We start from the raw sequence: 144,179 nt of genomic DNA on the forward strand, positions 1-144,179 counted from the left end.
GGCCACACACACACACACACACACACACACACACACACACGGTCACCCCTGGCTGCCACGAGAGGGCGCTGCCAGAACTCGGAGAAGGATCCGAAAAACGAACGCTGGCAAGAAGTGTCTCCTATCCAGCAGGAGAGCCGTGTGACTGCAGCTTGGGCCCACGAGGGAAAAGATTTTAGGACAGTGACAGGACTGGGAAAGGGGGATGGAGAAGCTTTCACGGGCGTCCAGAAGGACCAACACATGTGGGAGAGGTGAGGGGTTCCTGGCTTTCTGAGCAGCAGGCACATCTCCGGCCTCATCCGCCTCAAAACTCCAATACAATTTACCTTCAGCAACCAGCTTGGTGTCCAGCGTCCGCGGGTATCCTGAGTGGCAAGCCAGGGGACATCCCCAACGTAAGAGGCACCGGTGGCTGGACTATACACGAGCCTCTGGGACTTCAGTTATAGCCCGCCTGGTGTTGAGAGGTGAATTCACTCGGGTGTCCCAAGTCAACCGGCACAGATAGATGGGGTTCATCTTCACCGGGAGAGGGGTGACACTTTTATTTTCTAAGGTACGTTTTTATTGAAGTAGAACCCATACGTAGAAATGCCGGTGCACAGGTCGTAAGTGTACTGCTCAATGATTTTCACAAAGCATGGCCAACCAAAAAGCATCAAGAAACAGAATGACCGGGCCTCCAGATGTCCCCCGTCGGGCTTCGCCCCTCCACCAACACCCCCTTGGAGGGCAAACCTTCTGGCCACAAGGAGGCTTTTCTCAACCCCTAGAGCAGAAAACCCCAGTGTCATTCAGTACCCCTCCCTGCGTACGGCAAAGGCCCCGCCGTGTTCTCAAAGTCAACTTGGTGCTTTAGTCAGTCATGGACATTGAGCCTCAGAGAGGAGGCAGAAATGGGGACCGGCGCCACTGTTATTTCAATGTGTTAATAGGAAGCCCCGAGACTGGAGGATGTGGGACGTCCTGGTGAATGTTACTCAGCCCGAGCCAGCAAGCAGGCAAGCACCGTTCGGTGGTCACTCGGGCAGCGCTCAGGATCCGCGAAAGGTTGAAGGTCCTGGTTTCGCTGAAGAACCAGCCTGCACAATGTGTCATTCTTTGTAACACTGCTTAGCAAGCCCGGTGACGGGACAGACGAAAGGCTGTGGGTTGATGCGCACTGGGACTCCGTGTGGTGGCTGAGGTGGAAGGAGACAAGAGCATGGGCCTTGGGGAGCGTTGGCAAGAGGGTCTTTGAAGGGATGGTGCGCCTTAGGGTCTAGGTTATGTTTTATTAGAGAGGAGAGTCAAGATACGAGGAAGCCAAGAGAGGGGCAGAAAATGAAGATCTCAAGGGAATGGGGCTTTCAAAGAGTCCAAAGGGTAAGTGGGGGGATGATTAAAAGCCAGATAAACTAGAGAGTGTGATGTTGGAGTTCAAGTTCAGAAGTGATGATCAAGTCCAACGGGGCAGCCACGGTGCAGTGACCGGGGAGATGACGGTAAGTGGAACAGAGGCCCACGAACGGTGAGGCTGGGACACTGGACGGGTCATCTGCATAGATGTCGCCACGTTGGTTGATGGCAATGGCAAGGGAGGCCAGAGAGGGCTGTAGAGCGATTTAACTGGACCCTTAAGGATCGGTGGTTTTTACACGGAAGCAGAGAAATGAGAGATTGTGAACAAGAGGGGATCAACCGGGTGCCACCTTCCACTGGACCCTGCATGTGGGCAGTGTAGGACGATGAGCAGGGCTCACTGGATAAGGCTGCAAGGGGAGAGGCAGCCCGGGGAGATAGAGGACACCATAGCCTGTGGGCCGGAATTCAAAACAATATTTTGCTATTTCAGGATCCAAAAAGTTAGTCCCCCAAGATGATGGTCTTGTGGTGGAAATGGCAGGGGTAGCCCCCAGGGGTCAGGGAAGAGTAGTCACCAGAGTCTGGATTGTGCTTTGTTTGAAATCCCAGATAGGCCAAGAGAGGGTTCAGTTTTCTCTCACTTAATAAAATGTTGGACCGTGACTGGTTTGGGACAGGGATAGAGATGCCACAGTGTCATCAGGGACCCAGGCATCTTCCAGCTATGCGCTCCTCCACAAGGTACGGTCCTGGACCTCACGATCACAAGGTAGCTCACAGAGCTCCTGCCCTCACGACCACATTGCAGGAAGGAAGGAGGCGGAAGAGGAATGGCGAGAGGGGCTTCCAACTGACAGCCCTCTTTAATGACTCTTCCTCGAAGCCCCACCAGTGACTTCAGCAGGCTCTCCCACCTTAAAGAGAGGCTGTATATACATATATATTTATATGCTTATACTTGTAAGGCGAAATTCGAAAATGGATATTGGGTAGGCAACTTTAAGTCTCTGCTACAGCTCCTAGAGAGACATGAAACGCTATTATTTAATTCAACTTAACTCGGCCTTGGGCAATGATTCTCTACCTGTAGAGAACATGATTCCCAGGCTTCCCTATTTCGTTTCAGGTTCAAAATCTCTTCCTTTAACCTGGATCACCGGGGCACTGGTCCTTCACGGCAAGTTCTCCCTTCTATCTTCCTTTATTCCAAGCCATAACTATGCTCTCCAACTTCCTTGGTCATTAAAGAAACAGGGGTTCTTTTTCAAGTTCTACCACAGTATTAGAAACCACCTGTATCCGTTAGCTCTTGCTGTGTAACAAACAACCCCAAATCTTAGCATCTTAAAACAACCATCTTATTATGTCTCACAGTTCTGCAGGCTGATGTGACTTAGCTAGAAACCTCTTCATCTGGTCTCACTAGAAACACTTATTTTGGGGGTTTTCATACCTAGCAATTATCCTAACAGATACAACCACGGCCCTTGGAGACTATATGCCAAAATCCCTTCACACTAAAGGAAAACAACGCTTTCCTCTACCATCTTAAAAGGTTGTATGTGTTGGTTGTATTAAAGAGAACACTGTTGGGAAAAGGTTACTAAATTGGGGGGAAAAAAGGATCACTACAAGTTTCAGTTTAAAAAAACTTTGGGGCGCCTGGGTGGCTCATTTGGCTAAGCGCCGACTTCGGCTCAGGTCACGATCTCGTGGTTCGTGGGTTCGAGCCCCATGCCGGGCTCTGTGCTGACAGCTCAGAGCCTGGAGCCTGCTTCGGATTTTGCGTCTCCCTCTCTCTCTGCCCTTTCCCTGCTCATGGTCTGTCTCTCTCAAAAATACAATAAACATTAAAATTAAAAATAAAAATAAACTTTAAGAGTGAGGCTATAAACATTAAAGATTAGTAAGGAGGCCATTTTCTCTCTTTCCTTCATCCTACAGCTCAATGCCTTCATTGCTTTAGGGGGTAACAAATATCTGGGGAACCCTCTGTTTGGGAGCTGTCCTGGACCCAGAATCTAAAAACATAATATACGTTCATCCTCAGGGGAATTTACTCAGGATTCATTACCACACAAAGCTGTTCTTGAATTTGGAAGAAAAGAGAAACAGAAAAGAAGGCACTGGTCTTTCCTCTGTATCCTGGTATTTGCGTGATTTCATTTTAGGGATTTCTCTGAGGCCTTACGTTCAAGAACGGAAACTAATGTGCATTGCACTTATGAGGCCTAATAAAGCAGTCGTGTGCTCCCAGAAAAGGAAGTAATTTTATGAATTTTTAAGAATGCAAAGTATTTCCAACGAAAATGAATAAAACCCCCATTTTCCAGGAAAGCAAATAATTATACACGTAATGAAACACAGCATCAAAAACTCATTTTCTTCCTTAGGAAAACTTAAACCATGACACAAGGTAATTATTTGAACGTCATTACAAAGAATTTAAATGTACAAGCTTGGCTGTAAAAGATCAGGCTAAGCCGCTTAGGTAAAAACCTATCTGTGACATCACAGTTTCCAAGGAGTGCCAGGAAAGTCAAACAAAGAAACAATTCCCTGTAGTCTTTGTTGTTGTTGTTGTTTGTTTTTATACTTCTAAAAGCACAGTGGCACTACACTTAAAGCAACGCTTGGCACGTCTTATACAAGAAAGGCGTGTGACAATGAGGTTTCTGTTGGTACATTACAACTTTTCAGTTTGTATTTCTAAAGTGGGGGAATCTCTGGTGTAATATCAGAAAACAGAGAACTGACATAAAAAGCCGAATATACAGACGCAAAAGACCACGGTCACATTCAACCATTCACAGATAAAAGGCGATCTGGACATAAGCCTGAAACCAGAAAGACGCCATCCACTGCAATTTCTCCGGCTTTTCCCCTGCCACGTTCTGCTTCAAAAATGATCTAATAACGGAGAAGATATAAAAATAATTACTTTCAAATTCCAAGTCAAAGATATACTCAAACTATTTAATAGCTATTAAAGAGGCTTGAACTCGGGAGCCTGGCTGACGTAGTCGGTCGAGCATGAGACGTCTGATCTTGGGTTGTGAGTTCGAGCCCCACCTTGGGCACAGAGATTACTTAACAATAAAAGGACTGAACTCATCAGCCCTATTGCATAGGAACAGGCTTTGACATTGCATGCATAGTAATGTATTTTCCAGATGCCAGTATCTACACTGAGCGGGTTATAGTCAGAGAAAACTGGGTTACTGCACCACCTAAAAGAATCTGGACAGCCCTGAAAAGCGGAGAAGGGTATGGTTGAAGAGGAAATTTTGGAATTCCCATTTAAAGAAAATAAAAAGAGGGGCGCCTGGGTGGCTCAGTCAGTTAAGTGTCCGACTTCGGCTCAGGTCATGATCTCACAGTCTGTGAGTTCGAGCCCTGCGTCAGGCTCTGTGCTGACAGCTCAGAGCCTGGAGCCTGTTTCGGATTCTGTGTCTCCCTCTCTCTCTGCCCCTCCCCCCTGTTCACGCTCTGTCTCTCTCTGTCTCAGAAATAAATAAACGTTAAAAAAAAAAATTTAAAGAAAATAAAAAGCAAAAATAAAAAAATCATGTGGTTTTCTTTTCCAAAACCAGGCTAGAAGAAATTTAACATTCCCTGTGAACACCTAATGTAAAACTGAACAGTTGAAAGAGAATTATTTTGATATATTCAGATTTTGGGAGTGTGTAGTAGTATGGTTATTTTTCCGAAAACATTGACTTTAATATTGGAAATTATTGGGAATGTCGTTGTTTTCAAATGTTGAAAAATGTTTGCTAATAGGCTATAATCATTTTCACCTATGATAAAGTAGATCAAATTAAATATCTATCATCTATTAATAATCGAAAGAGAAGCAAACTTCCTTATGTTGTAGAAATACTAAAAAAATTTGTCTCTAAATTGGACAAAAACTGACAGGAGCGACTCACTGAACAAAATGAAAGACAGACAGTCACTATTTTATATTCATTCGTCCAACAATATTTACAAAGAAATATTATGAAAATAAATGACAGCTGACTGATAGTTTTTCTTTTTTGCCCGTTACCACAACTTTTTAAAACAGATCTTGGCTGTCATAAGTAATCCTGCAATAAACCGAGGCTGCATATATCTTTCCAAATTAGTATTTTTTTGTTTTCTTCGGGTAAATACCCGGGTGTGAAATTACTGGATCATATATGGGAACTCTGTTTTCAACTGTTTCAGGAATCTCCACACCGTTTTCCACACTGGCTGCCACCAGTTTGCCTTCCCACCAACACGGCACAAAGGTTCCTTTCTCTCTGCATCCTCACAAATACTTTTTGATTTTAGCCATTGTGACGGGTGTGGGGCGGTGTCTCATTGTGGTTTTGACTTGCATTTCCCTGATGGGTGATGCTGAACATCTTTTCATGTGTCCGTTGGCCATCTGTAGGTTTTCTTTGGAGAAATGTCTTTTCACGTCTTTTACCCATTTTTTAATTGGATTATTTGGGGATTTTTTGGGTGTGGAGTTTTAGAAGTTCGTTATATATTTTGGGTACTAACACTTTACTGGATGTCGTCTGCAAACATCTTCTCCCATCTAGTAGGTTGTCTTTTACTTTTTTGTTGATTATTATTTCCTTTGCTGTGCAGAAACTTTTTATCTTAATGTAGTCCCAATAGTATATATTTGCTTTTGTTTCCTTTGCCTTAGGAGACGTATCTAGAAAAATGTCGCTATGGCCGATGTCAGAGAAATTACTGCTTGTGCTCTTTTCTAGGACTTTTTAGTTTCAGGTCTCACATTTGGGTTTTTAGATCACTCTGAGTTTATTTTTGTGTATGGTGTAAGAAAGTGATCCAGTTGAATTCTTTTTTTTTTTTAATAAAGATTTTTTTTAACATTTATTTATTTTTGAGAGACAGAGAGAGACAGAGTATGAGCAGGGAAGGGGCAGAGAGAGAGGGAGACACAGAATTTGAAGCAGGCTCCAGGCTCCGAGCTGTTGGCACAGAGCCCGACATGGGGCTTGAACCCACAAACTGCGAGATCATGACCTGAGCCAAAGTCGGACACTTGACCGACTGAGCCACCCAGGGGCCCCAATTCTTTTTTTTTTTTTTAGTTTATTTATTTACTTTGAGAGAGACAGAAAGAGAGAGAGAGAGAGAGAGAGGCAGAGAGAAAGAGGGAGAGAGAGAATCCTAAGCAGGTTCTGTGTGGTCAGGGCAGAGCCTGACACAGGGCTCGATCTCACAAACCATGAGCTGAAACCAAGAGTTAGATGCTTAACCGACTGAGCCACCCAGGTGCCCTGGTCCAGTTTAATTCTTTTGCATACAGCTGTCCAGTTTCCCCCAACACCATTAAGAGACTATCTTTTCTCCATTGTATATTCTTGTCTCCTTTGTCATAGATGAATTGACCACGTAAGTGTGGGCTTATTTCTGGGCTCTCTATTCTGTTCCGTTGATCTATGTGTCTATTTGTGCCACTATCATCCTGTGTTGATATGTGACAGCAGTAGTATATCTTGAGCCCTGGGATTATAATACCTCCAGCTTTGTTCCTCGTTTTCAAGATCACTTGGTCTATTTGAGGTCTTTTGTACAAAGACCTCAAATTTCTACATACAAATTCTAAGATGATATGTTCTAGTTTTGTGAAAAATGGTATTGGTATCCTGGTGAGGAGTGCATTAAACCTGTGGATTGCTTTGGGCAGGAGGGACATTTTAACAGTATTTGTTCTCCCCGTCCATGAGCGTGGAATATCTTTCCATCTGTTTGTGTCATCTTCCACTTTCTTTTCTCAATGAATTATAGTTTTCAGAGTACAGGCCTTTCACCTCCTTGGCTAAGCTTATTTCTAGGCATTTTGTTATTTTTGGTGTAATTGTAAATAGGTCAGCTCTTTTGAAGTTTTGTTTATTTATTTTGAGAAAGAGCGTGCGCACGAGGGAAACAAAAAGAGAGAGAGAGGCAGGGGGAGAGAGAGAATCCCAAGCAGGCTCGGCACCGTCAGCATGGAGCCTGACGCAGGGCTCGAACCCGTGAACCATAAGATCATGACCTGAGACGAAATCAAGAGTCAGACGCTTGGGGCGCCTGGGTGGCTCCGTCGGTGAAGCGTCCGACTTCGTCTCAGGTCACGATCTCCCGGTTTGTGGGTTCAAGCCCCGCGCCGGGCTCTGTGCTGACAGCTCACGGCCCGGAGCCTGCTTCGGATTCTGTGTCTCCCCCTCTCTCTGCCCCTGCCCCGCTCACACTCTGTCTCTCTCTCTCTCTCAAGTAAAATAAAATAAAAAATAAAAATAAAAAATAAGTAAAATAAAAATAAAAAATAAGTAAAATAAAAATAAGAAACAAACACTTAAAAAAACTGACCCTGCAGCTTCCACTCATCGTGATCAGTGCTGGGCACAGAATGAATGAGCAAGACATTCTTTTACATATTAAGTTATACATGTAAAATTAGAGTCTGGTTTGGGAGGACGCTGGTGAGGAGCCGGACACACGAACGTGTGTCATTTCCATGACACGTGCGGTGCACGCACCTGACGGGTGTTATCGCGAGCTGTGCTGCCTAGCCGCCTGGCCTATTTTGCTCCAGAACATAAACTCTCGAAGCATAGGGAAAAAGTCTCGCTCGTCTTTAGGGCCCCACCGCCCCTCTGTTTGTTGAGTCACTGCAAGAGAATGTCAGTATCCCACGTGACACTGGTTTTCCACTTACACTTTTGGGAGCGCTGATCCCTTGCCCCAACTGGATTTTCCCCGTCTTCCACCTTTCGTCCTTGCTCCTGGTCTCCTCCCATGCCAGGGCGTTGTTACTGCTTTTCACAAACACTCGAAGTTTCCCGACTTTGTCTCCGGCCAGCCGGTAATCAAAGAGCACGCAGAAGTTGCTCTGGGGCTGCAGGTCCGGGAGCAGGAGTTTCAGGCGGCCGATGTCCTTCTTGCGGCCTGCCAGGGCCGGAACCGCCATATAGTAGCCAACCGCTTCAAGAGAAGAAAAATGCGCAGTTAATGAGGCCGTTGTAAAGGGTCTGGCTACGGGGTATAGAATAGCACAGAAGATGAATGATAACCGGATTCAAAATCTTAAAAAAACACATAGGGGGCGCCTGAGTGGCTCAGTTAGTTAAGCGTCTGACTCCGGCTCAAGTCACGATCTCGCGGTGCGTGGGTTCGAGCCCCGCCTCGGGCTCTGTGCTGACAGCTCGGAGCCGGGAGCCTGCTTCAGATTCTGTGTCTCCCTCTCTCTCTCTCTGCTCCTCCCCTGCTCCTGCTCTGTCTCTCTCGCTCTCTCAAAAAGAAATAAACATTAAAAAAACAAAAAACCATTTTTTATAAAAAACAAAATGAAAAAAAAAAAAAATGAATGATAGTCTCCTGTAGGGAAAGCTGAAGTCTCTCTCATTTCCAACACAGGAAAAACAATTTCATGCTAAAATGGATTTTAGGGATCACAGAGCTGAAATCCTTTGTGGTACGGAAAGGGAAAGCGAAGGCTAGACAAACGGAGGGATCTGTCCACACACACAAAGCGCGGTGGTAAGCAGAGACGGGGTGAGAAGCTAATGAAATAGTCTTTTGGCAGCTGATGGAGAACTCGTGTTCCAGAACTTTCCACCTTGGTTGTTTGAACCTTGGACTGCATTTTCCCACAGAGTCAATGAGACGTATGACGGCCAGCTCCTTAGGTAGGGGGGTATTTAATCCACAACATACATGAATTTGTCCTAATGGTTTCATGGAGCTCAACTACTGCCTGTAACGTATCAGTCTGAGTTCCGATTGAGGAATGGAACACACCTCCTTCTATTTCTAAGATCCATGTCCTAAGTATAGCTTATCTTCAGTCCTCTGCTTGTGGCTTTGAAGAACCTGGGCAAAAAACTCTCAGGGAATGGGGGTCTAAAGAAGTTGACGAAAAGAAAGAATTCGTACGGAAGCCAGGAGGAATGCACTGGGGGTAGGGGGTGGGGGCCCGGAGTCTTCTGCTAGTATATTCCCAGCGTCACTTGAAGGACCCAGGTTGACCTTGCCTTAGTTTTCACTGGACTCAGGGACTGTCTGGTCTTTTCCCCAGCTGCTCAGGTTGCCTGATTCAGCAAATAAAGATACAGGATGCTCAGGAGAGCTTGAATTTCAGATAAACAACCTGTCTGAGGGGCGCCTGGGTGGCTCAGTCAGTTGAGCGGCCGACTTCGGCTCAGGTCATGATCTCACGGTCCGTGGGTTCGAGCCCCACGTCGGGCTCTGTGCTGACAGCTCAGAGCCTGGAGCCTGTTTCAGATTCTGTGTCTCCCTCTCTCTGACCCTCCCCTGTTCATACTCTGTCTCAAAAATAAATAAATGTTAAAAAACAAAAACAAAAACAACCTGTGTGAGATGTACTAAAAAGTATTCTCCTGCTAATCTGAAACGTAGGCATCCTACACTTTAGCCACTGCCACTCCACCAGTGACACCCTCTCTTCTGTGACCCACCGGGGCAGATTTCCCTACTCTCTCACCTAAAGCCCATTTTGATTTGTCCTTGAGATTTTATCCTTCTAGAAATGCTGATTCATCCCACGTTTCCTCAGGGAAAGACGAGCCCACCTAGAGATCCGAACGGGGCGCAGGGGGGAAGAACGTACGATTTGAGTGACACAAAGGCTGGGAAGCCTGAGGCCATTTGTGAATCGCGTTTGTCAACAGGGGACTTTCCATTGCTGGAAAACTCCACATGAAGACCCTGCTGACTGTGTGAGTTGTCAAGATTCTGGAATAACCTACGGGCTCCCTGTATGATGTGGCTCTGGCGGATAGAAACTTGGAGATGTCATGATGGAAGAAAGGAGAAATGCAAGTTAGCTATTGACCAGACAGGCTCTCCCAAGATATATGGTCTTGGGACTGGTTAAACCTGCCTTGAATCTTCGGCGATAGTTCCACTCACACAACTTGCCGCGTGAGATGTACCCCCTCTACCCTAACCTCAAGTTTTGCAAGGAATTTTTGTTGGGGGATATCCAGGTTTCCTGGTTGCGTGTGAAGGCTTGAAAGGCAAGGTCTAAGGGAGGAACTAGTCTAGAGGAAGGATCCAGGAGAAGGATCTTGTAACTGAGGGCTGAACTTGTAGATTCCCAAATAAATAAATGGATTGGTAAGAAAGTCGAGTCCCCAGAGATGTCTCTACCTACACCTCTACCTGTCAGCCTCAGGAGACAGGGCCTCGATTTATGCTCCAAGTGGGTTGTGTCAGCCAAAATGCTCTACCCAAGGGGAAAGCTAGGGCCCGTCAATAGTGTTTAAGCAAGAAGTGGAAAGTGCTCGAATTCCACAGCTCAGAGCTGAAGTCGAGAAAAATCCCAGTGTGAGCGGCCAGAAAGGAATCTGCAAGCGACAGAGGGGAACATTCAGTCCAGAAGTTCAGGTTGCTGACCCGATGCTCATCATGGTGTTGCTACTTTGAGGGGTGGCTTTACTAAAACTTCAGGTTTAGGCAGAGGTCATATTTCCTTTCCAGATTTATTTCCCCACAAAAAGCAAAACAAAAACTACAGAGCACCATGAGCTGCCAAACTGGGGAAAAGAACAGCTTCCTTCTACCCTTCCCCCAATACTCTTAAAATGTACATGAATTCTTGGGCCCTGGCTGCCTCACTTGGTAGAGCATGTGGCTCTTGAGCTTGGGGTCATGAGTTTGAGCACTACGTCGGGCACAGAGATTACTTAAAAAATAGGGTTTTTTTTCTTTATAAGTCAAAAATGTTCACGAGTTCTAACATCTGTCTCTCGGCAGCAGGAGTGACTATGGAAAAGTTTTGCTAGAACATCCTGTATGTGGGTGGGTGGGGGTAAGAGGGATAAGGCGGGACACAGATACTGAACCAACGGAGCCATTCATCAGGGCAGACTTCGGAAGGTCTAGAAGTTTCCAAAGGTGACAAACGCTGACCTCACGAGAGATAGGAATAATAACCCTCCGTCACTGGAGAGCCTTCTTTACCTGTACGGAGGACAGAGCACACAGCAGAGAACACGAAACAGTAAAATCCAAATACCATTATCTCGATCAGCAGGATTCCAGTCAAAGTCATCTTCTATATCCTGTTTCCAGTCACAGACCCCGTGCTCAAAGCTGCAGTCAACTGAGATATTTAAATCTGCTAAGAAAAAGGGTACATTGTATAATCACAAAGAGTATTAGAAGCACGTCTGACATTTGGAGCTTTGGAAGGAAATGCCGTATTTTCAGCTGTTGAGCATCGCGCTAAGCTACTCCACGGTATTGCTGCATCCGCAACCAGCTGGTTTGGCCAAACAGCCTACGGGGTCCTAAAACTGATTTTTGCCCCTCATGCAGGTGCGAGCCCTAGAGAACAGCCTGCTGAGTCACAAGCTAATTAAGTTCCTAGTATGACTTCCCAACAGCCCTTGTAGATAAGACTCCCTTGGGACTCACCAAGACCCAGATCTTTCTGGTTTGAACGGACCAATCCACTAATAAAGACCTGTGCTCTAGGTCCCGCCTCTCTCTCTAAGCACCCTGCCTCAACTTCCCTGTGTGGCCCTTGAGGCGTGCCATGCTCCTACAGGACCTGCGAGTAATAAACTTCTCTATCTCAATTTCTCTTGTGGTCTTTTGTTGAGCCATCTGGCACCCGGGGAGCTCTGCCTGACAAATATTAATTTAACAAAATCATAACAGCTGCATGGAGTACAGATCACGGCCGCTGAAATGGCCTTAAGGACAGTGTCAAACCAGATACTGCTTCAATTTAAACCTGTGGAGTCCTTCTGGCCAAATTCTGTTGTGATCTTAAATAAAGGAGAAGCAAAACCAAAAACTTAAAAAAAAAAAAAAAAAAAAAGTAATGGGCAAGAGCCCTGTGAGCAAAGTGAGACAGAGAATATAGGCAAGAGTTTGTAAAATTTGGGCCAGAAAATCTCTCCTACCCAAACGACCTAGTGCAGACCTTGTCAGATCCTTCGGGACAATCTGCGGAATGCTCAATTTCTCTGTGTGAGGGTATTCTCTTGCTGGAGCATGCTCGGATCAAGCCAGGCAGACCAGAATACCAGGAAGCTATTTCCCCAAGAAAACCCTCAACCACTGATGGACAGGTGTTGGTGGACAGATACCGCAATTTTCTTGCCTTTGGGTAAGACCATAAGTCCCTGGAATTGAACATGGACCTGAAGTCAGATTGGAATCCAGGCTCTCTCTGGTCTTGCAGAGGGTCCAACTGGGATGGAGGTCCAGTGGCCACAGTGGTGCCCTTCCCTGCTTTTATGGGAAGCCAGGAGTACCAGGGAATTAACACCCTCCCGGGAGCGGCCATTAATCATTGTCAGATGGGAGATGGTGCTCATGAATACCCAGCTCTCTTGTCCTCCAATAGGACAACTCTGAGCTGTGTGTTCTACACTGGCTTTCAGAGTTCCCTAACGGGATTGAGCTTCAAGGGGACTGAGTTCCCCAATGGGATTGAGCTCCAATGGGATTGAGTTCCCCAATGGGATTGAGCTCCAATGGGATTGAGCTCCAATGGGATTGGGTTCCCCAAGGGGATTGAGTTCCCCAATGGGATTGAGCTCCAATGGGATTGAGTTCCCCAATGGGACTGAGTTCCCCAATGGGATTGAGCTCCAATGAGATTGAGTTCCCCAATGGGATTGGGCTCCAATGGGATTGAGTTCCCCAATGGGATTGAGCTCCAATGGGATTGAGTTCCCCAATGGGACTGGGCTCCAGTTGCCCCCAGTGAAAAGTTCTTAATAACGCACTATTGATTGCCTCCTTCTCGCTCCCACTCCCCAGGCATTCTTTCCTGGGACCGCCTCCCACGTAAACCACTTGCACACAAATTCTGTTTCTGGGGAATCCAGCCTAAGACAGCACCTTAGACAAGAGTGGTGCTTTTACTCCAACAAATAGCAAGTTGAAGAGCTGGGGAGCCCACCGAGTCTTCTAATTGAGACTGAGTGCTCCAAGGGACCTTACTCAAGGACCTTTGACAGTTGAGTAAACTTTATGTGTTTCATTAAGGATCATGGAAGAAAAGGTAAAAAAAGAGACCTGGTCATTCTGGGGATCCAAAAGGGGCCAATTTAGTAATGTCACTTAGCAAGTGGAGAGCCGAGCAGAAGCAGTTCTAAGCACCTGGAGAATGTAGCTAATTCCCTGAGCTACGAAACATTTTCTTCCTAACCAGGAAAATGGATAATAAGATGTTTGATGCAGAGAAACTTAAAAAAAAAAAAAAAAAAAAGAACATTGAGGGGCGCCTGGGTGGCTCAGCTGGTTAAGCGTCCAACTCTCGTTTTGGCTCAGGTCATGATCTCATGGTCTGTGAGATCGAGCCCCGCATCGGGCCCCGTGCTGAAAGCATGGAGCCTGCTTGGGATTCTCTCTCCCCTTCTCTCTGCCTCTCTTGCTCAGAATAAATAAATTAAATTAAAAATAAAATAAAATTGAAAACAGAACATTTAGGGGAAATACGGAAGAAAACAAGATGCCTGTAGGAGCTGGGTCACTAGCGTTTGGAGAGGTTTTAGTAGAAGCTTCTCAGATTAAGTTTGGAGGACTGAACCAGAGAGGCTCTACCTTCATGGTGGAGATTCCTATAAACCAAAGGGACCGAACTGGAGAATGTACTCATGGGGTAAACACAAAAGGCGGTCAAATTAGCACAAGCTTAGGACATGCACAAAGGTAAGTAAAAGAGAGTTTGCAAAGGGGAGGGAAGATCGACGCGTGAATATTTATGCCAAATAAAGGGATAAATACAGAAATAGGCTTTCCCCTGGTGTCTGTGTAGAGATGCCACATATAATTTGTCACAGGTAGTCAAAGTGCTAAATGGACTCAGAGGAACCCGGGATCACGCCTACGAGATTCCTGACGATGAGGCTCTGTTAGCCTGATCACAAGAACGGTCCCAATTTTTACCCCTCCCTGTCTCCACCCTCTTTGCAATATGACGTTGTAGCGCCTTCCCCAACTCTCAAGTCCCGGCCGGCCTTGGGACTTGCCTTGGCCAACGGAATACGGTGAAAGTGATGCTGTGGCCGCTCTGAGCCTAGCCCTCACAAGGCCCGTGTGCTTCCACTCTCTCTTGGAACCCTGCCACTGCTTCACGAGAACAAGCCTGGCTGGCCCGCTGGAGGATGAGTCACCACACGGAGCAGAGCTGAGACAGCTCTGTTGTCCCAACTGAGGCCTGGAGCACAGCTAAGATCGGCCAAGTCACCGAGTGGGACCAAAGCTGACTGCGGACCCGTGGGTGAGCCCCCCCCAGACCAGCTCGGATCAGCAGAACCACTCAGCCGGTTGACGGACTCATAAGCAAAAATAAACAGTGGCTGTAGGCGACCGAAGGTCTGGGGTTGTCTATGACGCAGCACTATCGTCCGGAATTCAGTGCATGGTCATTTTCAGGCTGTGGGCCCTCGGGTGTTGAAGTTGAAGCAAAGGGGTCATTTTCATCTATCTTCACATATATACCATGTGTCATTCTCGGTGTCAGGCGGGCGTGGTGGAGGGAAGACAGCCTTCCTATACTGTCGTCATTGGTACTGACCCCGTAAGGACCTACTCTTCCTACTGGCACTGTGTCCAGATGTAACGATTTTTCCCTCGGGGGCTTAGGAATGAAGCAGTGATTCATAAATGAAGGTATCAGTTACCTTTGTGTTCCAGCCTGGATGTGACAGCTTTTCTCTGGACCAGAACCAGACCCAATTCACCCGCTGCGTTCACCTTCGGGGCTAATTAAGAACACTTGGTCAGTTAAGAAAAGCCCTGAACCCTCGCATGCTAAGGAGGTGTGAGCGAACGACCGAGCAGAGGTTTATCCTGTTATTCTGAGTACAGACTATGTTAGAGCAGACTTTCCTGAACATTCCCAAAGCATTCACACTGGTTCCAGTTTCTGAGTCTAAAACATCGTTTTCCAAAGATGACCTAAGCATCTACACTAGTAACGTGCCTCTTCTCACCCGGGTTTGGAAATACACTCTTGAGATTTTCGCTCTCTCTCCGAGGAGACAATGCCATCGTTATGCTAGTTCTTGGATAAGTGGGCCTGCGTCTGCTTTCCATTTGGTTAAATCCAACAGCCATGGAGCCAAGGGCAGACAAGGCCAAAAAAAAAAAAAAAAAAAAAAAAAATAGGGGCAGTAACAAATGCCTGGTGAAAATGAAACACCAAGTTTCCGCCTGGGGATGTGGGGGAGAGGGGGTTAATATGGACACTGTCCTGGAGGGGCTGAGACTTAGTTGTGGGCTCTGCACAGCAATGGGTGAAAAGGGCAGTTATCCAGTTCAGGGAGAAAATTTAAGCTCCTCTCTAGAATGTTCCCCTCTACAATTGTCATTCTGGCTTTTTAACCTGTAACCTCACAGCTGCGAAATTCCCCTTGCATCGAGCGGGCAGGTCGAAAGTGCCTTCGAGAAGTAAAAAGGCAGAGCTTGGCAGATCCAGCTGGATCCAAGGTCTCTCTGGTCTGGGGGTGTGCAGCATGGACAGCCAGGGCAAGCGTGCTTACTTGGCTGGGAGCGGAAAGAAGGTCTGCATCAAACAGGAAGCCCCCCAGGGAAGGGGAAAGGACTTAACCTCCTTGCTTCCCACAGCAGCAAATACGATTTGGGATCTGCAGGGGATGTTCATTTCCAGAACTTACAGAGAACCCTGCTTCTTTGGAATCAGTACCGAACCTCAGTGTTACGGCAGGCACGAAGCCGTGTTTCCTTCTTTCCCTGCCAGGAGAAATCACCATTCGCTTTTGATAAAATGTGTAAAATAACCAAAGTGTTACTCACAAAACACATCTCCTCGAAAGCTTTGCTCCCGCTCCACGTGGTTCTTCAGGGTTTTCTCCTTTCTCTTCTTTTCCTCGAGCCCCTCTTTCTTTCTCTCTTCATTTCGGTTTTTTCCTCCATCAGAGTTCCTACCTCTGGAAACACTCTCTTCAGAGTTGAGGGACTGCAGGTTAACCTCAGGGGCAGGAGTTCCAGAAGGTTCTGTGATGACATTTTTGATTTTTATCTTCTTTTTCATGCTGTTTTTGTGAGCCAGCAACTTCTTGATTCTGTCTTTGATGGTACCAGGGGCCGTGAGGACTTCCTTCACAGAATTTTCAGGGATCACTACAATAACAACAGGTGGGAAGTTTCACATTGGCTGACAATTAGGTCACTCATGAAAAATGGAGTGAAGTACGGTAAATGAATGCTTCCAGAATCAACCCACAGGAGGCCCTACTGCTTGATATTTTAATATATATTTTTTTAAGTAGGCGCCATACCCCACGTGGGGCTTGAAATCATGACCCTGAGATCAAGGGTCACGTGCTCTACTGACCGAGCCAGCCCTGAAACAAGGATTTGGGGGCAGGGGGTTTATTTGAGAGGTGATCCCTGGAGGCAGAAGTGAGGGGAAGGAGGAAAACAATGTGGAACACACCTCAGAACTGTCCCATCCTGCGACAATTTAGGGGTATTTATCCAGACTCCTGGCCCCCACTGGTTGAGGGCTGTCCTTACAAAGGGGCTGAGTGGCACTCTAGAGAAGACGCGCGGCCACAGGCAGAGAGCCCACCGCCCTGGGGCTGAAGATCTGCGTGGAACTGTCCACCCCGCCGTGTTGAAATCAGGGAGCAACAAGGGACTGGGGCCTAGCTGGTCACAAGCTGGACAGGAGGAAATGGAGTTTGGAGAGGTTGAAAAAAATCTATCGAAGGTCACAGCCAGTATGGGGCAGAGCTCGGAGTGAGATGCAGGCTTTCCTAGGTCCTGAACCTCAGCTGTTGACCATTACACCAAATGGCCCACAACAGGTGAGGCTGGAAGACAAGCGTTCAGATTTGGTGGCACGGAGGAGCCCTTGACCACGATGCAACACAAAAAGCTGATCTACTCCACTTCTTCTCTGGGGGCCTCTCCAGGGTATAGCATCCCTCCTCCCGATCCACCCGTGCACGTCCTACACGGGCCGTCGATCTCTCTCTCTCTCTGTCTTTGAGAAAGTTCCAGAAGGAGATCACGAGCACATGTGCACGGGATCGAGACCCGAGCACTGTGTGGTTGGAGACCTGTGTAATCCCACCTCCAGCCCCGTGCAGGAATCCCTCGGAGAGCCGGGCCTGGAAGCCTGAGTGGCGGAACACGCGCTGGGCAGGGCTCCCGGCTCCACTCCCAGACACCTGGCCATCATCTGGGAGACAGAACATGGCCTCCACCCGGCGCTCCCAGTCCGCTTTAGGAAGTCACTTTTATTTCACATTCCTTAAATACCTATGGGCACCACGTATACTTTTCCATACTCTTTGTTCCAGACGAAATGCTGCCCAGTTCTTCTGGCGGTTCTGCAGAGAATTTGATTTCTAGACTCATCCTCCTTGACCATATTCTTTGGCACACACTCTCGTCCAGCGGCACTCAACCACGGCCCACCGGGGTACTGTGAACTTTTATGGCTGTGGGGCTCAGTGTCTATCACGGTGCGGACACTTTGCTTTTGGCCACCACGGAGTGGCCACTCCGCTGTGTCACCAGGAGCACCGGCCATATAAGGACACGGGACAGGTCAAGGCAGAACTTGAAGCCGTACGTGTTGGAAGACGTGAGAACCATGCTAAGGGGTATACAGGACAGTGGAGTCAGGGCAGTGAACAGATTGAGGCACATGATGGGCCAGTGCTAAAATGGACCAGACCAGGGGTGCCCGGGTGGCTTGACGGTCGGGTGTCCGACTTCAGCTTGGGTCACGATCTCACAGCACATAGGTTCAAGCCCCACGTCAAGTTCTGTGCCGACAGCTCGGAGCCTGGAGCCTGCTTCGGATTCTGTGTCTCCCTCCCTCTCTGCCCCTCCCCACTGGCACTCTGTGTCTCTCTCTCAAAAATAAATAAACATGAAAAAGAATTTTTTTTTAAAAATAGAGAAATAAAAGGGACAAGACCCGAGGGATAAACCTAAGGGACCTCAAGCATTATGAGACACTTTCGCCAGGACGGTGACTGCAATGTAATCACCACCGGCCTGTCTTGGTAGACGTTCCAGGTTCTTATGGTCATTTCTAGTTTGCCAGACACACAGCAAGACAATGTATATCTTGCCCCTACTCCCAAGTTGAATGAACGAAGAGCTGGTGTGCGATTGTCCATGCTTCTTTCCCTGTCTTGACAAACCCTAAGGGCTCCAATCGGTATTGTGGTATCACAGGACGCTGGGGACTCTATCAGCGTGGCTCCCTGAGGGACCACATGGAGAGGAAACGTCGGAGAGAATACACCGCCGAGAGCAGTGAGTGTCACATTTCATGGTTCTACGTGTGGTTTGTCAATTGGAGATGTTACCACCTACGCAGTAAGGAATTCACCAGCAAGAACAATGGGACTCGTTGCTAAACGTGTGAATCTAGGTTTGAGGATGACCGATAACGTGCCGTCAGCTTTGTCCGACTTGCTTTTGGTGGTGTATTCTGGAAGAAGTTCTGATTCCTGTGGTCAACAAGCTTGTGGTTCTAAGCCCCTGACGTGTGAGGATTGCTTCCTACCGTGCCATAACCTGCCCTCTCTCGGCAGATAACATGGGCCCAGCGCCATTTGTCCTTAAATCTTCTTTTCGGTCGTTCAGAGTGCGTTGTGACCAGACAGAAATCCAGGACCTTTGCTGCTCTGTAAGCTTTAGTGGCTACGACTTCAGTGAGTAGTGAAGATGTGGTCCAGTTAGCAGAGAAGTCAAGGCTGAGTTAGAGTTTCCAAATATTGCATGCACACGTTATCATACGTGCAGAGAGAGAGAGAGAGAGACAGAGATGAAGGGAGAAAGAAGAGAAGGAGAGAATGCTTTACTGAGAATAGCTAAGACGCCACGAGCAAATCCTACTTACCGGAACACTGAAGGCCATTGCCTCTGTATCCCTGCTTGCATTTACACTTGAAGGATCCTTGGGTATTGAGGCAGTTGGCATAGAGGCTGCACGGATGGGTATTCCCAGCACATTCGTTTATATCTAAAAAATGTGAACGTTCCCGTGAACAACTCTGCGGCTGCCGGGCTTTGCTAAAAGCCCGACTATCCCTTACACTTGACCAACTCCAGGGCCGACCCCTCAACACCTGCCAACAAACCACGTGGGGCCTGAGAACCGGGACGCCGTCAAATCTCCCAATGCCTGGCTTCTGCCCGACGCCGGTACGCAGGGAACTGGGGGGCCCCCCGCAGCCCCCCGCACCCCCAGCAACCTCGACTGCTTATCACAGCTACTGAAAGCTGGAAGATGTTTACGTCTTTTTCTGCACGTTTTCATCTGTCTAATTCCAAACTAAATAACGGCATCAAAAAATAAATTCTACGTGTGGAAGGGCTCGGAACTCCTTTTTTTTTTTTTTTAAATTTTTTTTTAACGTTTATTTATTTTTGAGACAGAGAGAGACAGAGCATGAATGCGGGAGGGTCAGAGAGAGAGAGGGAGACACAGAATCTGAAACAGGCTCCAGGCTCTGCACCGTCAGCACAGAGCCCGACGCGGGGCTTGAACTCACGAACGTGAGATCGTGACCTGGGCCAAAGTCGGAGGCTCAACCGACTGAGCCACCCAGGCGCCCCAAGGGCTCGGAACTCCTAACCAACAAAGGAGAAGGGGGGTTATGAACCACTGACATCATCTACACTCCTAGGCATTTTGTTCCAAGGCTGTCAGGAGCAGGGCTGGGCTGGTCGGAGCTCGTCTGCTGGACCGAGACCAGGAAAGTTGGCCGAATCCCACCCAAGTGAGAAGTTCATTAGCTCTCTTCTGCATCTGACTTGCTATCCGCCCTTTGGGAGACCTATGCACACAAAATAGCCCATTGTTTTTAAGTCAGTCACCAAAGGAGCCCAGATGCCAATCTTAATCCCTTAAAATCACAAGATGGGTTTCTTCTGGAAGCTCTCCATGGGAATTCCCACCCTGTCCAGTGGAACCGGCTAGGGATCCAGGAACGGGCTACTTCTCAGGGACACAGCATCACTGGGTTACACAGCTGGATGGGTCTGCGGCGGGACATGGGGTCCAAGCCCACGAGCAACATGGCTGTGACGAGCCGGTGAAGAATGGCCTTTGTGTTTGAAAAGATCTGAGTAAAGAGCTGGGGAGTCTTCCTAAGACGGTTCAAAATGCTGGAACCAACGGTGGCCACGGTGCGGTCACACAGGACACAACCTGGGAAGCTCCGCATGTGGGGTTGAAAGAAATCCCACTTTCCCCCAACTGTGAGCTTTCCTGTCGCGCACACGTTGGCTCCACATGTTACACGAATAGGCATCTACAGGGAGCCCGGATCTCCCTTCACCGAAGGGCGGGCCCCGTCCCCCATTACATCAAGGGCAGTGCGGATGCACCCAAGGTCCCCAAACACCGTACTTTACTTGCTCGTTCGGACTCGGAATCCCTTCACTAAGGGCCCAAATATCTTCTTTCACACAGATCAGGCCAATAGCCAACTGAGACCAGAATCTTATCAGAGAGTGGCTTCGGTGACCTGGAAAGGGAACATCTTAGGCCATTTGGAGCCTGAACCATGAAAGGGGCCTTCATCTTCTTTGCACCTTTGTCTACTGCCACCCCCAGAGGGAACTGTTATGAACAGATCACGGAGATCAAGCTCAAACAGGCCTTTTTAGGCTTCCTCTTGTGCTATATTGTTTCCATTTTTAGGTATGTAGCTGGAAAGTCAAAAATTAGAAAGAAAACCAGCCAAATTTTTAAAAAACGCACAAAAACCATCTTAAGATATTTGCCCCCAGAACAAACGATACCCGCTGAGGTCCCTTACTTTTGACCTTGACTGACCTGGCTTCTTCTAATTCATCTCATCAGACTTTTCCTAAAAGCCAGAAACAAAAGAATGTGACTTCTTCTGTATTGTTAAACTGGTCAGTACAATAGACTGTTCAACTAATAGACGGAATCGACCTCAAAATATCCATAGACGACGGCTACAGGTTTGGGGGGGGGGGGAACAAAAAGGGAAACGGTGCGACCCGCTCTTACCTACACAGTCATAGCGGCCACGGACATATTTCAGTTCAAAACCAACGTGACATTTGCAGTAGTAGCTTCCAAATGTGTTCACGCATCTTCGATTGTAAGGGCAGACAGCTTTCCCAGAGGCACATTCGTCAATATCTAGGACGCAGAACCAGAAGGTGTTGGCGATAGCCAGAACGGCACTTTCCCTCCAAATCACACCCGGACGCACGCACGTGAGCCCACACGCACAGCAGTCTCTCTGATTATTCTGCCAGCATCATACCCTCGGGAGGTGTTCTCAGCACACTCACGGCTCTTCCTCTTACGTGTTTCCATCACGTGGTGCATCCCGTCTTAGACTTTTATTCGCATCTGTCCTGGTAGGCCCAGGCTCTTCTGGGGCTGGGAGATGCCTGGCCCTGGGGACATATACACTACAGGCTCGGTGGCTGAATTACTACCTTTCCAGGTATATAGACCGTGTAGCAAGGTCATGACCTGAGCCGAAGTGGGACGCTTAACCGACGGAGCCACCCAAGTGCCCAAGATGTGGTTTCCTGAAACTGCACCTAAACAGAAATTGTGTGATGACGCAACTTCAGCAGACAACAGGGCTCCCTCCTTTCCTTGTGAGTCAGGTCACCGAGGGGCCGGCGGCAACGCTGAGCAAAATAGCCAGACTCCGGCTTTGCGTTCACTATCAGATCGAGCAGATGGTGTATGTTGTTCATTTGGACCTGTGGTGCGTTCTTAAAATAGTAAAGAAGTGTCGGACTGATCAAAACTCATTTCTCAGTGACCACTTTTGTGCAGATCAGCTTTCCCTTCAATAAAAAAGGCACCCGACAAGTCAGAGGTGGTGAAAATTGCCTTCAGTTTGGTCAAGAATTAGCCTTGTCATATACATCTTAGTTCACCAAAGAACGTTAAACCCGGTGAATGTAACTAAATCGGATTACTCTCAAAGAACAGAGCCAAGATTGTAATTTTACGGGGATTTTTAAAAAAAGATGTAACTGCTTTAGGTAGCCTGTTTGGCGGAACTTTCTAAATGCAGCTTATCAAGTTAGGTACATTTAGAATAAACGTCCAACACCTTGACTGAAAAGTATTTCTACTGCAGTCAACAAGTAAGAATATGCTTATTTAAATAAAACAAAGGGGCGCCTGGGTGGCTCAGTCAGTTAAGTTTCCGACTTCGGCTCAGGTCACGATCTCACGGTTGGTGGGTTTGGGCCCCGCGTGGGGCTCTGTGCTGATGGCTCAGAGCCTGGAGCCTGCTTCGGATTCTGTGTCTCCCTCTCTCTCTGCCCCTTCCCTGCTCACGGTCTCTCTGTGTCTCTCAAAAATAAATAAATGTAAAAAAAAAAATTAAATAAAAAAAACATTAAGAACTCTTTCAATATTCTGATTTGGTTTGGGATCCCTTATTAATGCTATGTGCTCACTTGCTCTAAATACCGTGTATCTTTAGTGCAATGTAAGTACAGATCCAGGAGGATATACAGTTTGGTTATTGAACAGAATACAAATCCACAAGGGAGCTAAGGCAGAAAGTGTTGCATCAGTCACTGAGGGTGCCCTGTGGGTGCCCCACCCATCGTCCCTCAGCACTCAGCTACCTGCCTAAGGCCGTACCTGGGACGTTCTGCAATGACCCTTATCCGGGCTGGGCTGGGCTGGGCATGTCCTCCAGTCAGTGTTCTGGAGCCACTCCCCCATCAATAAACTTGACGCATAAATCCGCCCCCCCCAACTTGCTCTGGAAGGAAGGAAAATGCGGAGGCAGCTCTCCCAGCCTCCTGGAAGGGCACAGATGTTTAACCGGCTCATTGAACTCACCCTGTGCTAGGGTCTTCCCTTCCCTTCTCCCCTCCTCAACCAGCATTCCCTGAGATCACCTCCCAGATCAGCTACTTGCTTGGGGTCAGCTTTTGGGGACCCAAGACTAAGACACAAAATAAGACCAGAGAGAGTAAGAGCCCAAAGTTCTAATCCAGTGACTTGACTAGATTCAAAGTTATAAATGATGGCTGTCTCTCGCCCTCTAATATTATGGATTTAATTTGTTCACCCCTCCAAGCGGAAATGATTTTGGGATACTTAGTTCACATAATTTAGAGCAACCTTTAAAGACCACGAGAAATTGGTTACTTGCTAACTTAAACAGTGTACAAGGGATAGACTACTCTCAACAGTTTTAGATCTAAAAAAAAAAATAAGTAAATACATTAAAAACAATTTTTTTTTACATTTTATTATTTATTTTTGATAGAGACAGAGCATGAACAGGGGAGGGGCAGAGAGAGAGGGAGACACAGAATCTGAAGCAGGCTTCAGGCTCCGTGCTGTCAGCACAGAGCCCGACGCGGGGCTCGAACTCACGGACCGCGAGATCATGACCTGAGCCGAAGTCGGACGCTCAACCGACTGAGCCACCCAGGCGCCCCAGTAAACACTTTTTTGTAGGAAAATATTAGTTAGAACCCAAAAGGGAGTCCAGTGGCCCTTGGGATTTTATCCACTGAATGGCAGTAAGTAGCAGGTTTCTGTGGGATGGTGATTGAAGTGAAACATACAGGGTAAATGTACTAAAGTAAGATGACCTGTATCCTTTTTTCCACTATGACATTAGACAACCCCCAAATAATAGAGAAGTGTGCTTTCCAGCGTCCTAACGGGTGTCTAGAGTATATGTGGCTGATGGTCTCAGAAATGGGCATAAATCTGTACTTTCAGGAACTTTCGGTCCAGTCAACAAGCAGACTTGTGATGAGTGAGAGAGAAGGAGGTCAGTAAAGGGGAAAGGAGGAGGAGTGGAGGCCGGCCCTCCTGCTGGGCTACCTGTACAAACTCTTCCATTAGGTGCCAGGCGGAGCCCCGAGGACGGACACAGACAGCGAGGCCCTTCCTCTGTGTCTTCGCAGCTGTACTGGCAGCTTGTCATGGCACATGTCCTCGAGTCTGAAAACGTAGGCAAGGATTAGCCGAGGTGATAAAAAGCACTTACTGAGGAACCATCTCTGCATTCTAGGACATTCGGCGGGACACCTGCAATGTATTATAGGATAAGCATCACTGTCTGAGACCCAAATGGAATCTGGGCAAGGGTGGCCTCTTGGTGGCCCCCACGGTCTGTTCTGCGGGCCGGTGTATTGAATTTGATCGTCTTTAGGTCGGCACGTCCCCGGCAGTTACCAGAGACTGCATCTTCCTCTCCTCTCGCACATTCTAAAGTCACTTTTAAAAAAATGTTTATTTATTTTTGACAGAGAGAGAGAGAGAGCCGGAGACACGGAATCCGAAGCAGGCTCCAGACTCCGAGCTGTCAGCACAGAGCCCGACGCGGGGCTCGAACCGCGAGATCATGACCTGAGCTGAAGTCGGATGCTCAACTGACTGAGCCCCCCCAGGCGCCCCTCCTCTTGCACATTCAAATCACTCTTTATGTCACCCGGCTGGCATCGCTACGCTGAAATGCAACTTCTAATGGAGATGATCAGTCTGAGTAATTAGGGCAAACAAAAATCTATCCCTTGTACACTGTTTAAGTTAGCAAGTAACCAGTCGTTCACATGGCTGTATTAAAACATGCAGCAAATAGGACCGATTGGCTGCCCAAAAGTCATCCTGGACGCCTTTTCCCCTCGCCACTACCGTCGTAGAGGCTGGAAAGCCAGTTACGTGTCTTCACCCCGGCTTCCTCTGCAGCAACAAAGGGTGGCCATAGGACCCAGCCGTGGCCAAAGAGATATACAGAGAAGTCTCCTGGAGGGAGTGGGGCTTCCCCAAACATGCTGCTGCATGACGAAAAGGGACAAGGACGAAAGAGTCATTCACTCATTGACATCACTCGCCTTTGTCTAGCACGCCTCAAACGTGTGTGTGAGACCTGGAGCTGGGGCAGCCATCCTGTGACTATGAGGTCACAAGCATGAGCACAAAATCCATACCCTGAGGATGGCAGAGATGGGAGTCCTTGCCGAGCTGTTCTAGAACTGTGGGCCTCCCGTTTTTTCAGTACCTGAGATAATTTAGGTGGATTTTCCGGTTACTTGTTGCTACACGTAACTTGTCTCCCATAAATGCATTTCCCTAGCACAGGCCTACTATGTAGGGATCACACGTGTCTACTATAGGCAAGTATGGTGAATATACTCCCTTTATCCACCATGGGCATCCGTAACATGCCCATCACTCAGCGGGACAAGAGAGACTGCCAGGAACCAGGTGAAATAAAATTAGGAAAGAGGTCCAGGGCTCCCCTGGACACTCTGGGCTATAAACAGGGAGGCACAGGCAACAGCTTCCATATACAGAAATAGACAAAGAGGGTAAAGGATACATACACAGGTCAAGGTAATGTAACAAACACCCACCAATGGTAACATTTCTAGTTTATACTCTTTTCCTCTTGAGTCGCCTCTTAAGATTAGTCTTCAACATTTACCTAATTCTATCTTTCCGTTTGGGAAAAGATACCTTTCTTGGCACTGGTTAGGCTTTTCGTGGAATGTTTCAGAAACATCCATTAGTATATATCTATTTAAAAGTGTTAAGTGATCACTGTAAAAGCCTAGATGGTAATTCCCATGATGGGGTAGGGAGGGAGGTTCTGACAAAGTTCTGTTTGGTAGGTGTTACAGGGTTATTCTCGCCTTATGAGAATTCATGAAGCTACATATAACATAAAATATAATATCATATGGATATATATATATATATATATATATATATGGATGGATACATATATATGGAGATATATATATATATGGAGATATATGTATATATATGGAGATATGTATATACACATACACACACACACATACATACTTGTCTTTGGTGGGTTTAATTTGTAATACTAAGGATTTAAAAAAAAAAAGACTTTGAATGTCTGCTTTATCTCTTAAGCTTGCTTGCCAACAGAGGATCTAGGTGACTGGTGGTATTGGGCGCTTTGCCAAGAACCGAAAGCACAAGGACCCGTCAGGAGAGCAGCAAGCCACGCGCTAGCCAGGACTGTGACACTGTGGCAAAGCCCCGGATGGGCTAGGGAGTCCTAAGACTCTGTAACCACAGGGAGCTGGCAGAACACCTAAGTTCCAGGTTTGCTGGGGACAGCAGGACAGAGCAAAGAGAGATGGGAGGGGGGAGGAGGGGAAGAAGGGAGGAGGGGGAGAGGGGAGGAGGGCAGGCAGGCAGGGAGGATGGGTTTGCCTGTCGGTTGTAACATTAAACCGAAAAACCTTCCCTCTCAATAAATGAATAGATATACTCTCACCCTCCCACGGGACATGGGTTTCTCTTTATCAAAGAAGGGCTTTTCTTTTCAGGAATGTGAATCGGAACGTATTCCCAACAAGAGTCACTAATCTTTGGGCATGGGGCAAGGGGCGTGAGAAAGGCAGTTGGTGGGAAGAAGATGGGAAGTGGGTGGAAAGAAGATGTCCCAAGACGGAATTTCAATGTATCTATCACCTTCCCAAGGCAATATGCTCATTTTCAGGAAGAAACCCCATACAACCCTGCATATAGAGATATGTAAGTTCTTTTTCTTCCCAGTTAGCTGTTTTCTTTAAAAAGCCAGTGTCCAGAATAGGCAAATCCAGAGAGACAGAAAGCAGGTTAGGGACTGTGGGGGAGCTGGGGGAGGAGGAGTGGGCAGTGATTGCTGACAGGCACAGGGTTTCCTTTTGGGGTGATGCGGATGTGGTGACGGTTAAAATGGTGAATTTCACGTTTACTTGTTTTACCACCTTCCCGCCCCCCCCACCCCCCAACTGCTCAGATGGCAAGAATCTAGTCTCAAAGGATGACGGAGAGCAGCCTGGCTGTTGAAACTTACTCGCACACGTGGCATCCGGCATGAGCACGTGGCTGCTCAGGCAAAAGCACCTGTAGCTCCCGTGTGTGTTCACACATCTGTGTTGGCACGGCCGGGGTTTTAGTCCACACTCATTCACGTCTGCACGGGGCAGGGGGAAAAGGGAGAAAGGTTAACCGGATTGGGCAACATCAAGATGTAGGATTGGGTTGGCCTCCCTGGCCCCCACCGGCGGGGGTGGGTACAAGGGGCAGTGAGTCGCCTCTTCTCCAGGCATCATGAAAACTCCATCCTGAAGGACGAATGAGCGTGCGGAGCGAACAGGATGATCGCGCACCATCGGAGGGGAAGCAGACGCGCACAACCACTTTGGACGCCTGTTGGGCAGAATCTACCGAAGCTAGATACAGATTTACCCGAGGACCTAGCAGTGCCTCCCCTGGGGAGATCCCCAACGGCAACATGGATATGTGCCCACCAGGAAAACACGTGCTAAAATGATGACAGCACAGAGGCTGATATATACGGGGCTTGAACTCATCAACGGTGAGATCATGACCTGAGCCAAAGTGGGGCGCTTAACCAACTGAGCCACGCAGGCGCCCCGACAATAATGCTATTCTTAATCGCCCCAACCATCGACATCCAAACATGTCCCAACAGAAGGAACACTATATGGCAATGAGACTGGACAGAGTACAGCTACAAACACAATGGATGAAGCTCACAGACGTGAGAGCGAGCGGAAGAAGCTATGAGACAAACGAGTACATTAAAAATCAGGCAAGGGGCGCCTGGCTGTTTCTGTCATTAGAGCCAGCGACTCTTGACCTTGGGGTGTGCATTCGATCCCTACATTAGGTGTAGAGATTATTTAAAAATAAAATCTTTAGGGGCACCTGGGTGGCTCAGTCGGTAAAGCATCCGACTTCAACTCTGGTCATGATCTCACGGTTCGTGAGTTCGAGCCCCGCCTCGGGCTCTGTGCTGACAGCTCAGGGCCCGGAGCCTGCTTTGGATTCTGTCTCCCTCTCTGCCCCTCCCCCACTCATTCTCTCTCGCTCTCTCAAAAAGAAATAAAACATTAAAAAATTTTTTTAAAAACTAAAACATAAATAAATAAAATAAAAACGATACAGGAGGGAAATAAAACGATCACGAGGAGAGGAGCTTATCTTTGGAAATGTGGTCACGTGGGTCCCTCATAGCTTAACTCCTCGAAGGAAGACACAGAAAGGAGAAAAGAACCAAGTTGTACGTAACACCAAAATTCAGCAGGGCAACAGGCAAAGCGTATCCTTGAAAATAAAGAAGTGGGAATTGGAGAAAGCTGATGAGACATAATGGGAAACCCAGAAACGCCCCATCACTTGGCCTTAACTCAGAGGTAACTCACACGTCGCTTGGAAGAAGCATTTGGGGGAAAGACGGCATAGCGGAGGGCTGAGGCCTGTCACCATTAATGGATACATCCGGGCTTTGATCAGGCCACCCTGGGGGGCAGAAAGGCTGTGGGGGGGGGAGACAGACAGTTCCAGACCTGAGCCGACTAGACCACTCCCTCGACACTGATATTTTACTGGGAATCGAAAACCAGCATGAAAGATCTCTTCTCTATTCCAAATCTCTGGCGGAGCCATTTCGATACAGAATCCAAGACACGAGGGAGAAACAGGTCTTCTGGCGCGAGCCCCTCCGGTGAGGGACACTGCTGCATGACGACTTAGAAGAGCACGATCTGTGAGGCACGTCTCTCCAGCAGGTGGACATGGGGGGTAAGCACCGTAGGGCACCGGCCTCTGTGCTGGTGGTGGGATGGAAGAGGCTCAGAGGTCCCCGCAGAGGCCGCAGGCCCGGCAGTCCCCTCGGCCTACGTAGCTAATCTCTGGGCTTAGCAGCAAGGCCTGGGGTTGGCGGAGTGGAGTGTGCCTGCCCTTCTCTGGGATCCCACCCGTCCATCTGGAACCCCGGCGGCCTGAAGGACAGCTCAACGTGATCTGCGGCTCTTTGCTCAACTGCTCATAGGGCTGGGGACATTTTCTTCAGGCCAGGGTCTCTCAGCCGCAGCACTGTCGACACTTGGGTCAGAGCATTCTTCGTGTGGGGTCTGCCCTGTGCACTGGAACATGATCGGTAGCATTGCTGGTCTCTACCCACCAGACGCCAGTAGCACCCCCCCCCCCCCCCAATGCCTTCAGACACTGCCAGATGTCCTCGAGGGGGAGCTTCCCAGATTTAGCAAGTAAAAATATGGGATGCTCAGTTAAAGTTGAATTTTATTTTTTTTATTATTTAATTTTATTTATTTTATTTTATTTTATTTTATTTTATTTTATTTTATTTTGAGAGAGAGAGAGAAGCAGGGCTCACCCAAAGTGGGGCTCGAGCTCACCAGATGAGGGACTCGAACTCACAAATCATGAGATCATGACCTGAGCCAAAGTCAGATGCTCAATGGCTGAGCCACCCAGGCGCCCTAAGTTTGAATTTTAGATAACTGACTAATACTTTTTAATTTTATTTTTATTTTTTGAAATATTGTTAATGTTTATTTATTTTTGGGAGAGAGAGAGAAAGACAGAGCGTGAAGGGGGAGGGGCAGAGAGAGAGGGAGACACAGGATCCAAAGCAGGCTCCGGGCTCTGAGCCATCAGCACAGAGCCCGATGCAGGGCTCGAATTCATGAATGTTGACATCATGACTTGAGCCAAAGTCGGACATTTAACTGACTGAGCCACCCAGGCACCCTGACTAATACTTTTTTAGGATACCTATGTCTTGTGCAGTATTTAAAACGTTCATACACTATAATATTATCTGTTGTTTATCTGAAATTTAAATCTAACTTGAGATCTCTATTTTATCTGGCAACTCTTTCTGGGGAACAAGATTGCCCAAATTGAGAACCACTGTTCTCATTATTATAAATACTCTTTAATATCCTCAAATAGCTTATGACAAGTCACAAAGTATCTTTTTGAATACGCTAATTATAATTAAAGATATGCATGTCGGGGCACCTCGGTGGCTCAGTTAGTTAAGCGTCTGACTCTTGATTTTGGGTCAGGTCATGAGCTCGCGGTTTGTGAGTTCGAGCCCCACGTTGGGTTCTGTGTTGACAGCGCAGGGCCTGCTTGGGATTCTGTCTCTTCCCCTCCCGCGCGCTCTCTGCGTCTCTCAAAATACATAAAGTTAAAAAAATGTGCATGTCATTCACCCCGACAATTCTATTTTCAGACATTTTTCCTATAAAAATACTCAAGGGTACAAGGATATGCAGAGACTGACATCCGATTTAGTATCGCCTGTAATGGTGAGGAATCGGAGACAAGGTAAATGAGAGCAGGTAAATGAAATCTTTTTTACACAAATGATAAAAGCATTCGCATCGGGGCCTAGGATACAGCCTTAAAAAGCACGAGCTAGCTCTGTATGCACTAACACGCAAACCGGCCCACGAGAAACATCCCTGTCTGCACCATCACAGAAACAGATCACAGGCGCTCGGTTCGGCAGCGCTGTGGCATCGAGGACAAACTGTTAATGCTGGTTAGAGGAGGGATGGGGGATGGGCACTCCCACTTAAAAAATGTGTTTTTAATTTTAATTTTTGAGAGAGCGAGAGGGGAGTGTGCACGGGGGAGGGGCAGTGAGAGAGGGAGACAGAGGCAGTGAGAGAGGGCTCACGATGTGGGGCTAGAACTCACAAGCTGCAAGAGAACGACCTGAGTCGAAGTCCAATGCCCAAGGGACTGAGCCACCGAGGCGCCCCACCCCCACTTTTTCATTTATATCCTTTTGCATTGTTGGGTTGTTTTGCTTTTTTTTTTTCCAATAAAAATATGCATTTGGTAGCATAAAAACACAATGAAAATTGTTTTATGTATTTATTTCATTTATTTTTCTAACCATTGTTTTAAACGTTTATTTTCGAGAGAGAGAGAGAGAGAGAGAGAGAGACAGAGCATGAGCAGGGGAGGGGTAGAGAGAGAGACACACACAGAACCTGAAGCAGGCTCCAGGCTCTGAGCTGTCAGCACAGAGCCCGACGCAGGGCTCGAACTTACAGATCACGAGATCATCACCTGAACCGAAGTCGGACGCTCAACCGACTGAGCCACCCAGGTGCCCCACAATGAAAACTGTTTCAGAAAAGAAAAATTGTTTAGAAAAAAAAATATTCTAGAGGCCAAAAAAGGCCAAAAAAAAAAAAAAAAAAAAAAAGGCCTTTTGTCTGGCATCTTAACAAAAAGATCAGAAAGACTTTTACATTTTTCTAGAAGAGATGGATTGAAAAGTTTAGTCCTGAAACCCTTTTCATTCTGAGACTCGGGTTAAGTCTACAAAATCCCGGGCGCTGTCCTGTATCACAGAGCCCCCCCCCCCAATGATTGCATTGCTTCTGAAAGCCCCGGGGAAAGGTTGGTACTGGGACCCTGGCTTGTGGTACCCACCTTGACTGCACGTCCTTCCGGTGTATCCCGGGAAGCATCTACATTTGTTCGGTCCCACGCACTCCCCGAACTTGCATCCGGGTTCACACAAAGCTGTGGAAAGGAAAGGCGTTTTGAGCAGGAGATTGCACAGAGAAATGCACATGTGTGACACTCAGCAGCCTTCTGTACGGCACAGAAATCCGGGGGGCCGTAGAGAGGATGATGTGCTGCTCCCTCTCGGGTCTGTTTTCCCCTTCGGGATGCTGGGGAGCCCTCTGCCTGCGAACGAGAGCACTCGCCCCGTCCCGCACCCCCACGAACGCAAGCTTTTCCAAGTTTATCCTCACTTTGCTTAGCCCCGCCAGGCCTCCAAGTGGCATTCCAAGATCAACAAAGCCTCCCAGACCACGGCCAGATAGGTTTGCATCTAAACACAAAAACATTTAATAAAAGAAGTATAACGTGGGAGCTGGAAGAGAGTCCAGAGTAATTCTAGGTCAAGGTCCTCCTCCTTTCTGTCACTCACCTCGCTTTTCTCTTGCATATTGTTTCTCCTGTTTGTCTTTGGAATTAGCAAACCCTAATTTCTTTATAATGTTTATTTATATTTTGAGAGAGAGAGAGACAGTGCGTGTGCACGTGCGTGCAAGTGGGAGAGGGGCAGAGAGAGACACAGACAGAATGCGAAGCAGGCTCCGGGCTCTGAGCCATCAGCACAGAGCCCGACGCGGGGCTCGAACTCACGAGCTGCGAGACCATGACCTGAGCCACAGTCGGACGCTCGACCGACTGAGCCACCCAGCACACTCTATTTTGAAAGCTGTACATTATCAGTCAAAAGGATCAGCCTAAGGATGGTGATGGTGATGATGGCGTGAGGCAGGATATGCTTTTTCTGTTTCATTATTTTGTTTTGTTTTGTTTTGATGTTTGCACCCAGTCGCCTGACACAAATGAGGCCCTCGCTAAATATTTGTTTGATGAAAGAAGTGGCAGGAGACAGAGTGAGGCTAGAGCGTCTGTCTGGGTTGGGGGCAAGCAAAAAGAGTCAACGATGGTGGGAAGTTTGAGTCCGGCTCACAGGAAGGAGACAGGGAGACGAAGTAGATCAGAAAAAAAGGAAAATGAAAAAACCCAAAGAGAGGAAGAGGCCAAAGGAATAATGAACGAGAAAGGAGGTAGGTAAGGAGTAGAGAGCCCTTAGCAGCTTCTGGATCTAGTAGGAGCCCAGGAAGCAGCCAGGCCCTGAACAGCTGACTCAGCCATTGCCCAGGAAGGCCACCTACCTCCCCTCTCCTTGATTTCCCGGCTCCGGTAGGTCTACCTCTAAGCACGCCTGTTCCCAAAGACCCCAGCCTCCTCCCCCTCCACCACAGACCCTATTCTTTGTTAATGTCCACATTTATCTCCCAGTTACCCGGACTCAAAATGCCAGTCATCGCTATTATCTCTTGTCCCCAAACCAATCCGTTGCAACATCCTATCCCTCCTTTTCCACCAAGTCATTCCCCGAACAGGTCTTTATCTACCTAAAGGGAACCACGCTGCCCACAGATGTCTGGGACATTACCCTGCCCCCGTCTGTCTCCCGCTTCTCCCCGCCACAGCCCTGTGACCAAGTGCTTGACTGGCATGGGGTCTCACAGCTTAGCCCCTGCTTTGGGGGCAGGACAAACTCGGTGGTGGGGTTAAAACTCGAGCTGCCCGGGGAATCAGGCCGAAGGCAGACTTCTCTCGAAACCACATCTTTGCCTGGCTTCTTCCCCTGCTTCCCGGCTCCCTTACAGATCTCTCTGGAGAGCACCTCTCAACAGATTGTTTGTCCAGGAAGCCCCCTTACAGGCTCTGCTCCTAGGAAATCTGATGTCAGATACGACATTAAGCCGATATTCCAGAAGCACAGCTCTGATCATGCCAGGCCTTGTGCAGAAGTCACCAAATATTATGAACTGCCTCTAGAATACAGTATAAGTACCATCACCATGGCCTGGCTTCATCTTTGTTCATTCCCTTGGCCTACTCTGTTCCCTAGACATAGGCAACCCTGTGGTCAAACTAGATTGCCTACTCTTCTCTAAATCTACCCTTTTCGGCCTCTTCTCACCCACGGGCACCCCTTTTTCACCCTCCAATGGTTAATATCCTCCTGATCCTTCAAAGACTACTTTGCATGACCTCTGCTTCCAGAAGCCTTCCGGGGTTTCTCTGGCCATGTGTGAACTTGAGAATTCCACAGACCTCTGGCAGGCCTCTCCCATGAAGCTGATCAGGTACCATCTTATTAAATAATTAGACATATATTTGCTTTCTATCCTTGACTTGCATCTGCTATCTGATCCCAGTGCCTTCAGAACACAGACTTAAACATTCATCGTTGTTCCTCCCGCTGCGCTTAGCGGTGTCGTGAACGTGTCAGACACGCAAACAGTTCTGAGTCGTAAGTAAAATAAAAGGTGCAGAACTCTGACCAGGGCAACCTTTTACGGCTCTGAACAAATCACAAGTGAGAAGGTCAGGAAAAAATGCTTCCCGGCAAATTGCTTTCACTTCTGGAGACAAAAGAGAATTCTGCGTTCCAGCGTCTATTTTGTCATGGATGTGTTCTTGGAGAGGCAGCCTTAAGTTCAGATGTTAGGAAAAGAAATCTTGTTACTTTTTTGAGCCTTGAATACCTCTGATGGCTCCCTCGAAAGTTATTTTCAATGTGGGCCAGAGAGGAAAGCCAGGCCCAGTGCCAAATAGAACATGAGAGAAATGGTGACTAATATCCCCGCTGCTCTGAGGTCAAAGCTCCAGCAAGATGTTTTCCATTTACAGTCACTTCGGATCGGTGATTCGAACAGCCAGGGTCCAGCACGGGGAAGTTTGGTTTATGTCTACGATGGCCTGAGGTTTAAGTGTCCTCCAGCTAAAGTTCTTGTTCATCCTCCCTAGATTCCTCCAGATTCTCGGTGGGAATGCGTTCACGGACAGCTCTCAGCTCCGTATCTCATCGCGCTAAGTGCCGTACATTTGAAGGGTAACGATGTCGAGCTGAGCCATCCCGCCAAGAGCTAGAAAGTGCCAGCGTGGACTCAGGGCCTCTGGAGGAAGGAACAGACAGATGGAAGTGACCTCCCAGGTCTGGGGTGTGATTCGGCTTGTTCGGGACGTGCGTTCTCGCCTCGTTACCATTCAGCCCACACTCTGGCTTGGGAATCAGAGGTCTGGCAGTCGGGGGCTAATCACGCTGTTATTTGGTGCTTCAAGGAGATGCCTTTACCGTCAAGAAGGACCATGCAAATTGGACGTGATACAACACGGATTTCAGATACAGAAATCATCGCAATGCAATACCTGAACCTTGGGCTCGGGCAGCGGGGGTAGGGGGTGGGCCGGTGGTCCCCCCGGCTTGCCAAACACGCACAGTGAGCATTTCGCTCGGACCCTGTGCACGTGCTCTTCTAACATCTTGCTTTAAAGCCTCTCCTGCCTGTGGTAGTACATTGTCCACAAAAACATCGAGAACGTGACCGGCTGGCTATGCCACGGCCAAACTGCTCTGATTTAGGTACAGAACAGACCCTACCGCCCTCATTTATTCACCAGAGACGTGTCAGTTTTATGGCAGTAGGTGCTGGGGTTTGTGCAACTGTGAGAGATTCCAAAGCATGCCCTCCACGTGGTTTTTGCCCCTTTCCACCTGACTGGCTTCAAATAAAAATGTGCTGTGTCTCGAAAAAGAATACAGCAACGTTTCATTCCTGCATCACCTGGTGCTTTCGGGGACAGGAGAGTTACTGGTCCTTTCCGAATCAAGGGTGATTTATGAGGTATTTTCTACGCGTGCCAGGGAACGAGCATATCCTTCAACGCTTACTCTCCTCGTCCTCTGAAGCAGGGCTTAATCTCTCCACATGGAGGAAGGAGAGCCTCAGCCGGCTTACCCACCTTGCCCAAGGTCACAGACAGCATTCTGAGTTCTCAGGACAATGTCCTTGATCGGGACACTATAAATCCCATCAGTGTGAGGCCCCACCCTCTTTTTTTTTTTAATTGACAAAGCCCCAGGAGAATGTTCTAACTTTACCGAGGTGGGCAAGAATGACCTCAACTATTTTTCTGGTATCCTTATACTCTTATCATCTTGGCACAAGGAGGCTGATGGTGAGAGATGTTGCATAATAATGAGCGGGTAGGAGCATTATCAGTGCCTTCCAGGGTTTTATAGATCTCAGTTATTATCAAGTTCTGTCTTCACCTGTGGTCTATCTGGCTATTTCTTAACCAGCTAGAGAGGAAGAGTTTAGGGCAGAGACAGAAAGAAGGTAGTACTGTTAAAAAAAGCTAACAGTTTTGCGCCTTACTGTTTATAATCCAGTTGTGTGTTTATCCTATTGAAGAGATTAAGGGCTTTGGGTTCAGGTATAGCCACCTGCTAGGGACATGGGGACCATGAGACCAGATTCCTGCCCTGAAGGAATGTACTCCCGGTCAGACAGTCAGCTAGGAGGAATGTGGATCGGATTCTTCTTCACTGTGACTGTGGGTTCTCATAGACAGTCATATAAAACAAAGAGGGGCGTCTGGGTGGCTCAGTCGGTTGAGCGTCCGACTTTGGCTCAGGTCATGATCTCGCGGTTCGTGGGTCCGAGCCCCGCGTCGGGCTCTGTGCTGACAGCTCGGGGCCTGGAGCCCGCTTTGGATTCTGTGTCCCGCTCTCCGCCCCTCCCCCTGCGCATGCTCTCTCTCAAAAATAAACAAACATAAAAAAAAAATTTTATAAAAAAAAAGAAAGTGACATAAAAGTATGCAAATCCTCATCCTCCCTAGCCCTCCTGAAAATGATCAGAGGCCTCTCTTGGGAGTTCCTCACCCATGGTCTGAGAAACCGTATCCAAAGCAAATTACGGTTCCTTAGATTGAAATCCAGACAAAAGAATCAGAAAAGTACTTAAAGTGTTTACCTATACGTACCTATCTCTTGAAATATCTAGAAACAGGCATAATGGACTTTAAAAATGTGAGTAACCAAACCATGAAGTAAATGGCTTACTTTCTGGTGTGTAATTGGAGCCTACTGGTTGGATGATTCATAATTAACAAGTCGATTTCATTAGCAATCAACTGGAACAATTATAACCAGAAGGAAGTATACTGGCCTGAGACTGACAGAAGTAACTCACAAGACCCCTCTCCTAAAGCAAATCCTGTCTAGAATGAAGGTAGCAGCCACATTTTGAACGGGAAAACATCTCACAGGAACCCGGACCTTGGGTATAGATATTTTCGTCCCTCTGCTGGGGAACCCACTGACAAGTTGGTGACAATTTACGGTGTCACAGGTAAAAACCTAAGGACAGTGGCCTCATACTCGAGCACAGGGTGGTCTGAGTTTTTATAAAATTACCTTCACAGCCTCCCCTGCTGTTCCTTCTCCAGCCATAGCAGCAGGCCAGCTTAGTTCCGTAGCGACAGAGCCCGGGCTGCGGTGTGGATGTCGACAGCCCACGATCCTTTGCACTGTGGGTCAAGAGCCACCCGTTAGTACTGAGAAAATAGAAAGGGCAACAGAGACCCTTTCCTGCTAGTCAATGAGCAGGAGAGATGACAAGTACCTGGTGAGTTTCAATAAACCCGCCCTAAGGGCTAAATTAGATTCTGAAAACGTCAATTTCCGGTTGCCAGCCTCTGCCACCATCCCTTACCAGCCTTCCCCGATCATAAGCGCCATTTCTTTCTTCTCCAGGGTTAAAAGGAGTGAGTGACATAATCTATAAAACGAGGGCACGTGAGAGGGGCCCAAAGTCGGTCTCTGGACACTCCGCGGTGCCAATTTTCCGTTCCAATTCCGCATAGACACCGTGGCGATCCAGGTCTGTGTCTGTTTCGCTGCCGAGGGCGGTAATGTGACTCCCCGGCCCCGCCGCTTTGTCCCAGACAAGAGTGCTGCATTCACCCCGCTGGCCACCTGGGAACCACTAGACAAACTGGAATCTCCACACGCCACAGGCAGTTAAGAACTGGAAGGGCTCCAGAGACCCTTTGGCAAAGCCCTCTCATGTCACAGATGAGGACACTCCAGCCCGGCGGGGGGGGGGGGGGGGGGGACAGTCATGTGCCCAGCAGAGCCGGGTGTCGGGGAATCCAGCCCGGAGCGGGTTCTCGGTCCAGACCGCCTCCCAGAAACACCATTTGCTACACTCCTTAACTGTGGAGCAGGGAGTGGCAAATGTTTCTCATAAAGGGTCAGATGGTAAATATCCTAGGCTTTGTCATAAATACGGTCACACGGTCTCTGAACAGGCACAAAAGCAGCCAGACGGACAACAGTAGGCAATAGCACACAGGTGCGCATAACTGGGTTCAAGAAACTTTCTTTATGGACACCCAAACTTGAATTCAATACACTTTTTGCGCGCCATGGAACGGTACTCTTCCTTTGGTTTAGCTTTAACCACTTAAAAAGATGCAAACCACTGCTGGCCCGCGGGCTGGAACTTGCCGACCCCTGATCCGGAGACCGGAAAGAGCGAGCCCGGCCATCAAGCGCCCCTCAGCATTCTGGGCCACGAGTGAAGCTCGCCCACATTTACTTGCCTGCTGACCTAGTGTCGGACAGGGTTGCTACCAGCTTCTGGAAGAAAAGACCGGAGCTGTGTATTCTGTGGAGGGCTGGGATGGTTTCCTCCCACGTGTCAAATACAACGTAAAACGTTTCCCGGGCTCTTTAACAGACAAGGAACGCAGGCGTTACCACCTGCTTTCTGCTGCACGACTGAATTCTATGCAATAACACCTTACTCAAGGTCGGGAAGTTGCACAGCCTTGCGGTTTTCCCTTGCGGTCTGCCTCTCCCACCAGCCTGGTTCTTCCGTCAAGAGCCACAAAGATACGGTCTGGGACATTTCGTTAACCGAGAACACCGAACGCCAGGATGCTTTCAGTGTTTAATTTTTCTTCAAGGGGACTTTCTTTCATCTTCTGCCGAAGTTAATTTGCGGGATTTATAAGTCATTCGCTCGACCATTTAGAACTGGGTTTTTCAACCTCCACGTGGCGGACGCTTTGGGCCAGATACATCTTTGCCGCTGGAGGCTGTCCTGTGCAACATCCCACCTCTCCAGGTGTGGCAGGCGAAAGTGTCTCCACACATTGCCACACGTCCCCTGGGGACAAGACTGTCCCGCTAAGTCCCCCTGCAAGTGAAACCTTTACTCAGAACTTGCGATATTGCATCACTGTCTTAGACACGTAGAGTGATGAAAATAGACCCACTATTTTCTCTCTTAAATTCCCAATCTATTGTAAACAGATACATTGCAGTCGAGGACAGCATGGTAAGTGTCCTTTGCGATGCTTTCAGAGCTCTGACCGAGAAATGACACAGTCACCTGTCATAATCTCATATGGATATTACTAACAATTCTTCAAGGGATCCCACAAACTTTTTTTTTTTAATGAAAGAAAAAACTTTTAAAGTTCACTTACTTATTTTGGGGGAGGGGGAGGGACAGAGAGAGAGAGAGAGAGAGAGAGAGAATCCCAAGCAGGCTCCACGCTGTCAGGCGCAGAGCCCGACGTGGGGCTCGATCTCACAAACCATGAGATCATGACCTGTGCCGAAATCAAGAGTCGGACGCTTAACGGCTGAAGTATCCAGTTACCCAAAATAATCTCGACCCAGTCTGCACGTTACTAACAATTCCCAAATGAGAAAGCAGACCACGGAACATAAAGTGTTATGTGTGTCAGTCCACACATCATGATGCGCTTCAGAATCTTGGTTTAGTATTTTAAAAATTGTTAAAGTTGACATAATAAAACACAGTACGTTTTCGTATTCGCTGTTGGGAAACCATCACCATTACTGAATTCCAGAACAGTTTCATCCCTCCAAAAAAAAAAACAACGACGAAAAAACCCCAAAGCCACACCCATTAGTAGTTCCAATCGCCCCCCTTCTATCCTCTGACAACCACAAATCTACTCCTTGCGTCGGGATTTGCCTGGTTCGGACGTTTCACATAAATGTAATCACGTGCTATGTGATCTTTTGAGTTTGGCTTCTTCCACTTAATATGCAAAAGGCTCATCTGTGCTGTGGCACGTAACAGGACCTCATTCCTTTCTATGGCTGACTAACCTTCCATTGTATGGATACACCACATATGTTCATCCATTCAGCAGCTGATGGACATTTGGGTTGTTACTACATTTGGGCTATCACGAATAATGCTGCTGTGAACACTGACGCACGACTTTTTGCACGGACATGTTTTCACTTCTAGGAGTGGAACTGCTAGGTCACATGGTAACCATGTTGAACTTTCTGAGGAACTGCCAGAATGTTTTCCAAGATGGCCGCATCATTTTACATTCCTTCCAGCCACGGACAAGCCTGCTGATTTCTCCATTCTTTTTTTTTTTTTTTTTAATTTTTCTTTTAACGTTTATTCATCTTTGAGAGACAGAGAGAGACAGACCGTGAGCCAGGGAGGGGCAGAGAGAGAGGGAGACGCAGAATCCGACGCAGGCTCCAGGCTCCGAGCCGTCAGCACAGAGCCCGACGCGGGGGTCGAACCCATGAACTGTGAGATCATGACCTGAGCTGAAGTCGGACGCTGAACCGACTGAGGCACCCAGGCGCCCCCCTGATTTCTCTGTTCTCACCAGAACTTGTTATTGTCCTTTTTTTTTTTTTCATTACAGCCATTCTAGTGGGTGAGAAGTGGTATCTTACTGTAGTTTTGGTTTGCATCTCCCTGCTGGCTAATGGTGTTGGGCATCTTTCATGTGTTTATTGGCTATTTGTGTACCTTCCTTCGGGTCCTTTGCCCATTTTTAAATTGGATTATTTGTCTCGATGTCCTTAAGATGTGAACACAAAGATTGAAACTAGTCGGTAAAAACAGCTATCCCCAAACCTTGGTGAATAAGGTAACGTAACTTTGTCTCACCCTGCAGAAAACTCTTCCCCCTAGAACTTCAGAGTTAGTTAGTTTCTTTTTCTTATTTTTCAAGTTTATTTTTGAGAGAGAGCGAGCGAGTGCACGCATGAGCAGGGGAGGGACAGAGAGAGAGAGAGAGGGAGACACAGAATCCGAAACAGGCCCCAGGCTCTGAACTGTCAGCACAGAGAGTGACTTGGGGCTCGAACTCAGGGGTGGCGAGGTCATGATCTAGGTCGAAGCCACGCAGGCGCCCCCTCAAGAGTCAGTTTCTTCACTACACATGCCTCTCATAAACATTGACAAAGCACGCACATCTGCCTTCTCCTTTAACAACCTGGAGCTGATGTTTGGGGAGCAGAGCAGACAGAGGAAGTAACTCTGCCTGGGAAAGAAGAGGAAGGTGTCACAGGGGATGTTGACACTGGGGTTGGATTTGAAAAGAAAACATGACAGAGGTGCCTGGGTGGCTCGGCTGGTTAGGTGTCTGATTCTTGATTTTGGCTCAGGTCATGATCTCACGGTTCGCGAGCCCAAGCCCCGTGTCAGGCTCTGTGCTGACAGTGCGGAGCCTGCTTGGGATTCTCTCTCCCTCCCTCCCTCTCTCTCTCTCTCTGCCCCTTCCCAGCTCATGCTCGCTCCAAAAAACACAAACATTTAAAAAATAATAAAAATCAAAGAGAAAACATGACAAACAGGAAGACAGGGATGCATTTAATTAGATTTCAATCTATCAACTAAAACCTTGGCGATGACCGTGGCCAACTTCTTGCCTATAGGTTTGCAAGGGAGGGCCTTACCTATTTCCTGACGCCCCAAGCTCAGCTTATTCAATAGGACGTGAATACGTATTGAGCGCTGAGCTGGGGACTGGGGATACAGAGATGAACATGGTCCCTGACTATGAGCTTTCAGACAAGAGGGTGAGGGTAACGGAGGCGCTAAACATACTCCATCAGCTCTAGAAGCTTCAAGCAAAGAGACACACTCTGGTTGAAGAGTTCCAAGATGTTCCCTCTGAGGGCGCAACCTTTCAGTGAAATGGAAGGTGAACAGAAGTCAACCGCATGGAGTGAGGGAAAGAATATTACGGGCAGAAGTCACAGCACGAGTGCAGGGTAAGAGCTAAGAGACACCGTGCTGGTGCTCGAGGAACCAAAAGAAGATGAGAGGATCGGAGGGAATGGAGGAGAGTGGGTTACAACGCGGAGTGCCATGTTAGCCAAGCTAGGGCTATGGGGCCTCATAACTGAATGGTCATAGGGCAGCACGGAAGGGTTTGAAGTAGGGAGGTTATTTGATAACATTTTCCTTTAGAAAACTATTATCGTGGCAGCGGTCTGGAAAGTGGACAAGATGGAGGCAACATGGAAATAGGGATGCCAGTTGGCTTGGAAGATGCTGGTCTTTTGGACTGGAGCAGTAGCAGGGGCAGTGGGGAAAAGCGAATGGTTCAAGGTGGCACCAAAAGACTTGGCGATGGATGAATCTTCATTCATTCATTCATTCATTCATTGAAACGTTCAGTATTTACTGAGAACCTACCATGTACCAGGCATTGGGTTAGTCTCCAGAAGCTCAGCAGCGATCATGAGGAACGTCAGCTCTCAGCCTCACGGAGGTCGTATTCTGGTCAGTCAGACGTGGAGCGTGAGAGGGATGCCAAATTGGGAAGATGGCAGGGTGTTGTTTCTGGAATGGGGAGCATGGATGGAGGACCACATCCAGGAGCAGGGTAAATGAGGAGCTGTCTTTGGGACATGATAATTGTAAGGGCTCATTAGACAGGATGTTGAGTAGGAAGCTGGAGATTGAGGCCAGAAGTCCAGGAAGCAGGACTGCATTCCGGAGTCTTCTGGAGGTACTTGATTACTGAGTCCATGGGAATGCATGTAGTGTAAGAAGAAAAGAAGGCTCGGGGCACAGCCCCAGGGAAACTAGCACGTGAAGGTGGGCCAAGGAGGGAGGGGAAAGGTCCAGAAAGAGACCCAAACAATGCTCAGAAAGGTAAAAGGAACACCAGGTTAGTACAGTGTCAGGAAAGCCAAATGCAGAGAGTGTTTCTAGAAAAAGCAGCATCAGCTGATGCTGAGTGGTTATAAAATATGATGGTTAGGACTATGGTCTCCTTCCTGAGTTGGAATCTTGGCTCTACTATATACGGACCTGTGACTTTCAGCACGTTACTTCACCTCTCTCTGTCTCAACTGATCTCATTTGTAAAATGAGGATGAAAAGGGTATTTACTGTAAGGGTTTTCGTGACAACGAGATGACTGAATACATATACGTAAAGGGCTTAGAACAGTGACTAACACGGTAAATGCCCTCTACCTGATCGCTCTCAGTAGCGTAGGATTATTATTAGATGTGTTGAAGAGGGTATAAGGTTTAAAACTGCCACTGACTCATAATCAACGAAAAGAATCTCAGTTTGAACTAGGTTTCTGCTTCAGTCCGAGTCCCCTGAGAAGCAGAACCCATAAGGGGACTAAACGTGCAAGGATGTTATTACAGGAAACACCTGTGAGAGAAAATGGACGGGAGCCGGGGAAGGCTGGGACATCTATTGGAGCCCCATGGACGTCTGACTCTGAGCGGAGGGAACAGGGAAAAAAGTTGAGCGGAAGCATCCGAGGCTGCCACGTAGTCTAGGGAAGGTTTGGCAAAACCGAGGGGACTCCTGGAGCCCAAGCTGACCTTCAGAGGAGAGTGGTATTTCCTACAAAAGGTCCTGCCTTAGTATCCCTGCCATGCTCAGCCTGGAAGGCGGCCTGGAGGGAGCAGCCCATGGGAGGCGTGGCCTTGCTCAAATGTGGTGATGGATTTTTCTTTTTTCTTTAAATGTTTATTTTTGAGAGAGAGAGAGAGAGAGAGCACGAGCAGGGGAGGGGCAGAGAGAGACAGAGACACAGAATCGGAAGCAGGCTCCAGGCCCTGAGCTGTCAGCACAGAGCCCGGCGCGGGGCCTGAACTCACGGTCTGTGAGATTCATGACCCGAGCCAAAGGCGGACACATAACCCACTGAGCCACACAGGCGCCCCAAATGTGGTGATGGATTTCTAAGAGCAGAGTAGTCGGGGCCCTGGGTCAATTACACCCCCGGCAGTTGGAAGTCTGCAAGGCACATTCTTGTGGTTGCCACAGTTTCCAAGCGATTTGACTTGTTAACGTACCTACGAATCAGTTTTCATCGTAAGGGGAGGTTATTATAGAATTTTACCTTAAAGAAAGTAACCTTAGGCATCAGCCCCGTTCTACCCTATCATTTTACACCTGAAGAAACCAGGGCCAAGAAAAAGACCGGGGGACTTTACATTGTATCAAAAGTCAGAGGGGAACACACTTCACCAAAGTATGGAAGGGGAACAGAGTTTTCACCTCAAAATATGCTTCTTTGGCATAAGGGCTATTTGGGGCTGATTATTTTTAAGAAACAGCAGACATAGGAGAAGCTCTGAAAACCTGAGAAGAAGAGAAATCTCCATCTGTAAGGGTGTCCCCCTCTCTGTACCAGGAAGGGGATAATGGCTTTATTATTTTTTTTAAGTTATTTATTTTGAGAGAGAGAGAGAGAGAGAGAGAGAGAGCATGAGAGCGCACACACAAGCAGGGGAAGGGCAGAGAGAAAGGGAGAGAGAATCCCAGACAGGCTCCGCACTGACAGTGCAGAGCCCAATGTGGGGCTCACTCGAACCCACGGACCACAAGACCATGACCTGAGTGGAAGTCGGACGCTTAACTGACTGAGCCACCCAGGTACCCCAATGATGACTTTAAATCTCAAGAAACTGTTATCAATGGAGAAGGCCAGGACTTAAATCTGTGTAACAGCCTCACCCTTGTTTACAGTGCTTTGCCTGGTAACCTCTCATAACCTGCTCCCCCCCCCCCCCCCCCCCCAACATCACCTTTGGTCTTTAGCTGGAGATGTTCCTTAAATAACTCCATTTGGGGGAGTTATTTGGTTTTCCTGGGTCTCCCCCATGTGCGCAGCAGGTAGATACGTTATTGCACTTCTGCTTGGTTTTCTATTAATCTTTTATTACAGGGAGAACTCAGTCAAGAACCTCGAACGGTAGAGGGAAAATAATTCCACCCTCCCGCGCTATTCATTCGTCCATCTTTCCATTTGTTCACCCCAAATTTATTCAGTAACTACACATGTTAGGCACTGTAGTGGGCGCTGAGACTCTAGACATATATAAGGAACAGCTCCTGCCCACAAAGAACTTATAATCTAGGCATGAAGAGAGGCAAGTGAACAGATAATTACACTCCAACATGACAAATCTTATCCAAGGAGTAAGTTCTCAGGAGCTCAGAGAAGACACAAGAATCGTTAGGTTCAGGTGGGCAGGGGAGGGGTTTTCTGGATGAAATGGGGGCCTGCTGCGAATTCTGGTGACTGACGGGACCTACCCGGGTAACACGAAAGGAGGCTGTTTGGTGGGGAAGATGTTCCAGGCAAAGAAAATAGCCTGTGCCAAGGAGGGAGCCACTAAGAACACGAGGATTGGTGGCCTATCAACTAGAGCTCAGACAGGGGTGTGTGTTCAGAGCAGGGGAGTGGGAAGGGAAGTGGGGAGGGTATGGGGAGCAGAAGGGAGCAGAGAGATAAGCAGGGGCCAGAAAGAAAAGGCCCGTGACCGTGCAAAACATTTTGTCCATCCTGAAGGCTCTGGAAAGTTACAGAAGGATTTCAAGCAGTTTGGAAATATCCAGGATTTTGCAAGACAGAGCAGCCTCCGTGGGGTGACTTCAAACTAAAAAGCTTCTGCACAGCAAAGGAAACCGTCAACAAAATGAAAAGGCAACCTACTGAATGGGAGAAAATATTTGCAAATCATATATCCGGTAAGGGGTTAATACCCGAAATATATAAAGAGCCCACACAACTCAATAACAACAAGACCAACCTGATTAAAAAAAAAAAAAAAAAAAAAAGGCAGATCTGAATAAACATTTTTGCAAAGACAGCCAGATGGCCAACAGGTATATGAAAAGATGCTCAACGTCACTCGTCATCAAGGAAACGCAAATCGAAACCACAAGGATAGATCACCTCATACCAGTTAGAATGGCTGTTATCGAAAAGGTAAGAAATAAGTGTTGGCGAGGATGGGGAGAAAAGGGAGCCCCTGTGCACCGCTGATGGGAATGTGAATTGGAAAACAGTATGGAAGTTCCTCCAAAAATTAAAAAGAAAACTACCATATGACCTAGCAGTTCCACTTCTGAATATTTATCCAAAGAAAATGAAACCACCAGCTTGAAAAGATACACACACGCCCCATGTTCACTGCAGCATTATTTACAATAGCCAAGATCTGGAAACAACCTAAGTGTCCACTGACGGATGAATGGATAAAGAAAATGTGGTATATGGGGCACCTGGGTGGCTCCGTCGGTTGAGCGTCCGACTTGAGTTTAGGTCATGATCCCACGGTTCGTGGGTTCAAGCCCCGCATCAGGCTCACTACTGTCAGTGCAGAGCCCGCTTCGGATTCTCTGTCCTCCTTTCTCTCTGCCCCTTCCCTACTTGTGCTTTCTCTCTCAAAAATAAATCTTAAAAAAGAAAGAAAGAAAGAAAGAAAGAAAGAAAGAAAGAAAGAAAGAAAGAAAGAAAGAAGAAAGAAGTTAAGAAAGAAATGTGGTATATATACACAATGGAGTATTATTCAGTCATAAAAAAAAGTGTGAAATTTTGCCATATGCGAAAACATGGATGAACCGTGAGGACGTTATGCTAAGTGAAATAAGTCAGACAGAAAAAGACAAAAGCATATGAGCTCACTTCTATGTGGAATATAAATAACAAACAACAACAAAAAAAACACAAGCTCATAAATACAGAGAAGAGATGGGTGGTTGCCAAAGGCAGGGAGGTGGGGGTAAACGTGAAATGGGTAAAGGGGGTCAAAAGGTATAAACTTCTAGTTATAAAATACGTAAGTCATAGGGATGTAATATACAGATGGTTAATAATACTATTTTGCATATTTGAAAGTTGCTAAGAGAAAAAGTCTTAAAAGTTGTTACAAGAAAAAAAATTGCAGCTATGCATGGTGACAGACAGTAACTTGACCTAATGGTGATCATTTTGCAATAGATACAAATATTAAGTCATTATGTTGTACACCTGTAATTAATATTATCTGTCAATTTCACCTCAAAAAAAAAAAAAAAAAAAAAGATTGCCAAAGCTGTTGGGATGTAAAATCACAACAAAAAAATTGAAATTGGTTGAAACACGATATTTTTTTAAAAGCCTAATTTAAAAACTTTGGGGAAAGAGTCCAGGGTCCTCTGTCTGAACAGTGCTCGCACATTACCGCAACTCTCCAGAGAAATCCTTCTTCTCGAGTTTTCTTGCTTTCCCATGCGTGTCTTTAGGTGAAAAGGTGAAGCTGGGAAATCTGAGGTGTATCGATTTCTCCCAAATCATCATTTTTGACGTTGGGTACAAAGCATCACTTGAAAAGCTCTCCAAAATGTTAACGACCCACTCTTGGGCCACCAAAGACTTGTTAATCAAGTAAGATTTCTTATCCGCTGTAAAGAGTTCCTTCCCCACAAATGCATCTTAGCATTACAGCTTTGTTAGAAGATAAGGGAGATTTGTTATTAAATCTAGCTTTATTCCCATTTGGCAAAAAAAAAAAAAAAAAAAAAAAAGGAAACAATAGTTAAGAATGAACTTATGATTGAGAACCATACAATGGATTCTGATGTCTGGGCAACTACAGAAATCAGAAAATACCAGTTCAGCCGACAGCTTCTCTGTAGCTGCAGCGACATGTTCTGTGCATATTTCCTAAAGAAGACCGAGCAGCTTGAAACAACAGCATAGGAAAAACCATCAGAGAACCACGCAAGTCCACAAACGAGCAACATGCCTTTTAATTCAAAGGGACAGCCACAAATGGGATTTTAGTGGTTTAATCATCCGATTCTACATCTGGTCAGGAAAATGGAAAACTAGTTTAAAGGCGGCGGGGGGGGGGGGGGAACTCTCTGGCGGATAAAATGGCTAATAATTACTTGTTGGTTTGTAGATGCCAGAGGAAATTGATTTATTACCCCAAGAATCCGGCTCTACATTCTATGTTTGCCGGGTTTTTCTTTTTTTTTTCTGAAATGCACATATGCAGTTATTTAAAATGATGGATAAAAAAGTAAGTATTAAAATATTTCTGTTTAAGTTGAAACAATACGATTGAGGGGAAGAAAGGAACGCAGCGCAGGCAAGCATCTCGACAATACTAGCAGGGCACATGGGCTTATAAAATCCTTTAAAAAGCGCTAAAAAAAAAAAAGTTTAATCTATAGTTCTTTAATCTAGAGTTCTTGCACGGCATTGCAAGTTAATGTTAGCGAATTATTCAGATTACTTCCCTAGCATCCTCCTTCCACCTGTCTTTTGCTCCAATTCCTGTCCAATCACTAACTTTCCCACCATTAATTCAATTATCGTTTTTACTTTAATATCTGGTTGTATTCTGGATGAGGGACATACACTATTAGGTTAAACTACATGAAATTTTTACAAGATGAAACTGGCCCCCCAAAATGGCCAAGTTTCTGAACTTTCGCGTTACGATTTAACGATCGTGGATGAGAACGTTATAGGTACTCGGCAAATCGGCTTCTGTGTCTCCTGGGCTACACTATGCTTGCCCGCCAGCCTGCCAGTTAGGTGGGGTCACCATGACCGGTTTGGGCCAATCAAAAGCGAGCAGATCACCCCCAGGTCTGTTCACAAAGCCTCCCGTGGGATCCCGGACACGCTCCATTTCTAACAGCCCATTGAACAAAAAGGATTCTGTGGACCTGGAGCCTGGACCCGTGTGAAAACATGTAGCAGAAGTCTCTCAAACATGCCTTGGACTTCAAGGCAGGTGAAGAAATAAACTTAACCGTGTTGAGCCACTGCAAACTTGAGATGGTTTGATACAGAAATTAGCCTACCCTGATCAACAGAGTAGTATCTCAAGAGCGATTTCCTTTCCTAAAGTCTAGCGCACATGTTTTCCTCATACGCGCATCTGTTTTTTATTTTTTTATTTCTCATACGTGCATCTGTTTGCACAAATAAAATCTTACGAAACTATCAACATGAATTGCATTCAGTTCCCTGTTTAGTGAACCGTGTATTTTTTATTTATTTTCTTAATGTTTATTTTTGAGAGGGAGACAGAGACGAGCAGGGAGCAGCAGAGAGAGGGAGACAGAGAATCCAAGCAGACTCCAGGCTCTGAACTGTCAGCACAGAGCCCAACGTGGGGCTTGAACTCACGAACCGCGAGATCACGACTTGAGCTGCAGTCGGACGCTTCACCGACTGAGCCACCCAGGCATCCCAGCATGTATTTCTTAAAATGTACAAAACTGGCGGGGCGCCTGAGTGGCTCAGTCGGTGAAGCGTCCAACTCCGGCTCAGGTCGTGATCTCGCGGTTCGTGAGTTCGAGCCCCACGTCGGGTTCTGTGCTGATGGCTCAGATGGTGAGCCGGATTCTGTGTCTCCCTCTCTCTCTGCCCCTCCCCAACTTGTGCTCTGTCTCTCAAAAATAAATAAATGTAAAAAAAAATTTTTTTTAAATGTACGAAACTGGAGCAGTGCATTCCAAGATACGAAGGAGGCATGCTTCCGGCACAGTACGAACCACTGGAATTTACGAACCTAGAAACAGAATTCCTGATCGTGGGCTGAACTGACCCCAGCAACATCCTCGGCCATCTCGGGAGGTCTGGCCCGGTCGGCTAGCGGCGGTCTCTCTCAGATCTCTCTTGCTGAACAACGTTTGGCATATCGGAGGCCCAGGGAACCTGTTCCCGAGGCAGGGACGTGTCAGTGTAGATGAGCAAACGTCTGTGGAGAGGAGGCTCTGAGCTGTGGGAGTCTGAGCTAAATGCCAAACTGTCCCCAGTTCCTTTAACGCATTATGCAGCTTGCTGTCTACACTGATCGAATTAATCACGAATCGCCATCTCCACAGCTGAAGTTAATTTAAAAACATTCCAGGGATTGTGTAAGTAGTGTAGTATGTCTTCATGGGATTCCTTATTTTCCGCAAAAATATACTGTGCCAGAGTTCTTACTTTGCTTGCTGATGGTCAGGTTCCAGGAAACTTTAGGCTATTCCTTCTACAAGACAAATTGAGGAGTTAAAACTTCTTTCGCTCACTTTTATATATGGCCAAACAAATGGAACGAAATGGTTTCTAGAGAGGGGCCATCAGGTCCGGCCAGGAGGTCTCTTTGCTTTGTTTCCTTTTGTGTTTATCAGAATTCCCAGGACGGCCGGTCCGTTGTACCTAACCGGTTAGGATTAATTCTGATTTCCGACACATCTTCGATATACAGAGCCCAAGTCCAACAGGCCCAGGGATGCCCCAAAGCGTCTCACCTTCCCAGATGCGTAGGCACTGAAAAGCCTCATCAAAAAATGCCCGGACTGGGGCGCCTGGGTGGCGCAGTCGGTTAAGCCTCCGACTTCAGCCAGGTCACGATCTCGCGGTCTGTGAGTTCGAGCCCCGCGTCAGGCTCTGGGCCGATGGCTCGGAGCCTGGAGCCTGTTTCCGATTCTGTGTCTCCCTCTCTCTCTGCCCCTCCCCCGTTCATGCTCTGTCTCTCTCTGTCCCAAAAATAAAAAAAAAAAAAAAAAAAAAAAAACGTTGAAAAAAAAAAAAATGCCCGGACTATCAGGTGTGCCCCCGGGATGTGTCCCTTACCTTCCAGTCTCCCGGGTCATGAATGGTAGTGCAACACGTGGTGCCTCCCATGGCTTCCTCCATTTCTCTCGCTTGCCTTCCAAGCTCAGGAGCCCGTGGAAACTGGGAATGGGGGTGGTCCTAGTTTGGGCTCTTCCAGAGGCCGATCGAAACAAGGGTCTGAATACAAGTGGGTAGTCGAGGAGGGAAAGGCATGGGGGCCAAGGGCAGAAAATGGAGTCTGAGAACTAGGCAACGCTAGATCAAACAGGGCCTTCTACATCATCTTAGATGGAACAGATTTTATTCTTAATCAATGGAAAGCCACCGAAAGGCCTTAGGGAGAGGGCTAACACCATCTGATTTAAATCTTAAGAGGAACACTTTGGGACTGAACTAGAGGGGACACAAGAAGCGGGAAAGGGATGCTACTGTAGGGGTTCAGGTGACAGATGACGGTGATGTGGCCGGGTGGTGGCAGGCGAGAGGGAGGCCAGGAGATGGGCTTGGGACGCGGTCTGCAATGGGATTTAGCGCCAGACTGAAGAGAAGAGGGGAGAAGAGTGAGTTGTCAGGAATGATGCCCAGGTTTTGGGCTTGAACCAGTGGGGATACTGTTTGTTCTGGAAGAGAGAGACTGGGTGAGACGGGGGGCAGTGAGTTCTGGAGAGCTGATCTAGAGCTCAGTTTGGGATGTCCTAAGCTCAATGGGACATCCCAATGGACAGGTCAAGAGTACAGCAGAGAGCACCTGGGGCTCGATGCTGACATTTTGAAGCCGTCTACACATAGGTGGCATTGAAACAGCTAGAACTGGAAAGATCGCCTGGATGGAGTATAGACAAGGAATAAACTCGGGTCAGAGATGGAACTCTGTGCAAATGGAGGCTGATGAAAGAGGCTGAGAAGGAGTAACCAGCGTGGGAGAAGGAAAACCAGAAAGTGTGATGTGGTGGTTTTAAAACATACCCACAATTTTTTTTTGCCAGTCCTCCTTTCAAAAGGTGAAGCCCACGTCCCCACCCCTTATGTGGGACTGGACTTCGTGCCTGGCTTCAGACGAAGAGATCATGGTGGGCGTGACAGAGGCTCACTTCCGAGATTAGGACACAGAAAGCGTAGCAACCTTCGCCTTCTCTCTCTCTCGGATTTCTTGCGATGTGGAAGTCTGCTGACATGCCATGAGGACCCTCAAGCAGTTCTATGGAGAGGTCCACAAGGCCAGGGGCTGAGACCTCCTGCCACCAGCCACTGAGGAGCCGAAGTCTCCTGCTGTGGTCGGGTGAGTGCGCCATCTTGGAAGCAGACCCTCCGGCCGGAGTCCAGCCTTCTGAGGACCACAGCATTGGCCGACAACTTGGCTGCAACCCTGTGCAAAGCCCCAAGCCCTGTGCAGCTGACGTGCTCCCGAACTCCCAGCTCACAGAAACCGTGAGGGATAAGAAATGTCGTTTGAAACCTCTGAGCTTTGGAGTATTCTGTAGAACGGCAGTAGAAAATTAATGCACGTGGTGCCCAGAAACCAAGCAAAGGGACTACCCGAAGAGGAGAGGTGATGGTCTTTGTAAAGATATTTGGTGCTTTGGTACGATTTTTAATGTTGCATTTGTTTTCATCAAGTCTGAGGCGCCACGGATCATAAGCGCACTAATATGTACATCCGGAAAGGAAAAATACTGCCAGTCCAACTGAACTACGGTCCGCTGCCTTAAAGATAATTCAGTGCAATTGTGTGATCATTCTGAGCTTGAATTGGTCATGATGGGGTTAGCTTTACAGAACGCGGCCTGCAAGGCCCCCCCCCCTTGCTCTCTGCTCTCACAACCGAGCCCGTGTCCCGTGGCCCAACCCACAGGCTCCCTGCAGCCTGGTTCCAGCTTGCCTTCTTGGCTGTCCCTGGGCTCGTGACCCCAGATGCTGGCCAGTCCACTTCCTATCTGGGCCCGATGCCTTCCTTTCACATTCCTCTTGCAGGTATGTATCAATCCAGCCAGCCATTCGTTTATTCCTATGAAACATCTACTGGGAATTAAGCAGTGGAATCCTGGCTTTCTGCCCTCTGTTTTCTATCACGTGGGCTCATATTCATTCCGCAAGGACAGTTTAAATGTCAGCCCCTGTCCTCCACTTTCCCTGACTCACGCAGACTAAATTTCTCCTATCTGGTTTCCGTGGAATGTTTCCTATGTTCTCTATGCTCTCTCCCCCCCACCATACACACACACACACACACAAATGTGTATATAGTTTTATACGTGTCTATATATACATAAACAGACGCAGTTCATCTGTGCACAACGTGGGAGTTAGGGGCGCTGGCCGCCGGCACAGTCAAAAATCCTTGTATAACTTTTGACTCCCCCCAAATTGAACTAATAGCCTACCCGTTGACTGGAAGCCTTACCGATAACATACAAAGGTTGATTAACACGTATTCTGTATACGTATTAATATGGTGTTCTTACAGTAAAGTAAGCTAGAGAAAATGAAATGTTATTAAGAGAGAATGCATCCACAGTACTGTACCATAAAAAATCCAAGTAGTTCAAACGCGTGTTAAGGGTCAACTGTAATACGTAAAAATATAATATATACGTATTCATTCTTTGGAATGCAACACCTACTATGTGCCGGGCACGGGGCTGGGAGCTAGAGTTACGACCCTCACCCTGCACCCCATTCACCAAAACAGACAGAGATGTTGCCTGTCCTACAAAGTTGTTCAGTGGGGGCGGCAGAGAGATATGTATCTCTGGCATCCAGGAGAATGTTTGGGCATGTCGTTTGTTCAATTAATGTTGAGTTGAAGTGAATTAGTTTTAACTACTTTTAGAACATTGGGTTTTGGGGGGTTTTGTTCATTTGTTTTCATAAACAAGACCTTCAGGGGCGCCTGGGTGGCTCAGTCGCCTAAGTGTCCGACTTTGGCTCAGGTCATGATCTCACCGTTTGTGGGTTCGAGCCCCGCATTGGGCTCACTGCTGACAGCACAGAGCCTGCTTCAGATCCTCTGTCCCCCTCTCCACCTGCCCCTCCCCAGCTCATGCTCTCTCTCTCTCAAAACAAATAAATAAACTTTAAAAAAAACCCACAAAAAATGAGACCTTCAGATTTTTTTTTAATTCTTTTTTTTTTTTTTTAACGTTTACTTATTTTTGAGACAGAGAGAGACAGAGCATGAACGGGGGAGGGTCAGAAAGAGGGAGACACAGAATCTGAAACAGGCTCCAGGCTCTGAGCTGTCAGCACAGAGCCCGACGCGGGGCTCGAACTCACGGACCGTGAGATCATGACCTGAGCCAAAGTCGGACGCTCAACCGACTGAGCCACCCAGGCGCCCCGAGACCTTCAGATTTAAAACAGGTTAGTATTTAAACCAGTACACTGATTACTCTGGATAGAACACCTCATGGAAAGTGATCTAACTATCCTTGGGAGACAACCACAGCTTTTAAATTTTTTTTTTTTTTACGTTTATTTATTTTTGAGACAGAGAGAGACAGAGCATGAGTGGGGAGGGGCAGAGAGAGAGGGAGACACAGAATCCGAAGCAGGCTCCAGGCTCCGAGCTGTCAGCACAGAGCCCGACGCGGGGCTCGAACTCACGGACCGTGAGATCATGACCTGAGCTGAAGTCGGACGCTTAACCGACCAAGCCACCCAGGCGCCCCAACCACAGCTTTTAAATCTGCTACCTCTCTGCTATGATATTTTAAGCAAATCACTTAATCACTCAGTCTTTTGAAACTCAGTTTATTCATCTGTAAATTGGAGACATGATCTGTAATTTACACATGGCTGACATCGCAAGAGGGACCTCAATATCTGTTCTTCTTATGGCTGGAATGTGGACAGATTCGCCAGAGCTCTAGAAGCCATCTTTGGCTACGAAGGGGGAACCTTCTGGTAGAGATGTTAGATGGTGCAGCCTGGGCGCCTGACTGACCCAACTACCCCCTCCTATGTGAGAAACACAGTTCTATTTGTTTAAGCCAAGGTTATGTGGGTTTTCACTCACTTGTGGCCAATATTAAAGGGTCAAAAGGCAATGTTGCTCTACTCACTGGCCAGTTACCCTATTCTGACATCTCCTACCTAAAATCCCCAACGTCACATGTCTTGGGAGGCCCAGTTTTCAGTGTGCATTCAACCGGAAATCAAGATCACGTCCCATAGGGTCTCTACCTTTTGTGCGCTTAACTTGCGTGTTCGTTTGCTAGGGCTTTCGTGACAATGTACCCCAAACTGGGTGGCTTCAGGACCAAAATTCATTTTTTCACAATTCTGGAGGCTGGAAGTCTGAGATCAAGCCACAGATGGTTTCTTCTGAGGCCTCACTCCTTGGCTTACAGATGGCCATCTTCTCCCTGTACCTTCACATGGTCTTTCCAGTCTTTTTTCTGTGGTTGTACGTGTGTGTGCGTGCGCGTGGGTGAGCCTTGTGTCCTAATGTCTTCTTAGGAAGACACCAGTCATACTGGATTAGGGCCACCCTAATGACCTCATTTTTAACTAGTTACCACTTTAAAGACACTATGTCCCCCAAGAGTCACATTCTCAACGTGTGAATTTGGGAGGGGAGGACACAACTCAGCCCACAAAACCTTAGGACACCCGTATGTCCTGCCCCCAGTCTCCCCAGAGGACTCTGTGTCCTGGAACTTGTCACCAGAAGCACAAATGCCTGCGGCATTTCCCTGTGTCATCAGGTTAGTGACAAATGGTGCCTTGTGGCTGGTGGCCAGCCTTGTTTCGTGATGTTCAAGGGTCTTCTCTGTCGGCGGCAGCCAGCTCTGCCTGTGCCCACGGTAAGCTGAAAGTGTAGACTGCCCCCCTCAGAAGCCCTCAACCAATGACTGATGGGAGTATAAATACCCCAGCTCCCTTGCCTTCAGGGGGGTAACTCTGAGCCGTGTGTCCTACGGTCTTCCAGAATTCCCCAGCGGGATGAAATCACAGTGGTAACTTACTTTGAAAACATTTCGTTCCCTACTAGAACTTTCTGGGGTCACCTTACAAATAAACCACATACACTCGAATCCTGGTCTCAGAATTGCTTCTGAGATTATGTCAGCATCGATGTATCCAATTTGGGGGGTGGGGGAATAAATTTGGAATATTGGAATGTCACTGCTCTAAAGGCAGAAGAGCCAATCAAATAAGGTTCTTGGAAATTCATCAAATCTCTTCAAGCTTGTCCATCCCAATGTCTGTCAAATAGGTACAATATCTCTTTCTTAGGGTTGAGGAGAGAAGTGATCGAAATCACACTGAAAAGCGCTGACACGCGTAGAGTGTCAACAGTATTTGTTAAATGCTGATCTGATTTATGAAGACTGGGTAAGATACTTATTTTCATTTTAATGTTCGTGCAACCTTGGCTTGTACGCATCAATTACATATAAATAGGATTTTAATAACCTCCTAAACCAATGAGCAGAGTTCTTCTAGGAAATAGTGACCATGAAATGTAAAAGATGCATGATACCTCAGCCACTGACAAATCATTAAAATCGTGTTTAAAAACAAGATCCAGGGGGGCCGCTGGGTGGCTCAGTCGGTGAAACGTCTGACTCCGGCTCAGGTCGTGATCTCACGGTTCATGAGTTCGAGCCCCGTGTAGGGCTCTGTGCTGACAGCTTGGAGCTTGGAGCTTGGAGCCTGCTTTGGATTCCGTGTCTGTCTGTCTGTCTCTCTCTCTCTGCCCCTCTCATGCTCAGGCTCAATCTTTCAAAAATAAATAAAACATTAAAAAAATTAAAAAAAAAAAGATCCAGCCCATAAAACCAAGAACAACGGATTCACAGTTCATGCCTCCTGTGGAAGGCTGAAAAATGGTCTCCCCAAAGATACTCACGTCCTAAGGCTTGGACCCTGTACGTGTTACCTTATGGCAAAAGGACTTTGCAGATGTGATCAAATTAAGGATCTTATGAGAGAGAGACCATCCTGGAATATCTGGGTGGGGCTGATATAATCACAGGCTGCTTCTTCGAGGGAGGAAGATGACTAAGAGAAAAAAGGCAAGGTGATGAGGAAGGGACTGAAGTGATGTGGATGCAAGCCTAGGATTGTTGGAAGCCTCCAGAAGCTGTAAGAGACAAGGACAGATTCTCCCCTGGAGCCTCCAGAAGGAACCAGCCCTCCGAACCCCTTTGTCTTAGCCCCTTATGACTCATTTTGGATTGTGGATCTCCAGAACTCTAAGAGAATAAATCTGTGTATTTTTTAAGCCACAAAACGTGTGGAAAATTCGTACAAGGGCACTTTCTTAGCAGGGCTCGGAGAAGAATCCGTTCTCAACATAGGCGTGATTTACAGAAAGCAGGCATCTCTCTCCCTGAGCACAGACCCTCAGCATGAACCCACTCATTCCTTCCTCTCACATTTTCACTTGACTTCAACAGAGAAAAAAACGTTTACCAGATATATGTTATAACAGGGAATTGCTCCAAACTTGAAAAGATTAACAACAGTAACATTTATCTCATGTGCTCAAGGCCAAAAGACACCGGTGTTAGGTCCTGGAACACTGTGGAGGTGGAATTCAGATCAATAAATGTCCTAGACCGGCAAAAAGTCCCAATGCCCAGAGACCATTTAAAAAATATAAGATTCAGGGGTGCCTGGGTGGCTCAGACAGTTAAATGTCCGACTTCGGCTCAGGTCATGATCTCGCGGTTCATGAGTTCGAGCCCTGCGTCGGGCTCTGTGCTGATGGCTCAGAGCCTGGAGCCTGCTTCGGATTCTGTGTCTCCCTCTCTCTCTGCCCCTCCCCTGCTCACGCTCTGTCTCTGTCTCTCTCTCGAACATAAATAAAACGTTAGAGAGATTTTTTTAAAAAAATACATAGGATTCAAGCCAAATACTGATGCTTAAGATCAGGAAAATGCATGCTGCTAATGATTTATTCAGTTGATGACTGATAAGTGTGTACTATGCACTAAGCACCATTTAGGAGGCATGCCATTTTCTAGATCACGAAAATCATGGTGCAGTATCTTAATTAAAAACAAAAGAAAACAGTGCTTCTATTAGAAAGCTCTACACAGCAGTCACAGATTTTACTGTAGGCTGTGAAGCCTCAGGAAACAACTGGAAGACACACTCTTCTCCAAGCAAGTGCCTTGCCTTTTTGGTGAACATATCGTCTGTAACGTGGGGGCTGGAGTTGATTAAACGTGGTTTCTGGGCAGCTCCTGGAGGGCTGACCGCCTGACATTCCCAAGCTCGCTGAGCAGGTAATAAACACACCAGCTTGTGAACCTGATACCGTGTAAAGGAAGCACATTTCACATCTCGAAAACCAAGGAATTGCAGAATCCTGACGTGGATTCTTCGTTTTACTATTCCTTGGTTTATTTGAGGGCTTTTCGGCTTTTATTTTAATTTGGTGGCTCTTTGCGAGTGGAGCTCTTGGAGGTCGGTTTGCCGGCTGCTGAGGAACCGTTAATCTCATCTCCAAAGAGCATTTGGTCTTTCTTAAGTAGGCTTTCTAGCCATACAAGAACCCCGCAACGTTCCAGGAAAACGTGATTACGAGCAAAATTGCATCTGCTTACATTTTTATTGTGGAAAGGAAATTGAAACTTACGATCATACGTTCTAAGAACCTGGTTTGAGGTTTGTTCTGTTTGAACTTCAAAATCCCTTAATACGGTGGCTGACTGATGAAAGATTTTTTTTTTCCCCCTGTAAGTCAAACAAAGATAGGCTCACCTTTAAGAAGCCTGTTCCACACCAAGGCTCTCAGCCTGCTCTCCCTGGGAATTAGTGACACACAAAAACATCTCCACAGGGCAGGGATTCTGGAAGCCACCGCCGCCACCCCCACCTTGGTGCGTGTCTGGGGACATTCTAGCTGGAGAGGCTGCTACTGGCATCTAGTGGGCAGAGGCCACAGATACTGCTCAAAAGTCTGTAACGCACAGGACAGCTTTCCACCCACCCCCAACCAAGAATTGTCCAGCCCAGCCCCAAAGGTCAACAGCGCTACAACAAAGGAACCCAGCTCTAGTGGGCACCTCAGAAAGCAAGGTATCACAACCAGAGAACCGGGAAAGCATGTCCAGGGAGTGATTCCTAAAAGGCTGCCCTAGTGCAGGAGAGGAGTGCAGGAATCTGAGCCAGACTGCCTGGGTTTGAACGCGGGCTCCATCACTTACTGGCTGTGCCTCTTTGCGCAAGTTATTCAACTGCTCTGTGCCTCATTTCTCTTCCCTGCCATATGGGGATTATAATCATAGTGCTTATTACCACAACACTTACGGGCTTTCAATGGGGTTAATAGTCCTCAAGTGTTTAGAACGGGGCCAGGCCGACAGTAAGCCCTAACTACGTTCGTCTTTACCAAGTGGCTTTGCTGATCTCTGGAGAAGGAAGTTTTTCAAGGGCTTCCAGAAGTTTATCAACAGTAGAGAGAACGGCTTCAGAGTCTCAATTGCCACAGCAAGAAAAGACGAGTCAATTTCATCCGACACCCACACCCTTTCTTTCCGGTTCGTCAACCTTAATCAGAAAGGCACCTAGACCGAGGAGGGGCGAGGAGGGGCGGGGGGGGGGCGGGGCGCGGCCCCCCCCCCCCCCCCCGGGGCTCAGCCCAAGCACGGCAAACACTTACTCCCTCGGCCTCAGTTTCTCCCCCTCCTTCTCCAGCAAAACTAGCGACGGACAATCAGTGGGCGCCCTACAGACAGAACGGAAGATACAGAAGTCCACGGGCACAGAACCCACCCTCCCACCGCCGCTCGCACCCGTACAGATGTGTGCAGACCACCAAGCCAGAACGCGCACCCGCCGGGCTGGGCACAGAGCCTCTCTCCCCCCCCGAAACCCGCCCGACGCCGCCAGGTGGGGCGCAGGCGGTGCGGGGTGCCGGGGAGCAAGCCTCGCCAAAGGGGCGCGGGTTGGAGAGCCCGTGGGCGCCCCGGGCCCCGCACCTTTTGGAACCCCGTCTCAGCGCGCGCGCACACTGGCACCCCCCTCCCCTACGCTGCAGGGGTGCCTGGAGGGACCGAGGAGAGAGAGAGAAGCCGCCGCGCGGGGGAGCTCAGGCCGGGCGATAACCACTCACCTGGCCGCGTCCCCCGATCCACCTGCCACCCAGGGGAGCAGCAGCGGGAGCGCCAGGGCCCAGGGCCGCGGCATCGTGGCGCCGGGGCCTCCCTCCGCCGCCTCCCGCCGCTCCTGCTGCGCCCCCTCGGGAGGGCGCGGGCCCCGGGGCGCTGCGGGCCGGCCGCCTCCGCTCTCCTCGGCCGCCGCTCGGGGCCTCCGCCGCTCCCTGGCGCGGTCGCAGCGGGCGGTGGAGGCGCCCCGGCGAGGCGCGCGCGGCTCCTGTCCCCGTGCAGCGGGGCCGGGCGCGCCAGGGAGGGCGGGGCGGGCCGTGCACATCTGGCCGGGACCCGCCTCCTGCACGACCCGCGCATCCTCCGCGCTCTCTGCTCACCCGAGAACCTTCCCCCCCGGGGCTCAGGGCGCTTGTCTCCAGGCAGAGTCACCGCGTGGCGCCATCTGTTTGGGGCCGATTCCGGGGATACCTGCACTCGGGTTTCAGAATTCGGTGAAGTCGAAGCAGGAGCCCAGGATGCTGGTTCAGAGCACTTCTGTACCACTTTTGTTTAGGTCTTCATACTCCACTAGGTTTTCTTCCACGCACTGTAAATCATGGCCGGCTAGAGCTGGAAGGTCACCAAGTCCGGGGCAAACCCTTCCTTTCACAAGCGATCTCTCAGGCTCATCTGCGACGGCTTACTTAGGGGACCATCGGATGACACTGTAATATAACCAGCGCAGAATCTAATGGCAGAAACACGTTCGGACCTTCCTCCACCCCTCCCCTGCACATCCATACCCTTTGGCTTCACGGTGGACACAACCTGCGGCCCCACGTTTTTGTCTCTGGACTTGACTGTGACTTGCCTCGACCAGTGGCATAAGGGCGGAAGTTAGCCAAGTTGCCAGTTCCAAGCCTACGCCATAAGACACCTGAGCCCCTCTCCCGGACAAGAGAAGACCATGGCCCAGCTGGCATCATAGGCCAAGGAGAATGAGGAACAGAGCCACTCAGTCAAGCCTAGCCTGTATCATCCAACCCCCAGATACACGAATGAGCTCAGCCAAGGTCAGCGATGCCAGACAAACTAATAAGGCTCATTGTGACCCTCTGTTACGCGGACGCAGCCTATGACCTGGTATTAGAAATCAAAAGAAGTATAATGGAGAAAGAGGAGGTTTGTCTTGATATGCTTGATTCATGGTTATATAATGAGTATATGCCTTAACTGTAGCCAACAAAATGTGAGAAGCGGAGATGGGAAGATTCAAGTGGTAGAGTCTTGATTTAAACCATAATGGATCTCCTTATTGGTGTAAGCCATGTTCAGTTGGATCTTTGGTTTTATGGTTGTAGGTATCCCAATGGATGTGGTATCGTTGGTCAGTAACCAGTTAGGCCATTGAGCTGCTCATAGATAATGGCCTGTCCTAACACTCTACACGCATCATCATACTCAACACCCACAACTCTATACGTAGTGATCATTGGTTCCCCCATTTTTAAAGTGTCAAGAAAGGCAGCCAGAGAGGTTAAGCGACTTTCCCAAAGTCCTACATCTAACAAGTGTGAAGCTGGGATTGGAAAGGAGGGCCCTTCTCCCCCGAGCTCTGCTGTTCCAGAAATCCTTTTTCTCCTCTTCTTAATCCTTGGTGGCTTCAGATGTCAAATGAGTCTCGTGAATAAGGTAGTAAGATGACCGCTTCAAGGCCATGACCCCAATCCTTTGGACTCTTCACACCAAAACTGGTGAGATTTACTGAAAATACCAAAACTGAGTTCTAAAGGTGAGGCTGTTTTATGATTGTTGCTTTTTTCGGAACAGACCTCTCTTCTGTCTGCTTAAAGGAGGTGATGAACGTTATAACAGGAACCTTCCAGAGTGGTCAAACTCTCCTCTGCCAACCCACCTATTACTTCCTAGGGGGAGCTGCGGACAAAGGCGCCATCGGGTAGCATGATGAACAGAGAAGGAACCTGGAAATTATGTGTTGCCAGGTGAGAAGACATTGGATACAAACTGCCGTGGAGAGGCAGGTGTTTCTAATAACCACACTGGCGTCGCTGACGTTGAGAGTGAGGCTCTTTAGGGGGCCCCACTGCCTCCTACAAAGGAAAAACAATCTTTGATCAGAATCTCATAAAATCATCCGCACCTTTTACCACGTTTTTTTGTTTTTCCTCCAATCTATTTTCGCCGAGCCCCCTGCGTGGTACAGGTGTGATGGGATATTCTTGTGCCCTTCTGAAATATACACACGGAACACACGTATAAAACTTTGAACGCTGACATAGTGCCCGGTGCTGAGATCCAAAAGTTGTATTGAAATAGCGGCACCAGAAGCAAAGCATTGCGAGATCAAACGGCTGGAAGCGTCTAGGCCAGAGCTTTTAAACTCGAAGGTCAGTACACACTAGCTGGGGGTCTTGTTCAAATGCAGATTCGGATGGTGTTAGCTCTGGAATAAGGCCGGAGTCTCGATTACTCAAAAGATCTCAAGTGATGTCTATGCTGCCGTCCCAAGAAGTGAGAGTCTGGAGATCACCTGGAGGGGGCGCCTGGGTGGCTCAGTCGGTAGAGCATTGGACTCGACTTCCCCTCAGGTCAGGATCTCAAGGCTCGTTGAGTGCAAGCCCCACGTCGGGCTCTGCGCGGACAGAGCAGAGCCTGCTGGGGATTCTGTCTCCCTCTCTCTCTCAAAATAAAGAAAAATCAAAAACTTTAAAAAACAATTGGAGATCACCCGAAGGAGTAGTTCTCAAGTTCAGCTGCACATTGAGGTCACCTGGGAAGCTTTGAAACTGCCAATGCCCTGCCCCACCTCCACAGTTTCTACTGTATGAACCATGGCTTGAGCATGGGGACCCTTAGAATCTTCCCTGGTGGTTCTAAGCGCAAACCAAGATGGAGAACCATTGGTTTGGGCCGACTCCAAAATTTTACAAATGGAAAAGCAGCTCCACTGTGTGAAGAGCCATGCCCTAGGCCACACACAGGGTGAGGTCCTGCCTCGGTTTCCATCACGTGGCCCTCCCCTCAAACTTCAAGAGATTTTCGAGATCACCCTTCCTCTCAAGAGGAAAATGGCACCTCTTCATTCTTAGTCTTCTATGTTAATTGTAGTGACACGTTCTAGAAATTGATGTTTTCCCAGTCTGTTTTTCTTTCCATTTCTTTGGTTGTATTTTATTACTGTTTCAATTTTAGTTTTATTTAAATGTTAGTTTAAGTTTTAGTTTAGCACAGTATTGGTTTTAGGAGTGGAATGGAGTGATTCATCACAACACGCAGAGCTCGTCCCAGCAAGTGCCTTCCTTCATATCCATCACCTTCTCGTTTGTTCCGTGAAATTCTGTATGGCAAGGAGAATCTTCAGGTATACACAGCTTTGCTTCATCCTGTGCCTGTCAGGGACCCTGTTCTTGGAGCTCTGTGGTGGCAGAAAAATCCCAACCACTTTCAGTCTTCCTTCCCTTCCTGGTCCCCCACCTCTCCTTCCTTCCCTCTGCGTCTTCTCCCTCCCTTCTTGCTCATTTATCTGGACCCTACCAAGTGCCAGGCCCTGTGGGGACCGCTTGGTAGAAATGTGTCTGCCGGACAGGCTCTGCTTTTTCCTCCCTGGGGACCTGGGATGGCCTGCTAACACCTGGCCCTCTTCAACATCATGACCCACACCTCTTGGGGAGCAGGAAAAAAACGAAGGTCAACTTGAAAGAGAAAAAAACAACCCCGTGATTCATTTTCCCTCCAATGTTGCCCGCTCCTAGGACCTCCCACTTGATAACTGAAGAGAAATTGATATTTGTGGAGGGATTATCATATGCTGGACATTTCAGAGTCATTCTTTACTCTTGGCAATAAGGTAGATACCATCACACCGTTTTACGGATGAGCCACGTGAAGTCTGGAGCAGTTACGTCTCGTCCACGGTCACCCATCGACAAAATGGAAGGAACATGGATGTGGGAGTCAGACCCCACTGGTGGTTAATTTGGCTGCCAGATTTCCTTCTTCCTAGTAGGAATTCATGGCCTGGCGGTGGTGGAGGAAGGCCCGTTCACCACCAGCAACAGTGAAGATTTTCGATGTCGGGGAGTATGTGCTGGTGAGGGTCAGCACGGCTTTCATCTGATTTTTTAAAAAAATTTTTTCTTAGTGTTTATTTATTTTTGAGAGACAGAGAGAGGCACCATGAGCGGGAGAGGGCAGAGAGAGAGAGAGGGAGACCCAGAATATGAAGCAGGCTCCAGGCTCTGAGCTGTCAGCCCAGAGCCCGACGCGGGGCTTGAACTCACAGACCACGAGATCATGACCTGAGCCGAAGTCGGACGCTCAACCGACTGAGCCACCCAGGCACCCCGGCTTTCATCTGATTTTTAAGGGAGTCTGTGATCTAGGACGCTTTAAATGTCACTACTGTCTAGAGAGATCTCCTTGCCCATGAATGAAATTTCACTGTCTGAATGTTAGCGCCCTTGACTTTGACTAAATTCATGGTTCCCACCTATGGCACTCAGTCACCAAGGGCTTTTCTTTTTGTCTTTACGGGGTGGGGGGGGGGTACAGCTGGAGTCCACCCTATATACTTCCTTCCTGCTCCATGTGTAAATATCCTGTGCTGCTTTCCTGTTCACGATTGAATATAATAGCTCGGCACACCCCTGGCAAGGCTAGTCTATTTATTTTGTCCTACAGAAATCCTACAGGCTGATTTCTGAGAATTCAACTCGGGCAACTCCGTTTACATGGGCCTTCAGAGTACAGACGTTTGTCCCAAGTCGCTCTGACTTGACTTGGGAAAGCCTGGCTGAGAGCTGCTCCGTGGACTGTTAAATTGCAACTATCTTTGTGATGCCTCTTTTAAGGATGAAAGTAGCAACATTTGCTAAAACAATATATTTTCGTTCTTTTTTTTTTTTTTTTCCCACATACATACCTTCCGATTTGCAAACAGTTCTCATGGGGTTTGCAGACTTATTCCTTTAACCCATTTATTGTACTCCTGCCAATCACGTGCAGGACACTGTGTCCGGCGGGGATGGAAAGATGAATAAGAGATAATCCCTTGCCTTGGGTGACGGAAGTGTCAACACATTAGGATTAACGGTGTCAGTGCTGACAGAAGTACTTTACGTGCTGTGGAAACAAGGAAGGAAGAAGATAAATGCTTTGGGTTCTATGCCCATCGATGTTGTTCCTGTATTATCCCCTACTTGCATAAATTGTTTTATAAAACAGTTTTTAGATGGCGGGGGTTTTACAAAACAGGGAATCTTGAAAACTGTCTTTGCTCAGATAATAACTGGTCCCAAAACCACGACGTTGTCCTGACCCACGGGGGTGCCGGTCCTTTTGAGAGAGGAAGCATCCGGATTCAGTTCAGGGTTCTACCAACTAATTGCCTCCACTCGCGCAAAGTCAGTTCACGTCCTCAGGCCTCACTACGTCTGTATCATGCTCGCAAAGAATTCTGGATCCTTAAGTGTCTCTCTTCAAAGTTCCATGATTCTAACATTTTCTTTTGTAGGAAGGTGGGGGGACAAAACAACTATGACCCAAAAGATCGTATTTGAAACTCAAAAGTAGGGTTCATTTCAGCAAACAAGGAATCTTGTTTCAATGAATAAATGGATGGCAAAAGGAGTAAATGAAGTTTCTCTTCCATTGTGGCTAAGATTCACTCTGCTCTGCTTCTGGCTTTTATTCCACACGTTGTGTGTGTTTATACAGTAATTTATTTAGTACCCATTTGGGGTGCCTGGGTAGCTCAAGTCGGTTAAGCGTTCGACTTCAGCTCAGGTCACGATCTCGCGGTTCGTGGGTTCGAGTCCCGCATCCGGCTCTGTGCTGACAGCTCGGAGCCTGGAGCCTGCTTCGGATTCTGTGTCTCCCTCTCTCTCTGCCCCTCCCTGGCTTGTGCTTTCTCAAAAATAATAAACATTTAAATTTTTTTTTCAAAAGCTGTATTTAGTAGCCACTTGGTGTCAGAGAGCTTGGGGTTGGTAATATAGTTCAGGATGTCTAGCATTAACTGACATTACGTCTACTAAAACCCCACCATACATTTCCATTAGGCCCTCATAAGGGTGGTCCTGTGCTATTGAGAACTGCTTAGCAGGATGGGGACCACAGCGAGAGCTCCCTAAATACACACTCTGCTTATGGCTTCCTTCCCTTCTTTGTCTCACCTACCCTCTTGTTTACCATTGTTGTCTTGAATCATCTGTAAGTCATTTTCACTCATATTTAAGTCTTGGGGTCTCCTTCTGGGAGGCAGGCACTTTGTTAGGGCAGGAGGCATGATACGGCATCCTAAGCTCTCTTAAGAAATTCTCCGGACCCCAGGGCTCCTGGGTGGCTCAGTCGGGTAAGCGTCTGACTTTGGCTCAGGTCACGATCTCTTGTTCGAGAGTTCAAGAACCCCACATCGGGCTCTGCACTGACAGTGCGAAGCCTGCTTGTGATTCTCTCTCCCGCTTGCGCTTTCTCTCTCTCTCAAAATAAACTCTAAAAATGAGGAGGAGGAGGAGGAGGAGGAGGAGGAGGAGGAGGAGGAGGAGGAAGAGGAGGAGGAGGAGGAGGAGGAGGAGGAAGAGGAGGAGGAGGAGGAGGAGGAGGAGGAGGAGGAGGAGGAGGAAGAGGAGGAGGAGGAGGAGGAGGAGGAGGAGGAAGAGGAGGAGGAGGAGGAGGAGGAGGAGGAGGAGGAGGAGGAAGAGGAGGAAGAGGAGGAGGAGGAGGAGGAGGAGGAGGAGGAGGAGGAAGAGGAGGAGGAGGAGGAGGAGGAGGAGGAGGAAGAGGAGGAGGAGGAGGAGGAAGAGGAGGAGGAGGAGGAAGAGGAGGAGGAGGAGGAGGAGGAGGAAGAGGAGGAGGAGGAAGAGGAGGAGGAGGAGGAGGAAGAGGAGGAGGAGGAGGAGGAAGAGGAGGAGGAGGAGGAAGAGGAGGAGGAGGAGGAAGAGGAGGAGGAGCAGGAAGAGGAGGAGGAAGAGGAGGAGGAGGAAGAGGAGGAGGAGGAGGAGGAGGAGGAGGAGGAGGGAAGAGGAAGAGGAGGAGGAAGAGGAAGAGGAAGAGGAAGAGGAAGAGGAGGAGGAGGAGGAGGAGGAGGAGGAGGAGGAGGAGGAGGAAGAGGAGGAGGAGGAGGAGGAGGAAGAGGAGGAGGAGGAGGAGGAGGAGGAGGAGGAGGAGGAGGAGGAGGAGGAAGAGGAGGAGGAGGAGGAAGAGGAGGAGGAAGAGGAGGAGGAGGAGGAGGAGGAGGAGGAGGAGAAATAATAATTCTCTGAACCTCGTAGCCTCTTGTCCGGTATGTGTCGCCTTTTTTTCCTTTGCTGTTTTTTATGGGCATATGTACCTTTTGGTATTGCCTTTCTGCTGTTTAAAATACTTTCCTTGAAATGCAAATCAAAACCACAATGACCTATCCCCTCACACCTGCCAGCAGAAGGGCTAAAATCAAAAACACAAGACACAAGTGTTGGCGAGGATGTGGAACAAAAGGAACCCTCGCGCACCGTTGGTGGGGACGCAAACTGGTGCAGCCACTGTGGAAAACAGTACGGAGGCTTCTCGAGCAGTTAAACATGGAGGGGCGCCTGGCTGGCTCAGCCAGTAGAGCGTCCAACTCTTGGTCTTGGGGTTTTGAGTTGGAGCCCCACAATGGGTGTAGAACTTAAAGAGTTTCTGTGTAAACAAAAAAAATTAAAAACAGAATTGCCCTAAGATCCAGTAATGTCGCTGTGGGGTATGTACCCAAAGAATACAAAGACACTAATTTGAAAAGATATACGCACCCCTATGTTCACTGCAGCATTATTTACAATCGCCAAATCATGGAAGCAGCCCAAGTGTCCAGCGATAGATAGATGGAAAAAGAAGATGTGTTATGTATATACAGTGGAATATTACTCGGCCATAAAAAGAATAAATCCTTGCCATTTGCAGCAGTACGAATGGATCTAGAGAGTAGAATGCTCAGTGAAAGAAGCTGGAAAAAGACAAATAGCATAGGATTTCACTCGTAACAAAACAAACGAACAAAGAGAAAGAGAGACAAACATGAAAACAGACTTTTCACGCTAGGGAACGAATTACTGATTGCCAGAGGAGAGGTGGGTGGGGGGATAGATAAAATAGGTGAAGGAGATTAAGAATACACTTATCACGGGGCGCCTGGGTGGCTCAGTCGGTTAAGCGTCCGACTTCGGCTCAGGTCACGATCTCACGGTTCGTGAGTTCGAGCCCCACTTCGGGCTCTCTGCCGTCAGTGCAGGCTCCGCTTCGGATCCTCTGCCTCCCTCTCTCTCTGCCCCTTCCCTGCTTACACAAACACTCTCTCTCTCTCTTACAAGCAAACATTAAAAAAAAAAAAAAAAAGTTTCCGAAAACAAATAAATACGTACTTGCTTTGAATCACTTGCAGCCCAAACACCCTCATCCTCTTTAAGGGCAGAACCATGCCTCTAGCACTCCTTAAGAATAATTAAGAAGACACATTTTGGGGTGCTTGGACATCTTATGACTCCCTCATCACTTTTTTTTTTTTTTTTGAGAGCGTACATCCATGCTGTGAGACACAGAGGGAGAGAAAGAGAATCCCAAGCAGGGTCCATGCTTAGCGCGGGACTCATGACGTCGAGATCATAACCTGAGCGGAAGTCAAGACACTCGACACCCGGAGCCACCCGGGTGCCCTTCCTTCGTCAACTTTAAAACTAGTTCCCTTCAGTGCTAAAAACACAGTAGGCTTAGTAGTCACGTTTGTGCCCTGTGACTCACCAGTCCTTGGCCGTGGCTGATTGGACCAGGGTGGATATACAAGCCACGCTTTTCCTCTCCAGGACTTTGGAATTGGAACACTAAGGTCATTAGTCTGTCGGTCAACTGGAGAGTGGCATGGGACAAGTCAAGGCAGGTCCAAGCCGAAGTTAGGGCAGGGGACTGACGGGGGAGAGGAGTAACAAGGCCACTGAGCTGAAAGGGAGCAAATGCTGAGGGACTAGGTGGTTCTTATCCATTTTATCTGCATCTATGTCTATATCCGTATCCATATCGATATATATACACAATCTACATATCTAGCGACATATATATAACCCTGTATCACAGTATCTCTACAACTACACCCACGGGCACCTATTTCTATATAGCTCTATGTCTATCCCTCTCTGCGTATGTTTCTCTCCATGTATCCATGAGTATCTAACACCATATCTGTATCTACATGTCCATAACTCTATCGCTATACCTCTATCACTCTATGCGTAATTCTCTCTCTATATGTGTGGTTATCGATATCCTTAGGTCTATGATAGTATCTCTATATATTTACATCTCTATAATTCCATCTATATACCTGTAACTATCTCTGTTTCTCTATCACTGTCTATATCATATCACTGTCTATCTCAAGTTAGTTTTAGGATTCTTCTGTTCCTTGAGCTCTCCGTCTCTAGGAGTCCCTGGATCCTTCTAATAGACGTTCTCTGACCCTGAGCAAGTTTGAGTGAGTTTTTATTTCCCGCATCCAGACGGGTCTGGACTAAAACACTATTACATTCCACCTCCTACCTTTTGCCCAGTGTGGCCAACCTGCACTGACCTCTTCTAATAAGAAAAGGAGAGATTCATTTGCATCAAACATAGAATCTTAAGATGGAAGAAATTCGTGGGATCACATGGTCCACGCCTCCCACTTCACAGACAAGAAAATGGGTCCAGAGAGCTCCAGCCTGGAGTCGGCCTTAAGATGTTGGAGGTATTTACTACTAGAGGTAGTAAAATATAAAAATGGGGATAGAATGAGGGCACCTGGATGGCTCAGTTGCTGGAGTATCTGACTCTTGATTTCTGCTGGGATCGAGCCCCACATTGGGCCCTGTGCTGAGTGTAGAGCCTGCTTAAGATATATTCTCTCTCTCTCTCTCTCTCTCTCTCTCTCAGCGTCTGGGTGGCTCAATCCACTGAGCGACCCTTGACTTCACCTCAGGTGAATTCTTCACCTCACCTCAGGTCATGATCTTACGGTGTGGGAGTTCAAGCCCCACATCCCTGCTTGGGATCCTCTCTCTTCCTCTCTTTCTGCCGCTCCCTCATTTGCTCGTGCGCGCTCTCTCAAAATAAATAAACTTTAAAAAGATTCTCTCTCCCTCTGCCCCTCCCCATGCTCATCCTCTAAAATAAAATATAAATAAATAAAAAGAATGAGGTCACCTGATAAGTGTTCTTCCTGGCCCCGCAGTTCATTCTCATGGGGCAAATGAAATGCACAGAGGAATTGAAAGAAACAGTTCATCCGTCGACCTTTTAAAATCTATGGCAGCAGGGGCGCCTGGGTGGCTCAGTCGGTTAAGCATCCGACTTCGGCTCAGGTCATGATCTCACGGTTTGTGAGTTCGGGCCCCGCATCGGGCTCTGGGCTAACAGCTCGGAGCCCGGAGCCTGCATCGGACTCTGCGTCTCCCTCTCTCTCTCTCTCTCTCAAATATAAACAAACATCGACAAAATTTTTTTAATAGAAAAAGTAAAATCTATCGTAGCAGATGCTATCAGGGCCTCCCCCCTATCTTTTTGGCATTCTCTGTTCATTGCCGAGGGCTGCTTACCTTGAACCCTTGCCACTCTTCATCCAAGGGCTTTGTAGTCACTGATGACAACTAAACTAGTAATGGACAGGGATTTGGTGACTCAACACCCCAGATACCTCACCTCTCGGTTGGCAGAGCTCTACACGGACTCCTGGCGTTCCCCAGGGGGACTGAGCACCAGACGCCCAGCATGGACGCTGGCTTGATAATTTACTCTTTACTGGCTTTCTTCTCCTACCCATCTCATTTCCACACTCCCTTGCCAAAACTTCCCACGATCACCTTCGAGGTAACCTCGCCTTGCCTCTGGGGAAACCCTAAACAAGATACCTACGTATCTTCTAGTAGAAACATTTCCATCTGAGCTTTGGGGCCCTCCTTGGAAGCCCATCTAACATAAACTCTATTGTATATGTGAATTCAGAGGTTCCCCACAGCCAATTTGAGAACCGTGAGGTGCTTTGGTCTTCTTCAGTGGCCATTTGGGTACAACCTGTTATCCTAGTCTGACTACAAGCAAGAGGATAAAACCCATAAATCGGATCCTAAATTTATTGCTTGGCCCCACACCTTTAATTTTACTGAACTTATTTAAACATGTGGTGTTTTGGGTATGGTGTAATATTTGTATGGTATGAAAATGAAGAAAATATACCTTGTAAAATTAAACTATAAATTCTCTAGGGGGGCACCTGGGTGGGTCAGTCAGGTAAGCATGCAACTTCAGCTCAGATCATGATCTCACAGTTCATGGGTTCGAGCCCTGCACTGGGCTCTCTGTTGCTTGTGATTCTCTCTCCCTCTCCCTCAAAAATAAACATTAAAAAAAATTTTTTTTAATTCCCTAAATGACAGATTTATGATGTTTATAAATTCTAGAATTTTTCTTTCGTCAAACTCCTGATACTTGAACGCCGGAGACAAGAATTTTTGTAATTGGAAGCTTATGGTAGAAACACAACATAACAATTATTTTGTATTTCATAGATCTCTTTGCCAAATAGAAACATATGTAACAGGGGCGCCTGGGTGGCTCAGTCAGTTGAGCGTCTGACTCTTGATTTCAGCTCAGGTCATGATCCCAGGGTCGTGGGTTCGAGCCCCATGTACAGCTCCACACTGAGAACGGAGCCTGCCTAAGAGTCTCCGTCTCTCACTCTGCCCCTCTCCCCTGCTTGCGTGCACTCTCCCTAAAGAAAAAAAAATACAGAAAAATATGTACTAAAATTTTGATGTGAAATAATCTTCATACTATGAAAATAAGATACCTCATGTTTGCTACCGGGCTCCATTAACGTAAGTTAATTAGTAAAACATTGTAGACGATGGCATATTTTCAGGAATTACTAATACAACATAAGGCTGATGGAAATGTTTGTGCTTGAAGCTGACTGTTGAAAAGTTGATTGTGTTTTCTCTTTCACGCAAACGATTTCCCCAGCACCCATCTGTAGAACAGAGCACCGAACAAGAGAAAATTCCTACTGTGAGAGCTTTCTTATGAGGGAAAACAGATGATGAACAAGTAGGTAAATATGCAAGGAATAGAACTTTTGCTTTTAGTTGTTTTTTTGGCGGGGGGGGGGGGGACATCCCATTACATACAAAGCCCTTAATTTGGCTTTATAGTCACAGAACAACAAAACTGGAGATTTTAGTGAAGTCAATGGTCTGTGTTTGGCTTTACATACCATTTATTTAAACCGCACCTACTTTCTACAACAGATCTTTTAAATTAACACTTAACCAAATTTTAGGGGCACCTGGGTGGCTCAGTCAGTTAAGCATCCGACTTCGGCTCAGGTCATGATCTCGCAGTCTGCGAGTTCGAGCCCCGCGTCGGGCTCTGTGCCGACAGCTCGGAGCCCGGAGCCTGCTTCGGATCCCGTGTCTCCCTCTCTCTCTGCCCCTCCCCTGCTTGCGCGCTCTCTCAAAAATAAACATTAAAAAAAAAATCAAAGAAACAAAGAATAAACATTTTTTAAAGTAGCATAACATTTGGTCTCTTTTGGATACAACGGCAAGGGGCAGCAATTATAGGAAACACATGCAAGACAGCCATCTAACGCTTCGTATCAGTCCTGAAGGATAGAAACATACAAGGGCAAACCTTAGCAATCAAGCAGCATGGGACCCCCTCCTCCTCGTCGTCAAAGGAGGAAAATGCCTGCCGGGTAGTTGCCGTGAATTGCCGAGTTTTGCTTCCGGCTTCGGGGGCTAAGCCGAGAATCTCTGATTCCCGGACCCAAACCCGTCAGGTGTCACCCGAATGCTAACGATACCACTGACGTGCAGCCTCGCTCTGGCCTCATCACCCCGAATTTTGCCTGACCTGTTTTCCGGTCACAAGACGGCTGCAAGCAGGTATTTGTGAGATCCAATATAGCTGGACTTCTAAGACTCAGAAATCAAGCGATCGGTCTCAAACTGCGAATTCTGGGATCTTTCAACGATGGCATTTCTTCACCAGTCTCCAAGGGTTCGTGGGAATACTCTGGGGACAGGAGCCATCTAGAAGGTTGGTATTCTGATTTAAGTGCAAGTGCAGACAGATAGAAGACGCCACCTTTGAAGGAGGGGGGTCCAAGCCTGCCACCCAATCATTTATGCAAGGATTCTTTTTTGGTGCCTTTACTGTTCTGTCCAACTCAAACGGATTCCAGGCCAACTGAGAACTCTGGTTCCCATACATATTCATCGAAGTACAGACACGGGAAATGGTGAATTGTAAGACAAGTCTTGGAAGACAAACTTCTAAAGAAGTTGGTCCCATTTTTCTCTGGTGTCACCCGTCTTTGTTTTGTTTTGGCTTTTATGACATAAAAATCAGGGCCAGATAGGGCCACGTGAATGATCTGGGTTAAAGAATGGAGGTTAAAGTCCCACCTGTTACTAGCTGTATCACATGGGGGGAGTTCAACTTGTTTTTTTAATTTCCGCAGCTGTGAAACGGGAAGAAGCTACCTCCCAGGGTCATTGTGAAGTTAAGTGAGTTAATACAAACCCAGACTTTAGAATGGTGTCTAGTACAAGGCAAAAACCCATCTAGTGTTAGAGGTCATCAGAGAGTTGGAATGGGTTTTTTAAAATTTATTTTATTAAAAAAAATTTTTTTTTAACGTTTATTTATTTTTGAGACAGAGAGAGACAGAGCATGAGCAGGGGAGGGGCAGAGAGAGAGGGAGACACAGAATCCGAAGCAGGCTCCAGGCTCCGAGCCGTCAGCCCAGAGCCCGATGCGGGGCTCGAACTCACGGACCGCGAGATCGTGACCTGAGCCGAAGTCGGACGCTTAACCGACTGAACCACCCAGGCGCCCCCAATTTTTTTTATTTTCAATGTGTCCCAAGCCCACAACTAGAGTGGCATCCAGGCTTTGAACTCCCAAAGCTCCTTCCATACCACCACCCTACAGCCCCCCCCTTCAAAACCAACACGGGTTTTGGAGTTTGGGGGTCAACTAGGACTGAATCTCCCAGTTGTACCGTTGGTTACCATACCAAAGAGGATGCATTTGGGGAGACTGAATTTTCTGCAGCATGACAAATATGACGTCAGTATTCATTGCAAGGATTCGGTCAAAGCTTTCTAAGAAGTTTAGTAAAAAGCCTCCTTGTTTTTCCATAATAAACCTCCTCAGGTTTTATTCTCCGGCTACAGAAGATCCCCAACACTCACGGCCACGCCAAGGGGAAATCTCGGTCAAAAAATGTTGTCGTATGGTGGGGACAGAGAAACATTTGTGCTCCAGTGGAAAGCAGTGTGTTTAGATGGCACCCTTCCTGGTTTCCTGACTCTAGCTTTTCAGAGTCTGTGAGCTGTTCGACTACATGTTGTAGACGACGGGTCACAGCGCGTCATCATTACCATCCACAGACCTGTACCGTCCTGCAAATGGAGGCACGTTCATGTCAACATTCCTGGTCTACGTGTGTCTGTTCTTTGATTTCTCCCGACCTACTTGTAGTGTCGTCCTAGCTCCCACAGCGATGAGTTAAATCTTTAACATGCGTTCGTCTTACATTTTTAGGAGAGCCATGATTTTTTTCACCTTTCGAAAACTATCACTTTAGTCTTCAGAGTTAACCGAAACACAGCTTAAATATTTGAAATCTCACATGACCAGATAGAGTAGATAATAGGTTTTAAAAATACTGGTTCTATATACGGGGCACTGGTTTGATAACTAAGACACTCTGAGGTGTGATTTCCAAACCAGTTAGATTCTTTGCTTTAATTTTTTTTAACGTTTTTATTTATTTTTGAGACAGAGAGAGATAGAGCATGAGTGGGGGAAGGTCAGAGAGAGAGGGAGACACAGAATCCGAAACAGGCTCCAGGCTCTGAGCTGTCAGCACAGAGCCTGACACGGGGCTCAAACTCACGGACCGCGAGATCATGACCTGAGCTGAAGTCGGACGCTCAACCCACTGAGCCACCCAGGCGCCCCTTGAATTTTTTTTAATGTTTTGTTTTTGGGAGAACGCGCAAGCAGGGGAGAGGCGGGGGGGGGGGGGGGGCGCAGAGGATCCGAAGCAGGCTCTGTGCTGACAGCTGAGAGCCCGACGTGGGGCTCAAACTCATCATGAGATCATGACCTGAGCTGAAGTCAGGTGCTCAGCCGACAGAGCCACCCAGGTGCCCATCAGTTTGTTTTTGTTTTAAATCACAATTTATTTCTACTTCTCTGTAATAGAGTTCTTAAATTTGAACAAAGCAAGGGTACCTGGGTGGCGTTCCTCTCCCCTGCTCACACACTTGAAAATAAAAATTCTTTACATTAAAAAAACCCCAACAAAATAAAGTACTTCCCCAACCCAAATTTACTGAAATAGAAATAAACTTTAAAAAACGAATATATTGGGGGGCACCTGGGTGGCTCAGTCGGTTAAGCACCCGACTTCGGCTCAGGTCATGATCTCAGAGCTTGTGAGTTCAAGCCCTGCATCAGGCTCTGTGCTGACAGCTCAGAGCCCGGAGCCTGCTTTGGATTTTGGGTCTCCCTCTCTCTCTGTCCCTCCCCCGCCCACGCTCTGTCTCTTTCTCTCAAAAATAAATAACAAAACCTTAAAAAAAATTTTAAATGAATATATTAGAACCATTTATGTTGACTAGGGAGGGCTATTAAAAAATTAACTGTTAAGATAGAAGATTGATTTTTCATCAGAGAGGCTAAAAACAACTAATATCACATGGCTAGCTGGTAATTTTTTTTTATTTTTATAATTTTGTAAAGTTTATTTTATTTATTCTGAGAGATACAGTAAGTGAGCACAGGAGCAGCAGAGAGAGAAGGAGAGAGAAAGAACCCCAAGCAAGCTCCACACTGTCAGCACGGAGCCCAATGTGGGGCTCGAACTCACAAACCGCGCGATCACGACCGGAGCTGAAATCAAGAGTCGGATGCTTAACTGACTGAGCCGCCTAGGCGCCCCCAGCTGATAGTCTTACTACTAGCTCCCACATGTGTTTATTTTTCTAATACCACCAAAACAATTCACTCAGTTCTCCGAGGACACTGACCAAGTGCCCCACAGATTCAATTCCATTCTCTGACACTGTCTACCCAGAGGTAACATCCGATGCCACAGGTTAAGGGCTCAGTCCTCCAAGACTGCCGCCACCAACTTCAGGCACCAGTCCCAAGTACCCGTTGTCACCCGTGCCTCTGACCGGCAAGCCACAGGACTGGAGGTTTCAACGATCCCTTCCCTGGGTTTCGCTTGCTAGAGCAGCTCCCAGGACGCCAAAAAAACATTTTACTTACTAGATCACCCGGTGTATTAGGAAAGAATAGAAGCGTGGCACAGCCAGATGGAAGAGTTCATCGGACAAGGCGAGGGGAAAGGGCGCGGAGCTTGATGCTGAGCATGTCACTTCTTGCAACCACATGTGTTCACTAACCCAGAAGCTCTCCAAACCCTGTCCTCTTGGGTTTTTATGGAGGCTCTGTGACATAGGCTTGATCGATTACATCACTGACTATTGGAGGTTGAATTCCATCACCGGCCCCTTCCCCCTCGCCGCCCCCCCCAAAGGGACTTAAAGTTCCAACCCTCGCGCACTTGCTCAGTTCCCCTGGCAACTAGCCCCCATCCTTAAACCCCTCCCCAAAGTCACGCCATTCACTTAACAAAAAAACGCTTCTCATTGCCGAGGAAATTCCAAAGGTCTTAGGATCTCCGCGCCAGGAACCGGCATTGGAAGACCATATAAATATTTCTTATTATGACTCACAAGTATCACACTACCGTTTCAGCTCTGTGGACAAAGTTAAGGCAATTTTGTAGGTAATTTAGACCAAGGTTACTTTCTTTGGAGGTGGATGGGGAGAGCTTGGGTAGGATTATATAGGGTGACCAATTTGTCTCCGTTTGCCTGGGACTTTTTGGTTTAGTGCTGAGAATCCCGTCTTAGGAGAACCCTCAGTTCAGGGCAAACTGGGATGGTTGGTCACCCCAGGTTTGAGTTATCGAAAAAGGCTCACCATATTGAAGATGAACACATGACATTTTCAATCATCTTCCTATCATAGTAGAGAAAGTATGGGCTTTGGAATCTAACTTGGGCTCAAATTTCGGTCATGCATCTTACCAGCTGTGTGGCCGTGGGCAAATTACTCAACCTCTCCGGTGCCCAGGTTAGTGAGGATAACACTACCTGACTTCCCAAGATGGTGGTGAGACTTAACGCACGGCCTTCAAGGACATTTGTGCCACAGTAAGCTTGCCGTGTGTGTGGCTCACAGATAATGATGGTGGTGCTGAGGTGGGAGGTGCGGGGCGCTGGGAGGTGGTTAAGCACAGCAATGAACATAGCACGAATAATACAACCAGCAGATCCCAGTTGTGGGACGACCGTGGGCCAGGTACCGGTCTAAACCCTTTACCCGAATTAACGAACTTAATTCTCATTCCTCCTGGCAACCCTAGGAAGTACACACTGTTGTTACCTCCATCGTACAGGGAAGGGATCTGAGGCATGGAGAGGTTAAGTGATTGGCCCAAAGTCTCCCTGCTGATCAATGGCAAAGCCAAGGTTCTGATCACGAGATGGGCCAAAGTGAAGGGCCCGCCAGGGTGTCTAACAGGCAGCTAGAGACACAAGTCACGGGCTCGCAGCAGAGGTCAGAGTGGTGTTCACAAGGCCCCATCTGGGAGGGCAGGAGAGGAAGAGGGTACTGAAGAAAACAGAGTAGGAAAGACCGGGGAAGGAGAGAACATAAAAATGAAAGGGAAACTTTCGAGGGAGTGTTCCAGTATGTGGACAAATTCAAGGAGATCAAGGATGATGAGAAAAAGGCCGTTGGGCTGGGCAGGTAGGCCCCCTGAAGGCCTCTCTAGTGCAGCTCTGGGGGGCTCAGGGAGAGGAATCCAGCTTATGGTTACAGCAGGTCCTGGATCCTGCCCGTCCACTAGGACCATCTGCCGGCCTCTCCCAAAAGTAGGAGTTAGACCCTAGGACTCATCTCTAGAGATTCTGATCCAATTGGATGGAGGTAGATCACTGGCTTCTGGCTTTCAGTGTTTCTCTAAAAGTCCCCGAGATGATTCCATTTACTATCGTAGCACTGAGTTCGAGAAGGGCTACAGTTTGTGAAAGAGTGACGGTCAAGTTGCAAGTCAGTCTGTAAATAAGTTTAAAAAAGGAGAAAGAGGGGCGTCCGGGTGGCTCAGTCGGTTAAGTGTCTGACTCTTGATCTGAGCTCAGGTTTCGATCTCAGGGTCCTGAGGTCAGGCCCCACACTGGGTGTGAAGCCTATTTTAAAAAAAGAAAGGAGAAAGACAACTGGAGGGGAACAAGAACCACCATATGAGCTCCTACTATGGGCCAAACTCTCTCTAAACACTTGGCATACACCTTTGCGTTTAATCACCAGACCAGCCTGTCACCGGAGAACCCTTAGCATCCCCCATGTTCCCCCCTTAGGAAACGGAGGTCTGAAGAGATCCAGAACCTTCCCCAAGTCACCTCACGGGAAAGCAAAGAAATCAGGATCAAACCCTGGCAGCCTGGTAAATACAAATGAAGTTATTTTTCAGGTTATCAGAGAGAGGGGCATATTAATGGGCAGGAGGGGAGACTTCTCTACACCAACGGTTTTCTTCCCAGGGTAACCTGTGTTCATTTCCTCTCGATAGATGAACTTTTGTTTTTTAATCCAAATGGATTATGCTTCCATGTCTTATGTCCTTATTTTCTCCCACGCCTTCTTCCTGCCACCCCCCACCCCCAAGAACAAATAGTACCTGTGAACAAGCGTGATGGTCTTCAGAGAGGAAACCCCCGTTCTGGAAATTCTGCTGGCAGAAGTAGAACCCTTTGCGGCTCTGCCTACAAAGAAATGCGGGTGCTCTCAGAGGGGCACGCACACTGGAGGCACTGTGCCCCCAAATGTGAAGGGTGCCGAGGGGGCCGAGGGCAGGTGCGTGGAGTGCTGTTGATGTCTGCTCCCAGGTGGGACAGAGTTGTCCGGGATGGGTCAGAGATGTGGGAGAAGGGAAGGAACTTCCTGTTCCATCTGAAAGTCACATGGCAAGAGGTGGCAGGCAAGCGGGAAGCCCGAAGCTGTGCTCAAATGAGTCAGAGAGACATCTGCAACCCAGACAAATGGGGGAGTGCGTGGACCTCTTCCACACCTCCTCAACTCCAACGCACCGGGAAGGGGTCTGGTCAGACAGGACTCGACCATCCAAGGGGGCCGAGGGCTTTGGTAACTTGGAAACCGAAGCTCTCTCTGAAAGTTGGACGATCTAGACACATCCGGGCTCGCGAAGCAGATATACACACCCTCCGACAGGCCCCGCTCCGCAACAAGTATTGCCTAACACCACAATGCGGAAGGGGACAGTTGCACAGCCTGCTGCCCACGGGTCTTTCCAGCGCAGTGGCTCGACCCCGCCCCCCGATTATACAGATGATCCCAGAGAGGTTCTGTTGATCACCCACGGGCTCAGCTAGGCTACTGACTGTGCCTAAAGATGAACAGCATCAGAAATCTCCAAACCCGGATCTTCCATGACTGCCCTAACCCCACCCCAGTCACTCACCCTGCCAAGTGTCCTGGGAGAAGTGGGGTACTCTAAGCATCTCCGGCAAACATCCACGCCTGGTCTCTTCACCACTGGCTAGCGCTAGCTCTTACTCTGGTCTAGGATATGTAGAACCCTCAAGAACTCTTGGGGCACCCGGGTGGCTCGGTCGGGCAAGATTCTGATTCTTGATTTCAGCTCAGGTCATGATCTCATGGTTTGTGAGGCGGAGCCCCCCACATCAGGTTCTGCATTGACCAGGTGGACCTTGGGATCCCCTCTCTCCCTCTCTGCCCCTCTACTACTCGCGTGCACATGCTCTCTCTCTAAATAAACATTAAAAAAAAAAGAAAGAATTCCTTTTGCTTAAGACCTAGGCTACTGCACATCTATACAATTTAACCAAGAGGCGCATGCTTTTTGGACCTTCTGAGGAGCAGACAGCCCAGGGCTCTGGCCACAGGAGTTCAGAGAGAGACAAGAGTAATGGAAAGATGGTCCTATGGAGTAGAGGTTGGCAAACTTGTTCGCAAAGGGCCAAAGAACGAATAATTTAGGGTTTGCAGGTCATGTGGTCTTTGTCCTAACTACTCAACCCTGCAGGGGTAGAGCGAAAGCAGTCATAGTCGATACAAACATGCACGAATGTGGCCATGTTCCAATAAAACTTTATTTATGGACCTTGAAATTTCAGTTTCACGTAATTTTTGTGTGTTGAGAAACGCTCTTTTGATGTTTTTTCAACCATTTAAAAATGTAAAAGCCATTCTCAGCTCCCAGAATGGACAAAAACAGACCGTGGAGAGGATGTGGCCCATAGACCATAGTTTGCCAATCCCTGTTGTAGAAGGAAGATCCCCGGCGAGCCCAGCCAGCTACACTCACACACGCTTTCATTTCTGTCATTGCTCATTTCCACATCTTAGCAGACCAACCTTGATGTGCGATCTCCAGACTATTTTGTCCACGGCTAGGACGCGTCTCTCACTCTTGGATTGAGAGTTGAGAGAGACCTAAGTCGCCTGTGAAGTTCAATCACGGGGCCACGGCAACAGATGTTGGCGAGGATGCGGAGAAAGAGGATCCTTCTTGCGCCGCTGGTGGGAATGCAAGCTGGTGCAGCCTCTCTGGAAAACAGTAGGGAGGTTCCTCAAAAAATTTAAAGTAGAACGACCCTACGACCCAGCAATGGCACTACTAGGTATTTATCCAAGGGATACAGGTGTGCTGTTTCGAAGGGACACATGCACCCCCATGTTTATAGCAGCCCTATTGACCATAGCCAAAGTATGGAAAGAGCCCAAATGTCCATCGATGGATGAATGGATAAAGAAAATGTGATATGTGTATATATACATATATATATACACATATACATATATGTGTGTGTATATATATATACACACACACACACACACACACACACACACACACACACAATGGAGTATTACTCGGCAATCAAAAAGAATGAAATCTTGCCATTTGCAACTACGTGGATGGAACTGGAGGGTATTATACTAAGTGAAATTAGTCATTCAGAGAAAGACAAAACTCACATGACTTCACTCATATGAGGACTTTAAGAGACAAAACAGATGAACATAAGGGAAGGGAAACAAAAATAACATACAAACAGGGAGGGGGAACAAAACATAAGAGACTCTTAAGTATGGAGAACAGAGGGCTACTAGAGGGGGTGTGGGAGCAGGGGATGGGCTAGACGGGTAAATGGATAAGGGGCATTAAGGAATCTACTCCTGAAATCATTGTTGCATTACACGCTAATTTGGATGTAAATTAAAAAAAATTAAGAATTCTGAAAAAAAAAAGAAAAAAATGGGGCCACATTAGTCACTTGTGGGTGAAATTTTAACTTACTAAATATTAAATTGCAAACTGAAAGAAGGGCTTTCCAAAGGTTTAAGGAAGCCATTCTACGCACACATGCACATTTTTCTCAACTTGAAACAGAACCTAAGACTATTCTGGGAGCCGAAGCTGAAGTGAATCAACATGCCATTTGGTCTGAGTTTTTGGAGAAAGAAGTCAGGAGAAACACCAAACCATTTGACATTTATCTGTGGAAAGTCCTCAAACCCGGGACACCGTGGTCGATCCCAAGTGCAAGTTCCCAACCTTCAACTGGGTGATAAACATTTTGAGCGTGAGGGCCTCATCGGGGATCAGAGTGTTTTATTTCCTGTCAAAATGCCTTTCCCACCGTTCAGCCACAATAGAGGCCTGTCACTGTAGTAACCGCTCTGCCCTTCTCGTAGAAGAAAAAGGGAAGTCCTATTAAAATGACTCCCGCGTTGTGGTCAGTGGTATAGGACACCAAGAAGATAGTTAGCGGTTCTGCAAATGTCAGCCTCTGAGCATTATACATGTTGACATTCAAAATCAGTCACGTGAGCTGCCTAAAGCAGCTAACAGGAGCCTCTGGCATTTAAGTCGCCAGAATCTCTATTTGGAGAGAAAGCTGATGGCACGAAGGTTACAGTGCTAGACTTTAGGGAGCTTAAACGTGTTTTATTATTATTATTGGGAGTTTGGAGCGGATGGAGACTGGACTGGTGTTTGAAATAAAATATGGGTTTTTATGTTTTTAATGTTTATTTTTGAGAGAGAGAGACAGACAGACAGACAGACAGACAGAGGGTGAGCAGGGGAGGGGCAGAATGAGAGAGGGAGACACAGAATCTGAAGCAGGTTCCAGGCTCCGAGCTGTCAGCACAGAGCCTGACGCGGCGCTCGAACCCACGAATGGTGAGGTCATGACCTGAGCCGAACTCGGACGCTTCACCGACTGAGCCACCCCGGCGCCCCAAAATAGGGGTTTTGACGGCAGCCCATACTTTCTATGTTATGAAGATGCTACCCTGAGTTTAGACCTGTGGTGTTTTGTTTTTTTTTTTAATTCTTCCTGCATCTTAATTCCGGAGTAAAGGACAGACCCTTACACCCTTAAGTGTCCTGTTCATTCCTAGAAATGGAGAGCAGGGACTGGAATCTATGGGGATGGAGAACCTAGACCTTGTCGGAAAAATGATGGCTTTAGGATTCTGGCAGTAGGGATTGAAGGCAAAAGGTCGAAGGAGCCAAGAAAAAACAACCCAGTAAGATTTGATACCAGATATAAACGAGCCAATGAACTTCCCACGGGGAGAAAGCAAGCAGCTAAAAAAGGGTCACATTGGTAGGAGAAACGCAGAGTCGAGTCTCGAACAGGTTTAGCTGGAAGAGAAACATTCAACAAGTGACGTCCTGGGTACATGTGGAAGCATGGAACTGGGGTTCAGATAAGATGTGGGGACTGATCCAAATGAAGAGACCATCATCCACCATTTTAGAGCATTCTTTGAATGGTCAAGAGAGTCAATTTTTTTTTTTGAGTTCGAGGAAAGACTCAAATGATCATTTATTGATCTATCCTCTGAAGTTTTTATAATGTCGATTTTTTTTTAAGTTTATTTATTTTGGGACACAGAATGCAAGTGGGGGAGGGGCAGAGAGAGAATCCCAAGCAGGCTCCGCGCTGTCAGCTTGGAGCCTGATGCGGGACTCGAAATCATGAACCGTGGGATCGTAACCCAAGCTGAAGTCGGACGCTTGACCGACTGAGCCACCCAGGTGCCCCTAATGTTGAAAATATTAAACAGAATGATAACCTGGCCCTTGATACAGATGTGACAGAGAGGGCGGGTCCTGGTGAGTAAGAAATCCTGAACTGTAAGGGGCGGGGGTTGCTGGCTTCATTCATTCAGGCCACCCTTTCTGCAGGCCCCACGGACCTTCCTCTGTTCGTCCTCATCGCAGAAGGCTTTCCTTTGCCGTCCCGTGGTCGGGACGACGCTCTGTCCTCATCTTTACTTGGCTGGGTCCTTCGCACCATTCAGGTTCCAGCTCAGATGTCACCTCCTTGGAGAAGTCTTTCCAGATGACCACATCTGAGGCTGTATCCAAAGCTCTCGATCTGTACTGTGCAGGCCGATCTGTTACAATGCAGACTTGCGACTCCGTGGTTCAAGGGGCTGGGGGTGCGAGGCTGCGATTCTGCCCTTTCTGACAAGCTCCCGGGAGCTCCAACCTGGCTTCCCCACACCCCACCTTGGGGAGCATCACTACCCCTCCATCTCTGCCACACCACCTGCTTCACTTTCTTCACGGCGTTTCTCGCACTTGGAAATTCTGTGTTGGATTGTGCGTAAGTCGATCAATTTGTTTACTGAGACATAAATGCCACAAGAGGAGGGACTTATTTTTTGTGCCATTATTCGTCTTTTATTTTTTTTTAATCCTCAAATCCTTACAGTGTTCCCCAGTGATCGGATCAAATAATTGAAAAAAAGAAAAAAGATGGTGATTTGTTTATCAGTTCGATCTCCCTGTGGTAATCTGCTCCTAGCTAACCGTACTGACCTAGACACAACCCTGCCTAGCTTCTGGCCTACAGCAAGGCCAGGGTCACTGGGATTTCAGATCGGCTTGGCTAAAAGGGGACTCGGGTAGAGAGAGTTACACTGCAGTCAAGTCAAGAGAGAGAACCCGCCAGGTAATCTTATCAAGAGATTCAGCTTCAATAAGTCTGCACTAAAGGGATAAATCCTCTAAGTGAGAGCTAGAATCCACAGGGCTCGGCCCTCCAGTTCTACTGAGTTAGGTATGGTCACCATCTCATCATTACTCAGTTTAAAGTCAAAAGCCTTGATGTCCTCAACAATGCATGCCACTGTCGCAGACTTGGGGATTCCAACCCTCTTCCCCTGGATGGGGAACTGAATCACACCCTGGGCTGTGGGTTTTTTGGGCTCTGCATCAATCACCTTAATCTTGGGACCCTCCAGAAGCGAAAAGTCCTCGGACTTGGCCCAGAGTCCTTCAGGAGAGCCCAGAAGGCTGTCAGTTGTAACGGGGATGCCCTTGGAATGGCAGTATTAGATCCATTTTTTCTCGTGTGGGGTATTTGCTTCTATTTCAGTCCAGGTTTGTTCAAGAGCCTTTCGATCTGGAAGTGGTGGAAGACTGCAAAGGCTCTCACCAGCCCCTCATCTACCAGCTCCTCCACGGCCCCCCAGGCTCCCAAGAACGTTAATTTACTGGTGAGGCCACCGCCTTATTGTCTTTGGAGAAAAAGTCCTTCCCAGGCTGCAATCCCGGTGACCAGTGAATCAAACAGACGTCCAAACAGTTCTGCGTCAGATCCTTCGAAGTCTTCTGACGGGCCTCTTTTGCTAGGATTCTCTCAAAGAAGGTGGGTCCTCACTTGCCAGGGATGAAGAGTTCCTCTTGCTTGACAACCTTCTCTTGGATGGCTTCTCCCACCTCATTCTTCCTCTTGATAGACACGGATAGGCTATCCTCACCTAGACTGTGCCTACATCAGTGGCCACCTTCACCGGCTCCTTGACTTCGCCTAGGGGAGACTTCCAGGTGCGCAGACCCACAAGAGACACCTTAGCTTTGGTACTGAGCTCCACGAAGGTGGCCGTGGTCAGGGATGAGACATTTCTGAGCAAGCAGGTAGATGTCCTGTGCCACGATTGAGGGCCCTGGCCCTCAAGCAGGGACTTCATCCGGGGTGCTCCCTTTTGTATTCCCAACACTTAACACAGGGCCCGGCATGTTACCAATGTTCCCTAAGCACTATCGAATGAGTCTTTTTCAAAATTCATTAATTCCTTTCTCTCCTTACGGACTCAGCGACTGTTCCTGTATACAACGGGACCTAGACTCTAAGTCAAGGGCAGAGTTACTCAAGGGCCAGGAACCGCTAGTTACTAGCCCAAACCAGGATAAGAAGCTTGGACTAGAAAGCAAATCTGACATGTTTCTCAGCAGTGCTCAGGGGGCATGACTTCCTTTTTCACAGCAACTTTCTTGATGAAGTAAATGGCTTCCCTTCTGGCACAAGCTCCTTTCCTTGACAGACAGAACAGCGTCAAGTGGCAACTGTGGGTAGGCTGCATCGTTAACCAGGGAATTCCAATCCCGAGAATTGTAAAGACAGAATTGGGGGAGGGACTGGAGAATTATGGGCTGCACACAACTATGGGGTGGATGTAGAATTGGGGGGTGGGGAGACAGGGAACCGTGGGAACAAACGGAGAGTTGTGGGTAGAGGAGAACTGTGAAAGAAAATGGACAATTATCAGAGCAAAGGGAACTGTGAGAGAAAAGACAAAGTTAGGGGCGCCTGGGTGGCTCAGTCGGTTGGGCGTCCGACTTCGGCTCAGGTCATGATCTCACAGCTTGTGGGTTCGGGCCCCACGTCGGGCTCTGTGCTGACAGCTCAGAGCCTGGAGCCTGTTTCGGATTCTTTGTCTCCCTCTCTCTCTGACCCTCCCCTGTTCATGCTCTGTCTCTCTCTGTCTCAAAAATAAAATAAACGTTAAAAAAAAAAATTAAAAAAAAAAAAAGACAAAGTTAAAGATGGAAATTAGACTACTCGGAATTGTAAAGAGAACTGTGGGAGAAAATGAAGAAATAGGAGAGCGGCGTCTCAGTGTAGGAAGGACAGGGACTTGTAGGAGAGCAAAGGAAGGAATATCCTTACGAAAGGAAAGGATATTGTGGGAGAAGCAAAGACTAGTGGGAAAGAAGGGGAATTATGGGAAAGACTGGAAAGCTCTGTGAAGAAGAGAAATGGCAGAGTGGGGATTTACCAGAATGAAAATACATTCTGAGATGCACCTGGGTGGCTCAGTAGGTTAAGTGTCAGGCATTGGCTCAGGTCGTGATCTCAGAGTCTGTGGGTTCGTGCCCCAGGAGCCTGCTTCAGATTCTGTGTCTCCCTCCCTCTCTCTCTCTGCCCCTTCCCTGCCTGTGTGCTGGCTCGCTCTCTCTTTCTCTCTCAAGAATAAACGTTTAAAAAAATAAACATTTTTTAAAATTCTGAAAAAGACTGCAGAATTAAGAGGTGGAAATTAGAATACTGGGAATCATAGAGAAAATTGTGGGAACTGCATATAACTGTGGGAAGGATGGGGAATTGTGGGAGAGCACGGGAATTAAAATCCAGGGACTTGGGGTGCCTGGGTGGCTCAGCTGGTTAGGTGTCCAACTTCAGCTCAGGTCATGATCTCATGGTTCGTGAGTTCGAGCCCCGCGTCGGGCTCTGTGCTGACAGCTCGGAGCCTGGAGCCTGCTTCGGATTCTGTGACTCCCTCTCTCTCTCTGCCCTTCCCCCGCTCATGCTCTGTCTCTGTCTCTCAAAAAATAAATAAAATGCTAAAAAATAAGTAAATAAAATAAAATACAGGGACCTGTGGGAATGGCAGGGACTTGTGGGAAAGAAGAAAATTTATGGGAAAGAATGGTGAGAGATGGGCAGAAGAAATGTGAATGGAGAATTATCAGAATAAAAAAAAATTGAGGGGTGATTGCAGGAGACGAGGGGCGGTCGTGTGTGGGAGCTGGGTGTGGAAGAGAAATGGACTAGTGGAGAATTAGCAGAATGAAAATAAAATTTTGAGAGAGAATGGGGAATTGTGAAGGAGATGACAATTAGAATACCAAGAATTGTGGGAAATTGGAGAATTATAAGAGATGCAAATAGTTATGGGAAGAACAGACTTGGGGCAGCGGAGACATGGTGGAAAGGATATAAAGTCATTTTAGCAAAAACAAAATTGTTAGAGTCTAGAATGATGGAGATAAAAATTGTAATATTGAAACTTGTAGGAATGTCAGCGAGACCTGAGGGAAGCACGGAGAGAATGTAAACAGACTGAAAAAAAAAATTCTGAAAAAATGGGAGAATTACAGGGGCTGATGGGAAATTGTGGCAGAAAAGGAGAACAGAGAATGGAACTGTAAAGGAAAACAAATTGTAGGAAACTATGGAGAGCTGTAGGAGAGCCTGGGCACCATGGGAGAGAAAGGCATTGTGGGAAAGAAAGAATTGTGAGGGAGAAGAGAATTTGAGACTGAGAATTGTAGGAAAGAATCCATTGTGAGGGACAAGATATTGTCGAAGCTGAAATACAAAAGCAGCACTGAGGAGAAAGAAAAAATGGCAGGTTTGGAAAGGTGACTCATTTTACCGGGACCAACTCTAAGTTCAGCTTGCAACTCAGAGACCCACTGCTTTTAACCCTGCTCAACGCTCGGGTCTGATAGCAGCTGCTTCCTATTACGTTACAATGGCTCGGCAAGCTTATAGGCACCGCGTCTTCCATTCCAATGTCTGGGGTAGTATTCCAGACCCTCTCCATACTCTCCTCACAGGCCTTGCTCTGCCTCAGTTCAGAAAGTTCGACATAGTCAAAAATGAACTATTGGGACCTCATCAAGATACAAAAACTTCTGCACAGCAAAGGAAGCAATTAACTAAAAGGCAGCCAACAGAATGGGAGGAGATATTTGCAGATGACATATCACATCAAGGGTTAGTATCCAAAATCTACAAAGAACTTCTCAAACTCAACGCAAATAATCCAGTGAAGAAATGGGCAAAAGACATGAACACTTTTCCAAGGAAGCCATCCAGAGGGCTAAGAGACACATGAAAAGATGCTCAACATCACTCATCGTCAGGGAAATACAAATCAAAACCCTCAATGAGATACCACCTCACACCTGTCAGAATGGCTCAAATTAACAACTCAGGAAACAACAGATGTTGGTGAGGATGTGGAGAAATGGGAACCCTCTTGCACTGTTGGTGGGAATGCCAAACTGGTACAGCCGCTCTGGACAACAGGGTGGAAGTTCCTCAAAAAAGTAAGAATAGAACTACCCTGTGATGCAAGAATTGCACTACTAGGTATTTATCCAAAGGATACAAAAATGCTGATTGATGGGGCACATACACCCCAGTGTTTATAGCAGCCCTATTAACAATAGCCAAATTACAGAAAAGAGCCCAAATGTCCACTGACTGACAAGTGGATAAAGATGTGGTGTGTGTACACACACACACACACACACACACACACACACACACACTCTACTCGAGTGTGGAACTGGAGCGTATTAGGCTAAGCACAATTAGAGAAAGACAAATACAGGATTTCACTCCCATGTGGAATTTAAGAAACAGACGAACATAGGCAAAGGGATGGAAAAGTAAGATAAAAAGAGAGGGAGGCAAACCATAAGAGACTTAAATACAGAGAACAAACTGAGGGTTGCTGGAAGGGTGTTGGGTGGGGGGAGGGGCTAAATGGGTGACGGTCATTAAGGAGGGCACTTGTTGGGATGAACACTGGGTGTTACATGTAAGCGAGCAATCACTAAATTCTACTCCTGAAATCATTTTTACACCGTATGTTAACTAACTTGGACTTAAATAAAATTTAAAAACTAAAAGAAAGTCCGACATAGTAATTTAGTGCCTCTATGCTTTGCTATCCCTGAGATCCTACCCTTGGGAGTCCTGATGGGAGGTCTAACTTCAACATTCACAAGACACTCATTTTTCATGTCAGTTTCAGTTGTCCAGAAAGTAAAGAAACGTAGAGGTTTCGCCGAGTGACATTTTCCCCCTTTTGTAGTATATTTTCCAACGAATGGTAGGAAATCTGTTCATTCATCGGGAAATGGCCCATTTATCATTTTCATGAATAAATGTAACGAGAAGGCTAGGTTCAACTTGAAGTATTATAAATCATTGGCTTTCGAATTAAAAAAAAAAGTCTTTGCTCACCTCTGGCTAAGAGCTGAGGGTTTCGTATTGCCACGTTTCTGGGTCTGTGATTTCATTAAGTGTTTATAATTATAACCAGGACATCTCCTGGATCTAATTCAGGACTCATTCATGTCTTGGTCTGTAATATTTTCCGTATGTTGGTTTAGAAATGTTGTACCTCTGTTAGCAGCTCCCCGCTCTTAAAGTAACATATCCCTCATGTTTTTAAGTGGGAAGAACATTGTAATGTTACACAGTTACTTTCTCTTTGAGGTACTTCTGTGCCTATACATGTACGGGAATGTTTTAAAGACTACCTTTAGGGCGCCTGAGTGGCTCGGTCGGTTAAGCTTCCAACTCTTGATCTCGGTTCAGGTAGTGATCTTGCCCGTTCACGGGATTGAGCACAGAGCCTGCTTGGGATTCTCTCCCCCTCTCTGCCACTCCCCTGCTCACGCTGTCTCTGTCTCTCTCAAAAGAAATCAATAAGCTTTAAAAAAAAAAAAAAATCAAAGAAATAATAAATTAAAAAAAGGCCTATCTTTAACTGAAAGCTGACCATCACTGGAAGCAAAGGCGGTCCAGTTAATTCCTCTTCCCAGGAGCACATGAACGAAGGCAAAATGACAACCAGAGTCTACGTGATTGCAAAAAAGAATGGCACTGGAGGGGATAAGCAGTCAGGACTATCAGCATACAGCTTTGACAGCAGCAGGTCAGACGGAGAATTCAATGAACCACATAGTCCAAGGAGAATCCCATTTTCATCGTCTAGTCACTTTTTAGGAGTTAATTCATTTTTTGGTTTTTTTTTTAATTTTTTTAATGTTTATTCATTTTTGAGAGACCGAGAGAGCATGAGAGACAGTGGGACAGGGCAGAGAGAGAGAGGGAGACCTAGAATCTGAAGCAGGCTCCAGGCTGTGAGCTGTCAACACAGAGCCCGATGCGGGGCTCGAACTCACGAGCCGGGAGATCGTGACCTGAGCCGAAGTCGGACGCTCAACCGACTGAGCCACCCAGGCGCCCCCACTTTTCGTTGTTTTGAAACTTAGAAAAAGCATAGTACTTCCTCAGTACAAAGAAACCGGAAAGATTCCGAAGCATCAAGGGAGAAGGCCACCTCCCACTTAGCCTGGGTCCTCCCGTCACTCAATATCCCTCCCTGGAGAGAATACGGTTACCATTTCCTATGTAGAGAGGATTCCTCTTCAAAATAAACGGGAGTCTCGAGCTCAAACTGTTTTCCGCTAATATTATTCAATATGCGATGTGGCAAAATTCCATTCCAACAAAATAATCTTCAATGTACCTGAAAGCACAGGACCTGTATTTGTGCAGCCCAACAATGGGGGTCGAGAAGTTGAGTGGGAAGAGTCAGTGGGTCTATCTGAATGAGAGACACCTGAACTATCGGCGACTTCTGTGCCAAGGGCAACGTTCTGGGCCCTTTTCAATCTAGGAGTTGCTCTCCTGCACCAACAACCCTATGGCTCTAACCCTCAAAAAGTCAGCCGAACTTAGAAAGACAAAGCCCAGGATGCCACATGCCCAAGTCAACAGAGAATTCTAGACCGTCAAAGGAAAAATGCAACTTGCTGGAATTTCTTAAATCTGTGCTCTAACAGCTGGGGACATCAGAATCTAAATCTTAAAAACACAATCCTCAAAGGCTGTATCCTCCACTAACAGAAATCACCCAAGACTCAGACTTACTAGAACTGGGAAACACAGAGCACCTGAATATAACAAAGTAACCTTCCTCATAAGGCTGGCAGGAAACGTCCAGCAGCCTGGGGCCAGGAGACAAGAGGGCCCAAGGCCAGCAATCAAGTTAGCAAACAGAAGCAGAAAATCTGGGGACGCCTGGGTGGCTCAGTCGGTTAACTGTCCGGCTCTTGGTTTCAGCTCAGGTCACGGTCTCGCGGCTTGTGAGTTCAAGCCCTGAGTCAGGCTCTGCGCTGACAGTTCAGAGCCTGCTTGGGGTTTTCTCCCCCTCTCTCTGCCTCTGCCCGCCTCACGTGTGCACTCTTGCTCTCAAACTAAGTTAAAAAAAATAATTCAGGACAAGTTTTGGCAAAGCTGCTGGGAAGTGTGGGAGCCTAAGCATACCATTAGAGGAAAGTTGTGTCTCCCAACCACAGGCTGCCTCAGTTTCCTCTTGCACTCGATACTGATTTCCAAGCACAGGCACTAGTCCCCAACCGGGGTGGATCTCCGCTCCTGCCGCTGAAGGCCTGCACGCTACATGCCGATGGCTGGCCTAGGGCACTGCCGGGTCTCTCTCGGGCCTTACTGTGTTAGCATCAGCCGTGTCCACGTGTAGGGAACTTGGGAGTCGAGGTCACAAGCAGTCGGTCTCCAGCCTTGTCCTGAGAAATCTCCATGTGCTACACTTAACTATTTAGGAAGCTATATATAGTTCACTTCCTCAGAGAGGATTTAATTTTGACTAACTTTTCTGCTGTCATTTTATCGTTAGCAAAAGAAGCCTTTTAGCTATTAAGGGAATTGAACGGGTCAACTGTGGCAATCACAATCAGGTTTCTGGGGCTAAGAGGCAGATCAACTGAACAAATGCGCTGCACAACCCCGGGTCCTGCTAAGGCCCGCGTTTTTGGATGCGTAAGCACTGTCTGAAACACCTGTAGAGCAAGAGGCCAAACTCTGACACAGCTGATGACAGGAGAGTCCAAGAAGGCTCCTGGCGGAGGCCAAAAACATGTATTAGGAAAAGAGCAGAGGGGCGCCTGGGTGGCTTCATCAGTTCGACGTCTGACTCTCGACCTCGGCTCAGGTCATGATCTCCTGGTTCGTGAGTTCGAACCCCACGTCGGGCTCCATGCTGACAGCGTGGAGCCTGCTTAGGATTCAGTCTCGGACCTTCCCTCCTGTGCTCTCAAAAACTTAATAAACTTAAAAAAAAGAAAAAAAAAGAAAAAAAAAAGAGCAGACCCCAGGAGTGGAGAAAATTCCCAAACTCGATCACATCATCCTCAGTCGGCTGTTAACAAGGGCTCAGTGTCATAGAAACACAGTGCTTCACAAAATCCCTTTCAGCAGAAAATGAATGTCCCTCTGCTTTTTTGCATACACGTGGGCTGGAGCACATCTCCCATTTCAGGATCTGTTCTCATTTGTCCAAGCGGAGGTTCGGAAACAGCACATTTGTGGGAACGGAATACAATGCCTGCCTGCGAAACTGATCCCCGAGAGAGATAGAGGCCATTTCTGTGGTGGGGTAGGCCGGCTTGACCCGCTTATCTGTACGGGTGAAACTCAGAACTGAGTTAGCAAAACCCTGGGAACATTTCTAAGCTCTCGGCATTTCCACCCAAGTTTCCATAAGCACGGCCCAAGACTTCCTTCTACATCCAGAACCATTTTGGAAGAACTCTAAACCGTAGCAAGAAAAGGGGTTTCTGGAATTCATGGTCTTGTTTTCATCCGTGTAAAATTTTCGAACTTTCTATTTAAGTTTATTTTGGGGACTAACTCCAAAGTACAAAAGGGGACACCCGGGGGGCTCAGTCGGTTGAGCGTCCAACTCTTGATTTCGGCTCAACTCATGCTGCGGGGACTGTAGGGTCGAGTCGCGTGTCGAGCCCCGCACTGAGTGTGGAGCCTGCTTGGGATGCTCTCTCCTCCTCTGCCCTTCTCCCCCAATGCACCTGCACACTCTCAAAAAAAAAAAAAAAAAAAAAAAAGATTTGCCATGAAAAAATACACCTCGTTCCTTCTCTCCAACAAGGATATTGAACTCTACCTGAGCCCTGTGCTCCTGGAAAACAGCAGAAGGAAATCTCCCCAGGTTTTGGATTCCAGGAAGCAGCTTACTATGAAGAACAACCTTTCTCCACAGGACTTCATTAAGACTCTCCAAATTCCCATTTTTTTTGCCTTGAAAATGATTAGCTGAGGGGCGCCGAGGTGGCTCAGTTAAGCATCCGACTGTTGCTTTAGGCTCAGGTTATGATCTCATGGTTCGGGAGACCAAGCCCAAACTCTGTGCTGTCAGCACACAGCCTGCTTGGGATTCTCTCTCTGCCCCTTCCTCTCTCCAGCTCTCTCAAAATAAACAAACATTAAAAAAAAAAAATGCTTCGCTGAATTGTTCTGTCCCCACCCATCAATCAAAACAAGCTTGTTCATGGAAGTTTGACTAAATCAAGTCTGGGTTTTTCGCTCAATCCCCACCTCCCACTTCTCCCCGAAGGCAACCCCGGTTCCCAGCGGGTCACATATCCTCCCCTAGATGGTCTGTATTTACAGCAATAGGTCTGTAAACATTCCTATCATTTCTACCTTATTTCCATGTGACAGCGTGTTTTATGGATTATCCCACTAGCCTATGTGGCCAGCCTCACTGGATCTTGAGCTACGGAGTCTTCTACGGCATTTTGCGGAGGCCCTAGCTTTTATCTCCCCGGTCCCCTACCGATGGGCATGTAGGCCAGTGCACGAGCTCCAATGTGAGGAATTTTTGCATACACGGGTCATCTTGCTCATAGGCGCACATGTTCATAAGAGACTACCTAATTGGACGGGGTGCCTGGGGGGGGCTCAGTCGCTTAAGCGTCCGACTTCAGCTCAGGTCATGATCTCACGGCTTGTGAGTTCGAGCCCCGCGTCGGGCTCTGTGCGGACAGCGCGGAGCCTGGAGCCTGCTTTGGATTCTGTGTCTCTCCTTTTCTCTCTGCCCCTGCCCTGCTCACACTCGGTCTCTCTCAAAAATAAACGTTTAAAAATTAAAAAAAAAAAAAAAAAAAAAGACTACCTAATTGGAGAATTCCGGTCAGAGCATATAGGTATGCTGTATTTCGTTTGATAGTCGATTGTTCTAAGAAGCTGTACCAATTTACACTACCATCGGCCAATTTTCTTTTTTTTAATGCGGCATCTTGTCCCAACCCAGATTTACAGAGTCAATTTGCAGTTTCACCAAAGCCCCCGGGGATTTGCAAGCACACGTAAGGTGGAGCTGCTGCCCTACAGCAATGCAGTTCACCCCTGGCCACTTATTAGAACCCCCTGGGTCGAGTTAAAGAATTCTGATGCCCAGGTCATGGCAAAGAAATCAGAATGGAGGGATTAAAAAAAAAACCAAAAACTTTTAATGTTTATTTTGAGAGAATGAGAGAGTGTGAGCAGGGGAGGGACAGAGAGAGAGGGACAGAGAGAATCCCAAGGCAGGCTCCACACTTGTCAGTGCGGAGCCCAATACAGGGCTTGAACTCACCAATGGCGACATCATGACCGGAGCTGAAATCAAGAGTCGGAGGCTTAACCAGCTGAGCCACCCAGGTGCCCTAGAATGGGGATATCTTTTCATAGCTCCCCAGATGATTACGGCGTGCAAAGCCATTACCTTAGAAATCGATGGTTACCAAGGACCGGTTTTATTTATTACGTGCCTCTTTGAACGTGACGATGTGGGATGTGGGGAAAAAAGTGGCTCCCCCGCCTCCTGGGGATTCTGAATTCTTTAATTCCTTCCAACTGGGGTACCCAGAGCAAACTTATTTGGGGCCGTTTAATGTTGGGGACCATCAGGGAGTTCCTTTGCCCTATTCAAACTTTTAACCTCATCTGTGCCCATTTTGTGCATCCCATTTTTTTGTTTATTTTTGAGAAAGAGAGAGGGAGAGAGGGAGGATCCGAAGTGGGCTCTGCACGGACAGCAGCGAGCCGAATGTAGGGCTGGAACTGGCCAACCGTGAGATCATGACCTAAGCCGAAGTCAGGGGCCCAACCGACTGAGCCACCCAGGTGCCCCATCCATTTCTGAATAGCCACCTCAAGACGGCGACCCTGCCGGGGGTGGGGGGTGTTTCCTGGGACTCTCCTCGGTCTTCGTTTCCCTCTGAGCACATGTCTCTTAGTCACCATCTCGTAGTAACCGTTTACAGGTTTCCACTTGGGGGGCAAGACTTCCTAGACTCCCCTCAGCCTACTCCTATCCTCTCGTTAACCTCAGGTTTTTATCAGCATTTGTAAGACACAGGAGGTCAAGCAGGGACGGCAAAAGTGACAAGGCTCCCTGAGTTTTGTCCGTTTTTCAGTAATAAGGTTAAATGAGGTGCCCCTGTGAAGGGAGCCCCCCCCTCCCCCCCTTAACCACAGCAGTCACCAGTCCCATCCGGCTTGCATAGAAATTTCTGGGCAGCTTTACCTGGAGTGTTCCACAGAGTCATTCACAGAGGGAGGGGGGGCAGTCCCCCTTCTCAGGGTTAACAGATCCTCCGGTGGCTTTTGTCCGGTCCACTAGGCTGCCTGTTCCTTCAGGAACAACCTCCTATTTAGGTCTGGATCAACTCAAACACGCACTTCCCCTCGGCGGCATTCAAAAGCAAAGATAGCCCTGATTAGTCGCTTTCATAATCCATTTCAGCAAAGGTTGCTTAGGAAACTGATCCACAAAAATGAGGCCGCCCGTCCCCAAAAGGATAGCTTCACACCGCGCACCCCAGTTTCGATAGTTTCTTGGATTCGCCCTTCCCCCGTGTCGACTACCTTCCTGGTGACCAGAGGTCGTAGAGGGGCTTTGTGTTGTCCCTGCAGAAGTTTCCCCTTTTCTAGGTGGCTTCGAGGCTAGTGGCCAAAGCTCAGGCCCACTGAAATCTAAGCTGGGTCCAGCATCGCGGCCTGAACCAGCACCCTTGTAATTTCATTTTGGCTGTTACAGATAACAATAACCCGGGGGGTTGAAAATTCTGCCTTTTTCTTCTTAGTCTGCATTTCCTTATGCCCCCAGTGAACCAAGTCCCCAGCCGCTGGATCCGTCCCTAGATTCCGTCGGTAACTCTTACCTTTGTAACTCAGGGACGGCCCAATGTCAAAGACACACTCACCACTCCCCGTCCTCCTGGGTTTTTATGGAGGCTCCACCACATCATCGAGTGAATCGCTGGCTGTGGGTGGTTGATTCAACCTCCTGCCCTCCTCGGAGCTCAGGGGGTGGGACGGAAAGTTCCAGCCCTAGAATCACCTGGTTGCCTCTAAGGTGCTCTCCCAAAGTACCTCGTTAACACAACAAAACACACCTCTAAGGCTCTCCACGTTGAGGCAATTCCAAGGGTTTTAGGAGCTCCGGGAATCGTAAGATTGTGACCTGAGCCGAGATCAAGAGTCGGACGCTTAACCGACTGAGCCCCCCCAGGTGCTCCCAAAGATATATATTTCTTATTACAGATCACAATATCACTACAGGCGGAATTTTTCTTAAAACGCAGCCTAAACCCTGCCACTACCACCCTGGAGGCTTGAAATGGTTTCCCATCCTCTTCCGCAACGGCGTTGAGTTCTTTGTATACAGATTCCTGGCCTCGCTGCCCTGAGCTGTGGAAGCAGGTTTGGGATCAAGTCAGGAGTGACCAGAAGAGTGTCTGACACACCGTAAGACCTCTATAGGTTGTTGAAAGGGTGAATGGCTCACACACTTATTTATACGCTTAGGCTGGGCTGCAAACTGGAACCCCCCTGGACCAATGAAATCAGAGTACCTGGGGGTGGGATCGGGCCACCCGGGGCGGGTGGTCAACTGTCTCAGAGAGTTGAGCACCGGCTTATACGAGCCTTCTAATGCGCCAGCTCAGACTCCCCTGGGAGTTCTTTGGGACGAACTCATTTGTCTTTAATTTTTATTTTGCCCCCCTCGCAGATTCGTTCATCTCTCTCTCTCTCGCCCCCTCCCCCCCACATCTGTGCTGTCCGATACGGTAGCTACTAGCCACAGAGGGCAACTAAAATTCGAATTACAATATTCAGTTTATCGGTTGTGCTGGCTACGGGTCAAGTGCGCAAAGGCAAAGGGTTATTTAAAATTACAATACAATTCCTTAGGCTCACATTTCTAGTGTTTAACTGGCACATGTAGTTAGTGATTACCATATTTGAGAAAGACCAAATGAGGGCTAATGGGGTGGAGGAGAGTATATAGTATGCAGTGACCGTATGCTCTGAGAAGGTGACGACGATCATAACTGCAGTCCATCCAATGTTTAAATACACAAATTTATAACAGTATTTAGAACGGTGATGAGGGGCGCCTGGGTGGCTCAGTCGGTTGAGTGTCCGACTTCGGCTCAGGTCATGATCTCACGGTCTGTGAGTTCGAGCCCCGCGTCGGGCTCTGTGCTGACCGCTCAGAGCCCGGAGCCTGTTTCAGATCCTGTGTCTCCCTCTCTCTCTGATCCTCCCCTGTTCATGCTCTGTCTCTCTCTGTCTCAAAAATAAATAAACGTTAAAAAAAAAACATTTAGAACGGTGATGAGCACAGGAAACCAATTTGTTGTCTGGAAAAACTAATAGATCAAGGAAGCGAATCAAAGATTTATCCCACTTTCGTCTACGAACAGTAACGGTGGGCGACAAGAACTAAATGAGAGGAAGTCCCTCCCTACAAGAGTATTCCAACGAGTAACTGTAAAAGAAAGGGTAAAATTAGATGGGGCGCCTGGGTGGCGCAGTCGGTTAAGCGTCCGACTTCAGCCAGGTCACGATCTCGCGGTCCGTGAGTTCGAGCCCCGCGTCAGGCTCTGGGCTGATGGCTCGGAGCCTGGAGCCTGTTTCCGATTCTGTGTCTCCCTCTCTCTCTGCCCCTCCCCCGTTCATGCTATGTCTCTCTCTGTCCCAAAAATAAATTAAAAAAAAAAAAAAAATTAAAAAAAAAAAAAAAAAAAAAAAAGAAAGGGTAAAATTAGAAAAGAACCATTTTGCAACCGCCGATAAATATATAAGGTACTAAACGTCAGTGGCTGGCAACAGCATCAAAAGGGAGACAACCAGACATGATGAGCTGTCTAGGTTGGAAATCATCACCATCCCGTGGTCCTGCCAGACAGAGCTGACCTAAGTCTGACGAGTCTCAGGATCCCACTGCTGAACTGCAGGAAACACGGAGGACAAGGAAACATACCGAACTGCGTCAAGAGCGTTGTGTTAGTTATCTACCGCCGCATAACAAAGGACCCCAGAGTTTGGCGGCTTAAGGCAACAATGCACACTTATCATCCTCAGAGTTTCTGCGGATTAGGAATCCAATGGTTTACCAGGGGGCTTCTGGCTCAGGCTCACACGTGAGGTCACAGACAAGCTGTCAGCGGGGGCTGAAGTTATCGGAAGGCTTGACTGGGGCTAGAGCAGCGGTTTCCAGGGTGGCCTGACCACGGCGCTGTCGGCGGAAGGCCAACACGGGCCTCCCCCAGGCTGCTTCAATGTCCTGGTGAGGTAGTGGCTGGCGTTTCTCGCTGAGTAATCCAAGAGACAAAACCAGAAGCGGCACGTCTTTTATGGTAAAGCCTCAGAAGCCACCTGCCATCAGTTTGGCTGTATTCTGTTGGTCACACAGACCAACCCTGATACCAGGCTGGAGTGGACTACACGGGTGTGTGATTCACAGGACGGGAGGATCACCGGAAGTCATCCTGAAAGGTGGAAACCGCAAGTACCCGATCAGCAAACTCCACGCCGCAAAATGCCACTCTTCAAACAGTCCGGGCTCTTCGGAAGATAAATTGCAAGCAAAAGAAAGGATTGGGCAAGTTGGGCAAGGGACCTACAGTTGAAAGAGACGTCAAATTTTATTTTACGTATTTATTTGTAAGTTTATCTTGAGAGAGAGCGAGCGAGCGAGCATGGGGGAGGGGCGGGGGGGGGGGTGGAGAGAGAATCCCAAGCAGGCTCTGCGCTGTCAGCGCAGAGCCTGATGCGGGGCTCGACCTCACAAACTGGGAAACCATGACCTGAGCCGAAGTCGGACGCTTCGCCAGTTGAGCCGCCCAGGCGCCCCCAAAAGAGACATTTAATTTTAAAATATGGGCAAGACTATATGTCATATCCAGGTACATGTAATTGGCTAATAAAACGATTAAAAACTGCAAGGAAGTGATTCCTAGAGAATCAAAAGTGATGGTGACTTACGGGGAGAGGGAGGGAAGGGGCCAGGAACGGGCATGGAGATGGGGCTTTGGGGTAGCCAGCAAAACCCTTTCTTGACCTGGTGACAGTTACAAGGGTGCTCAACCTAGAAGACTTCACTTAGGCATGTATCTGCTTTACGTGATTTCCTGTATACCCTTCCTTTTACCATGAAAATACTTTTAAAAAATTCGAAATCTTAGCCCCAGGGCACCATGTGAAATCCTCCTGAGGCTAGTTGTTCGACGTTGTGCAGAAGTCACAGGTTCCTTGAACCGTATCAATTAGGAGGGCACAACATAGGTCTTTTTAAAGGTCTTTTTCAAAAGTATGAAACGCAACGGCGTGCCAACATGCCAATGTGTTTACAACATTTCTCCTGCTTTTTTTCCTTCCCATCCCTCTTCAAGGTAGTAAAAATAAGGAATTTCAAGCGACTTCGGGTGAACTTTAGAGGCACAAGTACTCTCTCTTTCCTCAAACGTAGGTCATTGTCTTTGCAATGGAAATAGGGAGTTCAATGTGATGGAGTATTGTTCCACCCGTCTTTCATGAAAGGAATTTTTATTGCAAGTAGCAAAAGGCCTTTTGAATGAAAGGACGAAGTCCATAGCTTCCTACCTCCTCTGTGAATAACCTCTAGTGATCCCACATATTAATAGAGATAACCTCCCAGCCTAAAGATGTAGTTCTCATGTGTCCTTACAAAGCCCCAGAGGAAGAAAAAGAAAACACACCATCCTAATCCCAGGGAATTTCTTAGCTATGCAGCTAAAACAGAAAATCAAATTGAGAATCATCTTTTTTCTTAAGTGAAAACTATTCTGCACTAGAAATCAGGGCTATTTTTATTGGTAGGTGTCTTTGAATTTTTTTTTTTTTCACTTTAAAAATGTTTATTTGCTGGGGAGCCTGGATAGCTCAGTCGGTTGAGGGTCTGGCTGCAGCTCAGGTCATGATCTCTTGGTTCATGAGTTCGAGCCCCCACATCAGACTTTCTGCTGTCAGAACAGAGCCTGCTTTGGATCCTCTGTCTCCCTTTCTCTCGCTGTCCCTCTCCTGCTTGTACACTCTCTCTGTCTCTCTCAAAACAAATAAACTTAAAAAAATAAAAAAAATTTAATGTTTATTTATTTTTGAAAGAGAGAGGAGAGAGATAATTCCAAGCAGGATCTGCATTCCCAGGACAGAGCCCAACATGGGGCTCGAACTCATGAACCGTGAGATCGTGACCTGAGCCGAGATCAGGAGTTGGATATTTAACCAACTGAGCCACTCAGGTGCCTCACATTTTCTTCCTTTAAAAAAAAAAGTATATATTTTGACAGGGGAGGGGCAGAGAGAGAGGGAGACACAGAATCCGAAGCAGGCTCGAGGCTCTGAGCTGTCAGCACAGAGGGCGACGTGGGGCTTGAACTCGCCAACTGTGAGATCATGACCTGAGTCAAAGTCGGATGCTTAACTGACTGAACCACCCAGGCGCCCCCTTATCAAATCTTGAGGAAGGATGGCACCAGAAAGGAGTCAGATGTAGTTTGAAAAATCTCCCCAGTTGACTCAAACAGCCTTTTCATTTTCCCACTTACGGCATGAATCACAGCCCTCCAATCTAGCCTTGGATTAAACAATACATTGGAAAGCATCTTAACTGGACAAAAATATTTTGATCCCAATCCCTGTCCAAGAGTTGCTGTTTGGAACTCTCGGCGTTGCACATTTCCATGGGCCTTCCGAGAAGAACAAATATGTCAAACTTGTCTCTTTGTCACAGGGTCACTGATGAGGTCCTTGCTCACTTTCATACTGTTCCTGGTGCTAGGACGGAGGGCGAACGGAACCTTCCCTAAGAATTAGTTTATGCTTTATGGACACTGGCTCACGTAACTGCCGGTTTCTCCTTGTGTCTTGGCTGCTTGAAAGCTCAGAACCAAATGTGTGGCCACAGCACGGGTGTCGAGCAGTTCGCTCTGCCTTCTTTTCCCCAGTTTCTTCGCTTGTTTTTAAATTTAACCTTATCTCTATGGTTCAACATGTTCCAATTGATGCATTTAAAATACACTCATAATCAGTGCATTTGACACAACGCATAAGCATCATCAGTACATGTGACTCAACTCATAAGAGGTTGAAATACCTGTAAATGACTGATAAATTTGTGGCAGTTGATGAGTGCAAAAAGTATGTAACAATTTATACTTGTGTTAAATCCATTCTTGGAAGATAGCTTGGTATAAGCAAAGAAACCAAAAACAGCAGTGCTTTGTAGACGTACCGATGAAATCCCTGGTAATTTAAAAAGAATGTAGCTGACTGTTGGCAGGGGGAAGTGGGGTCCACTGGGGATTCTTTGTAGTCAGCGGCCTTTCTAGATGGTTTCCGTGTAGGGCTTTCCAAAAGGGGATCACTTGGGGGAAACCGAAGCATCTTTTGTTTTGTTTCGTTTTAGGAAGAGAGAAAGGACACAAGTGAGTGAGGGGCGGGGGTGGGGGTGGGGAGAAGCAGGGCTCACCCAAAGTGGGGCTCACATTCACCCAAAGCTGGGCTGGAGCTCAGGCTCGAACTCACGAACTGTGAGATCACGACCTGAACCAAAGTCAGATGCTTAACTGACCGAGCCACCCAGGTGCCCCAAACTGAGCCATTTTAATGCCTTTCAGATCTGGAGTAACTCAGGTCTGCCTGACCAGTTGCTTCCAAACGGATGACCTTCTCTAGATTCTTGTTCTCACTGACGTCTGACTCACCAGCGTCTCCAGTATCTTCTTGGTATTTATGGGGAACCCAGAAACAAAAACTTTCAATTTTTGCATGCACATGCACACACATACACAAGGTATAAACTGTGTTCTCAGAAAAGTGACATTTAAAAAGGGGCCCTCTCTCTCTTTTTTTTTTTTTAACATTTATTTATTTTTGAGACAGAGACAGAGCATGAATGGCGGAGGGGCAGAGAGAGAGGGAGACACAGAATCGGAAGCAGGCTCCAGGCTCTGAGCCGTCAGCCCAGAGCCTGACGCGGGGCTCGAACTCACGGACCGCGAGATCGTGACCTGAGCTGAAGTCGGACGCTCAACCGACTGAGCCACCCAGGCGCCCCCCTCCTCTCTTTATCAAGTCCCCCATTCCTTCTTCCTGCTTCCAGAAAGAAGGCTCCAGGGCATAGTCTGTGAAGAGAAGGGAACACCACTCCGTAGCACCGTCAGCCGCACGCTGCACAACACGGGTCTCCGCGACGACGCGAATGTCCTTTACCTGGGCTGTCCGATATGGTCGCCTCTAGCCACCTATGGCCACTGAGCACTGGAAGTGTGGCTAGGGCCACACGGGAACCGAATATTTTATTTTATTTCATTTTAATTAATTTAAACTTAAATCACCACACGTGCGTTCCAGCTTGTCCGGCTCCGTCTTTCTTTCAGCGGGTCCCTCCTCTGCAGACACGCGTGTTTTCTTTCTTCCTAAGCTGCTTTTTGCGCAGAGAGAAAGCCCAGGGGACGGGGCTTCCTGCCGGTGCTCTACCCCGTGGCTTAACTCAAGAGCATGAGAGCTAGTCCCTCGGTGGGGGGAGATTTCCTGAGACAGATCTCTCCAGCAGAGGACTGGGGCCTTCTGCCTGGACAGGACTCAGCTCCCTTCTTTAAACAAAATGCCAGGTGAATGTAAATTACTTACAGATGAGGAATGTAGGTCGGTGACAAGGCAAGGGCCCGAACAAATTGTGACAACAGCTTTACAACAGCTACTTCTCGTTTAACTTGAGCCGGGCTACTTAACGTTTATTTTTATTTTTGAGAGCGAGCGAGAGAGAGACAGACAGAGCGTGAGTGGAGCAAGGGCAGAGAGAGAGGGAGACACAGAATCCGAAGCGGGCTCCAGGCTCCGAGCTGTCAGCACAGAGCCCGACGCGGGGCTCGAACTCACCAACCGTGAGATCATGACCTGAGCCAAGGTCAGACACTTAACCGACGGAGCCACCCCGGCGCTCCAATGCAATGATTAATTTAAAAACCATAGATTAGTGATTACTATATGCCAGGCCCTAAACTGGGAGCTGGAAATACAGAAAAGAAGAAAACAAATTTCTGTTTTCACGTCGCTCACTGTCCAGCGGAAGGAATAGCTGGAAAGAAATACCCAAATTTTGTAAAGGACCGTAGTTAAGGGCTCTCGTAAAACAGTGCGGATGCAGCCTGGGACTTCACCAAGCGGGCTTCCTGGAGGAGGCGGCATGGGAACTGGACCAGAAGCCAGAGGAGGAATTTGCCAAGTAAGCAACAACACCGTGGACAGAGGCATTTGTCCGAAGGCACAAAAGCAGGAGAAGCCTGGTGTTTTTGACGGAGGTCAGAGGGCATATTCTGACCCTCGGTATGTAAAGCAGGCATATTTAATTATTCACACCACACAGAACTGCCGAAAGGAGAAAGTCACACGAGTCCTTTTGCTCCAAATTCCATGACCCAGAGACAGCCACCGTTGATTTTTGGATGTATCTGTATGGACTGTATATGTAGTTTGGGAAAACCGTGCTTTGCACATAGTAACTGCTCACTAAAGTCCATTCAAGAAACGCTGGCTCCGGGTGCATGTGTGAACCACATATGAATGGAATGGCCATAAAATCCAGAGGCAGGCTCCGGCATTCTCCCCCAAACACGAATCTGTCCATGTTCTTCCGGATGTCCCCCTCCATTTCCACACCCGCAAATTATCATGTTGTTCAAGGCTCTTCCCTATTTGGACCCTGGAGGGGACTCCCCCCGGAGCACTGCCTTGGAAGCCATAAGCTGCCATATTAAATCTCTGGTGCCCCTATCGGCCTCGTCCCTTGCCACTCGGAGTGTGGTACACGGACCAGCAGCACGGGCACCACCTGGGAGCTTGTTAGAAATGCACCCTCTCAGGTCCCACTGGGTGGGAATCTGCACTAAAGACCCCCGGGTGATTCAAGTGCACACTCCGGTTTGAGAAGCTGTGGCCCAGTCAACACAATCCGTAGCCACCAGAGAAACCCAGGTGCCGACCGTGACCTCAGCCCAGCCTCCCCATCCCTCTCTCCCTCCCAGGCCCTGGCTCTTGAAATCTCCTGGAAGAGAAATCGGTCAATTACGGCACTGTTCGCTGTGGCATTGTCTTCTTGCTTTAGCTACGGACCCTTTAGCCTCTCCTGACCCTCTCTGCCTCCCCAGTAGTCCTCAAAATTGCCACTCGGAGCCTTGATCCTCTGCTGGTCCTTCGTGGTGGCTTCGGTCCCTCTGGCCTCGACCTCTCCCCCTGCCTTCGCTATGCAGAAACAGCACAGTACAGTCTTGAAGCGTATGACCTACGTCGCCGCCTGCCGTGGTTCGGATCCCAAGCAGTTGTCTGACCTTGGGCAAGTTACATCACCTCTCTGTGCCTCTCGGTGGCTCCCGGATTCATTTGCAGACACACACTCACACTGGTGTGTGATGAATCATACCTCCTGTCATTATCGCAAGGTGGCCCTCTCTACTGTCCTCCTGACTGTGACTTCTAGACTGGCTGGCTGTTGGCCCTCCCCACAGGACAACACCAGGGCAATTCATGCTTTCTCTGTAACTGCTTAGACTGAAGGAGGTTCCAAGTATGTTCGGTAGCTTCCCTCCCAGCCAATCTAGGCTTCAATAAAGCCAGGTGAGGCGCACTTGGCCAGCATCCCGTTCCCTTAAGTCGTGAGAGGCTGCAAAAAGCTGGATCCGGAAACACTAAGAATTATCCAGATCCGCCACTTTGCTGGTGTATAAAATGTATAGCCATAGAAGACGGATTTCGGGGCACCTGGGTGGCTCAGTCGCTTAAGCGCCCGACTTCAGCTCAGGTCATGATCTCACGGGCTGTGAGTTCGAGCCCCGCGTCGGGCTCTGTGCTGACGGCTCAGAGCCCGGAGCCTGCTTCGGATTCCGGGTCTCCCTCTCTCTCTGCCCCTCCCCTGCTCATGCTCTGTCTCTCTCTGTCTCAAAAAATAAATAAAAACATTAAAAAAAAAAAGACGGACTTCCATTTTAAAAGGAAAGCTCTTTAAAAAATAAAACTGGGGGCACCCGGATAGTTCAGTCGGTAGAGCGTCTGACTCTTGATTTTGGCTCAGGTCATGATCTCACGGTTCGCGAGTCTAAGACCCGCGTCGGTCTCTATGCTGACAGTGCGGAGCCTGCTTGGGACTTTCTGTCTCCCTCTGTCTGCCCTTCCCCAGTCGCACTATCTCTGTCTCTCTCAAAATAAATAATAAATAAACTGGGGGGGGGGGGAACCTTCCAAATAAAAAAAAAAAAGAACATTGATTAGATATAAAATTCCTTGCAGCAAAATATTACATTGCCCTGGGTGAACCTTAAAATCATTATGCTCGGTCAAAGAAGGCAGATACAGGGGCGCCAGGGTAGCTCAGTCGGTTAAGCATCCAACTTCGGCTCAGGTCATGATGTCACAGCTTGTAAGTTCGAGCCCCGCGTCAGGCTCTATGCCGACGGCTCGGAGCCGGGAGCCTGCTTCAGATTCTGTGTCTCCCTCTTCCTCTCTCTGCCCCTCCCCTGCTCACGCTCTATCTCTCTCTCTCAAAAATAAACATTAAAAAAATATTTTTTTAAAAAAAGAAGGCAGATACAAAGACACAATTGTACAATTCCATTTCTGCGAAATGTCCAGAAAAGGCAAATCTATTGAGGCAGAAAGTAGATGAGTGGTTGCCAGGGGCTGGGGGTGGGTGACTGCATATGGGTGGCAGGGATGCTTTGGAAACGATGGGAACGTGCGTAAACTGGTTTGTGGGCATCGTGGCACAGCGATTTACTAAAAATCACGGCACTGTCCATTTCACGTGGGATAATTCTACGGTATGAAGTTATGTGTCACTAAAGCTGTTAAAGGTTCACGCTGCCACACCTAATGTCTGCAAATTTCCAGTGCCCCGGTACTATTATAATTGTTGTGATCAGCTAACTGGACCGATACGGTGAAGACTGGAAAATCAAATTCATTGTGGCAGCTGCAGGCCGACTTGAGTTCTGAGTCTTAAATTCAGAGTTGAACAGGTAATTGTGCACTTACTCTAGCCCTTCTCCAGGTGAGTTAGTTATTATTATTTTTTAATGGTTATTTAGTTGAGAAAGAGAGAGAGAGAGAGCGCGCGCGCGGGGGAGGGGCAGAGAGACAGCAGGGGACAAAGGATCCGAAGCGGGTTCTGCACTGACAGCAAGAGCCAGAGGTGGCGCTGGAACTCACACACCGCGAGATCGTGACCTGAGCTGAAGTCAGACGTTTAACCGACTGAGCCACCCAGGTGCCCCGGGGCTGGATAGTGTTTTACAGACTTAATTTTTTTCAGGGAGGTTTTAGGTCCACAGCAAAACTGAGACGACAGCGCAGACGTTTCCCATCTGTTCCCTTCCTGCCACACACGCACAGCCTCCCTCCCTCCCCCTGTCAACATGCCGTGACACAGTGTACATGAGGGTTCACTCTGAGTGTTGTGCATTCTATGGTTTGGACAAATGTATAATGACATGTATCCACCATTACTGGGGCTGGATTTTTGAGTTTAAAACTACAGGGAGGGGCGCCTGGGTGGCTCGGTTGGTAAAGCGTCCGACTCTTGATCTCAGCTCAGGTTACGATCTCACGGTTCGTGAGTTCGAGCCCCGCGTCGGGCTCCGCACAGACAGTGTGGAGCCTGCTTGAGATTCTCTCTCTCCCCCCCTTTCTCTCTGCCCTGAGCGTGCTCTCTCTCTCTCAAAATAAATAAACTTGAAAAAACCAGAATAAAAACGACAGGGAAACGTTGGGCATTCCTGGAAAGATAACACAGGATCTACAGAGAGTCATAACGTGTCTTCATTCTCCCAGTCCCTTTTGGGGGTTTGCCAATAGACACAGCCAACCTGTTACGAATTTTGAAAGACTCAGGGGAGTTTCTGATGGCCAAATCCTGCTATATTGTTCCATTGTTGATAAAAAAAAAAATACTGTTGCTTGGAGACCAAATCCGATCTGTAGAAGCAGTTATCTGTAGATAAGCAGTTGTAAGCCTTCTGTGCAACCTCTTGGCATGTCCTCAAATTAATCCAGTAGACGTTTACATGGTGCTTTAAGCTTCTCTTTTCTTCTTGATCTGCAATGTTTAGCAATAGCGGGGGAAGACTTTTTCTTTCACTCCTGTCGCTCCGGTTTCAAAACCTTCTTGGTTTTCATCTCGTCGAGACGGCATTCTAGAGCACTTTCTGAAACAATGGTTTCACACGTGCTCCTGAGAACCAGGTGTCTTTGAGACCAAGCCCACCGTGAAGACTGGCTCTGTGTCAAAGCGGAAGAAGCCAAGAGGTGGAAACCCCTCATGGCACAGGTGGGCTGTAAGCAAACCTGTCCCACCTTTGTCCTGGAGGGACACGCGGTCATTATTATCCCGGTCAGGAAGGAGATCTGCCCTTTGCCTCAGAGGGAGACACGGCCTCTGTATTCCAAGGCTGGGTGCTATACAAACATCCTTGGGCAGACAATCCAGAACAAAGGCTGTCAACGCCTTTGTGCAAACGATGGGCAGAAATGCAAGAGAATTCAATACCACCCTCTCCGTGCAGATGTCTGCTTAGATGTCCCTTCTCTAAGACAGCCCCCCATGTCACCTGCTACCCCCGCCTCTGCTTCATGTGCTTGCATGGCGCCCATCGCATTCTGGTTTGTCACATAGTTGTCTGTTGTCAGCTTCTTCCACTGGAATGCAAAGCCCAAGAGGGCAGGGTGTCATCCGTCTGTCATCGCTGTATCACTAGGGTTTAAAATTGTGCTTGGCACCTCACGCGCTCAATAAATACTTACTGAATCAGTGAATGAATGAATGAATGAATGCGCTGTCACCGAGTATCTCCTTTATCCTAGGCATACTGAATGCCAGCACTGTGTACATCTGTGCTCATCAACTTTCCCCAAGCGAATTACTCCAGACACTCTCTCAATAGTGGGGTGCCCCTCAAAGTGCGCAGGATTCCTTCATCAACCTACGTTCTGAAAGATCCTGCCAAGTTTGGGATCCAAGGTCACGGTTCAATGCAGAAGCCTCATTTCAGCCTCGCGGGGGCAACAACACAGAAAGGAAAGGAGCCGACTCTAGGACTTGTCTGTCTCGAGGAAGTTCAAGGCCCCAGCAACCACATGGCCAGTGCTCCTAAGCTATGAGAAAAGGCCGTGAGGACTAACCCATGATGGTCTGGAAAACAGACCACGGGCTCGAGAATTTCAAACAAGACATTCTTCTAAAGCAAGAGGAGGTGTTCACCCGTCAGGGGCTGGGAGATCCTAGGCCCTGGATCCTCAACACACGGAAAGTAGGAGCTGTCTTTTAGAGCCGAACATTCCCGAAACACTCATCACAGCCCCAACCCCTTGTGGAAGAAAGACTTTGGATTCAGAAACAAGGTTCAAAAGACTAAGTTGATACCTTCCACTGATTCTCCCTTGCTCTCAGCCCCGGACACACACTTCTCCATTTCCACTTTGCCAGGCTGCTCCCTGTTAGGCTCTGCCGTGAGGGGACGCTGGAGGGACACTGGGGGAGGGAGTGCTCCTTGTTTATTGCAGTTCCTGTTAGTGTGTCCCCAGGAATGGTCCTTCCCCTTGGCCCCTAGCAGTTCGTTCCAGTTCCTGATTCGTTCCTACATCATAAGACCAGCCTTATCACATCTGCTTGGCCATACTGGAACCATGAGATCGGTTCAGAACCCGACTGAGAGGTCTGGGCTGCAGCCCTGTGGGGACCCACGTACAATCTTCCAGGTTCAGACAGCCCCAATCTCTTCCCACCGAGCCCTGGGGGTAGCGGTGGCTTCCAGTAGGTACCATCTCGGAGATACCTCCATGTTCCCTTTGCCTGTTTTCAGTCTTCCAACACCGGGTTAACCAAGTTCTTGTATTAAATGCACTGCTGAAATAACTGCTTTAAAAAAAACTTTTTTAACATTTATTTTTGAGAGGAGACAGAGCATGAGCAGGGGAGGGGCAGAGAGAGAGGGAGACACAGAATCCGAAGCCGGCTCCAGACTCCGAGCTGTCAGCACAGAGCGCGACATGGGGCTCGAACTCATGAACCGCGAGATCATGACCTGAGCCGAAGTTGGACGCTTAACCGACTGAGCCACCCAAGGTGTCCCTAAAATAACTGTTCTGAGTTCTGTTTTACTGTCAGGACTAGGACGAAATTAGGGGGTGTGACAACGAAGACTGGAAAAAGGGCCACGGTATTTGTTCATACGACGGAAACATTAATGACCTCTTTGGTAGTCGACCTCTTTGACTTTTAGAACAAGTGTCATGAAGCTCTGTTGATCATGGAGGGATCGATGCCATCCAGGGTGGCAGCGTCCCTTCGTCACCCTGAGCTGTATTTTCCCTACGTATTTCATTGAATCTGTGAAGTGACCATCAAGTACTTTATGCGTCGTGGGACGCAAGCACAGAATCGTACGCTCTGGTTACAACAGTTCCAATGCCTTCCTTGGCAGTGTTTTCCGGGTGCCCTGATTACCTAAGCACAGCTGGCCTCCTTGGGGGGCTGGGGATATGCTGTTGAAGTCAGTATCTCACACCTGAAAACAGACAGCATTACATTCTTCCGATAAAAATAACTCAAGGGACAATAAGATGAAATGTCCCTCCTGAGGAGAGGACACAGCACCGCCTACAGACTTGCCCAAGACACTGAACATGAGTCCATTCGGACCCTGTGGATCAAGACGAGAGTGGAAGGAAATAAAGAAGACAGAGGTCAGGGTGAACCGCCCCCAAATAGAAAGTAGCAAAATCCAGACAGTGGGAGATTTTATAGGTCAAATGGCCTTAGTTTTTCAAGAGATAAATTATAAGAAAAGAAAGGGACCGAGAGGAAACCTACAAATTCAAAAGGATTCCAAAGATACATCAAGTTTTGGCGGCGCCCGGCTGGCTCAGTCGGCAGAGTGTGCTACTCTTAAACTCGGGTCACGAGTTCAAGCCCCATGTTGGGCACGGAGCCTACTTAAAAAAAGAAATGAAAAAAAAAAAAAGATTCAAAAAACTATACCAAGTTTTTAAAAATGAGCCAGGCCAACCTACAATGCCTAGGGAGAGACGCTGTGTGACAGAGTGATAAAGAAATACCAGTGGCTCCTGGGTGGCTCAGTCAGTTAAGCACTGACTTTGGCTCATGTCCCAAGCATCCAGAAATCTCTTCAAGTCAGGGTTCATGTTTGCTGTGACTGTGTACAACGCTCTATGCGGACACAGTTTGATTTCCTGGTCCATTTGGGAAGTGGAGAAATACCACTGCAGTTGAGTGTAAGTCGGAAAGCAGGATGAACACATCTGGATGTAAGTTCCAGAACTATCTGGCTTCTCTGCTGGTTTCATCCAGAGGGAGGAAGCCATACCTCTTTGGAGTAATCAGCAAATCACGGAGATGATTTGGCCATGACCAAATTTAGGAATCTGAATTAGTCTGAGACCCAACACAGAAATCTCCTGAAATATCGAAGTTCACAGCAGGTCGGAAAAGACACGTGCACGTTTCGTGGCCTCTATCCCTTATATTCGTGAAGTTCCGACCGCCTTAAAAGAGGTTTCCTATACGTTGCGTGATTTTACCTTCAAAGCAACCCTCGGCAAAACTGAAAGCACATCTTCATCCCTGTTTTTTTAAATTTAATTACTTTATCTTGAAAGACAGAGAGAGAGAGCACGTGCACGCAAGCAGGGGAGGAGCAGAGAGAGAGAGAGAACCCCACACGGGCTCTGTGCTGTCAGCACGGGGCCTAATGTGGGGCTCGATCCCACGAACTGTGAGATCATGACCAGAACCGAAATCAAGAGCCAGATGTTCAATCAGCTGAGCCACCCAGGCCCCAACCCCCCTTAACTTCTCACTTTTGAAAATGCTCAGTTGTGGCAAACCTTGATCCTTTCGGGGATGATCTGATTCTTTGAGAGAGTAGCATGTTGTTTCAACAAAGTCTGGCAAACGAGAGGAGTGAAACTTTTTATGTTACAAGAAATCGAAAAGGTATTATCCTGAAGAATAAGGCTGCTGTGTTTGTGAGTCTGAGCCCCGCGTCGGGCAGGCTCTGTGCTAACAGACAGCTCGGAGCCTGGAGCCTGCTTCGGATTCTGTATCTCTCTCTCTCTCCCCCTCCCCTGGCTCATGATCTGCCTCTCTCTGTCTCTCAAAACTAAATGAATGTTTAAAAAAAATTAAAGGGGCGCCTGGGTGGCTCAGTAGGTTGAGCAGCCGACTTCGGCTCAGGTCACGATCTCACTGTCTGTGAGTTCGAGCCCCGCGTCGGGCTCTGTGCTGACTGCTCAGAGCCTGGAGCCTGTTTCAGATTCTGTGTCTCCCTCTCTCTCTGACCCTCCCCCGTTCATGCTCTGTCTCTCTCTGTCTCAAAAATAAATAAACGTTAAAAAAAAAAATTAAAAAAAAAAAAAAAGAACAAGGCTGCTGTTTTTGGTAAGATGTTTCCTGGCTCCTTGACCCATTCTCCTTCCAAAATACCACGTGGTCTCCAGGGGAACAATTTAAACTTTGTGCTGTGGGGTTGTGTATATGCAGTTCAGCTCAGGTCATGATCTCATGGTTCGTGAGTTCAAGCCCCATATCGGGCTCTGTGCTGACAGCTCAGAGCCCGCTTCAGATCCTCTGTTCCCTTCTCTCTCTCTCTGCCCCTCCCCTGCTCATGCTCATGCTCTGTCTCTCTCAAAAATAGACAAAAAAGAACTTGGAAAACTCTGGACTTTGAGTCTTCAAACTCTTAGAATTGGGGTTTTGATAAGCCGAGGTCGCAGACATTGACTGGCTGTTACGTTTGCTAAGTAACAGACCAGCCTTGGTATGAAAACCATATGATACAAGAACACAACTGGCCTCTTTCTCCTGCCAGGGCCCACCCAGGCAAGTTGCACTAGGTAGCATGTGCTCCAAATTCTAGAAGCTCAAGACAGTTTCAGGGAAACGACTTTATTTGGGGACGCAGACTTGATTATTGGAAAGTGCAGGAAGAAGGCCGCTTCTCTGTTTTGATGCCTAGCCAAATTTCGTAATAAACATGTTTTCTCACTGCATGTATGGTAAAATCTGAAGCCCACAAAATTGACAATTTCATGTGAAACTAGTAGATTTAAAGTTATACATTATAGAGTATTAAAATATAGAGAGAACACATAATATACGTTTGGAATAGTGTCGGGGAGAAAGATCTGCCTCTGGCCTATAGTCTTTCCGGCCAGCCTAACGAGAGAAAATCAAATTTCATGGATGTCTGTAGTAGGAACCCCCACACACATGAAATTCCAAAGACGGTGAGGTACCATGAAGCTTACGTGAGCGAAGGAAAAAAGCAAGGGCCTGAGGACACAAAGAGGAGAAAACGCATTAGCCAGAAGTTGCACGGCGGGATGTTTCCAACGTAACTGTAGGTGTTTGGGGGAGGCTCCGCTGGGTTTTGATTGCTTTTAACTCGAAATAATCTTTATGCCAGAGTGGCCCATTTTGGGGCGTCTCATCTAAGCTTGGACTGATAACTAGTTGATAAAATATTGTACATTCTTACAACGGGATGCTATGCATCTGTGAAAAAGCACGAGGAAGCTCTTTAGAGATGGATATGGTAAGAACGCCAAGCCACAACCCGCACTTGACCCCCTCAAAACTAACGCGCTCATTCCTTCCCCTCCCCCCGCTGGAAGTGTTGACGAGTGACATTCTATAGCTGAAATCTCCACTGGACTTTGTCCGGATTGTCCCCACTTGCTGGCCCCTCCTTTTCCTTCTAAGTTTGCTACGGTCTGGTCCTTATGCCCTCCGCTTTGTTAAAATTCCCCTCCGTCACGTCACCATATTAGGGTAAGTAACACTGGTAGCAGTAACGAACAACCTCCAGTTCTCAGAGCCTTAACATAACAAATATTTATGTCTTGCCCTGTCAGAGTCCAACGCGGGCTGAGTGGCTCTTGGAGACGCTGCTTTTAGGCAACAGGCTTGAGCAAGGGAAACTTAAGTAGGCTAAAGGGCCCACAGCCACCACTGAGCTGATACAAACAGGCTCATTAAGTCACAGGCCCTAACTGACCGATGGGCTGTGCACAACCAGGCACAGTTCCTAAGGTGACCAAAAAGGGGAAAATTCCATTAAGTCCCCAATATCCCCATCCTCCCTCACTCTGTCCTACAACTGTGGCCCCTCACCACCACCACCTTAGCGGACAGTCTTCTCCTTTGCCGTCCTGCGCACTGCTCCCTTGCTGTGTGCTCTATAAACTCCTATCTCCTTTCTTCTGCCTCTGGTGAATTCTTTCACCACCTGCGCGCTGGCCCCCATCCGATCGGGATGCCCCACAGCTCTCTTGGGTAGCCGTCCTCTGTGTGGTGATTCCGAAGTCCTCGTTCCCTCTAGCTTGTGGCCTGGCTTTCCCTTGGGGCTCTCCTGAAGTTCCCTGCTGGTTCCTTTGCATCCCACCCACCAAAACCCCTCAGAGGCAGTAAAGGATTGTGCAGAACGTGTCCCAACCAGGCATACATCACTTCCTCCCATAGCCCAAAGGTCAACGCTCAGTCATGTGGCCACAAGTGAACTGCGGGGAAGTCTGGGAATGTAGCTTTCTTGCGTGTCCTGGGAATGTGACCAGGGAGCATCTTGATGGAATCTTCCACACTACCGGTGACCTCCTCGCTGCCACCAGTGGCTGCTTTTGAGCTCTCCTTGGCCCTTGACCTCCCTGTGACATTGCTCATTGCTGATGATTGCTTCCTCGAGCTGTCCGGGGTTCCTCACCTGCCTCTGGCTGGCTGCCTGCCTCTTTGACCTGCTAGTTCTCATTTCCTTCACAGGCCCCTTTGCCTCTGCCACGTTCATCATGGCCACATCTCTCTTCTGCACGAAACACTGAGGAGAGCGGCCTTTCCCTACTCATTTTGTATCCCCGTTCCTTTTTTTTTCTTGCACATTCCAATTCTTAACCAGGTGACCGCCACTGAGTAAGTGCCCAATGAATGCCTGTGAACTGAATTACATTGGTGAAGCGTTCTTTGTTGTCAACACATTCACAGTCTAGATACACATAATTAATTCTAAATGCAGTACAAGCAAAGTGTAAACCTTAGGGGTCTCTAGGTGCTGTGCAAGTTCACAGAGCAAAATCTCTTCTTGCTGACAGGAGATAATGAAATCTGCACGGATGGGGCAAAACTAGAATGGGGAGGGGCCCCTGGGTGGCTCAGAAGGTTAAGCGTCTGACTCTTGATTTCGGCCCACCACTGGTGTGTTCGAGCCCTGTGTCAGGCTCCACGCTGACAGTGTGGAGTCGGCTTGGGATTCTCTCTCTCCTTCTCTCTGCCCCTCCCCTGCTCAGGTGCACACACGCATGCTCTCTCTCTAAAAAAATAAATAATAATAATAAAAAAAAAGAATAGAATGGGTAGGTCAGGTTTTCCTATGCCCAGATAGCCATGGAAATATTTTGAGGGACAGATACAAGGGCAGAGATAGTGTGCAGGGGAATTTGGCTAAAGGGAGGGTATGTATAGGAAGGAAGCAAAAGATGGTCTGGTTTGTAAGGATCTTGGGAATTATGTACCTTTGACTTTAGGTCCTGGAAAGCACTCAAGATTCTTGCTCAGAGTGATTATCAAACCTTTCTTAAGCACTTACTTTGTGCCATACACTTTTCGAGGTGCTTGGGTTACATCGGCGATTAGAACACATAAAGAGCCCTGCTTCCAAGGAAGTTACGTTATAGAAGAGGGAAAAGACAAGAATAGACATAATACACATGTAAATTAGATACTATGTTGGAAGGTGGCAAGTACTATGGGAAAAAGGAAATGAGAGCCAGATAAAGAGGAATCGTGATTTGGGGGCAGGGCAAGACAATGGGCACGGATTACAGTGTTGAATAGAATGCTGAGGGTAGACGTCATTGGATAAGTGGGATCCGAGACAAGGTTTGAAGGAGGCGAAGGCATTAACCAAGTCAATACCTGGGGGCGGGGTTGTATCGACTACTACCGCAAAACAAATTACTCCCGAACTCAGAAACTTTGAACAATAATAAGCATCTATTATGTCATAGTTCCTGTGGGGCAGGAATTCAGAAGCAGCCTAACTGACTCGGGATGTCTCCCAAGGCTGTAGTCAAGATGTTGGCCGGTGCTACAGTCGTGTGAAGATGTGACTAGAGAAGGAGGGTCTGCTCCCAAGGGGGCGAGCTACTGTGTCTGTTATCGGGAGGTCTCTGTTCGTCACCACACAGGCCTCTCCACAGGGCTGCTTCAGTATCCTCGTGATGGAGTGTCTGGCTTTCCCCGAGAGCCAGTGGTCCAAGAAAGAACAAGACAGAAGTCGTAACGTGTTTTATCACCTAGCCTCAGCAGTCACAAGCCATCATTGCTGAAGTATCCTATTGGTTACCCAGGTCGGCTGTGTTCAGCATGAAGGGGACCACACAAGGGCCAGGATACCAGGAGGTGAGATTCACCGGGGGCCACCTTGGAGGACGGCTACCACAGAAGTGCTCCAAGTAACGAGAGGAAACAACCAGAACAAAGGTTCTGTGGTGGCGGAGTGTGTGAAACAGCAAAGTCGGGGTGCTGGGGAAGATTGAGCCGGGGGCACTGCAGCTGAGGAGTTCAGACAGGTAACATAGGGCTTTGTAGGGGGCCGTGAAGACTTTGACTAAAAGTGAAGGGATGGAAAATATTCCACGTAAATGTAAACCAAAAGCAAGCTGGGGTAGCTGTATTTATATCAGACAAAACAGACTTTGGGACTACGATAAGAGACAAAGAAGGTCATTATATGATGATAAAGGGAGCAATCCAATAAGAGGATGTAACATTGGTACACTGAACATAGCAGCACTTAAACATAGAAAACAAATATTAACAGATCTAAAGGGAGAAATAGACAGCAATAATGATAGGGGACTTTAATACCCCAATTACATCAATGGAGAGATCATCCAGACAGAAAATCAATAAGAAGACACTGGCCTTAACTGACATATCAGACGAGATGAACTGGCATATTAATGGGCATATTTATTTTATTTTATTTTTTAATGTTTTATTTTATTTTTGAGAGACACAGAGAGAGAGGGATGGGGACAGAGCGTGAGCAGGGGAGGGGCAGAGAGAGAGGGAGACACAGAATCTGAAGCAGGCTCCAGGCTTTGAGCTGTCAGCACAGAGCCCGACACTGGGCCCGAACTCACGAACTGCAAGATCATGACCTGAGCTTACGTCCAATGCTTAACTGACTGAGCCACCCAGGTGCCCCCTTAATAGGCATATTTAGAACATTCCATCCAAAAGGAACAGAATACACATTTTTCTCAAGTGCACAGGGAACATTCTCCGGTATAAATTTAGGAAGACTGAAATTATATCAAGTACCTTTTCTGACAGCAGTCGTCTAAAATAAATTACAAAAAGAAGCCTGGAAAAGTCACAAATATGTGGAGATTAAACAACATATACTTGAATAATCAATGGGTCAAAGAAGAAATAAAAAGAGAAATAAAAACTACCAGTCTTAAAGACAAGTGAAAATGGAAATGCAGCATACCAAAACTTACTGGATGCAGCCAAAACAGATCTGAGGGGAAAGTTCATAGCAATAAATGCCTACCTCAAGAAATATGAAAGGGGCATCTGGCTGGCTCAGTTGTTAGAGCATGCAACTCTTGATCTTGGGGTCGTGAATTTGAGCCCCATGTTGTGTATAGTGTTTACTTTAAAAATAAATAAATTGTTTAAAAGAAGGAAATAAGAAAGGTCTCAAATAGACTACTTAACTTTACACATCAAGGAATTAGAAAAAGAAGAACAGATGAAGCCCAAAGTTAGTGGGAGGAAGGAAATAACAAAGATCAGCTTGGAAATAAATGAAATAGAGACTAAAAAGGCAATAGAGAAGATCAAACTAAGAAGCTGTGTTTTTGAAACTAAGAGCTGGCTTTTTGAAAAGATAAAACCGATAAACCTTTAACTGGACTCATCAAGGAAGAAAAAAAGAGGACTCAAATAAATAGAATTAAAAATGAAAGACGTTACAACTGATACCACAGAAACACAAGATCGTATAAGGCCACTGTGAACAATTACACACAAAGATATCGGACAACCTAGAAGAAAAGAACAAATTCCTAGAAACATATAGCCTACCAAGACTGAATCATGCAGAAACAGAAAATCTGAATAGCCCAATTACTAGTAAGGAGATTGAATCAGTAATCAAAAACCTCCCAATAAACCAAAGTCCAGGACAGATGGCCTCATTGGTGAATTCTACCAAACATTTATTGATTTAAACAATTTTTTTAATGTTCATTTGTTTTTGACAGACAGAGACGGAGCACGAATGGGAGAGGGGCAGACAGACAGGGAGACACAGAACCGGAAGCAGGCTCCGCTCAGAGCCCAACATGTGGCTCGAACCCACGAACGGTGAGATCATGACCCGAGCCAAAGTCGGATGCTTAGCGCCCCTGTACCAAACATCTAAAAGAAGAATTAGTTGCAATCTTTCTCAAGCTTTTCCAAAAAAATAGAAGAGGGGGAAATACTTCCAAATTCATTTATGAGACCGGAAGATCACAAGAAAAGGACACCCCAAGAAAAGAAAATTACAGGCCAATATCCACGATGAACATAGATGCAAAAATCCTCAACAAAATATTAGCAAACTAAATTCAACAACACATTAAAAGGATTATATGCTGTGATCAAATGGGATTTATTCCAGGGAGGCAAGCATGGTTCACCATATGCAGGTCAATCACTAACAAAACGAAAGACAAGAGTCGTATGATCATCTGAATATATGCAGAAAAAACACGCGACAACATTCAACATACGTTAATGGTAACTGTCAACAAAGCGGGTATAGAGGGAATGTAACGCAACACAATAAAGATCATCTATGACAAGCCCACAGGTTACATCATACTCAGCGGTAAAAATCTAAAAGCTTTTCCTCTAAGATCAGGAACAAGACACAGATGTCCGCTCTGGCCGCTTTTATTCAATATTGCTTTGGAAGTCCCGGCTAGAAAAGCCCCAGGCAAGAAAAGGAAATAAAAGACATCCGAGATGGAAAGGAAGAAGTAAAGCTGTCCCTATGTGTGGCTGACACCATATTCTATATAGAAAACCCTAAAGACTCCACCCAACAAACAAAAAACCCCATAACCTGTTAGAACTAATAAACACAGTCCATAAAGTTGCAGGCCACAAAATCAATATACAAAAATCTGTTGCCTTACTATACATTCATAAGAAGCTATCAGAAAGAGAAATTAAGAAAACAATCCCATTTACAATTACATCAAAAAGAATAAAATACCCAGGAATGAATTTCACCAAGGAGGTGAAAGACCTACACGCTGGAAACTGTGACACTGAACAACGAATTGAAGAAGATACAAATAAATGGAAAGACAATCTGTAGATTTTGTAACCCACTGACACATCTGTTGGCCACATGAAGGTCAAGTCCAGATCCGTACAAATGAGAATAATTTTGCATCTATCTCAGGAAATTAGGTAATTTAAATAAAAGCAAACCTCAGGAAAACTTTCTCTCTGCAATCTACAGATGCAGTGTGGTCCCTATCAAACTTCCCGAGGCATTTTTTTTTTTTTAACAGAAAGATGACAAACAATTCTAAAATTTGTACGGAACCACAAAAGACTCCAAATAGCCAAAACAATCTTGAGAAAGAACAGAACCGGAAGCATTATATTTTCTGAGTTCAAACTCTGTTACAGAGCTCTAGGAATCAAAATGGTGTGGTATTGGCACAGAAACAGACACACAGATCAATGGAGCAGAATAAGAGAGCCCAGAAAGAAATTCACACCTATGTGGTCAATTAACTTATAACCACATACATGTCTGGAGCCAAGAATACATAATGCGAATTTCTTAAAAAAAGTTTTCTTAATGTTTATTTACTTTTGAGAGAGAGAGAGAGAGAGAGAGAGAGAGAGAGCGCGCGTGAGTGGGGGATGGACAGAGAGAGAGAGGGAGACACAGAATCCGAAGCAGGCTCCGGGCTCTGAGCTGTCGGCACAGAGCCCGAAGCAGGGAGCAAACCCATGAGATCCTGACCGAGCCAAAGTTGGATGCTCAAGCAACTGAGCCACCCGGGGGCCCCAAAAGTTATATGTGGATTTCTGCCTGCACAGTGGATCAGCTCCCCTAACTCCTGCATTGTTCAAGGGTCAACTGCATATACACAGTGCAATATTATTCAGCCATAAAAAAGAAGGAAATCTTGCTGTTTGTGACATGGATGGACCTTGAAGCCTCCATGAAAGACAAATATCGTGTGATCTCATTTATATGTGGAATCTAAAAAAAAAACAAAACAAAACAAAAAACAACCCAAATCAAAAAACCGAACTCAGATACAGAGAACACATTGGTGGTCACCAGAGGCAGGGTGGGGGTGGGGTGGCAAGTGGGTGAAAGGGGTCAAAAGGTAGAAACTTCCAGTTCTAAGATCCATTAAGTCCTGAGGATATAATGTCCAGATGGTAACAGCAGTTAAAAAGTTTTGCATATTTGAAAGTTGCTAAGAGGTAAATCTTAAAAAGTCTCATCACAAGAGAAACAAATTTAACCGCAAGCTGACGGATGTGAACAGACTTGATGTTAACAGACTTATTGTGGTGATCATTTCCCAATGTATACAAATGTTGACTCATTAGGTTGTGCCCCTGAAACTAACACAGGGTTATATGTCAATTACGGCGCGGCAGAGAAACTGCATACAAAAAAAAAAAAAAAAAAAAAAGACTTATATGTTGGAGTCTCACTCTGGCTGCTGTGCTGTGATGTGTCATGACGAGCATTTTTGAAGATTAATATGACCCTGCTCTTTAGGAAGTGCTCAAACTCCAGTCAGGGAATCCATCAGGATGCTAGTCTAAGAATCTAGATTATCCAATAATCCTGGGTCCTCAGGTTAATGAGGAGCTGCCCCCGACAGAGGCAGCAGAAATGGAAAGGCGCATGTGATCTAGAAACGTGCCATAAAGGACACATGCCCCCGTTAGTGACTGGATACGTGAGGCGAGGCAGTAAGCAAAAAGATAAAAAATCTGGAAAGCCTCTGAGCCTTTGAGACGAGTCTACCTTGAAAGGAGATGTGAGGTTGGGGGACGGTACTCACTCTCCTTAAGTCAAAACCGAATTATTCTTTTTTTTTTAAATTTTTTTTTCAACGTTTTTTATTTATTTTTGGGACAGAGAGAGACAGAGCATGAACGGGGGAGGGGCAGAGAGAGAGGGAGACACAGAATCGGAAACAGGCTCCAGGCTCCGAGCCATCAGCCCAGAGCCTGACGCGGGGCTCGAACTCACGGACCGCGAGATCGTGACCTGGCTGAAGTCGGACGCTTAACCGACTGCGCCACCCAGGCGCCCCAAAACCGAATTATTCTGAATAGAGATGAGGTGAAGCTACGGGGACAGCCCTGAGGACAAATTCCAGGCTTAGGGGCGCCTGGGTGGCTCAGGTCATGATGTCACGGTTTGTGAGTTCGAGCCCCGTTTTGGGCCCCCTGCTCTCCGCGCAGAGCCGGCTTCGGATCCTCTGTCCCCCTCTGTCTCTGCCCCTCCCCCGCTCACGCTCTCTCAAAAATAAATAAAAACAGTTAACAACAGAGAAAATTCCAGGCTTCGAGTAGTGCATAAGTTTTAGCGCCGGAGAGCCCAGTTAGTGGGATTCAAGAAAGGGATTAAATGCACCTTCCATCTCCTTTCACCCTTGAATTTGACCCAAAGTCAAAGCCAAGGACTATGGAAAACGAGCGGCGTTAGTGGCCATAATCTCCACCGTCCACGGGAAAACCATCGTCTTAATTGCCAGCGGCCTCCACGCTCCCTCTTACCTTGCTTCCGCCCCTCTCCTCGTGGCGCTTCGCGCCGCTGTGTGGACGCACGTGCAGGGGACGACGCCTGGCGGCGGGCCCCGGAGGTAGAGCGAGATGGCTGGGCATTGGTCGTTTCCTGGGCTGCTGCATGACTCAAGGATGCAATTCCCGGGCACGCTGGGTTCTATTCTGCCGAACAGCAGAAAGAACCCCTTTCAAAATCAGTAAGAGGTGGAAAGGTTTGGCGAGGCCCCGAGCCCGCGGGGACCGGTGTGGGAGCACCCCCCAGGAGAGGAGGGACGTGAGGCCAAGAGCGGCGCTCCGGCTTCGGCGGACGGGCGGTCTGTGCGCAAGACACCTCCGCGGCCTTGCGGAGCGCATGCGTGCACTTGAGCTCGGCCCACTCTTCCGCCGCCCCCCCCTCCCCCGCTTCGTCACAGGGCGGGGCTCTCCGCGCACTTGCCCGCGACCCGGCCCTAGGCGCTCTGCAGAGACGCTCCAGAGCTGTTCCTCTGTATTCGTGCGTCCCCACGGCAAATGCGCGCCCCTTGGGCTTGCACTCAAGATGAGCTGGAGGAATCCAGGAGCACACGGCTCTGTGGCTGATCCCAGTACCGAACAACGCGTGTGATTCTCCCCTCTGAGTTACCAGGTTTTTCCTGGCGTCAGTTTGGGGCGTCCTCCCGAGCGAGGCGAGGACGGGATAGACGACAAATGAGGCCCCCCAGCACGCCTGCTGCCCGCACCCCTGGCCGCACACCAGCAGGGGCTGTCCTCACCATCCTGGAAAAGTATCATCTAGAACCCGTGGCCCACCTCTCCCTGCACGCAGGCACCTGGAAATACGAACGTGTTCTCTCGACTCCGATGCGGGCTGCAACCTCAGCTCCGCTGCTCATAAGCGGCATGACTCCAGGAAATTGTTTCCCTTGTCTGAATCCTCTGAATACTAATACCCGATTCGCAAGCTGAGGTCAGGTTCAAGGGAAGGGATCTCTGGGGGAAAAAAATAGCATATATTAAATGCTCTAGATGCTGTGAAGTTGAATGGCAGGATGTGGATATGGCACATTCTCCTTTTCTTCTTGATTTGAGAAGGCAATCGAGTATAGCCCGCAAAAGTCCCAACTGTAAAACAGAGTGTAAAATGACCCCAAAGGCCAGCCGCGGTCCCCCAACTCAGAGGAATTACTGTAGCCAGTTTCTTGTGTTTCTTTCAAAATACCCTTTGTATATATACAAAAGCTATGTAACATTCAACACCTTCCCCTTTAAAATTTATTTTTTTTATCTTATTTTTTATTTTTGAGAGAGCGGAGTACGGCGGAGAGGGCCAGGGACAGAGGATCCGAAGTGGGCTCCATGCTGACAGCACAGAGCCCGATGCGGGGCTCGGACGCACGAACCATGAGATCACGACCTGAGCCAAAGTCGGATGCGCAACCGACTGAGCCCCCCTGGCGCCCCTAAAATTTAATGTTTTTTGACGTCATTCCACGTCAACACACTTAGTTCTATGGCCACATTATTACTGTCATCGCTAGTGGTCCCTCCCCCAATCTTGACTCTGATTTAGTTAGTGTCCTCAAATTCTGCGTTGTCAGGGTTGAAATGGATTTAGCCATCGCCTAGTCCAAACCTCTTGTCTTGCCCGTGAGGAGTGGAGGCCCACAAAATGGAAGACTAATGGATGGGCATGAACCTAGTTCTCACACTTTTTTTGTTCTGATCCGAAGAATAACGCAGATCCATTGCAGAAAAGTGAGAAAATGCCGAAAAATGTGTAAGGCAAATCTGAAAGGAATGATTTTAGCAGATCCCCTACTTGGCTAGTCTCTTGAGTTTTCATACACCGAAGACCACGTTGGGCTCCGTTAAAAGTTAAGTTGATTATTGGGGCGCCTGGGTGGCGCAGTCGGTTAAGCGTCCGACTTCAGCCAGGTCATGATCTCGCGGTCCGTGAGTTCGAGCCCCGCGTCAGGCTCTGGGCTGATGGCTCGGAGCCTGGAGCCTGTTTCCGATTCTGTGTCTCCCTCTCTCTCTGCCCCTCCCCCGTTCATGCTCTGTCTCTCTCTGTCCCAAAAATAAATAAAAAAACGTTGAAAAAAAATTAAAAAAAAAAAAAAAAGTTAAGTTGATTATTTACAGACTCACTTGTTTGGGACGTGTCCAGGATCTGTCGGAGTGAAGGTGATCCCAACAGGCAGGAGAGCAGCTAATGAGGTTAAACCACCAAAGCAATCTCATTGTTCCTGGGCCAGTTCATTGCCGTATAGACAGATGATAATATTTTTGCGAGGAACCTACTTTTCTAGAAGCCCCCGGCAGATCTGCCCTCAGGCTTCAATGCACCAAATTAGGTTTGAGGCTCACGTAGGCGCAGTGGCAGGGATAGTGAAGGTAATAACGTTAGAGAGAATGATCGCTCCGACTCCTTGACTTTTGCTTAGTTTTCTGCAGAACGAGCAAACCATCAGGATGAGGCTGATTCTTAGGACCAAGGGGCTGAGTAGAAGCAGCTTTTCGGTGCTTTCCTCACAGAGATCGATGAGCCTGACGTTGGGGGTCCCAGCAGATTGGGCGGCAGGAGACCACCAGGGTAGAGGAGCTCGGAAATTTAGATTTTCTCCTTCTTGTATCAAGTTAGGCTGGAGGTCAGGGCAGCAACCCTGTTTCTATGAGAAGACATTTTTGCTGCCTGACATCGATATAACTTAGTTACTTACACATTCTGTTCATGTCCATCCCAGAACCAATCTCTTTAGCCAGGGGACATCCATGCTCAACTTGGTTTAGGTTGAGTCCCAAGGGAGGTTATCCTGATGAGGTTAAAACAATTCAGGCTCCAAGAGATGAGGAGTCACCGATTAATGCACATGGGGTCTCCTTTGGGGGTGATGAACATGTTTTGGAACTAAATAGAGGTGATGGTTGCACAACACGGTGAATGTACTAAATCCCGCCGAAGTGTACACGTTAAAATAGTTCGTTGCGTGTTATGTGAATTTCACCTCGATATAAACAAACAGATAACACACAACAGTCTTGGGATCTCATACTGGCTTAGCTTTTCTCATGTATTTGCTATGCGACTTTGAGAAAATTACTCAATTGCTTTGAGCCTCACCCGTTAAAGGGGGATGATGCCTATGATGTGCGGGTGTCCTGGGGATTAGCTGGGTCAACCCATAAAAACCACTGGGGCACATAGTACATAGTAAGTAGTCAATATGGAGGCGCTTATTACAGTCAGGAAAAGAAGTCTGCAGGGTGTGTTTCTTGACAATGAGAAGAAAGGCAGGGATGAGTGTCAAATGTCCAGCTTGGACATTGGACATTGGATTGGTGGATGATGGAATGATGAAAGACCAGTTTTAGTGGGAAGTTGATGAGCCTGGTTTTGGACCTGCTAAGCTTGAGCCGGCCAAGGCAAATTCACATGGAACTTTCCAAGCACTCAGTGGGATGTGTTAATCGGAAAGCGTGGTTAAGGCTGGAAACACCGAATCGAGAGTCATCATTCGCAGGCTACAATGAAAGTCCCGAGAGTGGATAAAAAATATGGCACAAATTTACGTAGTGAGCAGAGCACTGGGCCGTGGATGCCACTTAGGAAAAGCGAGATTTAGAGTGGATATAGGAGGCCATGAAGAAAACATACGTGGAATCAGACAGAAGGGAAAGTAGGTGACGGTAATATCGTTAGGACGAAGTGAGTCTAGAATGTCAAGAAGGAGCAAACGGCCAATGGTGTTAAATACAGCAGAGAGGTCTGATAAGATGTGGACCGAAAAGTGTTCGTTGGCTTTCCTAGCATGGTGGTGATGGGTGATTTGTGGCCATTCCCAGACCAGATTTGACGGAGTGATTAGGACAGAATCCAGACTGCCTGTGGGGTAAAGGGGAGCCGAGGAGGTAGAGACCGCGGGTGTACGTGCCCCTTCTGAGAGAGCTACAAGCGGACAGGTGTGCCCAGTGACGGATCAGGAAAGGCTTGTCAGAGCAAGATACTTGAATTGATCTATAGGCCCAAAGAAAAAGCCAGTGCAGAGGGAGTGGGTGACGACAGAAAAAGCTGAACGGGTGGTTGATGAAGGTTCCAGAGAAGAAGGTTAGAGTCAGAATCAGAGATTGAGGCGTTGGCCTCGAGAAGAGACATCTCATCGTTGGGGACCGATGGGAGAGGTAAGAACAGGTTCCGATGCTAATTAGTTCGGAGGTCGGGAGGCAGCAGACGAGAAGAAATACCCGATGACCTTATTGTTCTGGAACAAGAGTCAGTAAAATTTTTCAATAAAGGACAACATAGTAAATATTTTCGGCCTTACAGGCCACATAATCTCTGCCACGGCTACTCAACCTTACCGTGGTAGTGCAAAACCGGCCATAGACAGTATGTAGACAAACGGTGGGGCTGTGTTCCAATAAAACTTTATTTATAAAAAAAACTTAGGGTGAACCGGGCTTGGCCTGGGGAGCTGGGAGTGTGCTAACCTGTTCCTGGAGATGTAGGAAAAGTGAGCCGTCTGCTAAAAGTGGCAGGGTGTGGGGACTGAGAAGCATATTCAACGCCGTGTGGTCGCCAGGAAGGTTTCCATCAGCCCTGAGGGACGGGCTGTGGCTGGAGTCTCGGATTTTGTGATTGCACCAACCTGTCGCACCGCGGGCAGTGGAGTCACCTTCAGTAGGGGTAAAAGGCAAAGGCAGCTTGTTTCGCTTTGCTGAGACAACATACGATAAATTACATATTCATTGCATACCCTTGTGGATAACTGGGCCAAGCCCAGAAACTTGGGGGTGGGGGGCGAGCTTCCCACGTTGCTGGCTTAGGGATTACTGGATCGTCATGGACCCACCCAGACCGTTTTCTTCAATGAAGCCCAGGAGGTATTTTCGTTTTGGTTTTCTTCTGCCGTTTGCAGATTTGTTTCATGTACTACAATGCCGCAGACCTTGCAATGTCGTACGCGCTAATGAATTCCGGCGCAAGTTGAAAAAAATGCTCTCGAATAAATCAGTCATAAGTAAGTCACAGAAGTAAGTCACCTGAGAGACCGTGAGGGCTATCTGAAGGTCTTTCCGTGATCAATTGTAACCTTAGTGTTGGTGGCATTTGAACACTGAGCACCTGATCCCATTGTGTAAGAATGAAGCTTGGTCTTAGCATCTGAGAGTTTTTCTGGCAACTGAATCATCTCACTCCATCACTGTCTATTTTACGTGGGGATGACGTACCTGGAACAGGAAATAGATGTTCAGCTGGCACCTTCCAGCAAGTTAGGAAACACATCCAAGGGAACGCTTGGATTTGTTCTGTCATTTTTGCTGCGAGCCCCGGAACGAAAGACATTGATTCTCCGCTGGACGTTAGCCTCTGATACTTTTTTTGGGCAACAAATCCAGTCCTTCAAGACAACAGGAAACACATTAGGAAACTGTCTTTATTACGCTCTTTTGGGATACTGAGACCTAATTTCGTTGTGGGGAAGTGGGTTCTCCACCCATTCGACAAGCAATTCTTCAGACACCAGCTGGATATCCTACAATTCGACTCGATTCTGACACTTATCTACCCAGAGACAGTGTCCTATGCCACAGATCAAGGGCTCAGTCCTACAAGACTGTCCCCCCCGCCCCCCACTTCCTACGCCAGCTGAAAATACAGGTTGTTCTGATCAATGGGCTAAAGATTGGAGGTTCCAAAGACTCCCTCCTTGGGTTCAATTAATTTACTAGATCGGCTCATAAAACTCAGAGAAACATTTTACTTATTAGATCACTGGTTGAGGGGCGCCTGGGTGGCTCAGTCAGTTAAGCGTTGGACTCTTGATCTCAGCTCGGGGTTCTCGTGGTTCAGGGGTTCGAGCCCGGCGAGGTTCAGAGCCTGCTTGGGATTCTGTCTCTCCCTCTCTCTGCCCCTCCCTTGCTCGCTCTCTCTCTCTCAAAATAAATAAATAAACTTAAAAAAAAAAAAAAAAAAGATCACTGGCTGATCATAAAAGGGTCTAACTCCGGAAGAGCCAGATGGAAGAGAGGCACCGGGCAAGGTACGGGGAGAGGGCACGGAGCCTCCTTGCCTTCCAGCTGCGCCTGCCTTCCTCACCCCTCCACGCGCTCGCTAGCCCAGAAGCTCTGAACCCCGTCCTTTCGGGTTTTTCTGGAGGCTTCATTACAGGGACACTATTGATCCAATCATCAGCCTTTGGCGATCGATCAAACCCTCCAGCCCCTCTCCCCGCCCCAGAGTTGGGGGAAGGAAGGGGTGGGACAGAAAGTTCCAGGCGTCTAATCGCTAGGTTGGTTCTCTAGGCAACCAGCCCCCACCTTCAGGCGCCTTCCCAAAGCCGCCGCATTAACATAACAAAAGACACCTTTCTCACTCTTGTCACTTAGGAAATTCCAAGGGTTTTAGGAGCTCTGTGCTAGAAATGGGGGTGTAGACCCAATATATATATTTCTTATTATAAATCCCAAGATCACATATGCCCTCTGTCAACCACCAGTTGGAAAGAACGAGATAGTGCTAAAATACCACGTCAACCTCTCTGAAGAAGTTGCATTTGGTTGCATTATTTATTTTTTATTTAACTGAGTTAATACCTTATTACAATTATTATTCGCAATTCTTCCATTTCGATTTGGTGGCTGGCGAATTTCCTGTCTTTGCGGTGGTATCCTCATCCGAAAAAAGCAAGATGTTGCAATTAAAGTTCTTAGATCAAGCTCCTTTGAGGCCTTGCTCCCCTAAAGGCTCAAAAACCTTTGATTATGAGCCGGCCTGTTAAAAATCCCCTTTTTTACCACGTACCAAGAGCGACATCTGCTGGCCTCTCTTAGACATCTTTATGTTGGAAATTGCCAGCGCTGTTGCCCTTAAAAATGAAGTCCTCTTTTGTTGTTGTTATTGTTATTTATTTTAAAAATCGGTTCTTACGCTCATACCAGAGTCCTTAATAGATAGTAAGCCTTGGACAGGGGGCTTAGGTTAGAATCAGGTTTCCACAAAGGATGAAGAGCTGACGGGCTGCATCGTTTGTGGGACTCCGCGTAAAACAAAAACAGGGGGCCCCTCCGCTCACAAATTAAGAACTTCGAGAGGCCGCCACTGAGCATGACGCCAAGTGCGGGGCCCCTCCGAGCGGGGACCATGTGGGACTGCACTAGTCACATGCCCTTGAACTGGGTCTTAGGTGAAGGGGGCCATGAGAATGAGCCCCGCTCTCAGCTTCAGCAGGGAGAGCATTCAGGAACCCCAGGGACCCTGGAACCTGTGAATGACTCCCACACCGTATTTCAGCCACTGAAGGTTGAGTGGCTTATATACAAGTTGGAGGGGGCTGGGTTGGACATTTGGACTTTATACAGACCACACATTCGCATCTTCCTCTTCCCTGGCAGAGGTTTGGGGGTGGGTGGGTAGAGGAGTTAGGTGGGGTTGCGGCGGGGAGGGGGGGTGGGGGGGTATCTGGTCCCTTTAGATTTAGCTGCATAGACGGTGGGGCTGATTGGACAACACATTCCTGATGTCTCTTCTTTAAGAGTCCTCGGACCTTCAGATCTTCCCCAACTGTTAAATGATGAAAGAGAAAGCAGACGTCTTTCTCTAGAAGGGAGCCATCCCTCCTTTCAAAATGTCCTTTGAGTATTTTTTAATTTTTTATTAAAAAAATTTTTTTTTATGTTCATTTATTTTTGAGAGAGAGAGAGAGAGAGGGAGAACGAGTTGGGGAGGGGCAGAGAGGGAGACACAGAATCCGAAGCAGGCTCCGGGCTCTGAGCTGTCAGCACCGAGCACGACACGGGGCTCAAACTCACACACCGTGAGATCATGACCTGAGCCGAAGTTGGACGCTTAACTGACTGGGCCACCCAGGCAACCCTTGGAGTATCCTGATGTAAGTGTCATAAGTAATCATAGTGGCAAATATTTATTGCATAGCTATTCTACCCTGGCAGCCAGAAGCAGCAGAGTTAACACAGACTGGGGTCTCTGTGCCAGGCACTAGTTTAAGTGCTTAGTACTGAATGCTCAGTACACGTGCCAACTCAGTGAATTCAGCCAGCAATCCTATGAAGTAGGTCCCATTGTTATAACCATTCTGCGGCCAAGGAAACTGAAGTCCAGAGGTCTTGAAAAACTCACCCAAGATCATAAAGCTAGTTAACAACGGAGTCAAAACGAAGACCCAGGCTGTCAGACTCCAAGAGTTGACACTAGGGGGCGCCTGGGTGGCTCCGTCGGTTAAGCGACCGACTCCTGACCGGGAGGAGTTTGAAAACTAAGAAATAATACATTTCAGGATCTTTTTCCATAATGATAAAAAGCCTCGTAATTTATTTTCTCCAACACTCTAGATAAGAGCTCAGCAAGCTTCCTCTAAAGGGCTAGATAGTAACTATCGTAGGCTTGGAAGGCCGTACGCAGTCTTAACTACTCAGGTCCGCCATTGTGACGTGAAAGCAGGCATAGGCAATGCGTAAAGGAATAAGGGTGTGGCTGTGTGCCAATAAAACTTTATTGACAAAAATAGGCCTCGGGCCTGTAGATCTAGACCAGTGTGGTTCTTTTATTTATCTATTTACGTAATGTTTATTTATTCTTTTGGGGGGGGGGGAGACAGAGAATCCAAAGCGGGCTCCAAGCTCCGAGCTGTCGGCACAGAGCCCGACGCGGGGGCTCGAACTCCCGAAGCGTGAGATCGTGACCTGAGCTGATGTCGGATGCTTAACCGACTGAGCCACCCACGCGCCCCATAGACCCGCGTGGTTCTTCAACTCCCACGTGCATCGGCGCCACGTAGAGGGCTTGTTTAAACACGGATGGCGGAGCCCCAGCCCCAGAGTTTCTGATGATGTCAGAGGTCTGGCGTGGGGCCCGAGAATTTGTTTTATTTCTGACAAGCTTCCGGGCGATGTGGCTGCTGCTGGTCTACAGATCACGCTTTGAGAACCACTACCGAGCACTCAAATGTCTCTAGTCTCCTAAAGGGAGGACTGTTTGCATCTTTTTCCCGGATGGAATCGCAAATCAATCCTCCGCAGCTCAGCCATTGAAAACTCAAGGATGTTTCCATTGCTTCTTTGCTGGGTACTTGTGCATTGATAAGCGTGCTCAATTATTAAAATGTCAAGTGCGATTAATCTTGCAGAAGGACTTCAGGGAAAGTTGAGAGTTGCATTATTCTCTCTTATTTCTTTTTTTTTTTTTTTTTTTAATTTATTTTTGGGACAGAGAGAGACAGAGCATGAATGGGGGAGGGTCAGAGAGAGAGGGAGACACAGAATCGGAAACAGGCTCCAGGCTCCGAGCCATCAGCCCAGAGCCTGACGCGGGGCTCGAACTCACGGACCGCAAGATCATGACCTGGCTGAAGTCGGACGCTTAACCGACTGCGCCACCCAGGTGCCCCTCTCTCTTATTTCTTAGGCAAAAACAAAGTTGGGAAGGAAGGTGGGAGGCCTCCATCCAAGCGTAATCACGAATAAAGGGAGCCCCAGTGGCCCTGAAACACTGCAGATCTCTGCTGCCACTCAAGGCATCAGCCCACTGGAACGCACCAGCAAGTGCGCAATCAGAGAAACGATTGCTTTCCTCATCTCGTTTGTCATGCTTTGGGGATGCGACTGGTTTTACACAGGGTTCCTCCGCCTGGGCACTAGTGACATTGGGGGCTGAATGATTCTTTGTGGTGGGGCTGTGCTGTGCATTGTAGGATGTTCAGCAGCCTCCCTGGCTTCTACTGACTGGATGCCTACAGCGCGTGCCCCCTCCCCCCCACCCCTGCAATTACGACAACCCAAGATGTATCTAGGCATTACCAAATGTTTTTTGGGGGGGCCCAAATCTCCACCACCCTACCCCTGGTTGGGAACCATTGATTTCGCATAATGGAGGGGGTGTATTTTCAAAACATCAATGAGTCTCACTCTCTCCTTGGTACATCCTGAGGACGAGGTACAGCCAAGTCCACCTCAGCCCCCGGTTGTTTTCTTTTCTGGAATACTCACGAAAGAATGATATTTGTATGGATCTAAAAGCCAAGAGAAAAGATAAACGGGGAAAAAAAATGCCTCCTGGACAATCATACTAAGCAAACGGGAAGCCTCGAGGATACCTTTATCTATGGGAGAGATGTAATGGTTTTGAACTTCCTCTTGATTTAGGTCCCTTTATCGGGAAGCCAGTTGTATTCCCAGTATCTTACACACATACTGTGACCCCAGAAAGGGGGCAGGGAAAAATGTCAGCTCAGGAAGGCAGAGGAGGTGACAAAGTGGAGGCCCTTAAGAGAAAGAAAGAGGAACTAGACAGTCCTTCCCTCTCACAAGGTTGATTTTGGAAAGGAGGTGAGACTGAGGTATGGCTGAGAGGCAGGTCATGTGGCTCGTTGGGCGAACCTGGGGAGGGGTAGCAGGGCCCGTGGAAGCATGTGGAGGTTCGGGGGACCCAAGGGCCCACTGGCAGGGCTCATGGGATCTCTTCCTGGGCAGGCCGAGGGAGATGAGATTACCAGGAGAAGATCCATGGGTGGCCGTGTGTCACAGGCTGGGGATACTGGCATACCAGCCCCAGGGGGTACCCCTATGGCTGAGCTTAAGGTGGCCTGCATGGGATCCAGATGTCCCTGGGTTCACCAGTCAGGGTCAAGGGGAGCAGAGAGCTCTGAAGACCGGAAGCTGCTACGGAAGAACCATGACTACAGCCGTGGTCATGACCGCTAGAACCCAGGCCAGACCAGCCACTCCAGCATGGAGAGCAACCAGCATCCCGAGGACACCCATGGACCTGAGGTCCCCTTTCCCCCATTGTCACAGGGTGTGCCAGCGGGCCACCAGGTACCCGGCCGCCAGGTTAGAAGGAGGCACGAAGAGACAAGACATTTGAAAGACTGAGCACTTAGTGGAAAGAATGTGAGCCACGCAGGAAACTAAAACCAAAGAGGACGAGATACCATCGTCTGGCGAGATTAAAGGGTGTGTCCTTCTCCTCCCTCCCCAGCTCACCAGGGTTATTTTCAAAATATGTGACCACTGGCATGCAGGGTACTGACCAGTCAGATGAAAGCCACATGCTGGATTGGGGTCCTGGAGGTCCCCTGGGGGCCAGGTGTTAGCTCTTTAGTTTGGGGGCCATCTATGGCCAGTGGGTCAGATCCAGCCCTCTGCTTGAATTTGGAAGCGAAGTTTTGTGGGAGCACAGCCACACCTATTTATGTATCATGTTTGGCTCCTCTCATGATACAACAGCAGAGTTGAGCATCCGTGACGGAGGCTGCATGGCGTGCAAAGTCTAGATGTAAATGGCCCGTCACAGGATCCAGTCACCGGCTAGCAAACTGCTCTTGGCCAGAAGCAGAGCTACTCTGGAAGGTGTTCAGGTGGGCGTGTGTACCAGCAATTTCTATGGCCTTTGACCTCAGATATCAGATCTCTAAGCTCCTAAGTTATATATAAATAAAGCTGAGCTACGTTTTGGTAGAGCTTCGGGGGGAAACCAAAATTACACAACCAGGGGATATTTTCAGGACACGGGAGAGGGAAACAAACGCTCAAAACCTTTCAGGCAGCACACGTCACTGAGGATGGATCGGAATACTTTGCGAAATCTGCGCGGAAGAGTCAAGAACGGACAATTCTAGAACTGTCAACATATGCTTGATGAAACTTAGCTGTAGGCACTGTTTCTGCCCCCTGCCAGGTATCGGGCTCAGATCGCACAGGATTCTACAGCTCCAGGAGCCTCAGAGGCTGTCCCATCCAAACCCCCAATTATACAGATGAGAAGCTGGGGGTGGCTTTATAGGAAGCCAGCCCATGCCATCCAGACAGTCCGTGGTAGAGATGAGAACACAGCGCTCCTGCCTCCGCATTCTGTTCATATTATACATCTGTGCTGGAGCAGATTTGAAAGCATTTGTCCCTTTCTTATTTTTAAGTGCTTTTTGTAAGGTTGTTCCGCAGATTGTGCTCTGATTACTTCCAGTTCAGTGCGAAGCAGGATAGAAGGCGGGGTCCTATCAAATCACTTGCAAAACGAATGAGATAAAAAGCCATCTTTTCACGGTTTTCCTCGCCTGCCTCTCTCTTCCCGCTTCCTGTGTCTTTACTCTCGAGACTGAGAGCCATCTACTCCTGCCCGTTTTTCAGCACCTTTACTGAGGACGTCTTGGGGAGTCTTGGAGAAGCATCGTGGAAGAAGAAAATGATCTCGAGTCTGCTGGGACCCCTCCCGAGTCACATCAATTCCCATTGCCTTGTGTGTCCGAAGGAAGGCTGGAGCAGGGTCAGTGGTGGTCAACAAAGCACGATCTGGCCCCAAACGCCAGCAGTGCTAGGGTGAGACGCTCTGGGCCAAGTCGTGGTGGAGCTCTCCTGCTTCGACTCTTCAATCCCCAAGGGCCACCCCAATAAGCCACCTTCCTTCTCCCCCCCACCCCAACTTGCTCGCTCACTGCTTCCAATCTGCTAATGCAATTGCCGGTGCCCCCCCCCCCCCAGTTGGAAATAAGGTACTGCTTAATGGCTTTATTCTGGCGAGGTGGGAGGAGTCAGAAGAACGGGGTCCCAGCTCTGAATTTATGAGCTGCGTGGCCTCGGGCAAGTGGCCTGATTTCCCTGAGCTCTGATTTCTCCTTTGGAAGACGGTAATAGCGATCCCTGCCATTATTCCTCGATGGTTCTGAGCCGTCGCTAGAGGACGCGAGGCAAATGTGTCACAAATGCAGGCTGTCCTTCCGGTTTGCAGGCCAGGGTGGTGCATATTCCTGGAGATTTACGATTCCTCTTTTTGTTGGGACCGCAGTAAGAGAGACTCATTAATAATCATGATGATGACAGTAATAATAGCTATCGTTTATTGAGCATCTATTATATAAACAGAAACTGTATGCGACGATTTACTTTTATTATCATATTTAAATTTGACAGCAGCCCTATAAAAATGATCATTTTCCTCCTATTTGTTTTCTTCCTTACTGTGTTTAAGGAAACGGGACACCCAATGCGGGGCTCGAACTCATAACCTGCAGATGAAGAGTCGCGTGTTCTACTGAACATGCCAGGCGCCCCGATCATCCTCCTTCTATAGCTCAGAGAATGTACTAATTTGCCAAAGGTTTTTTAGCCAGGAGACAGAGTGGGATTCAAAGCCAACCCTTCTTACCCCCAAAGCCTGGGCTTCTCCTACCGCGTTCGGCATTGGGCGGCCATGACGGCTCAGAGGCTGGGCCCTGATGTATCAGTAGTACACTGCGTCACATGGGAAGCTTTCTTCCCATAAGAAGGAGCTTCTGCTGATATCAGAAAGCAGTCTGGCAGCAGGGGGTGGGTGACATTCACCAGCATGGGGAGCGCGTGGTGCTAAGGGCTGTGAGGACCTGGGGTCGCAGCCAAGCTGGCTCCATTGGGGAAAAAATAGGCCGAAAGAAAAACGTAAGCCTGAATTTGTCTTCCTCCCTCGCTCTCTCAGCCTTGTGTCTGTATGGAAACTGCCCCCTCTTTGTTTTTAAGCTGCAGAAGAGAGGGAATAAGAGGTGAGAGTTTATGCGTATCTAAAGAACATTGAAAATCAGAACGTTCATTATTATTTCCTGAGGACACGTGAACTCTTGAAGAAGAAAGGGTAGATGTTGTTTTGTGATCGGTACCACGAAAGTACGAGTGATCACGTTAAGGCCAGGGACGTGACTCCCTTAAAAATCACCAGCATTGGGGCGCCTGGGTGGCTCGGTCGGTTAAGCGTCCGACTTGGGCTCAGGTCACCATCTCACGGTTCGTGCGTTCGAGCCCCGCGTCGGGTTCTGTGCTGACAGCTCGGAGCCTGCTTCGGATTCTGTCTCTCTCTCTCTGCCCCTCCCCTGCTCGTGCTCTGTCTCCCTCTCAAATACAAATAAACATCAAAAAATAAATAAATAAAATAAAATAAATCACCAGCATTTACTTAGAAAGAAGGTATCAATAGGAACAGTATCTCATCTGGCCACAAACTAGACTCATTCTTCAACGGTGAAACGGTGCAAGGGTAATAAAAACCAGCGCGCCCTAACCCTTTGCTGGGACCATCCACTGTTCCGTTCGTTCGAACACATTTTGGCTGTCCGCTTTGTGGCCAGCACTGACGGGCTTTAGGGCTACAGAGTACGCAGGACTGTTGTCCTCCGGGAGCTTCAGGTGTAGCAGGGGGGACAGACAAGTAATCTAACGACCACGAAACGTGCACACGGCGCGGTGATGACAGAGCTTGAGAGGGCGCCAAGAGCCCCCCGGCGCGGGGGGTGTGCAACCCAGAACTGGGTGAGTCAGGGCTTCTCAGCAGACATGAGGACTCAAGCCGGAGCTAGAGTCAGAGGGACGAGCAGAACTTGGCCGGCAGGGTTTGAGGAGGGCGGACAGTGTTCTACTTATTGGTTCGTCTGTTTAATTTTTTAAATGTATTTTTTGGCTGAATATTTGACACAGACACCTGGCTCAGGGGTCCGCACACACAATGAGAAGTCTCACGTTTCGCCTCCTGGCCCCGTCTACCTCTTCTCCCCTGCCCCGTTGAAATAGTCACGTTTATACCCTTGCTGTACTAAGCTTTTTCAAGGCAAATGCAAAGACATTTTAATCAATATTCTCCCTTGTCTCCTTTCTTACTTCAGTGGAACTGTGGTAGAGGCGACGTCATGTGGTCACCAAATTCCTCTTCTCTTTCCTTCTCTGAGGAACTCAGGAAGACTGTATCCCAGCCTCCTTTGCTGTTAGGTGGAGGCCATGTGACTAGGTTCTAGCCAAAAGAAGACGGGCAGACGTGATTACATCACATCTGGGCCTGCCCATACAACTTCCCGAGCCTTGTTTATGCTCTCTCTCTTTTTGGTTATGGCTTCAAAGGCCACATGTTTAAGACGGTAGCATCTAGATCTCTGAGTCACCCTAACATTGCGTTGTGCCATGAGCACGGCATAAATATGTATTATGTTAAGCTGCTGAGATGTCTTGGCTTATTTGTCATTGCATATAAAGTGCCCATTGGGACCCAGGAAATGACGAATCCTACTCTGAATCATTTCATTTGACCTAAAACAATATATCCTGGAGATTTCCCCCATTTTATTAATAGGTACATCGTGTTCTATTTTGTAGATGTATTATTTAATCAGTCCCTTTACAGTACCCATGACTTATTTCCAATCTCATTATGTAAATATGCAGATCCGAGAATATCTTAAGTGGTTGATGCGAAAAATGGGAGAAAGATCTGACAAGGGAAACACAACAGAGTTGCAGCCACATTGAAGACCCAATTGATTTTGGATGCCATCAATGTATTCTGGTGCAAATCTCAGAAACTCTCTGCTTTTTCTCTAATGTGACCAGCGGTTCAGGTGTGGCTGGGGAAAAAGCAGACAGTTGGACCCACTGAGGTTGGGGTTTTGACAGGCTGAATCGAGAGCTGATCCACAGACATAGGGGATGAAGACCTTGGCAGGATTCAAGTCATCAGAGCTGGTGGGGAAGGGAGTGAATAAAGGAAGGGGGTGATGGGTAGGGAGAAAATTTACGGGCCAATGGACGGGAGTCTTGACAAGGCAGAAGAAGCAAAATATTGGAATTAAGTGAGTGAGAGAAGGAGAGAGTTGGAAGGAAGGAGTCTGGAGTCAGTGTCAGATATTTAGGTTTGTGATTTCAGAGGTGACAGCAGGTGTTCCTCCAAAGACCAGCTCTAGGAAGTGATTATGTGACCAATATGGAATAGAAGAGAAGGTCATTGTTGGGGTAGAGACCAAGGAAATTAGAGGCAAGATTTTCTATGCAACATTAGCTTGAATATTGGAGACTTCTGGGACTATGACAAGACTTAAAGACTAAGATTATGAGTCGGAAACGAAAATATTTAAAAGCTTTCTGGGGTTGCTTAACTTGGAGTCCATAAATCCCTAAATGGTCTATAAATAGGCTTCAGGGAACCATAAAAAATCTGAAGCTATATACAAGAGAACACATGTATATGTGTTTGCACATTTTATTAGGAGAGGGCCCATAACTTTTGTTAGTTTCTCAGAGTTTATGACCCTCTCCACCCCCCAAACTTAATAACCTCAGCTCTCAAACAGTGCTAATAGAACGTTCTACGACGATGGCAAATGTTCTATGTCTGCACTGTCAATATGCCAATATGGCAGCCACCAGGCACACACGGCTGTTGAACATCGGGATGTGGTTAGTGTGACTGGGGAACCATGCTTCAAATTTAATTAATTAAAAATTTTTTTTAAATGTTTATTTATTTTTGAGAGAGAGAGAGACAGAGACAGAGACAGAGTGTGAGCAGGGGAGGAGCAGAGAGAGAGAGGGAGACACAGAATCCAAAGCAGGCTCCACGCTCCGAGCTGTCAGCACAGAACCTGACACGAGGCTCGAACTCGTGAACCACGAGATCGTGACCAGAGCCGAAGTTGGATGCTCAACCGACTGAGCCACCCAGGGGCCCCAAGTTTAATTAATTTAAACCTAAATTCAAACAGCCACAGCTCTTGAACAGTGCAATTCTACCTTCATGGTTTACAGAAAAGTACACAGTTTGTGGATTTCAGCAGCAAAGGTCAATTTTGTCCCTAGTGTCTTTACAAAGGACATCTCTGTTTTGATACTCTTCCTCTTTGATGTGCTGCAGTGAACACAGGGGTGCATATATATTTTCAAATTAGTGTTTTCATTTTCTTCGGGTAAATATCCAGTAGAATTATGGGAGCCTATGGTAATTCCTTTTTTTAATTTTCTGAGGAACTTCCATACTCTTTTCCACAGTGACTGTACCAAGTTGCATGCTGACCAATAGTGCGCAGGGGTTCCTTTTTCTCTACATCCTCACCAACACCTGGTATTTCTTGTCCTTTTGGTAATAGCCATTCTTTTCTTTTCTTTTTTTAATGTTTATTTATTTATTTAGAGAGAGAGAGGGAGAGAATCCCAAGCAAGCTCCTGGCTGTCAGCCCGGAGCCCAATGCGGGGCTCGATCCCGCGAACCGTGAAATCATTACCTGAACTGATATCAAGAGTCAGATGCTTAACCGACTGAGCCACCCAGGCGCCCCAAGAAAAGAATATTTTTTGTAACTCCATATGGTGACAGATGTTAACTAGACTTACTGTGGTCATCATTTGTCAATGAGTACAAATATCTAATCATTATGTTCTACACATGAAACTGATATAATGTTATACGTCAATTAGACCTCAATTAAAAAAAAGAAGACCATTTAGGTGATACGAAAAAACCTTGTTTAACACTTCATGAAGGGGACAGTCTCCATTCTGAGGACTGCAACATGGGGCAGAAGACAGGAAGCTTTTACAGGATGAAGAATAAAGAACAAAGGGAATGAAGAGACAAAGAGACCAAGAGAAAATATCTGTTCAGCGGGGGCCACATAGTCAGCCTTGTTTGGGGTGAGAAGGCCCAGAGTGGGCTTGGCGTTTGGGGATGGGCTGACTGCTCCTACGGCATTCCTGGACAAGGAACATTTACAGGGACAGAAAGTTCTGGAAACTTCAGTTTGCTGACATGGCATCCTGGGCAGGAGAGGCTCCATCTCGGGCCTAGAAATGTACTTTAACACTGGTAAGCATCCGTCTCAAACATTATCTCTTCCAAGAACTGTTTTCTGATTTTTTTTTTAAAATTTTAATGTTTATTTATTTATTTTGAGAGGGAGAGAGACGGCGGGGGGGGGGGGGGGGGAGGAAGGGCAGAGAGAGAGAGGGAGAGAGAAAATCCCAAGCAGGCTCCGCACTGTCAGCACAGAGCCTGACCAGGGGCTCAATCCCATGAACCATGAGATCATGACCTGAACTGATATCCAGAGTCGAATGCTTAACCGACTGAGCCACCCAGGTGCCCCCGATTTCTTTCGAAATATGAGTCCTCTTTCCTTCGGCCTTGCTGGGTTATATCTCTTTCGTGAAGTTTGGGTATTTTTGGAATGTTATAGTCCACTTAACTAGGTTAACGGCCCCCGAAGTTAGGTATTCTATCTTACCCTTTTTGTTTTGGTTTGGTATTGTGCTTAATTTGAAAAAGATTTCAAAATGCCTTTCAAAGGCACAGTAGTATATTCAATAGAAACATCAACCATGAAGAGACAAATAATATGCTATTCTCTGTTTCTAGGACTTAAATTCAAGTGACAAGAGCCACTCTCTTGACCTGTCAATGTTCACTCAATTACAGTGTCCACATTGGGATGATAATAGGCCTGATATAATTGAATGCATTCAGTTTAATCATTAAAATGAGACCAGCCAGGGGCGCCTGGGTGGCTCAGTCAGTTGAACATCCGACTGTGGCTCAGGTCACGATCTCGCGGTTCGTGGGTTCGAGCCCCACGTCAGGCTCTATGCTGACAGCTCAGAGCCCGGAGCGTGCTTCTGATTCTGTGTCTCCCTCTCTCTCTGCCCCTCCCCTGCTCACACACTCTCTCTCTCTTTCAAGGATAAATACACTTTAAAAAAGATTAAAAAAAGAAAATAAAATGGGTCCATCCAGGGGGGCTGGCTCAGTCAGTGGCTCATGTGACCGTTGATCTTGGGATTGTGAGTTTGAGCCCCACATTGGACGTAGAGATTACTTAAAAATAAAATCTTAAAAATGGGGCCATCCAGTCCCCTGGATGGAAATGTATAGAAAACAAGCTGCTTTCAGAGCCGTATATAGACACAGACCTTGACTCGTCAGTGGCTGGATGGAGAGCCCCCTTGGAAGTCAGTCATGCAATGGAGAAGATAGGAGTGAACTCTGTTCTCTCAACAGATACATACTTCTGTTTGCCACCCTCAGTTACACGCTTATATGTGTGTTTACTTGGCAGTCTCCTCAGCAAATGTGGATAGGAAGTGTATGTACGTTTTACACCTGCTGGCGATGTTTATTTTGAAGAAAGATATGCTGTTGCTAGCATAGAAGGCTTCCACAATGCAGTGCAAAGCTCAATCCCAAACGTGCAGCCTAATATTTGGAAACAGATCCCTCTCTTAACGAAGGGAGAAATTTTAGGGAAAAAAGAAAAAGTGGGATGCCAAATGAGAAGACCCAGCAAACAAAAACATGTACGATACTATGAACAAAAGACTTCGAGGACAAGTCCCTAGGTACAATCCACAAAATAAAACCAGTTATTTGCACAGTATTTCCATGAATCTACACTACACATGTGGAATGTATTCAAATATTGTGTATTTTGCAAGAAAGCCTATCTCATTTTGTTATTCAAAAAAAAAAAAAAAAAGATACGCGACTGCCTTCTTTCTTGACGATATCCAGTGTGTATCTTTGTGTTTTGCTTTGCTTATAGTCAGGCATTCATTGAGCAAATAGATACATCTTTTTCTTTTAATAGCCACCTTTTACTGGTGGTTTTAAATATCATGTCAGTTTGGGGAACCTGGGTGGCTCAGGTGGTTAAGCATCCGACTTGATTTTGGCTCAGGTCATGATCTCATGATTGTAAGATCAAGCCCCACATTGGGCTCTGTGCTGGGCGTGGGGCCTCCTTAAGATTCTCTCTCCCTCTCACTCTGCCCCTCCCCTTCTTGCACACTCTCTCTTAAAAAAAAAAATACCGTGTTAGTTTGTTCTTATGACATCTGGTGTGCTCAAGCATTTCAGAAGCTATAACTTCTGAAAAGGTAGTTATATGGCGTTGTATTCTGCTGGCCTCAGACGCCATTACATGGTTGCTCAGATGAGGCTTTTAAAATACCCGTTTGCCACTGTGGAGGTTCTTCAGAATATTAAAAATAGAACTACCCTATGACCCAGCAATAGCACTGCTAGGAATTTACCCAGGGGATACAGGAGTGCTGATGCATAGGGGCCCTTGTACCCCAATGTTTATAGCAGTGCTCTCAGCAACAGCCAAATTATGGAAAGAGCCTAAATGTCTATCAACTGATGAATGGATAAAGATGTGGTTTATATATACAACGGAATACTACTTGGCAATGAGAAAGAACGAAATCCGGCCATTTGTAGCAATGTGGATGGAACTGGAGAGTGTTACGCTAAGTGAAATAAGTCAGGCAGAGAAAGACAGATATCAGATGTTTTCGCACATAGGTGGATCTTGAGAAACTTAACAGAAGATCGTGGGGGAAGGGAAGGGGAAAAAATAGTTACAGAGAGCACGAGAGGGAGGCAAACCATAAGAGACTCTTAAATACAGAAAACACACTGAGGGTGGATGGGGGGTGGGGGTGAGGGAGAGGGGAAAATGGGGGATGGGCATTGAGGAGGGCGCTTGTTGGGATGAGCACTGGGTGTTGTATGGAAGCCAATTTGACAATAAATTATATTCATAAAAAATAAAATAAAATAAAATAAAATAAAATAAAATAAAATACCTGTTTTCAGTGTTCCCACCTGCCTGGTGCTTCCTCCTTTCCCATCCCCCCACCCATCTCTGCCGTAGCAGGGTGGATGATCTTCCCTGACTTACATGACACAGACTCCGTCTTTCCTAGAGGTGGAGAGAATCCACTGAGGGGAGAAGAGCTGAAGAAGACTCGACACTGACAGCTGGGGAGTTTGTACTGGTCTGAAATGTTCGGCCCGGGCCGGACTGCCAGAAAAATAAGCCTTAGGATATTCACCGCCACGTCTCATGGATGAACAGAAGAAAGCACTACCTTCGCATGTACAAGGCACGGTCTGTATTAGGCACACCCATGATCACCAAAATCTCTAATGAGATTCTAGCTCCAGATTCACAGGTATTTTCAATCGTTTTATCTATATTACTTATTCATTTTTTGAGAGAGAGAGAGAGAGAGAGAGAGAGAGAGAGAGCGTGAGCGGGGGAGGGGCAGAGACAGAGAGAGAGAGAGAGAGAGAGAGGGAGACACAGACTCCGAAGCAGGTTCCTGGCTCTGAGCCATCAGCACAGAGCCTGATGCGGGGCTCGAACTCCTAAACCGTGAGATCATGACCTGAACTGAATGAAGTCAGATGCCTAACCGACTGAGCCACCCAGGTGCCCCGGAGTTACAGATTATTTAAACGTTTTAAACCTTTTTGTATTTTTCAAGTTTTCTACAGCAAGCATGGATTGACTTTACAACCAGACAAACCCAAGAAATGTCACAAAAGCTGTTCATATCCACGATTTAAAAATAAAGCCAACGTCATCTGAAAAACAAGAAGGAAAAAGTAACTGATGACCCTTTCGGTCTCGACTGCTTCTGCTCTGTTCACGGAACAACTGTGGCTTCAACATGACCCCCAGTTCTCCAGACGAAGCCTATGTGCAGGCAGGAGCTGTCTCGGTGACCCTTACGGGGGTGTTAGGGATGGGGGCTGTGCTGTGTGTGCACACGCGTGTGTGGGGGGGTGTTGGGGGAGGGGGAGTTGCTTTTTGTTATGGAGTCAGTCTTCCTACTTCTCAGACCCAAGGTACAGTGTCGCATTGCTGACCGCCCAGCTCGTTGGCGCTCTCTGCCCCCACCTCTCCCACGCGGCCTTTCCACTCTGCTAATGAAGATCCATCGTTCAATTTCTAAACAGAGCCCCAGGCTCCCATCTGCCCTGCTTCCCAGTTGCACATGAGTCCTTTTCTCAAATCCTCCTTTAGCTGGGTTGCAAACTATCGAGGTCCCTTCCTCTCCCTGGGGCCCTGACTCACTCTTGCAAGGTGCCCCACCCCAGGATCTAGCCCTGGCCCCAAACCGCAGCGTGCTGCCTGGGACTGCCTTTTCAATTGCCCGGCTTCCCGGAAACAGCCTCCTGTTACAGTGAAAGTCTCCACCGCCCCAGATTCCCAGCCGCTCTGTCCCCGCACCTGGCAGGACAGAGTGTCTTCTGCAGGGCCATTTGTGCTGACTGTCAGCTTGAATTGTGACTGTGGCTTGCCTCCCCCAGCCCTGGCTGAACCTTTGATGCGAACTGGCCTGCTCCCCAGTGTTGGTCTGTTCCAGGGGCTGGGTTCTGTGCCAAGCCCGCCTCCCTCCTTCCCAACCGCCCCGTTGCTCCGCCAAAGTTGAATTGGGTCTAGACACCTAAAACTGGATTGGCCATGAGGGCAGATGCAAAGTGTGGGAACAAAGGCACAAAACCAAAATCGGGCTAAGAGAAAACAGCGTGCCCACCAGCCACAACGGGGGTGATCCCGGGGCTGGGGTTTCCCCACCTTGGCGCTATGGGCATTTGGGGCCGGATCATTCTTTGTTGCTGGGAGCAGTCCGGTGCATTATGGGATGTTTGGCGACATCCCTGCACTCACCAGACACTGCCAGATGTCCCTGGAGGGCAAAATCACCCCCCGTTGAGAACCACTGATCTGTATTATTAAAGGCTCCCCCGAATGGCTCTTTTCTTCGGACTTTGTGGACATGGCTGTTCTTTGCGCCTCAACGCCCTTGCTATTTTGGGCGCAATAATGACTGTGGGAGCCGTTCTGTGCACTGTAAGATGTTTAGCGGCATTCTTGGCCTCACCCACCGGATATCAGCTGCCCCACTCTTCCCCAGTGCTGCCAAACCAAAGTGTCTCCAAAGGGTGCCAAATGTTCCCTGGGGGGCAACATTGCCCTTGGTTGACACTCACTCCTGAGCGCCATGCTCGGTTTTTACTGCTCGTGCGCATGGGCCTGAGGGGAACAGAAAGGACTAGAAGAAGGCAGTTGGAGAATTAGGGGAGGAAGCCCTTCTCAACTTATTACTTAAATTGGGTGGTTTCAAAACAACAGGACTGTTTGCTTTCGGTGTTGGTTTTTGTTGTTTTAGCTGGCACACTGAGAGTGAGTTTATATTAGTCGTTCTCGACCAGGGGGCGATTTTGACCTGAAGGACATTTTTGATGGTGGTGCGGGTGCCACGGGTATCTAGCCGTGGAGGCTACAGGGCATAGAACAGCTCCACCACAAAAGAGGATCCAGCCCCAAATGTCAATGGCGTCAACGTGGAGAAACCCTGGTCTATGTGAATGGGGTTCCATAGGGCTTGATAGAAAGTTTTAACGCAACCCACCATGTCTGGACTCTGGTTGCAAACCAGTCTTCGCGACAGTGTTGGAATACTCGTTCCAGCTTCGGGTGACTGTCCGTTCTGCTTATATTTGCAGAGAACCAGCTCACTTTGTACTGACCGGCCCAGGTCCAGATTACCTACTCGGTCAGGTAGTCAAGTCTTTAAGCTGGCGGTAAGCTGCATCCCATACTTCCTACAGTTTTTCAAGGGTATAATTGAGAAAACAGGCTAATCCAGAAACATCAGAAGCACCCTCAGCGCTTCCCGTGAGACGAAATCAGACGAACTTCAGGGCAGGAACTCTGTGATCACTATTCTGGCTGCCCAGCCAGAATAGTCATTTGCAGCATAGATCACAAGTTTAACTATGCCCCAGCAGGTGTATTTTTCTTCACACGTTTTAAATGAATCGGCTTTCAATTTCATATACGTCAGTTTCATCAGAAATACAGTCAAGTCCCCCAAATTAGTCAACCAAAAGCAATGCAGAGAAGAAATCAATGGTTCTCAGCTCTGCGGTCCATGAGAATCACCCTGGGAGCTTTTGAACGATTCCAAAGCCTCAGATCCTAACACCAATTAAATCAGGATCTCTGATTGAAAACTTTGCAGCTGCTGAGTAAATGCACGTAATTTGAAAAAGACCATGGTGGAAGAACAAAGAGAGAAAAAGGCCAATGGCAAAATCACGTGACCCCCCATGCTATATTCTATCGCTCTCACCCCTAGCTCCAAACCATGTTACTTCTGAAGTCCTGGGATTTTCTCTTTTGTTTTTTGTTGTTTTTTTTTTTAACCCTTATGTTTTCCAGACT

The 144,179-nt window shown here is 47.6% G+C and overlaps 1 protein-coding gene and 1 pseudogene across 3 annotated transcripts; both read right to left on the reverse strand.

The window, feature by feature from the left end:
- Nucleotides 1-3,704: 3,704 nt before the first annotated feature.
- EGFL6 (EGF like domain multiple 6) lies at nucleotides 3,705-59,655 on the reverse strand. 3 transcript variants are annotated; one of them, XM_081793818.1, is made up of 12 exons: nucleotides 59,316-59,655; nucleotides 36,987-37,099; nucleotides 31,616-31,708; nucleotides 27,183-27,302; nucleotides 24,182-24,301; nucleotides 21,359-21,493; nucleotides 19,214-19,336; nucleotides 16,141-16,467; nucleotides 15,006-15,086; nucleotides 11,378-11,479; nucleotides 8,057-8,322; nucleotides 3,705-4,257 (listed from the first exon to the last, which is right to left on the reverse strand). In XM_081793818.1, the coding sequence occupies exons 1-12, from the start codon at nucleotides 59,630-59,632 to the stop codon at nucleotides 4,147-4,149; spliced, it is 1,908 nt and encodes a 635-aa protein (XP_081649944.1). In that variant the 5' UTR covers nucleotides 59,633-59,655; the 3' UTR covers nucleotides 3,705-4,146. The 3 variants fall into 3 exon arrangements, with proteins under 3 accessions (XP_081649944.1, XP_081649943.1, XP_081649945.1); XM_081793817.1 differs by having other exon boundaries at nucleotides 11,378-11,482; XM_081793819.1 differs by lacking the exon at nucleotides 59,316-59,655 and adding an exon at nucleotides 37,285-37,521 and having other exon boundaries at nucleotides 11,378-11,482.
- Nucleotides 59,656-83,511: 23,856 nt separating this feature from the next.
- LOC145713833 (aldo-keto reductase family 1 member B10 pseudogene) lies at nucleotides 83,512-84,477 on the reverse strand (annotated as a pseudogene).
- Between the last annotated feature and the right edge of the window lie 59,702 nt (nucleotides 84,478-144,179).

The sequence above is a fragment of the Panthera onca genome, chromosome X, assembly GCF_046562875.1.
Source record: "Panthera onca isolate mPanOnc1 chromosome X, mPanOnc1 haplotype 2, whole genome shotgun sequence".
NCBI classification, from domain to species: Eukaryota; Metazoa; Chordata; class Mammalia; order Carnivora; family Felidae; genus Panthera; species Panthera onca.

Bases quoted from the DNA above. Each gene is read 5' to 3' on its own strand.
- EGFL6 (XM_081793817.1), bottom strand. From the start codon at position 59,632: ATGTGCACGGCCCGCCCCGCCCTCCCTGGCGCGCCCGGCCCCGCTGCA. The intron at 21,494-24,181 runs GTAGCCCAGCAG...TCTGCGTCCTAG, and splicing joins TAATGGAAGAGTTTGTACAG to ATATTGACGAATGTGCCTCT. The intron at 4,258-8,056 runs GTAAGTGGAAAA...CTCCGTTATTAG, and splicing joins GGATCAGCGCTCCCAAAAGT to ATCATTTTTGAAGCAGAACG.